Below are 111,099 nucleotides of genomic sequence, written 5' to 3'. Positions count from 1 at the left end.
ACTTTGCTGTTCTTGCACTTACATGCTTCCTATATTTATATTGTGCACTAGGCTACAGTACATTATACACAATATGAGTCTTTCTCTTTATACCCCTGATTTAACAATATTTTATTTTTGTCTATTTAGTATTTATTTTCTCACCGACTTCATTTTTTTCGTGTGTTTTATGTGAAGTAGCTGAAACAACACTGTGCTACCAAGTAAGATGAATGATTTATCACAGTGCACATTTTGAACAAGTGCATTGATCATTTCTTCATTAATTGTCTTCCAACAGAAATGGCAGACATTTTTTGCAGATTTGAACAGATATTTATTGTATTGTTGGGACTTTTCTCTGCGATTTGCTGCCTTCGTGAAATTATGTAAAACTTCTCCTTTTAAGTTCTTAAATCTCAGAGTCTGTAAGGTTCTGGATCTTAAATGTAATCCTACATCTAGGATTTTAAGAGACTGCTAAATCCAAATCCTCTTTTTTGATCAACCTCCAGTAAATCTCAGCTGCTTATATCAGCCTTGACCAGAGGACTTACTTTCCTTAATTAAAATGTAGTCCGACAAGTAAGATCAGGAATATATATATTATTTGTAGAGTACAATAACTGAAAGGCACTGAATGAGACAATGACAACTATATTGAAAATACAATTTATTACACTGAGTAATAAATACATACAAAGATGCAAGTAGTAGCATTTTCCTCTTTTTTTTTTAATACCAAAACCAACCTCAACACAAATGAACGGATGCATTTGGCACATCTCTGTCCCTCAAAAAATCAGACCAAATACTATCAAAAAGAAGAAGTCTATTCCATCTACCCCTGTACAAGCCATGCACAGTCTACAATTAACCCACAGGCCCGTTCGCATGCACAAATCAACATTTTAAATATGAAATCAAAACTTAAGATCCCGAAAGTGGGACGTAAAAACACATGATAATCCTCTTTCCAATGACCCACACATGATTTAAATGATCCCTCAAGAGTCATGAATATTGTTATTGTAACTTTGTTTTCACTCTAGGAGCTGTCTTTTCCATCCTTTCTTCGTTTTACTTCCTCTTTTTAAAAGGAAATGCCATGCAAGTTTCTTATTTTTGTTTCATGAGACGCACACTGTTGGTTCTTCTTGCGGGGGGGAGGAATGTGTGTTTGTTAGCTAGGAGCGTGCGTTTCTCTCCGTCTCAGCCAAGCACTCACGCACCAGCCCTCTGGCATGGATTATTCCTTTGAAGAAAGACACATTTAGATAAACAAACACTACAATACTGCATGATTTCAGATAACAATTTAAAAAGATAATTCATCTGGTTTATAGTTACCTCTTTTCAGTCTCTCCATGGCACTCTTGCTTCCGGCGTATGTGGGCCTGATCTCCTTTCCGAGCTCTTCGATGATAGCCAGCAGCTCTGCATATTTGTTCTGAGGCACTTGGCTGCCAGAGGAGCCCTGAATTCAGAGAAAACAGAGCAAGATGAGCACAATTCAACACAATTCACCAGGAAGACTTTTGATATTTGAAAAGTCCTCTTACTACTGGAAGACATCACAGTGAGAAAAGATGAGAGAGAAACCAAAAAGTAAGGGTCATGCAATATTCCTATGGTGAAAAATTGTAATACCTATTTGCATAGGACTTGATTACCAGCATACTTCAGGTGATTTAATGAGAAATTATCTTTGATTTTAAGTCAAAAAGAGTCTGTCATTTTTGGCAAATAGCAAAAGATTAACTATGTGCACTGTACTGGTATCTGATTATTGTATATTTTACCATTGGTCTGCTGTTAATACGGACCAAAAGAGAATACAACTAAATATAACTGCTTTCATTTATGTAAAAAATTCTCAAAAAGAAGCTAAACCCCTATTTTACTTAACTGTATCGACATTATCCCCCTGACATCATGTCAACGCTCTGTGTGACATTTGCTTCCAAATGCAACTATTAATAGCGTTCAACGTAATAACTGTTGAATCTGATGAAAGAGCATAAAATCTTCTTTGCAACTTGCCACCCGGCATGTCATCCATATAATCATTTTAAGAATATACTCTTCAGATAGAGTTGCTTGTGCTCTTTCTGTGAATCTGCCCCCATACTGTGTTGAGAGATTAGCCTCTTTTTGCACCCAAAACACCTTCAGAACTCTCACTCATGATTACGTAAGCATCATCTTGAATTCTCATTGAGGATACCAGCAGAAAAAAAGGCACAGAAAAAAAAAATTGCAAATAAATTATAAGACAAGGAAAATGAGACCCCAAATCACAGAGATGCCAAATGACATGAGATTAACATTATGATGTGGTTAACATTTACCCCTGTTACAAGTCCCTCTGCTGTTGGGAGACAGGCTACATTCATTGAAATAGGTGGTAGCCGGGCAAAATGGGAGATTTGCAGTTACCTGTGAGAATCCCAGAGATGGCGGTCCATAGTCACTCAAAAGAGGCCTGTAGGACTGCATTGTGGCCAGGTTAGCTGCTGAGGGAGATTGGAGGTTTCCAACTGTTGAACAAACACAAGTTGGCATTAATACTTTACATAACGCTTAAAGCCAAAAGGAGTGCAAAAATATTCAGCATTACTTAATCATTTGGATTTCATTTGGCACATATAATTTCAGATCATTCTGAAAAATATCCCCCCCAGCACCTGAGTAGAAACTGTAACTTTCCAGAAACAAAAGGCATTTTGCGTATAGACACAGGCTTTTACGTTCAGTACGGTTTTGAAGGCAGGACTTTTACTTGTGGTTAAGTATTGTCACGGTACGATAATATTACTTTACTTTCAATGAAGACCAATATCACAATCGTTATAAAAAAAAAGTTTAGCAGTTAATTTGCTAAAAAAAAAAAAAAAAAGAAAAAAAAAAAGATCCCTTCATCCCCTTAAATAGCAAAGGATTGGTTGGTATTGGCTGCCTTCCTGCTAAAGTACCATATATTTTGTTTTTAATACTGTCAAACCTTTAAAACTAATATATTTTCACGTTTTAATAATAGTAGCCTACTGTACTTTCTATATTCTTTTTTTTCTATATATTTTTTTTTTTACAATATATCAGGTTGCTGTAAATTCCCTCCTTAAATATCCTAAAAAGTAACAGGGGTTTGGTGGGGTTTTTGTCCTCCATTCTCGCCGCTCCCCTGCCGCTTTGTTCGGCTGTAATATTCACCCTCGGTCGCGAGATGTCCTCGAAGAGTCATAAAAAAAAAAAAAAATTCAGAGGCAGATCAATCAGCAGCTCCGACCGAGGAGCATCATGGAGGAAACGGAACAAGGCTGGCTCAAGAAGACACAAGTGATACATTTTTGTCACCGCGTAAAGGCTCCCACCCGGCGGGACCAGGACCCGGGACGACGGATAACCACATTTTAGGAACCACCACCTTCTCGTTTAACATTTTACCCGTGGTTCTCCACCGCCTGATATCACGGATGGCGCTCTTTTACATTAGTAATAATGGCGGATATGAATTAGCCTAGCTCCCAGGATCTGACCCTATATATATAACTGGACAAAAACTACAGACACGGTCTTTCTCCAGGTATTCTCCGAGACCCCGAATTTAACACTCGATTTAACGGACGCACACTTTGATTTTGCCCCGGTTTTTCTCCTTACCCTGGTTCCCTGAAGTTCCCGGAATGTGCTGATGGACATTGGGTTTATAAGACATTCCCAGAGACATTGTAAATTAAAGAAATAAAAATGACCCGAAATTCAGTGAAGCGTCTGTCTCTCACTTTTTGTTTACAACAGCGGCACCGGCAAATATGGCCGTCACTTTATATTGACACCCACTATGCCTTCTAACACTGCTACTATCCATTGCGGGTTATCAAAAAGGGGAATATTGGTTAAAAAGGTGATTTCAACCATTAAGTGACGGATTTCGCTCACGGTTTTCACACGGATTTCTACACTTATTCTAGACAAATTAAGTTAGCCTTAATCGAATTGAAGACTTTAAAGTAGAGTTTAGAAACACTTAATTCACTATCTTTTTTTAAAAAGTGTGTGGACATGTGAGATGTTTACACTTTTTTCCCCCCTCTCTCTCTCCACATATAATTAAACTTGCAAGAAATTAATGGCAGAACTCGCATTTTAAAGCAAGACTCTGTAGTTTCAGTGCATTTTATTTTATTTTATTTTACATTTTTTTACCGAGTTTTTTTTTTTTTTGTGCAAACCATGCTTTTGTTTAAGTTTGAGCTCAAAGACAAAGGGGAGAGTTTGCTGATACCTGTATTTTTCTGTGTGGGAGCATCCATTGTAGATCTCCAGAGCTTTTGCTTAAAAGAAAAGTAGAATTAAAGTAGAATTAGACAAAAGGATCCACGCTTGTTTTGGAGGCGTCTTCTTTGTCTTTTCTTTTTTATCACATGTGACGAACAGGAGTCGGTTAAAGCCTCAGTATGTGACCCATCATCTGCATTAATGGCCACATGGTTGGACAACACACCAGGGGGGTTTGGCCCACTCCCGGGCCCCCAGTGTCATGACCAGCAGGGACCTCTATGGGACAGGGGGATGGAACCCTCAAATGAGTAGATAACATGTGAAAAGTGTACTGCCTTTTTCAACATTTTTAATTTAAAATACTGTAAAAATTCACATATGAATGAGTTTAATTGAATTATCTTAAAGCGCAACTGTAGACGTATTAGCAATAACAAAAAAAACGTATTAAGTACACATTTCAGACAACAGTATAAATAGACATGCTCTAGTTATTTGCCTATGTACAATTCTGATGTACTTTTATTCTAATTAAAAGGAAATTGTGTAATGTACAAAACCATCGTACATTGCAGATCATTAAATAAATATAAATTGTATTTAGACTGGTGACATATTGTTTAAGATAAAGATAGAACCGAATCTTAAAAGTAATAAAAATCATTAAATGTTTACAGGCTGTATCCCCTCCTATATGAGGACTTAAGGTTGTATGTGATAGTAAAATGTCCAGTTTTCAACTGTATGTGAAACAAGGTATTTGAAGTTTTCTATTTTCTCTCATGAAAACATTTAGAACTCTAAAGAAAGTCATTCACAGTGATTCCATGTCAAAGTTACACAGTCAAGTTGATAAGTTTTTTTCAGACCTGGTTTAGCAAACGATACTGACAACACATTAAGGTAAGTACTACTCATGGAATTTCTAAAAAGAAAAAAAAAAAAAATGTTAGTGAGTAAAGTTAGTCTCAATGTGTAAAACAAATGATTCTAAGCTTGTTTATATGTAATGGGCCTTTGTAGGATGTCTTCATGATGTAGTCAGATAAAAAGCACAAAGAAGTATAACAAGCTTTATTGAGCATTACACTCATTCATTTACAGATCCTGTTGAACCTTTGTACAACTCAATGTCAGTAGTGCAACTCGTGCAGTAATGTGAGGGAAAAAAAAACAAACAAAAAGTCCTTCAAGTGTTTTAACTGTCGAGAGCCAAACTGCTGCAATCAAAAACAATAAACCCATATCATAACTAAATGAAAACAAGAGAGTTGTCGTCGTAAAATGCTGGATATTCAAACTAAAAGATACACATCCAATCAGAGAGCAGACCTTTTCAGTGAATTAAGATGTGTTGCATGAAGAATCTAAGCTTTACAAAGTGTACAAAATGATATGATACAAAGACTTCTTCCTTATTTCACTGTTTTGTAAGTACTACTAACAAACAGAGGAGAATAAACACTTCTTGAACTAATCCACAGGTTAGCAATATATTTGAACAAACATCCAATATGAAATGTTAGTTTTGGGGACAGCTCACTTTTATTTGGTCTGTCCTTTCCAGTGCAGTCTTGAAGGAAAGGACTTAGGACAGAAGAAGCACACTTTTGTTTTAACGGAAGCAATCATCCATTTTAATTACAACTGGGCTCAAGACAGCAGAGGAATCAGAGAGACGTGTTTGCATCACAGCTAACCACACAGCCACAGAGTAACATCACTGAGTAAGGAGGTAAAGAAGGAGAGTAAGAGTTATGGTCATGCATTTCAGTCACCTAGTTTAAGTTTTTCTTTGTTTTTCCAACGAGGGACTTTGTGTCAGTTGAACCCCTGAGCAGTGTTCTGGTTTGAAAAGGCAACAAAATCAACGACAAAAATGTACATCTGAAGAGGGGGCAATGCTCCGAAAGCTGTCTCAAAAATCCAAGCGATTTTGTCATACATTTCTCACAGTTCCCTGGCTGCTTTACTTTTTGTTTCAGAGGCTGCTAACATATTTTTTCTCTCTCCTTTGACTGTCACTCAGTTCAGAAAGTTAGCAGTGCAGTCTCACCTAAAATGTTTGTAACTTGGTCCCAGGTAAAGACCAAAATTGTTGTTTTTCAAACCTGCAACACAAAGTAGTTAAAAGCAGATAGTTTGTGAAAACTTAAACACCTCCTGAATAAACTTTATAAGTTAATCTATATAGTTTAACATCACCACATATCTTCAAAGGAGAAGTTATAAAGACACTGAAGACAGAATTTTTGGAGTGCAATATCTTGATACTTTTTGATTGTACTTTTCAGCAGTTTACAACTGCTTGGATAAGATTAATAGGGAGTTATTCCACATTCATTCTTGATCACTGTTACTATTTTGTAAGGGTTTGAATATTACGTTGGGGGGGGAATTGTTTTATTGCACTAAAAATAAAAAGTAAAATCACCAAATGTTTCCTTTGTCAGTGTTGTTGGTGCTTCTTAAATGTGCCTTACAGCAGGTTCATATTTGTCAAACATCAGTCAGTACAGGATAAACTCACAGTTTTAAAACAATAATCAGGTCAACACATTTACACTAAAGCTACCTCCTGTACCTCCTGACTTGGCACTTCTGATCTTTGAGAAAGGTAATAACCAGAAACAGGCTATTGTTATTATCTAGTAATAACAGGTTGACTTTCTTGTCTTATCTGAATAATAAATGTCCTAAAGTAGCGTGTCCTAAAGTAGCGTGTGATCTAAGGTAGGGGCTTTTTTTTTTTAGGGATTGGGAACACACCTTTTAAAGGCTTCTGTATATTTGGGCCCCTAAATTCTGTTTTAAAACTGAAACGACTACAAAGAACCAAACCCTTGTTGAATTGAACTAACCATAGCTTTTTTGATTTAATCTGAGACCCTTTTATAATGTCAGTGCAGAATGTCTTAGGAGTGAAGGTTTCCAATATATCAATATGAGATTGTTGTTTTGCATTAAATGCCCATTTTTTAGTGAATCAAGGTAGCTCTCTGACTTTCTGAACCAAGAAAAGAAAAGAAAAAAAAGGCCTTTGCTCCATACCGGTTAGTCTGAAACCAGACAGCTTTAAGCAGAGGAGGAGTGGATGACTCAACAGCCCCAGGCCAACCTGCCCTATGAGTTTCAACTCCATCTATATACGACAATTTTCACTCTGAATGTCAGAGGAAAAAACATCACCTGTCAAATCTCGTGAGGTGAAACAAGAGTCTCTAGAGATTTTATTATTATTTTTTTTTTTAAAAAGGAAGAAAACCCTGAAATCTCTTCTCTGTACAAACCACTGCTTTACATCCAAGAGTCGCCACAGCTCAGTGGGACATCTTGGACCCTCACAGACATGGGGGGGTTGAGGGTGCAGAACAAGGGACAGCGGTCCTGTAGTCTGCAGTGCAGTGATGGAGACTGAGGAGTCAGATCCCTCCAGACTGGGACATGGACTCAAGAGGGTCAGATGGGATTGGTCCACGTCGGACTATGTGTTGGGCGCATGACTGAGACTTTGGGGGTGGAGCTGCTGCCGTTTCTGAAGCTCCTGCACAGCCAGCTGCTGGGACTGGTCTGACGTTGACAGCTTGTGGATTAACGGAGACACACAGTTCGCTGGAATGATCAGTCCTGGAAAAGAAATGAACGTTAATATACAAATATGATACTTAAAACTTCAGACAATCGCCACTCTAATTTCAGAAACATTTCAACAATCTACTGTCAAACCACAACAGTTTCATGGATTAAACAAACATACTATGCATAAAGGTTGCTTATTAACTTAATGTTTTAATTAAAAGCTAATTGGGCAAAATCGCTCTAATAAGCTTCACATGGATTTAGCTGTTAGCTGGACTCTGATTCTAATCAGATAGAGAGTGGTATTGATTTTTAATTTAATAACAGCTAACCCAGGTATACATCAGCAAGGACCATTAGAGAGTGAAGGACACGGAGGCTTGACATGGTGTGTTTTAGAAAACATCTGCAAGTCTGAGTAATACAGCCCATAAATAATAAAAGTTATAGCCGACCTAATTTACAGATCTGCACATGATGGCTTAAGATCTACACAGTGATTGAACAGAATCCTGCAGCATCTTGTATTGTAGATCTCAGTGTGAATGACATTATACAGCCTTTGAATTACAGTCTGACACTGAAATACATTTTACAGTGTTTTCCTAGTGGTAGTCCTACAACTTACCTACTATCCTCTGTCCATCTTCTGTTCTGAGCCTGATTATCTGCACCTTTACGTTGGTTCCACTGACCGGTGTGAGCACTCCCTCCACCTCGTTCCACACACTGAGCACCGAGCCACACAGAACGTAGAACGTCCTACACCGAAGACCAATCTCACACTGCAGACCCACCGATGCTTTCTTACAGTTCCCACGCCTGTGTACACATTATAGAAAAAAAAACATTTACAACAAAAGATGGAGGCAAATACTGTAAACATAAGTGAAGAGTCTACTTCACATGTACAGTGAGTCTTATGTTTCGGCATTATTATTTGGTCTGGTGGTTTTCTGTATTTTGCCATCAACCAAAACTCATTCCCAGTTAGTTTTTTGATGATCAAACCAGAGCTCACCGGTTCCTTCTAAAGACACTAAGCTTAAAGATAAATCACAAAAACTAAGTTTCAAGTTAGAGGCCTAAAACCGTTTTCTCAGTTGGTTGCTGTATTTTTTACAGTGATACTCACTGATTTAGGTTTTTGGTAACAGTGGATGCTACAAAAGAAAAAGTGATTTCACTGTGGCTGTAATACGACCACAATGATGAAATTCATTGACAGAAAAAAAAATAGTCTAGATTATCATCTGCTTTAACCTTTGGCAGAGATTTAAAGTGCACATACCAGTATGCATGAGAGCAGATTTTTGCAGATGACATGTACTGATCTGTCCAGTGCTGCTTTGCGTCCTCTGACAAGACCTAACAGGGTGAGAAGAAAATGTCATAATTCACAACAGAAATCCGTAAGTGTTCTCCATCTAAGTATTCGAATAAAAAACGCATTGCGTCACCTTTTTAAACTTCTTCTTGATGTCAGCGTAGGTCTCCAGTTTGAGCTGTTTACCCGTGTTCGGCCTGTAGACCAGGAAAAGCCTCTTCTTAGTGTTCACTTCTTTGACCAGAATGGCGGTTTTCTTGTTGTTCCTCATCTAAGAAAAAATAATAATACAATGAACTTGGGGCACTGCAATGAGTTAATGCTTGAAGATCTTTTTACCAAGCACAGGCAGTAAAACTGAGTCTGAGAGACTGTTGTGCAAGGTCTTTTTTTTTTTTTTTTTTTTTTAGAGTAGCAGCTAACAAGTCTGCAAACAATTGTGAAAGTTAAAAATTTGCCAGGATCCATTCTTTGGAAACAAGGAACACCAAGTTTAAAGATATCAGCATATAAACGTCAGCGAAGTTCCAATAGAAAAAATAGGACTTTAAGATTATTGGAAATGTGTTACTTTACATTTCACCCATTGAGAATTGACATTCATAATATTTATTAAAATGCAATCAAAGTTGCAGAATCCTACAAAAAGAAAAGAAAAAAAACTCTGTTGTAGCCACTGTTACACATTTACAGCTAAGCTTCTACTGAAAACTACCTTAAACCTTCTCATACCTGTACATAGAAGCCATCATCTGCTCCGTTCTGGTCTGCCCAAACATGCGTGGCTTCCTCCCATGACATCCCCCTCTCCACACTCACCTGTGGAAACAGACAGATACAAAGTCAGGGGATGTTACTGCAGTCTAAACATGTGCCTTGTACTTCTGAGTGTCATAAATAAATCAGAGAACTTACAGTGTAGAGCTCCACATGTCCTGATGTGGTGTAGCCTGGTGTGAGGAATTTCTTGCAGTCCACCTTCCTCACCTTCTCATCACCAGAGCCCAGATCTAACAGAGGACAGACGGATTATTAATCATATTTAATACATGTGAGATCCAATGAGGATATTAAATACAACCTACAGGGCATTTTTTACACAACTCGGTTTATTTAGTGGTAGGGCTTTAAATAATTAAATGTGCAAAAAATATCATTCATTCTGCCCCAGTTTTTTGCTTCTCTATTGTTAAAGGGGTAGTTCAGCTTGTTTTAAGTGGGGTTGTATGTTTAGCACTTATTTGACACATCACATGTCTTCCTCCGCCTAAAGGGTGCTGGATCTATAGTATACAAGTCTACTTGGATTCTGCCAAGTAGTAGTGAGTAATTATTGTGAATTTTGATTTTACTGCATCCCAGTTTGAGATAACTTTAAGCAACACATGTCCAAAGAAGTTCAGACAGACAGCAGAGTAAGGGTTATAAAGTTTGTTATTCCAGCTCAGTTTTCCTAAACCAGCTGACAGATTGCATATTTTGTGAGTTAAAATATGGGTTGTCATTACTCTGAAATAACTGTTCGAGTTGAAACATTTGACAAATCTCCATTTATTTCTACTGGTTTTCGATTTAATTTGTGAAGATGGGAAAAGGTCCGTAAAACAGCAGCTATCAGTACAGCAGGTAACTCTGGATGGTGAGTGATGCAGACTGCAGGAGATATATGAGCTGCTGGTTTCTGATCTAGAAAATCCCTCATGTACTGTTTTTATCAAGTCCCACTCGTAGCTCTCCAGGTTCTTGATCATGGGCTTAGAGTTTACAATTCTGCATCACCAGATATCATAGAACCTTTCCTGTCCTCCAGTTTCTAAAGATGTCTCCTCCCCCTCGCTCTTTCACCTGTTAAGTCTCCGTCAACGAAAGTTTTTCCTTTGTGTGCTTCCACAGTAAACGGCATGTCAACAACGCTCATGTATTAGTTTGGTTGTATTTGTTGTCTCTTTGGAACCCCGCAGACCCAGAGATGTATGTGGTTCACTCAAGTAGTACTTAAACAAAGCAGCTTTGTTTAAGCAAACTCAGGAACTGAAAATGTCTAAATACAAACGGCCCTGTCTGCTGCAGTGTATAGACTAGCTTCTGTGCTAGGCCGGTTTCACAATAAAGGGGCTGAGCTGACCAGGATTTCCTGTGGCTTATAAAGTTAGTATTGACAAGTACCTCATTCATCCCCACTTGAGAAATCAGAACTCTCCCTTCTAAATAAACGTTGAGTATCTTACCAAGAATGCCCATGTCGTATCTGCCGTTCTTCTTGGCCTCCTGAATCACGGCTCCCAATGTGTCTGAGAAGTACTGGAACAAGGCGTTCTGCTGCTGTACCTCCATGCCCAAAATACGGTTCAAGAACTTCCCGATGTTGTTGTAGTCTGTAGCAGTAAACACAGTACATGCATTAGATCTGACATTAATAAAAAATAAATAAATACATGTAAAACAACTTTAAAGCCATATCCTTTCAGATTTCACAGCGAGAATAGTTGCCAAGTCATTGTTTTTAAATCACCTTTGTCTAGTGACAATGTGCCAGATCTGTCCTCAATGTTTATGAGGCCCACACCTATTAAACCACCCTGAATTTCTGCAGAAGAAAAATACAATTATTACTCAGAGCACATGACACAGATGAAAAGAATAGATATACATTAATCTATAAGGCATAAGTAATACCTTTGAAGAAATCTCCTTTAAAGTCAACAGGTGGAGACACTAACGGAGAATCAAGCCTTACAATCGACTTCATCACAATTTCTAGAGCGCTTCTGCCGTACTGTAGGAAAGATCAACATGAACGAGTTAGTGTTGAATGCAGACAGCAACAAGACATCTGACGCAAAAGCTTTCAGTGCTTACCTTGTTGTCAAAATTAAACCGGCTGAGATCTCGAGTTTCTGTTGCTCTTCTATCCCCGTGTGTGAGAGCACCCTGTCACAAAGATTTGACATAGCTACTTCATAATTCAGGCACTTTTTTTTTTTTTTTTTAAACCATCTTTAAATCCCTTTTCAAGAACAATAAAAGAAACATTATTATATATTGAATTAGTCCATACCAGGCTTTCTAATCTTTTGGCAACGATGGATGCAAATCTCTGCTCTCCTGCGAGCTCTGAAATGAGGAAAACATACTCTGGTGCTGTGACCTGGTTTGAGCGGTGAGTTCTCCCTGTGACACAACAAACAGAGCACAAAAAAAAAATCTTATATCACATCTTTAACATGATCAAAGTACTTTGAACTTTGACAGGCCCTCTGTGTGGTACAGTAGGGAACACTTAAATAACGGAGAGTGATTATCAACTAACCGAACTGCTGTATAGCTCGGTCTGCACTCCACGGCAGCTCTAGTGTCATGTGGACTCTCCGCCGTTGGTTCTTCACTCGACGATCGGCCTGCAGGGAAATACCCGAGCTGGCAGCTTCTGAGATGATGGCAATGTTCTGGAAAAACAAAAGAATGATTATTACTTCGCACATGTAAACGTCAAATTTCAAGAGTCTGTAATTCTTGTCTTTTTGGTTTTATTTCAAACCCAAACAAACGTCACCCCTCTGTTAGCTTAAGCATTTGAATACTGCACAATTTAGTATAAAACTTTAGAAAGATCGTAGGCTGGATTAGGAGTTTGTTGAAACCTAAGGTGCTTTTACCCTGATGTTGTGCCACTACGTGCAATCAAACTGTGGTCGGTTTGTGCGTTGAATTTGCTCCATTTGGGCTCATACAAAAACTGCCCATCGAGCTCTGGTGTACACTACACAGCTAGACTGAAATGACACTACCATGTGGTCTCTGGTGTGACGCATACATTGTGTAAGAAAAAAGACAAGCAGACATATCAGGGAATTTCAACATGAATGCAATGGCATGAAAAATGAAGGGAAGTAAGCTCAAAGCGATACTAATAACATCTTTTTTCATAATCATGAGAAACCAGAAAGGAACCTAACTTTTTTCCTACTCTATGTATGATGTATGTTGAGTTATATTATGACAAAGTCACAACCCCTCATATAATAAGAAGCTAGAGGCAGGTTTTTCCATCTAGTTTGTTTAATCATGTCCTAAGATTAATCAACTTTACACATACTCCTTGAAGACAATGGAGATCAAACAACTGATCAAGTAACACAGCCCAACTTGTCAATAAGTCGCCCGAAGACCGTACACAAGATGATACGCTGGTGGAGTTTGACCCCTCACATTGTCTAATAAGTAAGAGTCAGTCCTAACTTTGTATGGTTGTTTTGGCGGGATACATCTTTGCACTGAAATATTACAAAGATGTATTTTTCTCTTCCTTGGTACAGACTGAATGTGTTCACAGCCTCTAATTCACTTTGTGTTTACCTTTTCTCCATCCATGAACCTCTGCTTCTCTGTGAGGTTGAGGATTTCCACCGGGACGTCCAGCTCAGAGCGAGATTCATACGTGATGCTGCCGTCATCGTTACTGACCACACGACCTTTACGGCCAGTCATCTGAGGCACAGTTACAGAAACAATGAAGTGAGTTTAGAAACTAAATCAAACCATTACCTTAACTTTCATAGTGAAACTGAAACAAACATAAAGACTAAACAGACACCTTATAGAAATGTTTTTATACCTCAGCAACATTTTCTGGTCCTCCCAGCTCATCTATGAGCTCGTCAAGGGTGTTGGGAGGTAGATCCTCAGCCAGATCCTCAAGTTTATCAAGCAGCTCTCGCTTCATCTGCTGTGCATGTTCCACTGCGTCCTGACTTGTTATGCAGCTGTCCTGACTCTCTGCTTTGACTTGTGAACAAGCAGGAACAAAATATTAATTTATCCAGAAAAGGCTTAATCAGATTCTTATAGGTCTGTGGCAATGTGTTTACCTGTTGCAGGTGCGCTCGGGGGGTTAACCGGGGCAGTAAAAGCAGGCCTGGTGGAGCCCAGCCCCGAGGCTAACAAGGCACTTTGAATGGAGTCTGGATCGACACTCTTCCTCCTCTTTTTCTTCTTCTTCTCTTTCCCTTTCTTTGGTTCTTTTCTGATGAGCCATGGATCTAAGGCAAAGGAAGCTTTTCTGTGAGTATACTATAAACTGATTATAAAGAGGTCTATTTTTTTTTTACTTCGCTCAGAAGTCTTACCGTCTTCCTCATCATCATTGGACTCGTCTCTAAATGGGTTGAAGTCATCGTCTTCATCCCCCGAGCTGACAGATTTGAAGCTGTCGTCACTGTCGCAGTCTTTACCGGAATCTCTGTCCGACTCCTCAGACTGGCTCTCGTCCGAGCTGGTTCCTGACAACCCACCGTGCTTACGAGGCTTCTTCTTCTGCTGCTGCTGCTTTTTGACCTCTGAACCTGAAAAGATGATCAAAGAGATACATGCAAATGATTCAACTGCATACAATTCTGACTACATAAGGTTTCATTAGATATCCTCCAGCTATGCCACAGTAGCTCCAAATGTTTCCAACCTTTCCTCTTCTTGCCCTTCTGCTCTCGTTGTGCTGCAGTCTCACTGGGAGGGGGTGTTTTCTTGGCTGGGAGGTCAATGCCCAGCAGGCTGTAAAGCTTCTGTCTGTCAGGAGCCGGAAAGTGCTTCTCAATCAGTGATTGCAGCACACCCCTACAAAAAACAGCAACAACATTTTATCACAGGGACATACAAATGTTTGAATAAATGTTATATTTAGTCAGTGCTTACTTTGCAGTTGACACAAAGTCATTGAGCTCTCCTCCCCCTTCTTCCAAGGCCTCAAGGGTTCTTGCTTCTCCAGTGGACTGGAGACCAATCACAACACACTGCACAGGAAACAGTTCAGTATGTTAGACACTGATGAAACCACTGAGTTCCAATGTGTACAGAGACAATTCAATACTTGTTATAAGCTTACAATGGTAAAGCAGGTAGCACAACAAAATAATACTTTAATACAACAGACAGAGGCAGAAACTATGTTTAAAAAAAATAAAAAGTAATTAATTTTGCAGCCCTACACCTACCTTTCCATTTTGGACCTCCTCTCTGGCCAGCTGGACCACTCTGCGGACTTTGGAGGCAATGCAGAGGTACTTAAAGAACCTCTGGTGAGCAGACCAGAACTGGCCCCACATGGACTTCTTCATGCGTTGCTCTGCCTCCATCAGGTTTGCAGCCTGCTGGAATTTTTCACGTGCAGTCACCCACTAGGAGAAACAGGGAAACAGATGTATTCATTTACTGGGAGCACAAATAAAAGAACTATCGACTGGGTCGAAATACAAAAATGTTAACCCTTTAGCTTACCAGCGTCACTGATTTGTTGTACATGTGGATGTATTTATTACTCAGGGGAACCTCCTCAATTTTAAAGGTTACACCTGTAAAACTCAACTGCCTCGCAATATACATCCCCCTCAGTTTCATGTCCATGGCCACTATCTCCATGGCACCCACACCCCTGAAATTGAGGAAAAAAACAAATGTGGAAAGGACATTTACAACTCATCGCCTTTTAAGCCCATTGATACATTATTTTCTTTTGTAAAAATAACCCGTGGAGAGAGGAACTTACCTGCGCTCAACAGCTTGGATAAAGTTACCAAATTCTCTGAAGGGCGTTTTGTGTCCCCAGATACCCAGGCGGTTCATATAAGCCATGTTTCGTGGTTCAGAGGCACCTTAAGAGGACAATCACAAATTGACCACACTTATCCAACGTTAGCATGCCGAGGTATTGAAGAGGAAGTTTCAGTGGATTATGTGTACTAACCTGTAGCACTTGCATAAACAACTCGAGCCTTTGGGAGTTTGTTCTGCAATTCCAACACTGCAAGCCCAGTTTTTGTAGGTTTGGATGATCCAACTGGACAAACATTTTTGGCTTTGTGACACTCATCATAGACGATCTAAAGACATTTGGTTAAGGAACAAATCACATTTCTTAAACCATTGTTGCATATCATTTGGTTCCTACACGAATTTGCCAGAACTTTTAAATCTCAGGGGCTATATTTAAAGGAAAAAATGGCTTCCTGAAATGCAGTTCTGGCAACAATTTAAGCCAGTTGCATTTCAACCACTGTGCAACAACCCACAAAGATCTGGCCCATCATTGTGAGAAGTGCCGACTGATGACAACACAAGAAAAGGCATCACTATTTGTACAACAAGGCAACAACAGCAAGTATGGCAGAGACTAAGGTTGTTTGTGATTATTATTGAGGTGACGCAGCATAAAAAAACTTTTTTTTTTTTTTTCAACTAGTCGACAGCTGCAGACTTATAAAGATGTTTGCAGCATATAAAAAAAATAATCTTTAAATTGGTTTATGGCTATCCCCACCTCTATTTAAGCCCGACCCCTAGTAGTGCCATTTTACAAGGGATATAATTAAGTCTCAGGAATATTATTTAACGCCTAGTACCTGCACACCAAGTGTTATTTAGGTTTCTAGACCATGGAGAAAGTTCTGTTTTAATCACTTAAATTCAGTTTATAATTCATTCTTATTTAACAAAGTAGTCATAACTTACTAAGGACCTCAATTTTATTAACTCATGGGCAGTCTGAAAAGGATACAACGCCGTCAAAATCCTCCCCACACCAATGCAGAAGCTGCTGAAATCGAGTCTTGTACTTTCCTCCTGATTGGCTCTCTCCAATCAGGGAAGAGTAGGTGGCAAATATGACACCTTTCTTCACACTGCCATTGTGTTTGGATGAAATTTTGCCGTATTTGAACTGGAAATAAAAAATCAAACTGAGTTACACTTTAATGAAACATAAATGGAAACACTAGTTTCACAAAGTCAAAGTCTCTCACCTTGTTGAGTGAGTGAACCTGGATGTTTTTGGCTCCTATATCCCTTAAATCCCTTTCAGCGTCATACTTCAGGTCGTTTGAGACACTAAACCTGAAGAAAAGAGGATAACAAATGTTAGAAGAGGTCATTCTTTTGGAGTGACTGATTTGAAAGCTTATAGTTTAAAAGTTCAGATTTTAAATATAATGCAATAAGGTATTTACCAAAGTGATCTCTTCCTGCCTAAAAGGTAATTCTCATAGATAACCCCTGCAATGGTTCGGCCTTTTCCCACACCCGCTCCATCACCGATCAGATAGGCCGCCCGATCACCGTTAGGGAGGAATGTTTCGTGTTGCTGTGGTACATGGATTCCAAAATATTAAACATTTCAAACTTCTGAACCTTGTCTTTCAAACAGGTAAAGTCTCACACAATGGACAGACTATAAAACCCCTTGTTTGAAATTAAAACAATTCAAGACACTCACTGTAAGAATCAACTAGACACATGAGATCCTACAGAAGAGGACCACAGTAAAGTATAGTACAAAAAAATGTTATTTAGATTAGCTTGTTTTGTGATTCATATCATTTGAAAATACTGAACTCACCATACATCAACAACAATGAAACACTGCATTAATTTTCAATCCCAAAGACTATCTATGTGGACAGAAAAAAGGAACCAGAACAAATACCTTCACAGTTAATTGATCCCTGCTTACCTGAGCTGCATATGTGATAGCTTCCAGCTGCAGAGCAGACAAGCAACCTCGATCAATGACTTCTTCTGAGATGGACAGTCTGTACCACACATCAGGGGGGCTAACGCTGGACAGGGAACTGGTTTCCACCACAGGATCCGGATGCCGCAGGCCAACTTTTACTGCAGGGACAAATTGACTTGTCAGTGGATCAAGCAATTAATCATTCTCATTTGGCCTGCGCATAGCACTGCTCCCCCCTTGTTTTGTTTTTTCCTACAATGGTTTGATGGATACATGTAAGCCTCCAAAAATGTTTTTCAAAATCTTCTGTAGCACTAAATCAGGGTCTCTGCACACTTTTTATGAATAATAGTGGGGTCTGGAGATGCATCTATTTAGCCTACTGATACCAGGCATTGAATATTAATTTAACAATAGACTATCAACACTCAGTGCTATCCCGACAAAAAGAGTTACGCACACAGAAAGAGACACAGAGCATGTTTTAAATTTGTTTGGTCTTTTCTGTCTAACGCTGAAGGCTCCTCTCAGCTGAGCACACACACCTCTCCCCGCTCACACTCACAGCCTGCAGGTGCAGGTCGACACAGACAGACAGGAAGCCTATTTATTCTCATGCTGATCTTGATGTGAAGCAGAGGCAAATGCTTCTATAAATGCACAAAAAAGCAAGTTGAAACTTCTAGCCTAATTACAGGTTTGCGTAAACGCTGTCATAAATGCCAAAAATTGTCACATGAACGAGCAAATCACACCAAAAAGGAATATTAAAAATTATATTACGCTACATAGACCCTTTACATTCAGAAGTGTCTCAGAAGTGCCTTCTAAAATTGAAGACCTCACACAAGTAACAATAAGACTTTTTAAAAACACAAGACCTTAAATCTCAAAATATAATTTAAAACTTGTTAAGGGTCCACAGGGACCCTGCACTCAATATGCTTTCCTGATAAGTTGCTTTCAGGGGGTATGTGTGTTTTAGGTTGTTATTCTTGACACTCGTTACTTAGATAAGGGAAAATACTTATTTCTATAATACTTTCATTGTAAACTCTACAGCAGTCTTACATTTCATTGGCATGTACTCTGCATAGGTCTCTGCATGACCCAACTCTTCCTCTTCTTCCTCCTCAGGTTCCTCCTCCTCCTTCATCCCTGGGGGTTTCTGAAAACAAAGATTATACAAATATAAAGAGACCCCAAGCTTCATGATAAATTTCTGCCTTAAAGCACCTCCAAAAAGCTAACCATGGTTGATATAAACTAACAAATAGTGCCTAAATGTGCTAAATAAATAAACTTTGACTTGACTTAAACACACCAACACATCTGGACGTGCTTACCAGTGCAGGTGTGAAGTTCTGCACTCTAATGTTGTCATTTATCCAGATCCTGGCAGCATCTTTTCCCAAAACGTCCTTCTTGAAGCCATTGTTTGTGTCAGCTGAAACACCGACAGAGACGAAAAGTGTTAAGACAGTTTGTCAACTACTGACAAATGTTCATTTAAACATTTTACAACTCCGAGTGGGCTATTGAATTTCAGCATCTTGTGTAAGCAAATTTTATGGTACCTTTAAGAGCTGCAGTGATTAGTCAATTGTCAAGAAAAATACCTGCATTAATCTATAACTATGTTGACATTGCATTATTTTGGTATTTAGCCTTCATAAGAACTCACGTGGGAATTGTGATTGAAAACATTATCTAATAATTTTTTACAAGGTATCAAAATCTAATGGGTACAAAAAAGATTGAAATAACATTTAACAGCAATAACTTACCATTGGCTGTTGCTGTGGCTACAGGTGTAGCAATGTCAGGTGGGGGCTTTAGCTTCATGAGCTCCATTAGGCTGTTTCCTTTTAGACCCGTGTTCCTTACACTGCTGGTCCTTAGAAGGTCTTTCAACTGAATCTGCTAGAAAAAAAAAAAGAAGGACATTCATGGTTAGTGTCTTTTTTTTCTGTGCTGTTCCTTCCTGTGATAAACTTATATTGATCATGAAAAACTATTTTTCCTAGAACCCACCTGATCTCTGTTAGAAGGCACAACTGTAGACACTGAAGATACTGGGATACTTGTGGAGGAGGGGGTTGGTGAGCCACGCAGGGCAGAGTTAGTGACATGCACCACCTTGGTGACAGTTATGGTGTGTTTAATGTTGTTTGTGGCTGAAGGTTTGGTAACAACACCCCCAAGTGACGGCAACTGATTCAGCTGATTTAAGACAAATGTGGTGGTTGATGGCTGAGGTTTGTGCTGTTGGGCAGAAGAGAGAAGGGGATTTTAATAGACACAACAATAAAACATGAGCAGCAACCTAGCTAAGTATTTTCAATTATTAATAAATCAATCTAATGTTCTTTAATCTCACCCTGATAGTAACTATTGGGACCGGAGCTGGAGGTTCAGCTCGAGTAACTTCCACTGACTCTGTCCCCATGCCAACATCCAGAGCATTGATGGAGATAGACTAGTAGAGAACCACAAACCAGAACACTTACAATAAGCAATGAACAAGTTCATAAATTTCTAATGCCCGATAGAAAACAAAACAAATATCATCTCACTTGCTGGGTCGTAGAGGTCTGTGCAACATCCTGAGGATCCACATCAAATAGGCCAATATCATTTGGGCAAATGCCACTCTCACTGAGGGCGGCAAGAAGCAAATCCTGTCCAGGATCCATCTGCAACACAAAAATATCCTCCTGTCAACATTTTATAAACAGGGATGACAATATGCATTTATAAATGCAATGTGAAAACTATATTTAAAAAAAAAGTGTATATATCAAACATATACTTTAACAGAAAGATTATCAACAGAAAGAAAGTGTGGCTTTAACTTAGTTTGCTACATTCATGTTGCTCATTGTCATTTAAGCAAAAAGTCAAAGATTTGTAGGTTAACTAGTTCTTCAAATGTTAAGATGTCCCACTTAAGTTTATTGTATAGGGATACTAAAGACTTGTGTGCTCAAGATGTAATCATGTTTGTCCTCATTTATGCATGTTTAAACTTTGCTCAACAACGTATTATCTACTTGCAGTATTGGCTTATTGTTACATTTTATATAACGTTCAGACGAGAGACTTGATCACTTTAAAATCGTGATACAGAAGTGGCTTACAAACACAAGTACATCAATAAAAATAGTTATAAATACTTCCGTTGTTATTTACAGAATCACTATTGAGAAGAGGAGCAACGGTGCATGCCAACAATGAAATCATCTGAGCATAAAAATATGCAAATAAAAAAATAAATGTAGAGCCCACATAACGATGAAGAACACGTGTGGTATCAGAAACTGTAAGCAATGTAAAACACAAAGCCCAGGTTTGAAAGAATAATAAAGCTGTTAGGAATATGTAGTCCCAGTTTTGAGACTATCCTTCACTTGTGCGACTTAAACACAGATAACACATCAATTCAATTTGGTTAAACCCTGTTTAAATGTTCACATCGCCACATTTCATTGTACACTACACACACAAAAAGTGAAAATGAAACGATGATATGTAACGAGAACAACAGAAAATAAAGCCTTTCACGAGAAAATAATACAGTGAGAGAAATTCCTACACATCAGGTCAGGCTACAGACCAAAGTCACCCAAAAACAACACGTGTTTGCAATGCCCTACTTCGGTACGTGCAGTTTCCAGCTCACTCTGACTGAATGTAGCCACCCTCGACAACAAGTTAACACCGCTGGTGAAGACTTATTAATACAAAAACACCTGGAATACATGAGATGATCATGTTTTTTAAAAAACCGGGGCAGTCAGTCATCCAGCATGACATGCTAAACCCTTGACTTGAGCAGTTGTACCAGCTAAACTGGCCTGGTGTAATCAGGGTGACACACTGTAGCAGGTTGTGCTAGCTAGCTTTACCCTGCATTCATGCGGTCTCCGAATAATCGGAAAAAATAGTTTCCAGTCCACCTTGAACAAACTTGTTCTCTCAACGAAACGGAATGTCGAAGGATAGATATGGAATTTAAGGCGGAAAGTAAACGTAAAAAGTAAAAGGTGGCCTTGTACTCGGAAACTTTTGATTAAGTAATTTAGTTATTGTTATTTTATGCTTATTATTATACATCTTACGGTTATAAACGTAGTGGCATACTGCTTCAGCGTTAAAAAACAACAACAAATAAAACAACACATCTTTTTATTGCGTCTTAGTGGTGTGCACACTGTGACTTTGAAAACGTCAACACACTGGAGTTCAGAACCTGTGAAGACCGACTATCCGAGCAGCACTTGAACGCATTATAGAAAACCGAAAGCCAACGCAAAAAACAGTTTCATGTTGATGTCAGTGACATCAGAATAACGTTAAATAATTAAAATAAAATAATTTATTTTTAAAAAGGACAGGCCACTTTTTAAAAGCAACAAGCAGATAAAAATTACAGAAAAAAAACTAAAACAAATAAAACAAAATGACTTACGGTCACCACGGAGACTTCATGTTCTCAAACGTTAACCACCAAGATAAAATAAAGATTACCTGATGACTACCTGTGTCCTCTAAACTTCCCTCTTGACCAAACATGCTGTTAACACTGAAACGCAACAACTACTTACTAGCTTAGCTTGTTACGTCTGCGCTGCTCCGACTTGATAACGAGTTTTTAAAACGACGCAATAAATCTTTACACAGAGTTTATAAAACATTACCTTCAAACTCGTTTCCACGGCGACCTTAAACCACGCAGCTGGCTCAGCTAAGTGCAGCCTCTTATCGCCGGGATGTTGTTGACGGTAGTCTCTCCTGCACTGTCATTGCTCGTCGGTGTCGGTAGCTAACAACCAGGATCAAAGTCTCCGCTTTTAAAAGAAAATCGAGAAAACAATTCTACTTTCACCGCCCGAGTGTGAAATCGAAACGACGAGTTTGTAACGTCGAGACGAGAGAGAAGTTGAAACAAAAACAGTCTGCGTGCTGAAACTTACCTGTCCTCGCGCTGTGTGAGGCGGTCGCTCAGTAGTTCAGGGGTTTGTTGTCCTCGCGCTCACGCCATCTTTTTATCAAACGCACCGCCGCATGCTGGGTCACGTGACGCGCAGGCCAACAGCGGGCGTTTTCACCGTCAAACTCCGTGTCCAGCGTCGATGAAAACGGGTCTCCAAACAGCTGCGGGGCGTCCCCGCACGACAATTAACCGATGTGAGCGAAAAAGTTCGCATTTCTAAAACGGTGGCACAATCGACAAACATAGCAGAGTCAGCGAGCTAATGCAACATCACGTGACATAGTGAAAGACTCAGGAGGAAGTGACGATGTCCGAAAAAAAAAAAAAATCTTCTTCGTTTGTCCTCTTCCTTTTTTTTTTTCTGCTTCTGCTTTATTTTTCCTCTTTCTCCTTTTCCTCTAACTTTAAATGTAATTTTTTTTTTATATCTTTTTAGATACTACTTTAATATTGTAATATATCTAAAGCAACTTTACCTAAAAAAGAATATGTCTGGTGGAAAGTTGTATGTTATAATAATAATAATAATAATAATAATAATAACTTTATTTATATAGCACCTTTTAAAAACGCAGGTTTACAAAGTGCTTTGACAAACAAGAACAAACTAAACCAAACACAGAAGAACATTAACAACAGCAAGAACATAACAAATGCAAAATAATTAAATACAATTCAACAGAAAAGAACCTAAAGTGTACGATACCCAACAGACATATATAACCCGACTGTCACAAGAACCATGATAAGAACCCAGGCAACACAAGAACCCAACAACACGAGCTGAGAACAAGAGGAACCAAAGATTTAAAGATATGTAAGAAACTAAAAGAGCTGAAAAAAATAAAAAGATAACAGCAATAAGAAGGTAAGAGCAGTAAAAGAAATAGAAACAAGTGGTTAAAGGATCAAAAAAAAAAAAAAACTATAATATTAATAAAAATAAAAAGTAAATATAAATATAAAACATAAATAGACAAAGTAAGTAAGATAAGAAATTACCAAGTTAAAACATAAGAGGAGTTAAGATATATGCATAAATACGAGATAAGAGCATAAATAAAAAAACAGTAAGAACAGTAGGCCTACTTTTTTTTATAATTCAATGAATTTTGAAATTATTTGGTGTGGATAATAAAGCCTGTTACAAGTTATTGCAAGACTTAGGTTTTTCTTTCCATCTTTTCTAAGGGTATACTGATTATTATGATAATTTCTCAATCATGAAAACTCATAAAGGCAAACCATTAGGAAATTCTTGTCCAACACTTTTGTGTTATTGAATATCTTAAATATTTTACATTTGTGAAAATAAATTAGACAAATAAAAGAATCAACTTGTCTCTCTAAGCTAAAAAAAAAAAAAAACACACCTAAGCTTATTCCTTCACTGTATCTCATTACATTTATTGGTTAAATTTGAAGGTGTCGTCATTTTGCTGTCAATATAATTTAAAGTAGCCTATCTACAGTGAAAAAATAATAATAATTGGGTGCTTTAGTACATACTTCATTTATGTTTAGAAGTAAACATGCCCCAGCCAGTATTGAACACCCATACTGGCCATACTGATCCAAGCACAAAAGCAAGCATGTGTGTTGAGAAAGTTGTGTTTAACGTTTTATGTTTAGCATCATGCTAAACACATGAAAAGTACAAAGTTCAAATGAAGTGTCCCCTGTTCTCCAAAGACTCGTCTCAATGAGATATGAATTAAAGGGATTGCAGAAGTCACAATAAACAATACTTTGTTACAATACGGATCATCAACAAACAATTCAAGTCAGGGGGAAAACAGTGAACAGGGAGATCCTCAAAGTATTCCTGATTCTGAAATTTCTTAAGGGGGTTTATTTTCCTTCTGCAAGTTTATTTTCCTTCTAAAAGTATGCACTCTACGATGAGGTAAAACTTATGGGTAAAACTCTTACTCCATCTATTCTTAGCATTTAATTTCATAGTTGTAAACCACTTGAAGTAAGTCCTACAAATGCATTTTACTACTATTATTAACTATTTAAAAATGACTTTTCCTCTTAAAGATAAGAGTAAAATCGTGTTTTTTCATGAGTGCATAAAAAAATATCTTATAATATAGTATGTTTTGGGATGACTGTGACTCTCTCTTTTTAGAATTATTATGACTACACATTCCTAATTTACTTACAACTTTTAGTGAAACAAAGTAAAGATTTTAATGTACGAGTTTAAATGGTAACAGAGCATGTTTACAGTTTGGTACAAGAACTTGAAATAGTTCCTCCAACAGTTCTTTCTTACCGAAGGCCATAACTCTGTACAACAGCTCACCTCTTGCGAGCAGAGAACTGTCATCATGATACTATCTGTCTCTCCTTACTGTAATCTGTTCTGCACATGTTAAATTTACAAATTATCCCTGCACTCATGTTCACTTCATTTGGCTGTGTACTCGCAGTTATATTATATAGTTTCTGCTTATAATATGTCTACACTCATGCACTTTAACTTATGTCAATACTGTCTATTTCCAACTCTGTTTTTTGCACATTTACATTTAATCTTTCATATTTAATTAACTACCATTTATGACTCTGTTCTTGCACATTTACATTTAATCTCCCATATTTAATCTTCCTATTTAAGACTAGTAATGCCTAGTTAAATCCTGGTTGTATATATTCACATTCTTAGTTCTGATATTTTTTAGTACTTATTTACTTTGTATTTAATATTATATTGTGTTTAGATTTGCTAACATTGTGTTTTTTACTCATATTGTGTGTTTGATAACCTGCTGCTGTAACGCCACAATTTCCCAGTTTGGGATCAATAAAGTAATTCTATTCTATTCTATTCTATTCTATTCTAGTCTATTCTATGCTATACTGTATGACGTATGGTTGATGACGTCGCCTCGCGGTCGCCAGCAGAGGGCGCCAAAGCTTCGTCTTTCCTCTATCATTATTAACATGGAGAAAAACATGGCGGACAAGATCTGTGGAGGCTGCATCGGCTGAGCTGCTGGCAGTTTAAACATAACCGTAGGGCACAAAGTCACCGTGAAAGGAGGCCAGTCGGTAGGAAGGTAAATGCTTTTAAGATTGGGGAGAGTTTGGTCTGTAAACCGGGATAAAAATCCATTTGTTATTTCCCTCGAAGCGACAGGAGCAACGAAAACAAGTCGGACATGAACGGGGTAAGTTAGTGTGTTCATCACTAAACTATGGTTTACGAAGCGAGATTAAGTAGTCTCTCTAAATGATAACGATACATTAGCCTTTAGGAGATTGAAATACTATTTTAAATCTAAAGTATTTGTTCCAGTGTTAGTGAACAGGTACAGTCATGTAAGAGTCGTGTTGTTGAAGAGTGCTTTAGCATTAGCTCGCTTCATGTGTCTGTCAGCTAAAGTCAGACATGTAACAGTGTTTAGAAAATGTAAAGAGAAAAAGAAGCACACAACGTCGTCTTGCGAAAGTTGTTGCAGTGTTTAAACGTGGTGGTTAAAATATATCTTAATTTGTGTGAATTTGGTGGGGAGATAATGAGGTGAGAAGAGGCCTGTCAGTGCCTGTTTTTTTTTGTCATGGTTTAAAGGGAATGATGTACTGGTGTGTTGTGGGTGTGGATCCTCCTCAGGGCCCCCACCCACACTGCTAGTGCTGGTACTGTGGGTAACCAAGTGTGTTTCATATATGGTAGTAGTTTTGAATATTCATCTTCACCCCTTGTCAAGAAGAAAATAACACACACTGTAAAAAAAAAAAAAAAAAGTCCTGTTTCGTCACATGTATATCTTTTGATTCATGTTTGTTTATGTTGTTCACGTAAATAAATAAGTTTAAAGACATATGTTTGAGCATTTAACACATATCCCTTATCTATCTATCAATCAATCTATCAATTTTTATTTGTATAGCGTCAACTCATAACAAGTGTTATCTCGAGACACTTTACAAAAGAGCAGGTAAAAGACCTTACTCATTGTTATGTTACAAAAAAAGACCTTACTTATTGTTATGTTACAAAGATCCGGTCTATCCATCATGAGCACTTTATCAAAGCAGTCAAAAGTTACAGTGGTAAGAAAAAACTGTCTTATTAAAAGGCAGAAATCTTCAGCCGGATCCCCGGGTGATGATGAAACAGCCTTCACAGGCCTAGACTGCGCCGGGCTTGGAAAGGGATAGGGGGAGAGATGGGATAAGATGCAGGAAGAGGGATAGGGAGCAAGGGGGCCACTATGTATTCCAAAATTAAATGTAAAACTAACAACTGATAATGATCAGTGAAGACCCTAACCCCTTAACAAACTGCTTACCATATTGTTAAGTTTTTTTTCTATTTCTCACCTAATTCGTTCTGTACTTCTTTGAGGACAAACAAATATGTTTAATCACATTTGGTATGCATGATATTTAATATCTTTCCAATGAAGGTTGACTGTTTGCGCACTACTTCCCCTCAGATAATGCAAAGAGCACTAAGATTTGTGCTTACGTGACTGATGAAGGAGAGTGAACTGAGGGAAATTTAGTTGTGCTTTATAAAGACTGTAATGAAAAGAGCAGTCATTTAGAATTGTTTTGGATTAAAGAGAGACATGAATGTAAAAAAAAAAATGCCATTGCAGAAAATGGATACGAATTTGTGTCCATTGTTTTACCCCAAGATATCTAATGTCTGATTGCAACTTGCAAATAAACTCTTAGTGGATAGGCCTAGTTGATAACTTACATCATCACAGTGCAAAGAACATGGGGGCTTAAAAGAGACCGCCAATACCAAGGATGAAAGGTGGTGTTTTAAGATGTGACATCTGAAGCCCTTGCTCCTGTAAGCTTTTCTAACTTTGTAAGGGACACATTTTCTCTCTGCATTCCCAGGAGATCGTTTGCAGTAGTCATTCAATCACTATCTTAAGCTGCACCAAGTCCATATCTCCAGTTCATGATGAAAACACGATCAAGCTGAGGCAGGACGGAAGGTGCTCGCCAATATACTGCCAGCAAACTGATGCTCAAAGGCAAGGAGAGGGTGAGTGACTCTTCTGCAGCTCCACATCTTAACTTGAAGCTGAGGTAAATAGGATTAGTGATGAACTGTGTAATTGTATTGTTGGAATGTGTTATTTTTTTATCTTTGGAATACCGGATTCTCTGTCTGCACGGAAAATGTAACTTTTTAGGTACGAATTAAGAAACCATGATCCTTAAACTTGAACTTGTGTGTGGATAAAATATTTGTATTCACCCTTTTATCTTCGACTCCAGGCCGCAGAACCAACACCATCAGCCTCTCATCGAAAGACTCCCAGTCAGATTTCCCAGAGATGGAGAGCAGCTACAACCAGTGTTCACCCTGCTGGTCAGATGAAAAAACGCCATTGCAGCTCCATCGCACTCAGACCTGCCTCCGCTCCTCCACAGATCTCACTCTGCCTCTCAGTAACAGTTTATCACACCCTCCCCTCCACGCCAACAACAGCAGCCCCATCCACAGCCACCAGAGGAGAGGGGTATGCTTTAAGGTTAAAGGAAGAAAACCCACCCTAAGAATGTACGCACAAACTCATTACTTGTACATTTTAAATGACACGGCGATTGGACATTTGTTTATGTGGTTATTTTGTCCTTTTCCAGCACGGGGGGGAAAAACTCCCAAAACCGAAAAGTTACTGACTACTTTCCAATACGAAGAAGCTCAAGAAAAAGTAAAACAGAGTTGAAGGTAAGACGAGTTTACATCTGTAGTTTCTCTTTTGATTTGTTGAATTCCAAATCCAGATGCAAATTATGGTTCACCTCAACCCAACCGTACCGTTACCAGTTATCTTTATGATAACCAACCTACACTTGGTCACTGCCTGTCATATAATGAGGGGCAGTGTATCAGCAACAAACTCCAAAACAAGTCTGTCTTCTGCTTGACTTTACTTGGAAACATTTCATGAAACTAGAGAAGTTGCAGATGTTTGTGTTGTGTGTTTCCTTATTTATTTAAGTTTTTAGTAAGATTACTTCATAGTAAAATCTAATTGTATTTTGTCTTGTAGTAATCATGTGTCCTTTTTTACCAGTGTGAAGAAAAGAAGCACATAGACGAACTCATCACAAAGGGAATAGAAGAAGGAATGGAGGTATGTTTACATGTTTGCTACAACCTTAAACCTGGCGTTCACTATAAGATTGTAGGAAAGTCATGGTGGAGTGTCAGCCCACATTCCCACAACCCACGCTCGACCAAAGCTCACGATTTATGGCTAAAACTGTTGCCATGCTGAAAATGTACTCAATAGTAACATAACATGGGTCTGTTGGCCGACAGATAATGACAGAAGATGTGTTGAAGGGTAAAAGTATGCAGACATTTTTAGTGTGTTTTTGTATGTTTCAGTTACAAAGACGGCTGTCAGCTTTGATGATGCCGTGGAAATCACTTGGAATAACAATCATTAAAAAAAAAAAAACAGTGCTAAAACTTTCCAGTGGTTTGTAAATGAATTTCAATTAAGTAAAAAAAGAAAAATAATCATCAGAAAATGAAGCAGGTAAGCCATAACGTGGAGCATAAGAATTCCCCAAAGTTTATTTTTCCCTAAACTGTGAGGGCCATAGTTCATCTAACTTGATGAAAACCAACTATTTATTTGCATTTACCAAACAGATGCAGACAGATGTTTCCTGTTTGTGTGTTTTTTTGTCCTTTGCCAAGCACATGCCTGAAAGTGGTTTCATCAATATATACTGAGTAACAAGAAATGTACTAAAATGAATCCAAAGAGTGCAGACAATGAGGATGTATGAAACATGAATGAAAACCAAAATCAATGCGTCCTTTGTTGTGATTGATGACGATAAACTAACCTGTCAAACTGTGTTTTGCAGGTTCAGTATATAGAAGGAAAGGGGAGAGGAGTGTTTGCGACAAGATGTTTCCAGAAAGGCGAGTACGTGGTGGAGTATCACGGTGATCTGCTGCAGATCACTGACGCCAAAAAGAGGGAGGCTGAATACGCTCAAAACCCTGCAACAGGCTGCTACATGTACTACTTCCAGTACCTCTGCAAAACTTACTGGTATGAGAAACCACTTCGTTTCCTTTTATATCTTTAATCATGCATGTGTATTACCGTGTAGTGTGTTAAAAATAGATAGAGTGCAAGAACACTCAGCTCTTTTTATTATGTAAATAACAAAGTGACCGTGTAAAAATGCTGAGTGTGGAGTTTGTGCTTTCAAATCTCCTCTAATTACAAATATAAATTATGAGTAAGATAACATACAAAACAAGGGATGAAATACGAAACAGAATTACTTGAAAATAGAGATCAATACAGATACTTTTGATATATCAGGAACAATAGGGAAAAAAAGTGGGGGATCTCCCACTGTGAGGGATGTGTGAAACTCTAAATGTTAGAGGCAGGCTGTCCTGAAATGTTCTTAAAAACTCCTGGAATGTATTGGATGATGCCATTATGTTGACAATAATGGCATCAAAATGAGGTCAAATCTAATAAAAGCTGTGTTTGATTGAGGTTAATTTACAGAAGAAAAACTTTAGTTATTTTATCTGACACACAGTTTGTTTGCTTTTGTTTTTGACAGTGTGGATGCCACAAAAGAGACTGATCGAATGGGCAGGCTGATAAATCACAGTAAAAATGGAAACTGCCAAACCAAACTCCACGACATCAACGACGTCCCCCACCTCATTCTCGTTGCTTCTCGAGATATCGACGAGGGCGAGGAGCTTCTGTACGACTACGGAGACCGCAGTAAAGCCTCCATCGCTGCTCACCCTTGGCTCAAATATTGATCCAGGGCTCCTCTTCAAAAAAAAAGAAGAAAAAGGGAAACGTACAGTAACACTCATGTTTCTCTTTCGTTAGTGTACAAAATGCCTTAGAAACAGAATGTGTACCCTTTTTGTTCTAGTATCGAGGAGATGGGGGAGGGGCGGGGGGGTACTTATCACATTTTGGTTGAGGTCCCATGACTTCAGTACTTTTTATTTATGTGTATATGAAACCTTCTGGTTGTTTTGCAGCACATTTATTTTGTACATTTTGTATTAGAGCAATGCTTCTACAGCATGCAGGTGGTAGTTAACGCTCTGCATTTTTATACCGCTTTTTCTTAATTAGTAGTTAGCAATACTTGTATTTAAGGCCCCGGCGTCCTGATTGGGAGAAGCGTACAAGATACTAATAACAAAACCCTTTAAAAAAAAAAAAAACTGTTCTAATGGGGTTTGATTTCAGACATCAATACTCACATTGTTTTTAGTGGGAGTGTAAACGTTGAGCAGATTCATGGCTTATTTTGCATATGTGGGTCTGAATAACGCACAACATTCACATGGCTGTTGAAACTGAAACTTGATACACAGGAATACATCAAAAATGAATTTTACTGCATCTACATGATTCTCTTTTAGTTGAGTTTTATATCTTTCCAAAATATTGTATTTTTAATTAAGAAAAATAATAACTTGAATTTCTCAATCACTGACTGTATGATCATTCCAAAGTTTTCTCAAATACCTAAAGCATATTTTTTACGTTCACTTTATATTTTCAAATTTAGAACAGCAAAAATTAATCACTTTTCTTAAATGATTAGCAAATAATTTAAGAAATACTTTGGATAGCTGACTTGAGTGCAGATCTCTTTCATTCTTTTAAACAGTCGACTTAAAGGCATCAGAGGCTGGACATGTTACATTATTTTTTACAAAGACATAGGGAAGTTATAATAAGGTCAATTCAATCTACTCAATGGACACCCTTAAGTATTCACTTAAATATTCATGAACTCACAATTCTCTATCACTGCACTTTGTAAATATATTTATTTGCTTGCTGTTGTAATCCCACATTTCACATTTTTCGTATACTCTTTCCCTTACTGGTAGAAAAAAATTAACTAATTTCTCTACGTTTAATTTCATATATATAATCAGAGTGTCTAACCTGACAAATTGTCTTAAAATTATCCCAATTTAAATTTCCATTCCCCAGCCTTGATATATGAACTAAATGCTGCTTTATATCCTCCATATTTATAGGCATAGAGGTTTAATCTTCTTTTTTCAACCTACAAAGTGGACACCTCTAAACCCAAAATGTAAAACTCTTCTACTTAAGCATGGGTTTTGTTTATGTCACATATTATTTTAATATTTTCACACAAACAAAACAAGGTGTCTTTGGGTTCAGACCAGGTCCGCTGGATCAGGTCTAAAATGGGTCTGGTGAACTTTTACACTCCTGATGTTCAAACAGGATAAACAGGTCTTTCTATACCACGCTGTTGTCGTTTACACTGTTATCACATTATTCACAACTACATGTTCCGTGTGAAAGTATTGAACTGCTGAACTGCCAACAGGTCTTCTTTTCTTTTAAAACTTTGTTTATTAATACTTTAATCTTCAAAGAGTGTTTCACATGAATTGTAGCCAGAAGGTCAAATTTACCCCAATTTATTTGATCAACCTTGACTTGGGTTTGATTTGTCCTGAACCAGAAAATCACAAAGACACATTATTCTTCTTTCCGCCCATTTGCATTCATATACTGTATTTTTTAAATATATTTAATTTCATAAATCATGCTGGCACTCCATGTACCTAAACTTAGCCGGAATAATTACACGACTGTTCGAGTCAACATGCCACAGAAACATGCCAGCTCTCCAATATTCATTTTAAAGATTGCTGGATGAAACATTTGACCGGTAATGGTTGAATTCAATCAATAATAAATCAGCTTAGAGCAAAGCCATGTGATTATCCATTTCTTTTTATTGTAAACAAATCTCATTAGAAGAGAGGAAAAAAAAACAACAATCAACATGTTAGACTGTTTCTCAATACAACTTCCTGTCTGTGGCCATGAGCCTGTTGGTTCCTCCTGCAGACATCCTCAAAAACAAACACTACCTTATAAATAGTGTCGTTTTAAGAAGGCTAACATATTTTCAAAAAAACAGCTGTTCACTGTAGTTTAATGACAGTAGTTATTATTTTACAGGAGAAAATGAAGTAGCACAATTTAAAGTCTTAGCCATGTACACATGCAGTTCATCATTTATCTCCTTTATTTGTATCTAGTTGTCTTCCACTAAGTGCTGATTGAGTTATTATCTAAATTATCATGGATTGTTTTAAAAATGAGTTTGGTATTAAAATTCTGGAGCTCAATGTTTTTTAACAGACCGGATGATTAAATGATTGATAGCGCCCTCCTGTCTGTGGTAAAAAATAGAGCCACAACTACAATATGTTTAGCTAAGCTTAGCATGAAGAAATGGGGAACAGCTAGCCCTGCTTACTACAAGAGCTGAAGACAAATCATCTGTATATCCAAACCTCCTAAGCTAAGGAGATGTTGTATTTTAATTGTAAAATCTGAATGGATCGTAAAAACACATTTCCCAGTTCAACTCCTAGGTCAGGACCAGTAATGAATTTTTATATGGAACTTTTTAAGTAGGTCAAACCATACACCATTATGTAATAATACTGATACTTCAGATTTTCTTTGTAAATACTTTGCTCTTTAATTGCTGAACTACTAAAGTGACATAGTAAATGAGGCAGACTTGAGGCTTGTTAATGAAATGAAGGATTTTGTTCTCAGAAAATGATCCACAAAAAGCTGTCAATATCTAACATCAAATACTTCATTCAAAGCACCTGTGAGGAACTCTGTTTGTGTGGACCTTGGCGCCGCCTGTGGACAAAGTTTGTAGTCCTATCAAGAACACATGCAATACGATGTGGTCGACTTTAGATGTTTGTAGCTGGATCAGGTTGCTTAAACCCAGTTTTGCTTTCTTAAATCATAACAGAAGTATAATGAATTTAATCCTGGATTAAAAGGGAAAAAAAAGATGTAAAGTAAACACTTCCATCCCAATAATAGTTCAGTACATAAACCCCTTCTAAAATGGGCGATGTCTTCTATAAACAGGTTTTATGATTAAGAACATGTTCATTTGTGAGAGGATGTTTTTAGGCTCAGTTTGTGTCTTAGGACAGCTATCTGTTTCTCTCAGCTCATAACCTCCCACTACAGGCTCAAATTCAACTGATATACTGTACATGCTATTGGTATCAGTCTTTTTCTTTGAACTCCGAGCAACAAAGCAAATAACTATCTCTAACTACCTTTTTTTTTTTAAGTCCTTGAAATTATATTGAATTCTTTTTTCTTTCACAAGTGTTCAGACTTCATGAAATGCCCCCCAGTCGAAGTCTCAAGGTTTTCAAAGTATATTCAGTACGTCTTTGACTTCAAAGACTTTTTGAAAATGACCTTGAAACAAGTATCATCAGTGTTAATAAAAAAAGAGACCAGAGACTTTTCAACATTCCCCTGCCACCTCTTACTGTAGCATTGTTGAATTGAAACGTTTTTATTGAGCAGAGGATCATTTCATTCTTTATGTAGAACAAATGCAATAATACCAGACCTGTTGGCCATTTTAGGAAAAATATCTCTTTGCTGTTGTAGCGTTGAATAAATCTTAATGCTGGGGTTTGGTCTTTGATGAATAAAGATGTAATATGCAAGGAACACAAGTGGGCCTCTCATTCGTTCTTGAATAAGTACCGGTAATACCAGGTTGTAGTTTTTTAAGTTTTATTTTTTGGTGACTTTTGATAGGACAGCCAAAGAGAGACATGAAGAGAGTGGGTCATGACATTCAGCAAAGGGCAGAGGTCAGATTTGAACCCACAGCCGTGTGATGAGGACTATAGCCTCTCCTGATGGTCTCACACATATCATCCTCTGCCATCAGGGTGTGAATTGGTAGGTGTGACATGCAGTGTAAAAGCGCTTTGAGTAGTCAGAAGACTAGAAGAGCTCTATAAAAGCACAAGTCCATTTAACATTTACCATTCCATTTACATGTGGCGAGCTCTATAGCAGCTAGGCTATCGGTGCCCTGCAATACAATGTGTTGAATATGCACAACTAGTTTTAATCTTAAATCAAGATTTTAAAGTATTATACATTTTTACATTTTCTGATGCTAAGTGAAAGATGTCTATAACTAAATGTCGTGTACTGTTTCTAAGATAAAGAGATTGTACCTCTGTCTCTTTAAGTTCGTACATGTCTTCAAGATGAATTTAGAAGACTTGAATAACTTGTTAAAGCAGTGGAATTGAAATTGTTACATTTGTAGCGTGAATTAAAGAGGTCAATTCACCTTTATTTTACAAAATTCACACTCAAGATTAAAAGATTTGAAAAAATAAAATAAAAAAGAGCCACTACAGAGATTGCCTATAAGGGCCAAAAAAAACTTACCAGTAGAATAAGCTAAGATTTTGGAAAAAAAAAAAAAAGATAAATTTACAGGTTTAAATTGGATATTTTTTGGGTAAACGTGTTAAATTATAAGAAAGCTGAAATTAACAAAGAAAGAAAAAAGACAGTTAAAATAGTATATAATAAACACTTCTTTTGGTCAGTCATGATTTTCTAAAAACTTGATGAGTGAAGACTGGAAACAGTTTAGAAATCATTAAAAAAAAGACAGACACCTGAAACATTTCAGAATGGTTTTATTAGGGAGGGGGACAGCCAGCTTGTTAAGCAAAGCGCTCATTTCTTTATCTTTTATGTATGCATTTGAACAGGGAAACACACAGGAGTGGGTCATGAACACCGACTTAAAGAATGAGCTAAAGAATGAGCTAAAAAATGCGAGTCAGCATTCAGACAGGTTGCTCAGTTTGAGAAATAAAATCCCTTTTGATCTTTCATGGTGTAAATGATCCTTGTCCAGGTCCCTTTGAGCTTCCGCTGTACAGTAGTATAATAAGAAATGGTTCTGAAATAAATATCTTTCTTTTGTCAGTAAATACAATAAACAAAAGGAGCTGCTTTAAAACACACTGATTATAGTGTTTTCTTCATTTGACATTCATGATTCCAGCTTGTTAGTTGAGATTTGACAAAGATTAAGTGCCGGTATTATTCAAATACACTTCGTCACACCAGAAAGTAAAGTATTAGTGTCTGCGTAGTTTGAAGTCAAGGTGGAGAAGCAGAAGCTACAGAAGCAGAGAATATCTGTGCTCGCAAATTGTTTCTTTTAATGCCGTATTGTCCAAATCACTGATCATTTTCTTTTCTTTTCTTCATGGTTTAATTTATCTCAAAATCTCATGAACTAAAAAGACAATTAGAGTTTTTTAAACTGATTATTACATTGAATGCACCTATTTTCTGAGGATAAAACAAGACATTATGCAAGAAAACTTTTGTTCCTCCAGTTAATCATTCAGACATTAAAACTACTTGTTTTCTGAAGATAACACAATTTAAAATGTAAGTAAACAAATATTGTTTCGATTATTCGATTATGATAACACATTTTTTCACCCTGCGGATACAAAGTTACATTATTGCGAGCGTACAGTTTACATTTCTCAGTTACGCAAATGTATCACCAGAGAACGTGTTTATCTCAACATACTGGGACGACCAATCACAAAGAAACAACTTATGTCTTAAAACAGAAGCCTACTGTTGTTATCTCGGTATACTGATATCAAGATTTTGTTTGTCTGGTATTTAGAGTTTGATAATCACCTCAAAATAAAAGTAACGTTTTTTTTTGGGATTAAAAAATAACAGACTTGATTTTAAAATAATGCCATTTCAATTAAAATAATCTGGAGATCTGTTTGTATCCAGGCTATTACTTTTCTGACTCAAACATAATTTGAGGAATATTGCAGTTTTACTTCCAATGTAACCCCGTGATTTTGAATTGCGGCAAATAATCCACGCGTGTGTTTCTTGTCTTGGCAGTAATGGGCGTCCATACTTAAACAGGGCATACATTATAAATAAAGCATTTGAGTGTTTCTGTTTTGTCTATTTCTATACACAACTTTAAAAAGGTGTTTTTAAGCATCACTTTATACGGCTGAGCTCTTTAGATATGTTAAACTGCAAAGTTATGCTGGTGATGGACCTACAAGCTGCCTATATCACATTTCAAACAGACCAACGTACTGCAAAGTGGAATCTAAAGAGCAATTGTTGGTGTTGTTGTTGAATGGTTTTCTTTGCAGACTGGCCTTGTAATTTGAACAGGGATTGTGATATAAGATTAGTTCAATACACCCCATACATCTAGAGCAATATTAAAGTCAGTTATTCAGTTGTGCAGCACATTTTTTGTTGTTCTTTCCAACCACTTGTGAATACTCCAGGCATTAAACAACATGATCGTTGACCATTTGGATTACGACTTTCCATTTTCCATCATACAACTTGAGTTCACTCTCTCTTCTAGTGCTAACTGTTCAGCACCTGTAATATTTTATAATACTTTTACGAGGTCAGACCAAACAAGAAGCACATTTTTCAGTGGGGTAATAATATATGCAGTCAATGCAAAGATGCAAAAACTCTACTGTGTGAAGCCAAGGACCCCCCTTTTTATCCTGAACCATGGCAGACACATTAAGGGCTTTTACACCCGCAGAAAACTCCTGAAAAACTCAGGATATTTTCCGGAGGAGCTGTATGTGTGAACCCAAAGAGCTTCATTTTTCATTCGTACTTCACCCGGAGTTTATCCTGCCCGACCCCTAGGATTTTTTCCGCAGCAAGTCCAAGTGAGCTTATGTGAGAACGTCGCAGCATATTCTCTGGAGAATTCAGCTCGAGCCAATAGGAGAGGGAGTGACGTTTCTATATTGTTAGTACTGCACGGTGCATAGAGTGTATGCATGCGACCGCTACGATCTCCGTACACATAACTAAACTGCTGCATTAAGTTTTCTTTTTGCAAGTATGTTCTTCTCCGCTCATTTTTTGATATTGTGATTCCTTACGAACTATAAGTAGCATTGATATAAAGGCAAATATTCTCATTATAGTGTCGTAAAGCGGCCTCTGTTGCATGTCCTCTACTTCCACGTCTTTTTTTTATTACCTCACGTCTTACCTCGGGAGACCCCCCCACCCCCACCCTCCCGTCTGACAGGGATAGTCTCCTAGTGTGAGGAGCATATGTGAACAGCCAGGTCAGGAGAATATCTGAGACAGTTCTCCTGAAATTATCTAGATATTTTCAGGAGTGCATATGTGAAAACGACTTGAATGTTTTAACTTGAGCAAAAGTATCCAATGTAGCAATAATTATTATTCCGACACGATTTATCATGGAGCTTCTTTGAGTATCTAGAAAAGCGCCATAAAAGACCAATTTATTATTATTATTAGTATCATATGTTCTTATTATTGTTTGTCACTTCATCTTGCTCTTGCCTTTACCCCTGATTTTTTAAAGTTAAACGTTTTACGTCTTGTATTATTTTTGTGACGCTGTAGGTCTGAAGCTCTGAAGTATAGTCGCAATCCAGTGACGATAAAGTTTCATGTGTCTTATGATATAATGAACGGAGAGCCATGATGTTTTTCACCATTCAGAAAATGGGGGGAAAACTTAATATTTGTTGTGGTGTCCAGATACCGGATAAAAAAAGAACATTTTGTATATAAAGGAGTCTACATGGTATGTGGAAGAAAATGTGCTTTGTGTTTTGTCTGAACGTAACTTTACAGTTATACAGTCTGAATGTGAAATTAATCACTGAGAATCACGTGACGTTTTAAGAAACCTTGTGGGGAAGTTCTTTTATAAATATCTTTATCTAAGAAGGAGCCCTCTAAAAGTTCATCCATTCACTCCTCTTTCCGTTCACCTTCTCTCAACCAGCAGAGATGATAATGAGATCTTAGATGCAGCGTGTCTCGTAGTGGAGGTTTTGATTTGCAGTTGATGAGCCGGCCTCGAGTGATGAACATGGGAGTGTTAAACAGTTTTGGAGTTTGACTTGTCACTACATGTGCTGCAACGCCTCCTGTGCTTGTTCGGTGTACACGTCGTCCTTCCCTGTCCACGAGCCGTCAAACTGTGCGCTCCGCTGTGTGCCCCGCTGTTTGTCCCGGGAGAAGAAACTAAACCTGGGACCAGGGGAGAAAGAGGTGAGGTCGTTAATGGAAATGTCAGTGAACCGTCAGAAGACAGCAAATAACAGCATAACTGTACTGTGTGTGCAGGAAGTATCAGTCCTTTTAAAGCAGTGTTAGGGGGCTACATTTTGCAACATCGGCAGATAAAAATGATTATTTTTGTTATTCTGATACAGCTGTATGATTATTGTGAAGAAAGTTCATCATGAATTCAACAGGCAGCAAAGAGCTGGACAAAGTTTGACCATTTACGCTTGTTAAGTGCTGAAGCGCATGATATCAACATTTTATTTTATTTTAAATGGCACATATTTAAGTGGAACATCAGTGCTATTGGAGAAGGCATAACGCCGCAAAATGCAACATGTTGAATCATGCGATCACCAGATAAAGGCCTGTGCTCGGGTCATTCTAGAGACAAGTCTTGAATAGCGATTATTTCATATTTCAGCATTTTTGAGTTTCTTTAAATAAAAAGGGTGAACTTCTTGAACCTTCTTAATGTTATGAAGTTGCCCGGCTACCTGCTTCTCCCTGATAAAGCTATGGCAACAAGTTGTCTGCATGTTGTTCAATCTCTCACATTTCAAACAAACCGCATTAGATGAAACAAAAAGTTTAGTTTGAAGCGACCCCATCAAAAATGTTGCGCTTTAGAATGATTATGATCTCGTTACACACATAGTCTCATAGTCCACTGCAGAGCTCCTACATTGCACCTTTTGTACATTTTGTGTTTTTTATTTTTTTATAAGTTGTTGCTAGTTCTGCTTTATTTCCGTGTTAATTGTTTAGCACCAATACACCAAGTCAAATTCCTTGTATGTGTAAATGTACTTGGAAATAAACCCAGATTCTGATTCTGATTTATCACTTCATTTGTTCTGTTTGTAGAAATTATTTGATTTAACCGACAAAATGTGCAAAATGTCACAAAGAGCATCTTTACATTAACTCAAGTCAAGTGATGGTTAAAAACTTTCCTCTGTATTAATATCATTATATATTAAGAGATGTTGAGTTCACTCTCAGCGGTGTTATCTCAGTCTCTAACAGTTACTTAAGCACAAAAAGCACTTTAGTTTGTAACTTCCACAGAATTACTTGGATGAGTTTAAAACACAGAGGAGTTGTTATGGTGGTCAGATGAGGGAAAAGACGAGACAACAGACTACATGTTCATATTCTGACAGGCTGATTTTCTATGATCCACAATCTTTGTAAGACTTCCCAACAATCAGCCAGTCAGAGTACTACAAAGGTGGGGAAAAGCAGCCCTGCACATGCAAGAGGTTACGGACTCTGAAGCCAACCACAAAACGAGTCATACAAGAGATACGAGACGTCTGATTGGCTGTAAAGTGGGGTCATCTGGGATCAAACCAGCAGCCACCATCGGCATAATGGCTGTGAAGATCCTGTTACACAGAAGTACAGACACACACAGGCACAAACAGGAAGAGATAAAGAGAGAGAGAGAGAGAGAGAGGGGGGAGGGATGGGAGGACGCACAGAGGGGAGACAGGGACCACATCAACGTTTAACCTCTGTTTGGACTCGTGTAAAGGTTCAAATCAAAGGAAGTCATGCTGTAGTTCATGCTAGGGAGAAAAACGGATGTAAGCAGAAGAATACACTCTGCTTCTCTTTGCGGTATGGCTATTTAGAGTTTGCGTATATCATGTCTTGAACCAGACCCGTGAAGACAAAATCATGCTAATCATTAACCATGCACACAAAGGTTGTTAAATGTTCAATACTTTTATACTTATTGATAACACGGGGTTTAAAAACGATACCACCTCCAATAATTTAACGACTGACAGTATTAAAGGAAGAATGTTCGACCTTTTTGATCCAGTAGATGTCGCCCTTGAGCACCAGCATGAAACAAAAACACACTGCTGTTTGGCGACACCTCCGCTCACACTAAATCCTCCGCTCTCCTACAGCGACACACATCCAACTCGCCTCCCCTCGCGTTTGCACGAAGGAGTTATCAAGTTAGAGCGCACCATAATTAAGTGCTAAGCGCAAGCGGAGGACAAAATTGTCCTCGTCTTGAGCTGAAAAATGTTGTGTTAGCAGGCAAATGGCAGCGCTCTTTATTTAGCTTGTAGCTTCACATTGAATATACAGTTATCTTGGAATTTATTGTGCAAATGCTGTGAAAATTTGAATTGATACTTACTGCCTGCCCAAAGCAATGTTACAACACACAAAAACAGCACAAACACAAACTATGTAGGAAATCAGCCTTAAAACAGAAGTTGAAGATGCGTTCAGATTCTTTCTTTAAGATGACTTTCGGTATTTTCTACATCTTAACCCTTATCTAAATATGCCCATTCAATGAAAGAATCATTTGTTTTTGTTTTGCAATTGTTAGTCTTAGAATGTGATTTAAAGTGTCTGACAAAATGCTTATAATGTTAAGTTTCTTTTCCCCAAATTCAGAAAAAATCTGCTAAACATGCCTTTCTCTGTTATAAATGTGAGTGAAATGAGCAATGAAACTGATAATTCACAATGTTTGTCCACTTTTAGAGGATAAATTAGGGCAGAATTCTCACCAATTTGCAGATCACTTTCCTCAACATCACGTTTGATCATGAAGAAGACCGAGTTCAGCTCTGAACGTTGGCAATAACTACAGCAGCTTTGAAAATGTGAATCCGCCGCTGTGTTATCTCTGGTTTGTATTTCAAGGATACAAAAACACTCTGGAAGCAGGCACAGACATGAGCAGTGACCCAGCTCGATCACTGTTTGTTGTTGTTGATGGATACAGCCAATTCAGGTCTTTTTTTGTGGTCCCTTTAAACCTCTGATTATTTGTAAAGGTATTTGTTTAAAGCTTGTTTAAAAATTTACATTAAGTATCCTGCACACTTTTAATTTTGACAATCTATTACAGGAAATATCAAAATATCCTAAAAAAGAGATAAGCTCGATAGAGAGTGAAGATTGGTGAAGAGACATTTATTCTATTGTAAAATACATGCATGAGCCTTAATCTCAATTTCTTATGGGGTGTCAGGTTTTAGTATGCAGGGGCTGCTTCAAATAGGTTTTGCTCAGCACATGCAAAGCAATCTTACTGAGGGATTTTGACTTGAACAAGCTGCTTGATCAAATCGAAGGCGGGTACTGTGTGAGCGTGTTCGCATGAGAAGACATTTCTGAGGTGAGTTTGCAGAACTGATAACAACTTACAAGCGTTTGATTCCAGACTCGGGCTGAGTAGTAGTACGGGAGCGAGTCCTTGGTTCAGGTGAGGGTGACGGAGAGGGAGTAATTATATCGTCTTCTGTCTCCTCACTGAAAAAATCATAATAATAACAATCAACAACAAACCCGGAATTAAGTAGCTGTAGATATAAGTAAGGGTCTCTTCAGATTGACACATCACAAAAGCCTTTGAACTTCACTGTATGTAAGAAACAGATGGAGCCTTTGAGTAGGAAAAGTCAAGCAGGGTTGGTGATATAGGGTTGGATACACTTTTTAAGATTTTGGCTGAAATTGTCTTTAGGTCCTGACAGAAATTAAAAACTCACATGCTCTGAAAAAGGAAAATCTGTCATTTGTAGCATTCGTAAGCATGTAAAAACTTCAACCATGCATTAGCCCACACTCAATGTGCGTCACAGATGACAACATTTAGAATTGTTTCGAAGTCTACGAGAAAACCAAACGCTGTCAAAGTTTGCTAAGGCTTGCTCTTCTCCATCCTCACTGTCTCACCCAATTATGGTCACTGTGTGCAAATGAAAACAAAGCCGGCGGCTGCTAAAAAAGCCAACCCTCGAAGATTCAAATGTTTGTCAACACATACCAATGTTTTACATCATGGTGAGTGGCCTTTTCAAAGTCTGACAAATAATCTACTAAGTCTTTGGTTACCTTTTATAGTAGGCCAGCTCCTCCTGCAGCAGGAACACTTTGGCCTTCAGCTCATTTCTCTCGTGGAGAACGTCCCTTAGCTCCTGTAGGGTGAACCTGGGACGATTGGGGTCCTTTGGGTCCAGGCCTCCAGACTCCTCCTCACACAACGCCTCCTGGCGAGAGAGAAATGCATCAAAAGAGGAAACAAAACCAGAGAGAAGGAAGGAAGGCGGGAAGGAGATGAGGATACCTTAGTAAAATATTGGAACACAGCAGGCATGTCCTCATCGCACATCGCCTCCTGGTGGCAAACGTTGAACTCTTAAGTCAGATATCAGGCCTTGTTCCAATACAATTGCCCTTCCCCCCTCCCTTGAGGCTAAAACTATGTTTAGTTTTTTTAAACTCAGCACACTGAGACATACAATGTCTGTTAGACACCTGCAAGGCTTCAATGACACATGCAGCTGACAGAAGTCACTCATGCACTGAGAATAAAAACAAACCTTAAATGCTGCTAAACGTGTGTGCCATACACTATGTTTAAGTCCAACTGAAATTGCATTCCACTATCCCTTTACGCAGTCACACTTTACGTCAATATATTTATTTATTTTTAAATGTACCAACTATTTTAATAAATAAAAAAACTTTGATAGAATTTGTTCCCCTCTTTTCCTCTCACCTAGCTACAGGGGCGTCTCTGTGTTTGATTGATACTAGCTAGCAGGCTAATCTTCATTAGGGGACAAGTAGTTCACATAAACTATTTGCTAAATAACATAACAGCGACATTCACACATCCTATTCGTAGCAGCCACACTTTTTTTTGTAGCATTATTATACTTGAGCCACACCACGTGTAACCCACACGCAAACAAGTGGCTATTCCTAAACGGTATGAAGTAGCTGAACACAGCGTTGCAACTTCACTTAAATTGGCAGAGAGTCGCCCCTAACCTGTGACATCTGGACATCCAGAGCAACCAGACTCATACTCGACTGTTCAGGTATGAATCTGTTGCTGAAGGGAAAACACCTGATACGTGATTTACAGACCTGCTATTCAATTTCAGTTGGACTTTAAACTGCTAAAACTGTACAGCGGATCATGGTGCAATAAAAGACGACTTCGAGTGCTGTTAGAGGCTGAGCGGCTTGAGGGATCTATTCTTAGAAAGGTCATCAGTGCTGTTGTGCACAAAGTCTCACCCAGTTGGCTGACCAGCGTGAAATCCTTCTAACACTCTGTTAGTTCCTGAACACCCATGCAGAGCCATTTCAGCACTTCTCATGGGTCATTCAAACGTTAGTCTGCTACATTGTTTTGTCTCTACTGATTCGGTTGTTCTCCACAGACATAGAGGGTGCAGGTTGGAGTTAGAGACAATCACAGCAGTCTGGTTTTCTAGCTAGCACTCCTGCATTACCCAGAGTAACACAGCCTCGTCCTCAGCTTCCTCATCCAAGGGTCCCTCTGGGCTGAGGGAACCAGGCAGGGGTTGGGGGGGAGGTTCAAACCCACCCTCCATCAGCTCAGAGGGCTCAGGTCTGTTTGACCAGCCCTCAGCACCCATCGCTGCAGCAGCTTTACCATGCTGGTGGAGTAAGAGATACTTTAACACCTGTTTAAAAAGCAATCCTACCAATTGTGTGTGTTTGTTTGCTATTTTTTGGCTTCAGGGGGAAGTGATTAGGAATCATAATGGATGCAAGAACAAGAGATTAAAGCACTTTCAAAAACCATAACCTACATTGAATTGGCTTGTTCAAAGTGTAGCTGCATTTCTTAGGATTATATCAGTACTTATAACTTTAAAAGATGGAAACACTGTTGAAAATACATGAGTTTGCGTCTTTTGTGAGCGCTAAATTAAAAGGTTGAACCCACTGTCATAACTCTTCCCCAAAATAGAACTAGAGCCAGAAGATACGGTAGCCAAGCTCAGTAGAAAGACCGGAAACTGGACGAAAAAGCTAGCCGGGCTCTGCCTGAAGGTATTTGCTAACCGGCTCCTCTAAATCTCACAAATGAATGCAGTTTATAATGTGTCTTTTTTTTTTAGTTTTAAGGTGCTGTATGTGTCAGAACCGTGCAGATCTGTTTGAACAGAACAAGGCTAACTTTCTCCTTCTGTTTTCAGCCCCTGCACATATCTTAGATAAACAGCTCGTTGTTTGCTTTTGTAGTACTTTATTCTATTCCACTAAAGGTGACAGAATAATAGAATATAAAGGAGTAGACTGGCAATTCTTGTACAACTTAAAACCAGGGTAGGAATTTGTTTCATTTTAGTTTTATTTGTTTTTACCTCCAGACTGCATGGATGTAAAACTGAACTGACTAAAATATAAAGAAAAGAGAAAAAATATGTTACCTGTGAATGTCACAGGCCTGAATAAATCACTTCATGTAGACAGAATCAAATTATGTGATAGTTTACCTACATGCCCACCAGCACACACACTTTGTTTGTTGTTACTCTGTTTGTTTGTTGTTTACCCCAGGGTTAGGACAGTAACTCTAAGGTCAACATTTAGTTCTAACTGCAGCCTCACATGTGTTTCTTGTATTGTCCTTATCGTGCTGTCTTACCTCTGCAGGGGAGGGGGGCTGAGGCAGGGACTCCTCTGGGTTCTGGGCAGTCTGATCTCCTTGAAGTCGTTCCCTCAAGCGCTGGACTTCCTGCCGTAAAGCGCCGACTTCCTGCCCGCGCGTCTGAGCACCCGCCTCCAGCTCCACCTTTTGTTCAATCAGTGCTTTCCCCTGAGCCTCCACCACGGAGATTTTATGTCGCAGGTCGTGGTTGATTTTCATGAGGCGAGACTGCTGCTGCTGGAGCTGCAGAAAGACACACAGAGATGGAAGCAGAAAAGGTAAAAAAAAAAAAAATGAAAACATGACCGAAGTGGAAACAGTGAAAAAAGCCTGTCACTGAAAGCTCTACAATCAGAGCTTTAACTGTAAGCAAGCCATGACTGTGATACAACATGCAGAAAACTACTGGAACTGTTACACCTCAGTGGATTACATACATCATTATAACAGTCTGCAATACGACAGACTGACAACAATCTGTTGGTTGTCTTACTGCTTCTATGTCCTCGCTCTTTAGGGTCAGCTCTCGGTCCTTGGCTCGAATCTCATCTCTCTGCTTGTCCACCACTTCTTTAAGCTTCTTCATCACCTGCTTCTCTCTCTCCGTCATACCTGGATGAAGAAGATGGGGAGGGAATGCTTTAAAAACAAACAAAATGTTTGTTCTTGTGTATAATTAAATATTATTGAAACAAGATTCTCTTCAAAATGTACCAATAACAACGCCTCTGTTGTGGCTCCTGCGCAAGATTTTAAGATCCAACAATCGTCTATCAATAAAGACACAAACAATAATCAACCTGGTTTGCACAGATTTTTAAAATATAGTTTAAGAGCACTTTACTTTGAGGAACCAGGGTTAGATTTTAGGACTACAACAAATCTTACAACATTAATGTATACTCACAACACTTTATGAGTATGCATGCCTAGATGAGTGTGTGTGTGAAGATCATGGACTGTAAATATTAATGGACGACGCCTGAGCGATGTCAGCCATCTGTTACTACAGGGGGCTCCGGGGGCTCATAGGCAGCAGCTGCCATGCTGGTAGTCCTGTCTCACCCTAACTTTTAGTCAACCTAAAGACAGGCTTAGAGCCTCTTGAGGAACAGTTACATCACGCCCACCTGTCAATCATGTCAGCTACGTGCCTAACTATGGAGAACACACGAATCGTTCATAAAATCAAAACGGTCACCCGCCGTGCAGTGTGTGCCCATGATGACAATTAATAATCAGACCTATTTAGATTTTTGTATCAGTTAATTCTTTGCTGTAAAAACAGCTTTTTTGGCTGTGGTGTGACTTCCGGGGTTCCTGGAGCCAGCCTCAGGATTTTGCACTTCCGCATTGTGCAGATGCATGTGTGGATGTAAAGATGTGTGTGTGTCTGTGATAGAGAGAGAGAGAGAGAGAGTCTAGCAGGTGTGCTGGTACTCTGAGGCTGGTCTGTGCACACTGTGTCAGTGTGACTGTGTCCTCTGTGTGAAACCACCAGAGAGACTCTGATGCAGAGACGAGACTAGCTCTCCGTCAGACACCAGAGAAGGCTTCCTTTGTGTGTTTGTGTGTGTGTGTGTGTGTGTGTGTGTATGCGTGTGTGTGTGTGTGTGCATGTGCGTGTGCGTGTATTTCTTGTAGTGTTCTTGTGTATAATCAAATATTATTGAAACACGATTCTCTTCAAAATGTACCAATAACAACACCTCTGTTGTGGCTCCTGCGCAAGATTTTAAGATCCAACAATCGTCTATCAATAAAGACACAAACAATAATCAACCTGGTTTGCACAGATTTTTTAAAATATAGTTTAAGAGCACTTTACTTTGAGGAACCAGGGTTAGATTTTAGGACTACAACAAATCTTACAACATTAATCATGAGTGGCACAATTAGATGTTAAACTAACTAAATAAAGAAGGATAATTAAAATAGTAAATAATAAAATAATGAAAATATGTATAAATTGTAAAAATATATATTTTTAGTGAAATGTTTAATTTAATGTTTATAGATATTGTAATGAAATATAAACAAACAATATAAAGAGTATATAGTACATATAGCAGTATGCTAGCATTATCTATAGTCTTTAGAGGTGAGTTAAAGTGTGCATGTGTGTCCTGAGCCCTGGTCCTCACCCTCATGCCTCTGCAGGTCCTCCTCACTCATGGGGTCTTTGATGGACATGTTGGTGAGGAGGCTTTTGTTCTCCTCCTGCAGCTGAGAGATCTGACAGAGGAGGTCCTGAGCTTCTCCTCTCCACACGTCCTCCACCAGCTCCAGCTCCTACACATATGCATCAACATAAAAACACGAATTACAAGATTTAACATTATCTTTTCTTTCTGACAATGCCTACTATATGGCAGTTTAGTTTAGCCTTTTTTTGTGCCTCTACAATTCTCTGACAACATGAGTTCAAAGATATCCTGAAGGATTAAGTGTAGGGCTGGGAATCTTTGGGTGTCTCACGATTCGATTCAAATTTCGATTCTTGGGGGGGGGGTCACGATTTGATTGAGAATCTAAATTATTTTCAATTCAGAATGATTCTGGCTTCATGATTCAGAGTCTATTTCTGAATGAGTACATACTTCAGGACCTACTCCAGTTAACGTGAGACTGGCTGAATTTCTTGCTGCTCCATTTGGCATTCCACTGAATTAAAGAGCTAGCCTTAGCACTTAGCAGGGAGCGACTGATTAATCAATCGAATTTTTTGAAGTTATGAATCTATTTGAAATCTCAGGAGGTAAGAATCTCGACTTTTACATCAATCGATTTTTTCCCCCACCTCTACTTAAGTGTTCTTCAATGGGTTGACCAATTAATCTACTCAGCTATTCATTGAGGTTGAGAACAACCTGAAACAGCTTCAGCAGTGAAATACTAAACATAAAGCAGAATTAATATAAATCCAGACACATCATGTATAATAGTAAAACACAGACAGGGACCATCTTAACGTACGTAATATTAGAACATTCTTTAAGATATTCAGGATCCCCAGAGGATAACATTTATGGACTTCAGCAGAATGGTGTCTGAATAGAAACTCCTGCATTTGTTTTGAATCTCTTCTGATTTATTTAGGGTTTCCCTTGAATATGCCATATTTGTATGAGTAGAGGCGCTTGATTATGCTTTGAAACGGTCTCACACATAAACACATTCCATGCAGTAACAGAAAAACAAGTCCGTTTTACATGGACAATATCACACGATTTTGTCTAATCAGCAGTCCAAACTTTTAGATTACTTGAATTTTCTTAAATTTGAGAGAAAATGAATAAGCAAAGGATCACAGACTGGAACTTCTAGACTTTTCAGGACTTTAAGTTTGAACAAAAATTAAACAAACTATTTTATTGTACTTAAACAAACAACTTTGATTCTGTTTATTTGTTTATGTTATACTAATCGTACATTTCTTGTGTCCAAATTAAAAAGATTTAAAATTAATTATAGCTTTCCGGAAAAAAAGGAGTCGAGTAAAGAAGTAGTAGTGTAGTAAGAAATAGGATAAGTAGGTAGTTCATTGTTATTTTAGCGACACATGTTGACAGTTGATGGAAAATGGGTCCCTGACTCAGAAGGGAAATGTTTCTCATCTCACACTCGAGCTATATTTGTCGTATGTGTGTTTATTTTCCAATTAGTCATAAGACTAATGGGAAGGATACAAGATTACATAATCGGAAGTCGGGACTAAATGAAACCTGCATCCTGACACCGAGTAAGACATCACAGAGTGAGAGCTCAAAGGTAACAGAATTCATTTTAGTGTTTACTTTCGTTCTGTTTATTACACTTGCAATAATGGCAAACTATTTGAATTCAAATGTTTATGCAGTGGAGAAAGGACCTTGTTTTAGTTCACAGAGAACTTGATTTGAATTAAAAGAGGCCAGGAGAAAGTCAAATACACAAAGTCGCCCAAAAAACTTAACTAGTTTGAAAAAGTTTCCCTTGCACTTCCATTCTCACAACAGGTGAGCCTCACGTGAAAAGGCTTGTTCCAAAGATGTAGAAAAACTTAGTTCAGAATTACACCTGCAGAGCATACAGACGCTACCTGCAACACTCCCACTAGTGCAGAGAATGAGTGCAGATCGTCCACTAGTTATTGATCTTAAATGGCGACTAAACAGTAAAAACAACAGTTTAGCTAATATGCTTATATGTTTGTTAAGACAACACTGTAAGTGACAAATACAGTCTATATGTGGGAAACACAGTCATTGATTATTTATGTCAATTGTCATTTCATGTTGGAAAATTTATGTCAATTGTCATTTCATGTTGGAAAATTCCGGACGAATCTGGAAGAATCACATCCCTGCACCAACAGCACAAATTAGCTAGGAAGGCCCAGAATGCAGCATTTTACTGTTGTCGATGCTTCAGTTAAGCCTAGATTTAAATATTACAGTTTAGTTCAGAGATTCACAACCTAGGGCTCGGGCTAAACATCTCCTGATAAATCTAAGACGTTTTACAACGATGATACAACAGAAAAAGCAAAAATGTTGTGCTGCAAAAAAGTTGAATTTATTGTAAGGACTTCATCTCTCGTCTTTGCTGTTTATATTTTTTTAAATACATACATTACCTATTACAAAATATAAAAAACACAAAAAATATCCTCAATTTGACAACGAGCTGCACCTACAGACTGAGACAAGACAATTAGATTATGAACCACTGATTTCATCTTTAACATTATATACATTTTCATAACTTACTAACAATTTTTTTTTTTTTACACATGATCTTTATTTCAGTAGTAAAAGCTGTCAGCTCAATGAAGTGGAGTACAGTTAAAAGGTATCATGTGATTTCAATTTTGAGTTCAGGAACATACTTTTACATGATCTTCAGTGTACTAAGACGCTGACCAGATCACTTTAAACTCACAACACTATATAGTATTGTTGTCAGTCATTTTAAAGCTCAGGCTCAGTTTGCTCAGCGGCTATAAAAGTTTACGTGTGAGTTTCTCGTGACGGTGACTGAGCGGTGGTGAACACTGATTAACTGTGTCTCATGAGTGTGCGATGGATTTTTCTGCTCTGGCTTAGAGAGAGCTCAGTCAGGTCACCACATTTTCACATGAAAAATGTCACATCTGCAGCTCAAACTTTCCAACATAGAAGTCTGCGTATGAGTCATTTCAAGTTTTGCTTCTTCCCTTAGTATTTGTGTGCATTGTTTTATGATTGAAAGGTTTTACTTTTAACATACAAACAATGCATTGGTGTACACTGCTTGAAAGGCAGAGTTTAAATAAAAGATTGTATAAATTAAATAAAAAATGAAGGAGATGAAAAAGAAAATGTGCATATTGTGGTACATCATTAGTTAAAGTGCAACAGCCAGAACTGGAAAAAGTACTCAATTCTTTTACTTTGAAGAAAAGCATAAAAACAGTAGTTTTGAATTCTCTTATACGAGTTCCTCAAGTACAAGAGAATTACTATTACCTGCAAGATGTTTGACAAAAAAAAAGTGCTTGCTATGCGAAATTGCTCCTTAAAATGGGGCTATATGTAACTTTTTACATGTAAAAATCGTGTTTCATCGCCCATTAATAAGCGAACGGTTAACTGATGTGAAAAAGTAGATGTTCACTGTCTATCTGTGTTGCCTGTATAAAAAGTTCCCCCGGGTCGTATTTTCCGAGAAAGCTCCAGGAAGTGACATTTTATGCACGTTCTCAACATCCTCCTCACACCGCTCCGCTTACAGAGATCAACAGTACAAACTCATCACACACTCCCGATATAGCCAGAGGCCGCCTTCCACACACTTCTATCCGCTCTAAGAGCTCTCAAAGGCGGACAAACTCATCACACACTCCCGGTCTTCACCTCCACGATGATGATGCTCGTTTGTGTACGTACGAGCACGTATGACGAGCACGTATGACGAGCACGCGAGGGAGAGCGAGCAACAGGTTACTGGTGCAGTTCGCCAAACGGCCATGCGGTATCACTACAAACGCAGTTACATATAGCCCCTTTAAAGAGCATTACAATCTGGTCCCATAAGATTATTCATCTCTATTTATCTATGAACACAATATAATAGTTACAATACATACAAGAGATAGTAGCAGAAGGAGTTGCAGTGAAAATTACAGTAATACCAGTCCATGTACACGATGCCCTTACATACCTTAAATGGGACATATTATGAAAAAGACACTTTTACAGTGTTTTTGAACATATATTTTGGTAACCTGAGTGTCTACAACATGTGAAATGAATCCATCCAGTCCTTTGTTTGTGATCTGCACAAGTCTTACAACACAGAGATAAGTGCTGCGTTTCATCACAAGTGGGATTCTTGTAAAAATACCCTCCCCCATGGACTCCACCCTCAGCCTAGAGCAAAACTTTTGCGCAGGTTCGCCAGTTTTATTCTCGCTACGGAGGAGTGATGTCTACCGGGAAAACTCAGGGGGGACTCATTGCATTTAAAGAGACACACACACAAAAACGGAGCGTTCTGAGAGAGCTGCTTTATACAGGGTCACAAACCTCCTCTGGTGCTTTATTCATGTTATATTTTGACCAAAGCACAGCACAGATGTTTCATTAAGACCACAGGGGACTGTTTGAAAAGGTGGAAAAGGGGTATAATGTGTCCTCTTTAAATCCTAAGGCTGGTCTAATCAACAACATAACTAAAAATCAATGAGAAGCTTTTAACCTCTGTATCAAGTATTCTGAGCTGATCAAATGAATTACACATGAAAATCAACCAAACTTAAGCAGTATAATATTGCAGTGAAGTGTAAAGTCCGATATAGGGTGGCTGTTTAAAGTAGATGTATTTACTGTAACTACAGTCCTTGAGTATATGTACTCGAGTAAATTTCCCAGCTAGTCATTTCAGTCCTTTTAAGATGTATAACTTTTGTTACAATTTCAAAGCAGAACTTCTACTTGTATTGTAGTATTCAACACTGATGTTGACACCCAATTGGAATACTTCTCTGATTTAATCACAGCAACTTGGGGGCCTTCTGTTACTCCGTTTGATTGTTCCTTAAAAGGCAAACCACTTGTCAACAACAAATGTTCATCGAAATCTTCAGCTTTAATGTTTTGTGAAAGATTTCAGGCAGGGCTGGGAAGTTGAATCGAAAAATTAATCGAAACCAATATTCCCACTCTCATTAGAAAACATATCCCTGCTTTAATAGTTGAACATATTAACAGCAGAGAACTTCTCAGTGAACTGTGAGGGCAAAAAAACAAAAACTAAATAATCGTTCATTAATCGTTATCGAGGTAAAATGTTCGATTAATCATGATATTGATTTGAGGTCATATCGCACTGCCCTAATTTCATGTAAGAAACACATATCTATCTTTTAAGGAAACTGCAATCCTACTCTTTCACAAGAAATAATGATATGTATTTATTTTTCAATTCAAAGTAGCCTACAAACAGTAAAACAAACTTAAGTTTTTAAGTAAATGTACTTCTTCAAACTTAACTCATTGTATTGTAGGCTATTACTTTATATTATATAGTATACTATTATATAGAATAGTATTATTCAATATTGCTGGAGATGGAACTAATTTCTAGTTGCCTATAAAGTATAGTCAAACCCAAAGCAAATTTACATTTACCAGATTTTGCCTAAAATCTTAATTTGGCTAGTGAAGTTAATCAAGCTGTCACATCAATGTTATGAGGTAAAAAGTGCAACAAATGAACTGTGTAAATAATGCAACTGAAGTGCATAATAAAGTAAATATAACAGTGCACATTAGTTGATTGCTTGTGAGGTGACACACCTTCCTGTGCTTCTTCTCCTTCTCCAGCCGGTCTATCCGCTCCAGCCGCAGCTTGTCCAGCTCCAGCCGCAGCTCCTCGGTCTCCGGGCTGATGTTGTTGCGGCTCACCATCACCTCCAGGATCTCCAACACCCGCACCACTTTGGGCATCAGCCGGGACAGAGCCTCGCAGCCGTACTGGTCGATGATACGCTCGAACTCCTGGCCTACCACCGCGGCGATGTCGTACACGTCCATCACCGTGAGGTCGGCCACATTTTTCTCCAGGGCCGAGCCGGAGTCCTCCATGTCGGGATAGTTCGGCCCTGCCCGGCTTCCTATTATGTTTCCTCCGCCACAGCAAAACTTCCTTCCCCTTAGAAGAGCAATTCTGCTAAGTTAGCTGAACTCAGCCGCTTTACCTTCATAAACTAGAAACGAATGCGCCATAAATCAACGTGAAACACCGTAATTATCACTTAATCATCACTAACATTTGAGACCGGGCGATAGTTTTATTTATCCGAGATAGATATTGGCCGTGGCCCATCGCTGTCCTGCCCCGTTCTGTCCCTCTACGAGCTGCTGGTGACCACAGCTGTCAAGGCCGCCATGTTGAAACTGCGTACATCCGGCTTCAGGTTTCAAAATAATAATTACATTTATGTCTAACTACAGTCTAGGATTTACTTTAAGAAAATGCAAAAACTGATAGCTGAAATACATGCAAAACACTGCGAGGAAGGGATAGAATGAGGAATAATAGCAGCAGCAACAACAACAACAATAACAATAATAATAATTATTATTTTAATTATCAGTTCAGTTCAGATCTTTATTGTCCCTGGAAGGGAAATTTGATTTGCAGCAGTGGACACAAAAACACAACAGATAAACAGACAAAGGACAGTGCAACACGACCTGATGAAATACAACCAAGAAATATAAAATATAAAAACTCACTGTTCGTTCAGAAGTTTCACTCAAATGGTATAAATAAATAAATATAAAGTGCAATAGCTCTGCTTAAAAGTGCAGTCGATGATTTAAAGAAGATTAAGAGCATTAATTGCATGAGGAACATGTGAAAATTAAAATCTGTTTGCCTTAGCCCTGGGCAGCCTGTACCTCCGACCTGAGGGGAGAAGAACAAATTCCTCTAAGAGAGGATGGTCATTATAATAACACGAAGAAGAAGTAGGCTAGAAAACGTTTTATTGGAAGATAAATAAGCAGAAGAGAAGGAAGAAGGCTGACACACTGGATTTAAGATTGTTGTGGAGATCTTAAAACTGATGACATTTTCTTTAAAAGAGCTGAATTAAAGTAAAAAAGAATACAAGAAGAATAGAATGAGTAGAAGATAGGAGGAGACAGAAGGAAGAGAAGGGGGAAGATGAGGAGAACAGAGGAAGAGGGCTACCACCACTACGTCTCACTTGCCTCCTTAGACTTAAACTTAGAAAACTTTATTTATCCCAGAGGGCAAGTCGGTAACACAGTCCACCCAGACCATTTTTTCATGAAAATTTTGGTCAACATTTTTTCATGAAAATTTGACAGGACAGGGTTCAACGTTTTTATTAAATAATGGACGGGACAAGGTCCCCGGTCTAGTGAAGCATTTATTTTTAGAGGCCCCCCCTACTGACTGGATGCAGTATAGGTCATAAACCATGAAAACATTTTTCATGAACATTTTCAACAGGTCCGGGGTCAACATTTTTTCATGAAAATTTTGGTCAACATTTTTTCATGAAAATTTTGGTCAACATTTTTTCATGAAAATTCGACAGGACAGGGTTCAACGTTTTTATTAAACATGTTTGACAGGTCTGGGGTCAACATTTTTTTATGAAATTTTTGGTCAACATTTTTCCATGAAAATTTTCGACAGGTCCGGGGTCAACATTTTTTCATGAAAATTTTGGTCAACATTTTTTCATGAAAATTCGACAGGACAGGGTTCAGCGTTTTTATTAAACATGTTTGACAGGTCTGGGGTCAACATTTTTTTATGAAAATTTTCGACAGGTCCGGGGTCAACATTTTTTCATGAAAATTTTGGTCAACATTTTTTCATGAAAATTCGACAGGACAGGGTTCAACGTTTTTATTAAACATTTTTGACAGGTCTGGGGTCAACATTTTTTCATGAAAATTTTGGTCAACATTTTTTCATGAAAATTCGACAGGACAGGGTTCAACGTTTTTATTAAACATTTTTGACAGGTCTGGGGTCAACATTTTTTCATGAAAATTTTGGTCAACATTTTTTTCATGAAAATTTTCGACAGGTCCGGGGTCAACATTTTTTCATGAAAATTTTGGTCAACATTTTTTCATGAAAATTCGACAGGTCCGGGGTCAACATTTTTTCATGAAAATTCGACAGGACAGGGTTCAACGTTTTTATTAAACATTTTTGACAGGTCTGGGGTCAACATTTTTTCATGAAAATTTTGGTCAACATTTTTTCATGAAAATTCGACAGGACAGGGTTCAACGTTTTTATTAAACATGTTTGACAGGACTGGGGTCAACATTTTTTCATGAAAATTTTCAACAGGTCAACATTTTTTCATGAAAATTTTGGTCAACATTTTTTCATGAAAATTCGACAGGACAGGGTTCAACGTTTTCATTGAACATTTTTGATGTACATTTTTAAATGTTTAATAAAAACGTTGAACCCTGTCCTGTCGAATTTTCATGAAAAAATGTTGACCAAAATTTTCATGAAAAAATGTTGACCCCGGACCTGTCGAAAATTTTCATGAAAAAATGTTGACCAAAATCTTCATGAAAAAATGTTGACCTGTCGAAAATTTTCATGAAAAAATGTTGACCCCAGTCCTGTCAAACATGTTTAATAAAAACGTTGAACCCTGTCCTGTCGAATTTTCATGAAAAAATGTTGACCAAAATTTTCATGAAAAAATGTTGACCCCAGACCTGTCAAAAATGTTTAATAAAAACGTTGAACCCTGTCCTGTCGAATTTTCATGAAAAAATGTTGACCCCGGACCTGTCGAAAATGTTCATGAAAAAATGTTGACCAAAATTTTCATGAAAAAATGTTGACCCCAGACCTGTCAAAAATGTTTAATAAAAACGTTGAACCCTGTCTGGTCGAATTTTCATGAAAAAATGTTGACCAAACTTTTCATGAAAAAATGTTGACCCCGGACCTGTCGAAAATGTTCATGAAAAAATGTTGACCAAAATTTTCATGAAAAAATGTTGACCCCAGACCTGTCAAAAATGTTTAATAAAAACGTTGAACCCTGTCTTGTCGAATTATCATGAAAAAATGTTGACCAAACTTTTCATGAAAAAATGTTGACCCCAGACCTGTCAAAAATGTTTAATAAAAACATTGAACCCTGTCCTGTCGAATTTTCATGAAAAAATGTTGACCCCGGACCTGTCGAAAATGTTCATGAAAAAATGTTGACCAAAATTTTCATGAAAAAATGTTGACCCCAGACCTGTCAAAAATGTTTAATAAAAACGTTGAACCCTGTCTTGTCGAATTATCATGAAAAAATGTTGACCAAACTTTTCATGAAAAAATGTTGACCCCAGACCTGTCAAAAATGTTTAATAAAAACGTTGAACCCTGTCCTGTCGAATTTTCATGAAAAAATGTTGACCAAACTTTTCATGAAAAAATGTTGACCCCGGACCTGTCGAAAATTTTCATGAAAAAATGTTGACCAAAATTTTCATGAAAAAATGTTGACCCCGGACCTGTCGAAAATTTTCATGAAAAAATGTTGACCCCAGACTTGTCAAAAATGTTTAATAAAAACGTTTAACCCTGTCTTGTCGAATTTTCATGAAAAAATGTTGACCAAACTTTTCATGAAAAAATGTTGACCCCGGACCTGTCGAAAATTTTCATGAAAAAATGTTGACCAAAATTTTCATGAACAAATGTTGACCCCAGACCTGTCAAAAATGTTTAATAAAAACGTTGAACCCTGTCCTGTCGAATTTTCATGAAAAAATGTTGACCAAACTTTTCATGAAAAAATGTTGACCCCGGACCTGTCGAAAATTTTCATGAAAAAATGTTGACCAAAATTTTCATGAAAAAATGTTGACCCCAGACCTGTCAAAAATGTTTAATAAAAACGTTGAACCCTGTCTTGTCGAATTATCATGAAAAAATGTTGACCAAACTTTTCATGAAAAAATGTTGACCCCAGACCTGTCAAAAATGTTTAATAAAAACGTTGAACCCTGTCCTGTCGAATTTTCATGAAAAAATGTTGACCCCGGACCTGTCGAAAATGTTCATGAAAAAATGTTGACCAAAATTTTCATGAAAAAATGTTGACCCCAGACCTGTCAAAAATGTTTAATAAAAACGTTGAACCCTGTCTTGTCGAATTATCATGAAAAAATGTTGACCAAACTTTTCATGAAAAAATGTTGACCCCAGACCTGTCAAAAATGTTTAATAAAAACGTTGAACCCTGTCCTGTCGAATTTTCATGAAAAAATGTTGACCAAACTTTTCATGAAAAAATGTTGACCCCGGACCTGTCGAAAATTTTCATGAAAAAATGTTGACCAAAATTTTCATGAAAAAATGTTGACCCCAGACCTGTCAAAAATGTTTAATAAAAACGTTGAACCCTGTCCTGTCGAATTTTCATGAAAAAATGTTGACCAAACTTTTCATGAAAAAATGTTGACCCCGGACCTGTCGAAAATTTTCATGAAAAAATGTTGACCAAAATTTTCATGAAAAAATGTTGACCCCGGACCTGTCGAAAATTTTCATGAAAAAATGTTGACCAAAATTTTCATGAAAAAATGTTGACCCCAGACCTGTCAAAAATGTTTAATAAAAACGTTGAACCCTGTCCTGTCGAATTTTCATGAAAAAATGTTGACCAAAATTTTCATGAAAAAATGTTGACCCCAGACCTGTCAAAAATGTTTAATAAAAACGTTGAACCCTGTCCTGTCGAATTTTCATGAAAAAATGTTGACCAAAATTTTCATGAAAAAGTGTTGACCCCGGACCTGTCGAAAATTTTCATGAAAAAATGTTGACCCCAGACTTGTCAAAAATGTTTAATAAAAACGTTGAACCCTGTCCTGTCGAATTTTCATGAAAAAATGTTGACCAAACTTTTCATGAAAAAATGTTGACCCCGGACCTGTCGAAAATTTTCATGAAAAAATGTTGACCAAAATTTTCATGAAAAAATGTTGACCCCGGACCTGTCGAAAATTTTCATGAAAAAATGTTGACCAAAATTTTCATGAAAAAATGTTGACCCCAGACCTGTCAAAAATGTTTAATAAAAACGTTGAACCCTGTCTTGTCGAATTATCATGAAAAAATGTTGACCAAACTTTTCATGAAAAAATGTTGACCCCAGACCTGTCAAAAATGTTTAATAAAAACGTTGAACCCTGTCCTGTCGAATTTTCATGAAAAAATGTTGACCAAAATTTTCATGAAAAAGTGTTGACCCCGGACCTGTCGAAAATTTTCATGAAAAAATGTTGACCCCAGACTTGTCAAAAATGTTTAATAAAAACGTTGAACCCTGTCCTGTCGAATTTTCATGAAAAAATGTTGACCAAACTTTTCATGAAAAAATGTTGACCCCGGACCTGTCGAAAATTTTCATGAAAAAATGTTGACCAAAATTTTCATGAAAAAATGTTGACCCCGGACCTGTCGAAAATTTTCATGAAAAAATGTTGACCCCAGACTTGTCAAAAATGTTTAATAAAAACGTTTAACCCTGTCTTGTCGAATTTTCATGAAAAAATGTTGACCAAACTTTTCATGAAAAAATGTTGACCCCGGACCTGTCGAAAATTTTCATGAAAAAATGTTGACCAAAATTTTCATGAACAAATGTTGACCCCAGACCTGTCAAAAATGTTTAATAAAAACGTTGAACCCTGTCCTGTCGAATTTTCATGAAAAAATGTTGACCAAACTTTTCATGAAAAAATGTTGACCCTGGACCTGTCGAAAATTTTCATGAAAAAATGTTGACCAAAATTTTCATGAAAAAATGTTGATCCCAGACCTGTCAAAAATGTTTAATAAAAACGTTGAACCCTGTCCTGTCGAATTTTCATGAAAAAAAGTTGACCAAAGTTTTCATGAAAAAAAGTTGACCCCGGACCTGTTGAAAATTTTCATGAAAAAATGTTGACCCCGGACCTGTCGAAAATTTTCATGAAAAAATGTGAACCCCGGACCTGTCGAAAATTTTCATGAAAAAATGTGAACCCCGGACCTGTCGAAAATTTTCATGAAAAAATGTGAACTCCGGACCTGTCGAAAATGTTCAATAAAAACGTTGAACCCTGTCTTGTCAAATTTTCATGAAAAAATGTTGACCAAAATTTTCATGAAAAAATGTTGACCCCGGACCTATCGAAAATTTTCATGAAAAAATGTTGACCAAAATTTTCATGAATAAATGTTGACCCTGGACCTGTCAAAAATGTTTAATAAAGACGTTGAACCCAGTCCTGTCGAATTTTCATGAAAAAATGTTGACCAAACTTTTCATGAAAAAATGTTGACCCCGGACCTGTCGAATATTTTCATGAAAAAATGTTGACCAAAATTTTCATGAAAAAATTTTGACCTGTCGAAAAAATGTCATGAAAAAATGTTGACCCCGGACCAGTCGAAAATTTTCATGAAAAAATGTTGACCAAAATTTTCATGAAAAAATGTTGACCCCAGACCTGTCAAAAATGTTTAATAAGAACGTTGAACCCTGTTCTGTCGAATTTTCATGAAAAAATGTTGACCAAAGTTTTCATGAAAAAAAGTTGACCCCGGACCTGTCGAAAATTTTCATGAAAAAATGTTGACCCCGGACCTGTTAAAAATTTTCATGAAATAATGTTGACCAAAATTTTCATGAAAAAATGTTGACCCCAGACCTGTCAAAAATGTTTAATAAAAACGTTGAACCCTGTCCTGTCGAATTTTCATGAAAAAATGTTGACCAAAATTTTCATGAAAAAATGTTGACCCCAGACCTGTCAAAAATGTTTAATAAAAACGTTGAACCCTGTCCTGTCGAATTTTCATGAAAAAATGTTGACCAAAATTTTCATGAAAAAATGTTGACCCCAGACCTGTCAAAAATGTTTAATAAAAACGTTGAACCCTGTCCTGTCGAATTTTCATGAAAAAATGTTGACCAAAATTTTCATGAAAAAATGTTGACCCCGGACCTGTCGAAAATGTTCATGAAAATATGTTGACCAAAATTTTCATGAAAAAATGTTGACCCCGGACCTGTTGAAAATTTTCATGAAAATATGTTGACCAAAATTTTCATGAAAAAATGTTGACCCCAGACCTGTCAAAAATGTTTAATAAAAACGTTGAACCCTGTCCTGTCGAATTTTCATGAAAAAATGTTGACCAAAATTTTCATGAAAAAATGTTGACCCCGGACCTGTCAAAAATGTTTAATAAAAACGTTGAACCCTGTCCTGTCGAATTTTCATGAAAAAATGTTGACCAAAACTTTCATGAAAAAATGTTGACCCCAGACCTGTCAAAAATGTTTAATAAAAACGTTGAACCCTGTCCTGTCGAATTTTCATGAAAAAATGTTGACCAAAAATTTTCATGAAAAAATGTTGACCCCGGACCTGTCGAAAATTTTCATGAAAAAATGTTGACCAAAATTTTCATGAACAAATGTTGACCCCAGACTTGTCAAAAATGTTTTATAAAAACGTTGAACCCTGTCCTGTCGAATCTTCATGAAAAAATGTTGACCAAAATTTTCATGAAAAAATGTTGACCCCAGACCTGTCAAAAATGTTTAATAAAAACGTTGAACCCTGTCCTGTCGAATCTTCATGAAAAAATGTTGACCAAAATTTTCATGAAAAAATGTTGACCCCAGACCTGTCAAAAATGTTTAATAAAAACGTTGAACCCTGTCCTGTCGAATTTTCATGAAAAAATGTTGACCCCGGACCTGTCGAAAATGTTTAATAAAAACGTTGAACCCCGTCTTGTCGAATTTTCATGAAAAAAAGTTGACCCCGGACCTGTCGAAAATTTTCATGAAAAAATGTTGACCCCGGACCTGTTGAAAATTTTCATGAAAAAATGTTGACCAAAATTTTCATGAAAAAATGTTGACCCCAGACCTGTCAAAAATGTTTAATAAAAACGTTGAACCCTGTCCTGTCGAATTTTCATGAAAAAATGTTGACCAAAACTTTCATGAAAAAATGTTGACCCCAGACCTGTCAAAAATGTTTAATAAAAACGTTGAACCCTGTCCTGTCGAATTTTCATGAAAAAATGTTGACCAAAACTTTCATGAAAAAATGTTGACCCCAGACCTGTCAAAAATGTTTAATAAAAACGTTGAACCCTGTCCTGTCGAATTTTCATGAAAAAATGTTGACCAAAATTTTCATGAAAAAATGTTGACCCCGGACCTGTCGAAATCTTTCATGAAAAAATGTTGACCCCGGACCTGTCGAAAATGTTCATGAAAAAATGTTGACCAAAATTTTCATGAAAAAATGTTGACCCCAGACCTGTCAAAAATGTTTAATAAAAACGTTGAACCCTGTCTTGTCGAATTTTCATGAAAAAATGTTGACCAAACTTTTCATGAAAAAATGTTGACCAAAATTTTCATGAAAAAATGTTGACCCCGGACCTGTCGAAAATTTTCATGCAAAAATGTTGACCAAAATTTTCATGAAAAAATGTTGACCCCAGACCTGTCAAAAATGTTTAATAAAAACGTTGAACCCTGTCCTGTCGAATTTTCATGAAAAAATGTTGACCAAAATTTTCATGAAAAAATGTTGACCCCAGACCTGTCAAAAATGTTTAATAAAAACGTTGAACCCTGTCCTGTCGAATTTTCATGAAAAAATGTTGACCAAAATTTTCATGAAAAAGTGTTGACCCCGGACCTGTCGAAAATTTTCATGTAAAAATGTTGACCCCAGACTTGTCAAAAATGTTTAATAAAAACGTTGAACCCTGTCCTGTCGAATTTTCATGAAAAAATGTTGACCAAACTTTTCATGAAAAAATGTTGACCCCGGACCTGTCGAAAATTTTCATGAAAAAATGTTGACCAAAATTTTCATGAAAAAATGTTGACCCCGGACCTGTCGAAAATTTTCATGAAAAAATGTTGACCCCAGACTTGTCAAAAATGTTTAATAAAAACGTTGAACCCTGTCCTGTCGAATTTTCATGAAAAAATGTTGACCAAACTTTTCATGAAAAAATGTTGACCCCGGACCTGTCGAAAATTTTCATGAAAAAATGTTGACCAAAATTTTCATGAAAAAATGTTGACCCCGGACCTGTCGAAAATGTTCATGAAAAAATGTTGACCAAAATTTTCATGAAAAAATGTTGACCCCCGACCTGTCAAAAATGTTTAATAAAAACGTTTAACCCTGTCCTGTCGAATTTTCATGAAAAAATGTTGACCAAACTTTTCATGAAAAAATGTTGACCCCGGACCTGTCGAAAATTTTCATGAAAAAATGTTGACCAAAATTTTCATGAAAAAATGTTGACCCCGGACCTGTCGAAAATTTTCATGAAAAAATGTTGATCCCGGACCTGTCGAAAATGTTTAATAAAAACGTTGAACCCCGTCTTGTCGAATTTTCATGAAAAAAAGTTGACCCCGGACCTGTCGAAAATTTTCATGAAAAAATGTTGACCCCGGACCTGTTGAAAATTTTCATGAAAAAATGTTGACCAAAATTTTCATGAAAAAATGTTGACCCCAGACCTGTCAAAAATGTTTAATAAAAACGTTGAACCCTGTCCTGTCGAATTTTCATGAAAAAATGTTGACCAAAACTTTCATGAAAAAATGTTGACCCCAGACCTGTCAAAAATGTTTAATAAAAACGTTGAACCCTGTCCTGTCGAATTTTCATGAAAAAATGTTGACCAAAATTTTCATGAAAAAATGTTGACCCTGGACCTGTCGAAATCTTTCATGAAAAAATGTTGAACCCGGACCTGTCGAAAATGTTCATGAAAAAATGTTGACCAAAATTTTCATGAAAAAATGTTGACCCCAGACCTGTCAAAAATGTTTAATAAAAACGTTGAACCCTGTCTTGTCGAATTTTCATGAAAAAATGTTGACCAAAGTTTTCATGAAAAAATGTTGACCAAAATTTTCATGAAAAAATGTTGACCCCGGACCTGTCGAAAATTTTCATGAAAAAATTTTGACCAAAGTTTTCATGAAAAAATGTTGACCCCGGACCTGTCGAAAATTTTCATGAAAAAATGTTGACCAAAATTTTCATGAACAAATATTGACCCCAGACCTGTCAAAAATGTTTAATAAAAACGTTGAACCCTGTCCTGTCGAATCTTCATGAAAAAATGTTGACCAAAATTTTCATGAAAAAATGTTGACCCCAGACCTGTCAAAAATGTTTAATAAAAACGTTGAACCCTGTCCTGTCGAATTTTCATGAAAAAATGTTGACCCCGGACCTGTCGAAAATGTTCATGAAAAAATGTTGACCAAAATTTTCATGAAAAAATGTTGACCCCAGACCTGTCAAAAATGTTGAATAAAAACGTTGAACCCTGTCTTGTCGAATTTTCATGAAAAAATGTTGACCAAACTTTTCATGAAAAAATGTTGACCCCGGACCTATTGAAAATTTTCATGAAAAAATGTTGACCAAAATTTTCATGAAAAAATGTTGACCCCAGACCTGTCAAAAATGTTTAATAAAAACGTTGAACCCTGTCCTGTCGAATTTTCATGAAAAAATGTTGACCCCGGACCTGTCGAAAATTTTCATGAAAAAATGTTGATCCCGGACCTGTCGAAAATGTTTAATAAAAACGTTGAACCCCGTCTTGTCGAATTTTCATGAAAAAAAGTTGACCCCGGACCTGTCGAAAATTTTCATGAAAAAATGTTGACCCCGGACCTGTTGAAAATTTTCATGAAAAAATGTTGACCAAAATTTTCATGAAAAAATGTTGACCCCAGACCTGTCAAAAATGTTTAATAAAAACGTTGAACCCTGTCCTGTCGAATTTTCATGAAAAAATGTTGACCAAAACTTTCATGAAAAAATGTTGACCCCAGACCTGTCAAAAATGTTTAATAAAAACGTTGAACCCTGTCCTGTCGAATTTTCATGAAAAAATGTTGACCAAAATTTTCATGAAAAAATGTTGACCCTGGACCTGTCGAAATCTTTCATGAAAAAATGTTGACCCCGGACCTGTCGAAAATGTTCATGAAAAAATGTTGACCAAAATTTTCATGAAAAAATGTTGACCCCAGACCTGTCAAAAATGTTTAATAAAAACGTTGAACCCTGTCCTGTCGAATTTTCATGAAAAAATGTTGACCAAAACTTTCATGAAAAAATGTTGACCCCAGACCTGTCAAAAATGTTTAATAAAAACGTTGAACCCTGTCCTGTCGAATTTTCATGAAAAAATGTTGACCCCGGACCTGTCGAAAATTTTCATGCAAAAATGTTGACCAAAATTTTCATGAAAAAATGTTGACCCCAGACCTGTCAAAAATGTTTAATAAAAACGTTGAACCCTGTCCTGTCAAATTTTCATGAAAAAATGTTGACCCCGGACCTGTCGAAAATTTTCATGAAAAAATGTTGACCAAAATTTTCATGAAAAAATGTTGACCCCAGACCTGTCAAAAATGTTTAATAAAAACGTTGAACCCTGTCCTGTCGAATTTTCATGAAAAAATATTGACCAAAATTTTCATGAAAAAATGTTGACCCCAGACCTGTCAAAAATGTTTAATAAAAACGTTGAACCCTGTCTTGTCGAATTTTCATGAAAAAATGTTGACCAAACTTTTCATGAAAAAATGTTGACCCCGGACCTATTGAAAATTTTCATGAAAAAATGTTGACCAAAATTTTCATGAAAAAATGTTGACCCCAGACCTGTCAAAAATGTTTAATAAAAACGTTGAACCCTGTCCTGTCGAATTTTCATGAAAAAATGTTGACCCCGGACCTGTCGAAAATTTTCATGAAAAAATGTTGATCCCGGACCTGTCGAAAATGTTTAATAAAAACGTTGAACCCCGTCTTGTCGAATTTTCATGAAAAAAAGTTGACCCCGGACCTGTCGAAAATTTTCATGAAAAAATGTTGACCCCGGACCTGTTGAAAATTTTCATGAAAAAATGTTGACCAAAATTTTCATGAAAAAATGTTGACCCCAGACCTGTCAAAAATGTTTAATAAAAACGTTGAACCCTGTCCTGTCGAATTTTCATGAAAAAATGTTGACCAAAACTTTCATGAAAAAATGTTGACCCCAGACCTGTCAAAAATGTTTAATAAAAACGTTGAACCCTGTCCTGTCGAATTTTCATGAAAAAATGTTGACCAAAATTTTCATGAAAAAATGTTGACCCTGGACCTGTCGAAATCTTTCATGAAAAAATGTTGACCCCGGACCTGTCGAAAATGTTCATGAAAAAATGTTGACCAAAATTTTCATGAAAAAATGTTGACCCCAGACCTGTCAAAAATGTTTAATAAAAACGTTGAACCCTGTCCTGTCGAATTTTCATGAAAAAATGTTGACCAAAACTTTCATGAAAAAATGTTGACCCCAGACCTGTCAAAAATGTTTAATAAAAACGTTGAACCCTGTCCTGTCGAATTTTCATGAAAAAATGTTGACCCCGGACCTGTCGAAAATTTTCATGCAAAAATGTTGACCAAAATTTTCATGAAAAAATGTTGACCCCAGACCTGTCAAAAATGTTTAATAAAAACGTTGAACCCTGTCCTGTCAAATTTTCATGAAAAAATGTTGACCCCGGACCTGTCGAAAATTTTCATGAAAAAATGTTGACCAAAATTTTCATGAAAAAATGTTGACCCCAGACCTGTCAAAAATGTTTAATAAAAACGTTGAACCCTGTCCTGTCGAATTTTCATGAAAAAATATTGACCAAAATTTTCATGAAAAAATGTTGACCCCAGACCTGTCAAAAATGTTTAATAAAAACGTTGAACCCTGTCTTGTCGAATTTTCATGAAAAAATGTTGACCAAACTTTTCATGAAAAAATGTTGACCCCGGACCTATTGAAAATTTTCATGAAAAAATGTTGACCAAAATTTTCATGAAAAAATGTTGACCCCAGACCTGTCAAAAATGTTTAATAAAAACGTTGAACCCTGTCCTGTCGAATTTTCATGAAAAAATGTTGACCCCGGACCTGTCGAAAATTTTCATGAAAAAATGTTGATCCCGGACCTGTCGAAAATGTTTAATAAAAACGTTGAACCCCGTCTTGTCGAATTTTCATGAAAAAAAGTTGACCCCGGACCTGTCGAAAATTTTCATGAAAAAATGTTGACCCCGGACCTGTTGAAAATTTTCATGAAAAAATGTTGACCAAAATTTTCATGAAAAAATGTTGACCCCAGACCTGTCAAAAATGTTTAATAAAAACGTTGAACCCTGTCCTGTCGAATTTTCATGAAAAAATGTTGACCAAAACTTTCATGAAAAAATGTTGACCCCAGACCTGTCAAAAATGTTTAATAAAAACGTTGAACCCTGTCCTGTCGAATTTTCATGAAAAAATGTTGACCAAAATTTTCATGAAAAAATGTTGACCCTGGACCTGTCGAAATCTTTCATGAAAAAATGTTGACCCCGGACCTGTCGAAAATGTTCATGAAAAAATGTTGACCAAAATTTTCATGAAAAAATGTTGACCCCAGACCTGTCAAAAATGTTTAATAAAAACGTTGAACCCTGTCCTGTCGAATTTTCATGAAAAAATGTTGACCAAAACTTTCATGAAAAAATGTTGACCCCAGACCTGTCAAAAATGTTTAATAAAAACGTTGAACCCTGTCCTGTCGAATTTTCATGAAAAAATGTTGACCAAAATTTTCATGAAAAATGTTGACCCCGGACCTGTCGAAAATGTTCATGAAAAAATGTTGACCAAAATTTTCATGAAAAAATGTTGATCCCAGACCTGTTGAAAATTTTCATGAAAAAATGTGAACCCCGGACCTGTCGAAAATTTTCATGAAAAAATGTGAACCCCGGACCTGTCGAAAATGTTTAATAAAAACGTTGAACCCTGTCCTGTCGAATTTTCATGAAAAAATGTTGACCAAAATTTTCATGAAAAAATGTTGACCCTGGACCTGTCGAAATCTTTCATGAAAAAATGTTGACCCCGGACCTGTCGAAAATGTTCATGAAAAAATGTTGACCAAAATTTTCATGAAAAAATGTTGACCCCAGACCTGTCAAAAATGTTTAATAAAAACGTTGAACCCTGTCCTGTCGAATTTTCATGAAAAAATGTTGACCAAAACTTTCATGAAAAAATGTTGACCCCAGACCTGTCAAAAATGTTTAATAAAAACGTTGAACCCTGTCCTGTCGAATTTTCATGAAAAAATGTTGACCCCGGACCTGTCGAAAATTTTCATGCAAAAATGTTGACCAAAATTTTCATGAAAAAATGTTGACCCCAGACCTGTCAAAAATGTTTAATAAAAACGTTGAACCCTGTCCTGTCAAATTTTCATGAAAAAATGTTGACCCCGGACCTGTCGAAAATTTTCATGAAAAAATGTTGACCAAAATTTTCATGAAAAAATGTTGACCCCAGACCTGTCAAAAATGTTTAATAAAAACGTTGAACCCTGTCCTGTCGAATTTTCATGAAAAAATATTGACCAAAATTTTCATGAAAAAATGTTGACCCTAGACCTGTCAAAAATGTTTAATAAAAACGTTGAACCCTGTCTTGTCGAATTTTCATGAAAAAATGTTGACCAAACTTTTCATGAAAAAATGTTGACCCCGGACCTATTGAAAATTTTCATGAAAAAATGTTGACCAAAATTTTCATGAAAAAATGTTGACCCCAGACCTGTCAAAAATGTTTAATAAAAACGTTGAACCCTGTCCTGTCGAATTTTCATGAAAAAATGTTGACCCCGGACCTGTCGAAAATGTTTAATAAAAACGTTGAACCCCGTCTTGTCGAATTTTCATGAAAAAAAGTTGACCCCGGACCTGTCGAAAATTTTCATGAAAAAATGTTGACCCCGGACCTGTTGAAAATTTTCATGAAAAAATGTTGACCAAAATTTTCATGAAAAAATGTTGACCCCAGACCTGTCAAAAATGTTTAATAAAAACGTTGAACCCTGTCCTGTCGAATTTTCATGAAAAAATGTTGACCAAAACTTTCATGAAAAAATGTTGACCCCAGACCTGTCAAAAATGTTTAATAAAAACGTTGAACCCTGTCCTGTCGAATTTTCATGAAAAAATGTTGACCAAAATTTTCATGAAAAAATGTTGACCCTGGACCTGTCGAAATCTTTCATGAAAAAATGTTGACCCCGGACCTGTCGAAAATGTTCATGAAAAAATGTTGACCAAAATTTTCATGAAAAAATGTTGACCCCAGACCTGTCAAAAATGTTTAATAAAAACGTTGAACCCTGTCCTGTCGAATTTTCATGAAAAAATGTTGACCAAAACTTTCATGAAAAAATGTTGACCCCAGACCTGTCAAAAATGTTTAATAAAAACGTTGAACCCTGTCCTGTCGAATTTTCATGAAAAAATGTTGACCAAAATTTTCATGAAAAATGTTGACCCCGGACCTGTCGAAAATGTTCATGAAAAAATGTTGACCAAAATTTTCATGAAAAAATGTTGATCCCAGACCTGTTGAAAATTTTCATGAAAAAATGTGAACCCCGGACCTGTCGAAAATTTTCATGAAAAAATGTGAACCCCGGACCTGTCGAAAATTTTCATGAAAAAATGTGAACTCCGGACCTGTCGAAAATGTTCAATAAAAACGTTGAACCCTGTCTTGTCAAATTTTCATGAAAAAATGTTGACCAAAATTTTCATGAAAAAATGTTGACCCCGGACCTATCGAAAATTTTCATGAAAAAATGTTGACCAAAATTTTCATGAATAAATGTTGACCCTGGACCTGTCAAAAATGTTTAATAAAGACGTTGAACCCAGTCCTGTCGAATTTTCATGAAAAAATGTTGACCAAACTTTTCATGAAAAAATGTTGACCCCGGACCTGTCGAACATTTTCATGGAAAAATGTTGACCAAAATTTTCATGAAAAAATTTTGACCTGTCGAAAAAATGTCATGAAAAAATGTTGACCCCGGACCAGTCGAAAATTTTCATGAAAAAATGTTGACCAAAATTTTCATGAAAAAATGTTGACCCCGGACCTGTCGAAAATTTTCATGAAAAAATGTTGATCCCGGACCTGTCGAAAATGTTTAATAAAAACGTTGAACCCTGTCCTGTCGAATCTTCATGAAAAAATGTTGACCAAAATTTTCATGAAAAAATGTTGACCCCAGACCTGTCAAAAATGTTTAATAAAAACGTTGAACCCTGTCCTGTCGAATTTTCATGAAAAAATGTTGACCCCGGACCTGTCGAAAATGTTCATGAAAAAATGTTGACCAAAATTTTCATGAAAAAATGTTGACCCCAGACCTGTCAAAAATGTTGAATAAAAACGTTGAACCCTGTCTTGTCGAATTTTCATGAAAAAATGTTGACCAAACTTTTCATGAAAAAATGTTGACCCCGGACCTATTGAAAATTTTCATGAAAAAATGTTGACCAAAATTTTCATGAAAAAATGTTGACCCCAGACCTGTCAAAAATGTTTAATAAAAACGTTGAACCCTGTCCTGTCGAATTTTCATGAAAAAATGTTGACCCCGGACCTGTCGAAAATTTTCATGAAAAAATGTTGATCCCGGACCTGTCGAAAATGTTTAATAAAAACGTTGAACCCCGTCTTGTCGAATTTTCATGAAAAAAAGTTGACCCCGGACCTGTCGAAAATTTTCATGAAAAAATGTTGACCCCGGACCTGTTGAAAATTTTCATGAAAAAATGTTGACCAAAATTTTCATGAAAAAATGTTGACCCCAGACCTGTCAAAAATGTTTAATAAAAACGTTGAACCCTGTCCTGTCGAATTTTCATGAAAAAATGTTGACCAAAACTTTCATGAAAAAATGTTGACCCCAGACCTGTCAAAAATGTTTAATAAAAACGTTGAACCCTGTCCTGTCGAATTTTCATGAAAAAATGTTGACCAAAATTTTCATGAAAAAATGTTGACCCTGGACCTGTCGAAATCTTTCATGAAAAAATGTTGACCCCGGACCTGTCGAAAATGTTCATGAAAAAATGTTGACCAAAATTTTCATGAAAAAATGTTGACCCCAGACCTGTCAAAAATGTTTAATAAAAACGTTGAACCCTGTCCTGTCGAATTTTCATGAAAAAATGTTGACCAAAACTTTCATGAAAAAATGTTGACCCCAGACCTGTCAAAAATGTTTAATAAAAACGTTGAACCCTGTCCTGTCGAATTTTCATGAAAAAATGTTGACCCCGGACCTGTCGAAAATTTTCATGCAAAAATGTTGACCAAAATTTTCATGAAAAAATGTTGACCCCAGACCTGTCAAAAATGTTTAATAAAAACGTTGAACCCTGTCCTGTCAAATTTTCATGAAAAAATGTTGACCCCGGACCTGTCGAAAATTTTCATGAAAAAATGTTGACCAAAATTTTCATGAAAAAATGTTGACCCCAGACCTGTCAAAAATGTTTAATAAAAACGTTGAACCCTGTCCTGTCGAATTTTCATGAAAAAATATTGACCAAAATTTTCATGAAAAAATGTTGACCCCAGACCTGTCAAAAATGTTTAATAAAAACGTTGAACCCTGTCTTGTCGAATTTTCATGAAAAAATGTTGACCAAACTTTTCATGAAAAAATGTTGACCCCGGACCTATTGAAAATTTTCATGAAAAAATGTTGACCAAAATTTTCATGAAAAAATGTTGACCCCAGACCTGTCAAAAATGTTTAATAAAAACGTTGAACCCTGTCCTGTCGAATTTTCATGAAAAAATGTTGACCCCGGACCTGTCGAAAATTTTCATGAAAAAATGTTGATCCCGGACCTGTCGAAAATGTTTAATAAAAACGTTGAACCCCGTCTTGTCGAATTTTCATGAAAAAAAGTTGACCCCGGACCTGTCGAAAATTTTCATGAAAAAATGTTGACCCCGGACCTGTTGAAAATTTTCATGAAAAAATGTTGACCAAAATTTTCATGAAAAAATGTTGACCCCAGACCTGTCAAAAATGTTTAATAAAAACGTTGAACCCTGTCCTGTCGAATTTTCATGAAAAAATGTTGACCAAAACTTTCATGAAAAAATGTTGACCCCAGACCTGTCAAAAATGTTTAATAAAAACGTTGAACCCTGTCCTGTCGAATTTTCATGAAAAAATGTTGACCAAAATTTTCATGAAAAAATGTTGACCCTGGACCTGTCGAAATCTTTCATGAAAAAATGTTGACCCCGGACCTGTCGAAAATGTTCATGAAAAAATGTTGACCAAAATTTTCATGAAAAAATGTTGACCCCAGACCTGTCAAAAATGTTTAATAAAAACGTTGAACCCTGTCCTGTCGAATTTTCATGAAAAAATGTTGACCAAAACTTTCATGAAAAAATGTTGACCCCAGACCTGTCAAAAATGTTTAATAAAAACGTTGAACCCTGTCCTGTCGAATTTTCATGAAAAAATGTTGACCCCGGACCTGTCGAAAATTTTCATGCAAAAATGTTGACCAAAATTTTCATGAAAAAATGTTGACCCCAGACCTGTCAAAAATGTTTAATAAAAACGTTGAACCCTGTCCTGTCAAATTTTCATGAAAAAATGTTGACCCCGGACCTGTCGAAAATTTTCATGAAAAAATGTTGACCAAAATTTTCATGAAAAAATGTTGACCCCAGACCTGTCAAAAATGTTTAATAAAAACGTTGAACCCTGTCCTGTCGAATTTTCATGAAAAAATATTGACCAAAATTTTCATGAAAAAATGTTGACCCCAGACCTGTCAAAAATGTTTAATAAAAACGTTGAACCCTGTCTTGTCGAATTTTCATGAAAAAATGTTGACCAAACTTTTCATGAAAAAATGTTGACCCCGGACCTATTGAAAATTTTCATGAAAAAATGTTGACCAAAATTTTCATGAAAAAATGTTGACCCCAGACCTGTCAAAAATGTTTAATAAAAACGTTGAACCCTGTCCTGTCGAATTTTCATGAAAAAATGTTGACCCCGGACCTGTCGAAAATTTTCATGAAAAAATGTTGATCCCGGACCTGTCGAAAATGTTTAATAAAAACGTTGAACCCCGTCTTGTCGAATTTTCATGAAAAAAAGTTGACCCCGGACCTGTCGAAAATTTTCATGAAAAAATGTTGACCCCGGACCTGTTGAAAATTTTCATGAAAAAATGTTGACCAAAATTTTCATGAAAAAATGTTGACCCCAGACCTGTCAAAAATGTTTAATAAAAACGTTGAACCCTGTCCTGTCGAATTTTCATGAAAAAATGTTGACCAAAACTTTCATGAAAAAATGTTGACCCCAGACCTGTCAAAAATGTTTAATAAAAACGTTGAACCCTGTCCTGTCGAATTTTCATGAAAAAATGTTGACCAAAATTTTCATGAAAAAATGTTGACCCTGGACCTGTCGAAATCTTTCATGAAAAAATGTTGACCCCGGACCTGTCGAAAATGTTCATGAAAAAATGTTGACCAAAATTTTCATGAAAAAATGTTGACCCCAGACCTGTCAAAAATGTTTAATAAAAACGTTGAACCCTGTCCTGTCGAATTTTCATGAAAAAATGTTGACCAAAACTTTCATGAAAAAATGTTGACCCCAGACCTGTCAAAAATGTTTAATAAAAACGTTGAACCCTGTCCTGTCGAATTTTCATGAAAAAATGTTGACCAAAATTTTCATGAAAAATGTTGACCCCGGACCTGTCGAAAATGTTCATGAAAAAATGTTGACCAAAATTTTCATGAAAAAATGTTGATCCCAGACCTGTTGAAAATTTTCATGAAAAAATGTGAACCCCGGACCTGTCGAAAATTTTCATGAAAAAATGTGAACCCCGGACCTGTCGAAAATGTTTAATAAAAACGTTGAACCCTGTCCTGTCGAATTTTCATGAAAAAATGTTGACCAAAATTTTCATGAAAAAATGTTGACCCTGGACCTGTCGAAATCTTTCATGAAAAAATGTTGACCCCGGACCTGTCGAAAATGTTCATGAAAAAATGTTGACCAAAATTTTCATGAAAAAATGTTGACCCCAGACCTGTCAAAAATGTTTAATAAAAACGTTGAACCCTGTCCTGTCGAATTTTCATGAAAAAATGTTGACCAAAACTTTCATGAAAAAATGTTGACCCCAGACCTGTCAAAAATGTTTAATAAAAACGTTGAACCCTGTCCTGTCGAATTTTCATGAAAAAATGTTGACCCCGGACCTGTCGAAAATTTTCATGCAAAAATGTTGACCAAAATTTTCATGAAAAAATGTTGACCCCAGACCTGTCAAAAATGTTTAATAAAAACGTTGAACCCTGTCCTGTCAAATTTTCATGAAAAAATGTTGACCCCGGACCTGTCGAAAATTTTCATGAAAAAATGTTGACCAAAATTTTCATGAAAAAATGTTGACCCCAGACCTGTCAAAAATGTTTAATAAAAACGTTGAACCCTGTCCTGTCGAATTTTCATGAAAAAATATTGACCAAAATTTTCATGAAAAAATGTTGACCCCAGACCTGTCAAAAATGTTTAATAAAAACGTTGAACCCTGTCTTGTCGAATTTTCATGAAAAAATGTTGACCAAACTTTTCATGAAAAAATGTTGACCCCGGACCTATTGAAAATTTTCATGAAAAAATGTTGACCAAAATTTTCATGAAAAAATGTTGACCCCAGACCTGTCAAAAATGTTTAATAAAAACGTTGAACCCTGTCCTGTCGAATTTTCATGAAAAAATGTTGACCCCGGACCTGTCGAAAATGTTTAATAAAAACGTTGAACCCCGTCTTGTCGAATTTTCATGAAAAAAAGTTGACCCCGGACCTGTCGAAAATTTTCATGAAAAAATGTTGACCCCGGACCTGTTGAAAATTTTCATGAAAAAATGTTGACCAAAATTTTCATGAAAAAATGTTGACCCCAGACCTGTCAAAAATGTTTAATAAAAACGTTGAACCCTGTCCTGTCGAATTTTCATGAAAAAATGTTGACCAAAACTTTCATGAAAAAATGTTGACCCCAGACCTGTCAAAAATGTTTAATAAAAACGTTGAACCCTGTCCTGTCGAATTTTCATGAAAAAATGTTGACCAAAATTTTCATGAAAAAATGTTGACCCTGGACCTGTCGAAATCTTTCATGAAAAAATGTTGACCCCGGACCTGTCGAAAATGTTCATGAAAAAATGTTGACCAAAATTTTCATGAAAAAATGTTGACCCCAGACCTGTCAAAAATGTTTAATAAAAACGTTGAACCCTGTCCTGTCGAATTTTCATGAAAAAATGTTGACCAAAACTTTCATGAAAAAATGTTGACCCCAGACCTGTCAAAAATGTTTAATAAAAACGTTGAACCCTGTCCTGTCGAATTTTCATGAAAAAATGTTGACCAAAATTTTCATGAAAAATGTTGACCCCGGACCTGTCGAAAATGTTCATGAAAAAATGTTGACCAAAATTTTCATGAAAAAATGTTGATCCCAGACCTGTTGAAAATTTTCATGAAAAAATGTGAACCCCGGACCTGTCGAAAATTTTCATGAAAAAATGTGAACCCCGGACCTGTCGAAAATTTTCATGAAAAAATGTGAACTCCGGACCTGTCGAAAATGTTCAATAAAAACGTTGAACCCTGTCTTGTCAAATTTTCATGAAAAAATGTTGACCAAAATTTTCATGAAAAAATGTTGACCCCGGACCTATCGAAAATTTTCATGAAAAAATGTTGACCAAAATTTTCATGAATAAATGTTGACCCTGGACCTGTCAAAAATGTTTAATAAAGACGTTGAACCCAGTCCTGTCGAATTTTCATGAAAAAATGTTGACCAAACTTTTCATGAAAAAATGTTGACCCCGGACCTGTCGAACATTTTCATGGAAAAATGTTGACCAAAATTTTCATGAAAAAATTTTGACCTGTCGAAAAAATGTCATGAAAAAATGTTGACCCCGGACCAGTCGAAAATTTTCATGAAAAAATGTTGACCAAAATTTTCATGAAAAAATGTTGACCCCGGACCTGTCGAAAATTTTCATGAAAAAATGTTGATCCCGGACCTGTCGAAAATGTTTAATAAAAACGTTGAACCCTGTCCTGTCGAATTTTCATGAAAAAATGTTGACCAAAATTTTCATGAAAAAATGTTGACCCCGGACCTGTCGAAAATTTTCATGAAAAAATTTTGACCAAAGTTTTCATGAAAAAATGTTGACCCCGGACCTGTCGAAAATTTTCATGAAAAAATGTTGACCAAACTTTTCATGAAAAAATGTTGACCCCAGACCTGTCAAAAATGTTTAATAAAAACGTTGAACCCTGTCCTGTCGAATCTTCATGAAAAAATGTTGACCAAAATTTTCATGAAAAAATGTTGACCCCAGACCTGTCAAAAATGTTTAATAAAAACGTTGAACCCTGTCCTGTCGAATTTTCATGAAAAAATGTTGACCAAAATTTTCATGAAAAAATGTTGACCCTGGACCTGTCGAAATCTTTCATGAAAAAATGTTGACCAAAATATTCATGAAAAAATGTTGACCCCAGACCTGTCAAAAATGTTTAATAAAAACGTTGAACCCTGTCTTGTCGAATTTTCATGAAAAAATGTTGACCAAACTTTTCATGAAAAAATGTTGACCAAAATTTTCATGAAAAAATGTTGACCCCGGACCTGTCGAAAATTTTCATGCAAAAATGTTGACCAAAATTTTCATGAAAAAATGTTGACCCCAGACCTGTCAAAAATGTTTAATAAAAACGTTGAACCCTGTCCTGTCAAATTTTCATGAAAAAATGTTGACCCCAGACCTGTCAAAAATGTTTAATAAAAACGTTGAACCCTGTCCTGTCGAATTTTCATGAAAAAATGTTGACCAAAATTTTCATGAAAAAATGTTGACCCCAGACCTGTCAAAAATGTTTAATAAAAACGTTGAACCCTGTCCTGTCGAACTTTCATGAAAAAATGTTGACCAAAATTTTCATGAAAAAGTGTTGACCCCGGACCTGTCGAAAATGTTCATGAAAAAATGTTGACCAAAATTTTCATGAAAAAATGTTGACCCCAGACCTGTCAAAAATGTTTAATAAAAACGTTGAACCCTGTCTTGTCGAATTTTCATGAAAAAATGTTGACCAAAATTTTCATGAAAAAATGTTGACCCCGGACCTGTCAAAAATGTTTAATAAAAACGTTGAACCCTGTCCTGTCGAATTTTCATGAAAAAATGTTGACCCCGGACCTGTCGAAAATGTTGATGAAAAAATGTTGACCAAAATTTTCATGAAAAAATGTTGACCTCAGACCTGTCAAAAATGTTTAATAAAAACGTTGAACCCTGTCTGGTCGAATTTTCATGAAAAAATGTTGACCAAACTTTTCATGAAAAAATGTTGACCCCGGACCTGTCGAAAATTTTCATGAAAAAATGTTGACCAAAATTTTCATGAAAAAATGTTGACCCCAGACCTGTCAAAAATGTTGAATAAAAACGTTGAACCCTGTCTTGCCGAATTTTCATGAAAAAATGTTGACCAAACTTTTCATGAAAAAATGTTGACCCCAGACCTGTCAAAAATGTTTAATAAAAAAACGATGAACCCTGTCCTGTCAAATTTTCATGAAAAAATGTTGACCCCAGACCTGTCAAAAATGTTTCATAAAAACGTTGAACCCTGTCCTGTCGAATTTTCATGAAAAAATGTTGACCAAAATTTTCATGAAAAAATGTTGACCCCAGACCTGTCAAAAATGTTTAATAAAAACGTTGAACCCTGTCCTGTCGAATTTTCATGAAAAAATGTTGACCCCGGACCTGTCGAAAATGTTCATGAAAAAATGTTGACCAAAATTTTCATGAAAAAATGTTGACCCCAGACCTGTTGAAAATTTTCATGAAAAAATGTTGACCCCAGACCTGTCAAAAATGTTTAATAAAAACGTTGAACCCTGTCCTGTCGAATTTTCATGAAAAAATGTTGACCAAAATGTTCATGAAAAAATGTTGACCCCAGACCTGTCAAAAATGTTTAATAAAAACGTTGAACCCTGTCCTGTCGAATTTTCATGAAAAAATGTTGACCAAAATTTTCATGAAAAAATGTTGACCCCGAACCTGTCAAAAATGTTTAATAAAAACGTTGAACCCTGTCCTGTCGAATTTTCATGAAAAAATGTTGACCAAAATTTTCATGAAAAAATGTTGACCCCGGACCTGTCGAAAATTTTCATGAAAAAATTTTGACCAAAGTTTTCATGAAAAAATGTTGACCCCGGACCTGTCGAAAATTTTCATGAAAAAATGTTGACCAAAATTTTCATGAACAAATGTTGACCCCAGACCTGTCAAAAATGTTTAATAAAAACGTTGAACCCTGTCCTGTCGAATCTTCATGAAAAAATGTTGACCAAAATTTTCATGAAAAAATGTTGACCCCAGACCTGTCAAAAATGTTTAATAAAAACGTTGAACCCTGTCCTGTCGAATTTTCATGAAAAAATGTTGACCCCGGACCTGTCGAAAATGTTCATGAAAAAATGTTGACCAAAATTTTCATGAAAAAATGTTGACCCCAGACCTGTCAAAAATGTTGAATAAAAACGTTGAACCCTGTCTTGTCGAATTTTCATGAAAAAATGTTGACCAAACTTTTCATGAAAAAATGTTGACCCCGGACCTATTGAAAATTTTCATGAAAAAATGTTGACCAAAATTTTCATGAAAAAATGTTGACCCCAGACCTGTCAAAAATGTTTAATAAAAACGTTGAACCCTGTCCTGTCGAATTTTCATGAAAAAATGTTGACCTCGGACCTGTCGAAAATTTTCATGAAAAAATGTTGATCCCGGACCTGTCGAAAATGTTTAATAAAAACGTTGAACCCTGTCCTGTCGAATTTTCATGAAAAAATGTTGACCAAAATTTTCATGAAAAAATGTTGACCCCGGACCTGTCGAAAATTTTCATGAAAAAATTTTGACCAAAGTTTTCATGAAAAAATGTTGACCCCGGACCTGTCGAAAATTTTCATGAAAAAATGTTGACCAAAATTTTCATGAACAAATGTTGACCCCAGACCTGTCAAAAATGTTTAATAAAAACGTTGAACCCTGTCCTGTCGAATCTTCATGAAAAAATGTTGACCAAAATTTTCATGAAAAAATGTTGACCCCAGACCTGTCAAAAATGTTTAATAAAAACGTTGAACCCTGTCCTGTCGAATTTTCATGAAAAAATGTTGACCCCGGACCTGTCGAAAATGTTCATGAAAAAATGTTGACCAAAAATTCCATGAAAAAATGTTGACCCCAGACCTGTCAAAAATGTTGAATAAAAACGTTGAACCCTGTCTTGTCGAATTTTCATGAAAAAATGTTGACCAAACTTTTCATGAAAAAATGTTGACCCCGGACCTATTGAAAATTTTCATGAAAAAATGTTGACCAAAATTTTCATGAAAAAATGTTGACCCCAGACCTGTCAAAAATGTTTAATAAAAACGTTGAACCCTGTCCTGTCGAATTTTCATGAAAAAATGTTGACCCCGGACCTGTCGAAAATTTTCATGAAAAAATGTTGATCCCGGACCTGTCGAAAATGTTTAATAAAAACGTTGAACCCCGTCTTGTCGAATTTTCATGAAAAAAAGTTGACCCCGGACCTGTCGAAAATTTTCATGAAAAAATGTTGACCCTGGACCTGTTGAAAATTTTCATGAAAAAATGTTGACCAAAATTTTCATGAAAAAATGTTGACAACAGACCTGTCAAAAATGTTTAATAAAAACGTTGAACCCTGTCCTGTCGAATTTTCATGAAAAAATGTTGACCAAAATTTTCATGAAAAAATGTTGACCCCAGACCTGTCAAAAATGTTTAATAAAAACGTTGAACCCTGTCCTGTCGAATTTTCATGAAAAAATGTTGACCAAAATTTTCATGAAAAAATGTTGACCCCAGACCTGTCAAAAATGTTTAATAAAAACGTTGAACCCTGTCCTGTCGAATTTTCATGAAAAAATGTTGACCAAAATTTTCATGAAAAAATGTTGATCCCGGACCTGTCAAAAATGTTTAATAAAAACGTTGAACCCTGTCCTGTCGAATTTTCATGAAAAAATGTTGACCAAAATTTTCATGAAAAATGTTGACCCCGGACCTGTCGAAAATGTTCATGAAAAAATGTTGGCCAAAATTTTCATGAAAAAATGTTGATCCCAGACCTGTCAAAAATGTTTAATAAAAAAATGTTGAACAAAATTTTCATGAAAAAATGTTGACCCCGGACCTATCGAAAATTTTCATGAAAAAATGTTGACCAAAATTTTCATGAATAAATGTTGACCCTGGACCTGTCAAAAATGTTTAATAAAGACGTTGAACCCAGTCCTGTCGAATTTTCATGAAAAAATGTTGACCAAACTTTTCATGAAAAAATGTTGACCCCGGACCTGTCGAACATTTTCATGGAAAAATGTTGACCAAAATTTTCATGAAAAAATTTTGACCTGTCGAAAAAATGTCATGAAAAAATGTTGACCCCGGACCAGTCGAAAATTTTCATGAAAAAATGTTGACCAAAATTTTCATGAAAAAATGTTGACCCCGGACCTGTCGAACATTTTCATGGAAAAATGTTGACCAAAATTTTCATGAAAAAATTTTGACCTGTCGAAAAAATGTCATGAAAAAATGTTGACCCCGGACCAGTCGAAAATTTTCATGAAAAAATGTTGACCAAAATTTTCATGAAAAAATATTGACCCCGGACCTGTCGAAAATGTTTAATAAAAACGTTGAACCCTGTCCTGTCGAATTTTCATGAAAAACTGTTGACCAAAATTTTCATGAAAAAATGTTGACCCCGGACCTGTCGAAAATTTTCATGAAAAAATTTTGACCAAAGTTTTCATGAAAAAATGTTGACCCCGGACCTGTCGAAAATTTTCATGAAAAAATGTTGACCAAAATTTTCATGAACAAATGTTGACCCCAGACCTGTCAAAAATGTTTAATAAAAACGTTGAACCCTGTCCTGTCGAATCTTCATGAAAAAATGTTGACCAAAATTTTCATGAAAAAATGTTGACCCCAGACCTGTCAAAAATGTTTAATAAAAACGTTGAACCCTGTCTTGTCGAATTTTCATGAAAAAATGTTGACCCCGGACCTGTCGAAAATGTTCATGAAAAAATGTTGACCAAAATTTTCATGAAAAAATGTTGACAACAGACCTGTCAAAAATGTTTAATAAAAACGTTGAACCCTGTCCTGTCGAATTTTCATGAAAAAATGTTGACCAAAATTTTCATGAAAAAATGTTGACCCCAGACCTGTCAAAAATGTTTAATAAAAACGTTGAACCCTGTCCTGTCGAATTTTCATGAAAAAATGTTGACCAAAATTTTCATGAAAAAATGTTGATCCCGGACCTGTCAAAAATGTTTAATAAAAACGTTGAACCCTGTCCTGTCGAATTTTCATGAAAAAATGTTGACCAAAATTTTCATGAAAAATGTTGACCCCGGACCTGTCGAAAATGTTCATGAAAAAATGTTGGCCAAAATTTTCATGAAAAAATGTTGATCCCAGACCTGTCAAAAATGTTTAATAAAAAAATGTTGAACAAAATTTTCATGAAAAAATGTTGACCCCGGACCTATCGAAAATTTTCATGAAAAAATGTTGACCAAAATTTTCATGAAAAAATGTTGACCCCGGACCTGTCGAACATTTTCATGGAAAAATGTTGACCAAAATTTTCATGAAAAAATTTTGACCTGTCGAAAAAATGTCATGAAAAAATGTTGACCCCGGACCAGTCGAAAATTTTCATGAAAAAATGTTGACCAAAATTTTCATGAAAAAATATTGACCCCGGACCTGTCGAAAATGTTTAATAAAAACGTTGAACCCTGTCCTGTCGAATTTTCATGAAAAAATGTTGACCAAAATTTTCATGAAAAAATGTTGACCCCGGACCTGTCGAAAATTTTCATGAAAAAATTTTGACCAAAGTTTTCATGAAAAAATGTTGACCCCGGACCTGTCGAAAATTTTCATGAAAAAATGTTGACCAAAATTTTCATGAACAAATGTTGACCCCAGACCTGTCAAAAATGTTTAATAAAAACGTTGAACCCTGTCCTGTCGAATCTTCATGAAAAAATGTTGACCAAAATTTTCATGAAAAAATGTTGACCCCAGACCTGTCAAAAATGTTTAATAAAAACGTTGAACCCTGTCTTGTCGAATTTTCATGAAAAAATGTTGACCCCGGACCTGTCGAAAATGTTCATGAAAAAATGTTGACCAAAATTTTCATGAAAAAATGTTGACCCCAGACCTGTCGAAAATTTTCATGAAAAAATGTTGACCCCGGACCTGTCGAAAATTTTCATGAAAAAATGTTGACCCCAGACCTGTCAAAAATGTTTAATAAAAACGTTGAACCCTGTCCTGTCGAATTTTCATGAAAAAATGTTGACCAAACTTTTCATGAAAAAATGTTGACCAAAATTTTCATGAAAAAATGTTGACCCCGGACCTGTCGAAAATTTTCATGCAAAAATGTTGACCAAAATTTTCATGAAAAAATGTTGACCCCAGACCTGTCAAAAATGTTTAATAAAAACGTTGAACCCTGTCCTGTCAAATTTTCATGAAAAAATGTTGACCCCGGACCTGTCGAAAATGTTGAATAAAAACGTTGAACCCTGTCTTGTCGAATTTTCATGAAAAAATGTTGACCAAACTTTTCATGAAAAAATGTTGACCCCAGACCTGTCAAAAATGTTTAATAAAAAAACTATGAACCCTGTCCTGTCAAATTTTCATGAAAAAATGTTGACCAAAATTTTCATGAAAAAATGTTGACCCCAGACCTGTCAAAAATGTTTAATAAAAACGTTGAACCCTGTCCTGTCGAATTTTCATGAAAAAATGTTGACCAAAATTTTCATGAAAAAATGTTGACCCCAGACCTGTCAAAAATGTTTAATAAAAACGTTGAACCCTGTCCTGTCGAATTTTCATGAAAAAATGTTGACCAAAATTTTCATGAAAAAGTGTTGACCCCGGACCTGTCGAAAATGTTCATGAAAAAATGTTGACCAAAATTTTCATGAAAAAATGTTGACCCCAGACCTGTCAAAAATGTTTAATAAAAACGTTGAACCCTGTCTTGTCGAATTTTCATGAAAAAATGTTGACCAAAATTTTCATGAAAAAATGTAGACCCCAGACCTGTCAAAAATGTTTAATAAAAACGTTGAACCCTGTCCTGTCGAATTTTCATGAAAAAATGTTGACCCCGGACCTGTCGAAAATGTTCATGAAAAAATGTTGACCAAAATTTTCATGAAAAAATGTTGACCCCAGACCTGTCAAAAATGTTTAATAAAAACGTTGAACCCTGTCTTGTCGAATTATCATGAAAAAATGTTGACCCCGGACCTGTCGAAAATGTTCATGAAAAAATGTTGACCAAAATTTTCATGAAAAAATGTTGACCCCAGACCTGTTGAAAATTTTCATGAAAAAATGTTGACCCCAGACCTGTCAAAAATGTTTAATAAAAACGCTGAACCCTGTCCTGTCGAATTTTCATGAAAAAATGTTGACCCCGGACCTGTCGAAAATGTTCATGAAAAAATGTTGACCAAAATTTTCATGAAAAAATGTTGACCCCAGACCTGTCAAAAATGTTTAATAAAAACGTTGAAACCTGTCCTGTCGAATTTTCATGAAAAAATGTTGACCAAAATTTTCATGAAGAAGTGTTGACCCCGGACCTGTCGAAAATTTTCATGAAAAAATGTTGACCAAAATTTTCATGAAAAAATGTTGACCCCAGACCTGTCAAAAATGTTTAATAAAAACGTTGAACCCTGTCCTGTCGAATTTTCATGAAAAAATGTTGACCAAAATTTTCATGAAAAAGTGTTGACCCCGGACCTGTCGAAAATTTTCATGAAAAAATGTTGACCCCAGACTTGTCAAAAATGTTTAATAAAAACGTTGAACCCTGTCCTGTCGAATTTTCATGAAAAAATGTTGACCAAAATTTTCATGAAAAAATGTTGACCCCAGACCTGTCAAAAATGTTTAATAAAAACGTTGAACCCTGTCCTGTCGAATTTTCATGAAAAAATGTTGACCCCGGACCTGTCGAAAATTTTCATGAAAAAATGTTGATCCCGGACCTGTCAAAAATGTTTAATAAAAACGTTGAACCCCGTCTTGTCGAATTTTCATGAAAAAAAGTTGACCCCGGACCTGTCGAAAATTTTCATGAAAAAATGTTGACCCCGGACCTGTTGAAACTTTTCATGAAAAAATGTTGACCCCGGACCTGTCGAAAATTTTCATGAAAAAATGTTGACCAAAATTTTCATGAAAAAATGTTGACCCCAGACCTGTCAAAAATGTTTAATAAAAACGTTGAACCCTGTCCTGTCGAATTTTCATGAAAAAATGTTGACCCCGGACCTGTCGAAAATGTTCATGAAAAAATGTTGACCAAAATTTTCATGAAAAAATGTTGACCCCAGACCTGTCAAAAATGTTTAATAAAAACGTTGAACCCTGTCTTGTCGAATTATCATGAAAAAATGTTGACCCCGGACCTGTCGAAAATGTTCATGAAAAAATGTTGACCAAAATTTTCATGAAAAAATGTTGACCCCAGACCTGTTGAAAATTTTCATGAAAAAATGTTGACCCCAGACCTGTCAAAAATGTTTAATAAAAACGCTGAACCCTGTCCTGTCGAATTTTTATGAAAAAATGTTGACCCCGGACCTGTCGAAAATGTTCATGAAAAAATGTTGACCAAAATTTTCATGAAAAAATGTTGACCCCAGACCTGTCAAAAATGTTTAATAAAAACGTTGAAACCTGTCCTGTCGAATTTTCATGAAAAAATGTTGACCAAAATTTTCATGAAAAAGTGTTGACCCCGGACCTGTCGAAAATTTTCATGAAAAAATGTTGACCAAAATTTTCATGAAAAAGTGTTGACCCCGGACCTGTCGAAAATTTTCATGAAAAAATGTTGATCCCGGACCTGTCAAAAATGTTTAATAAAAACGTTGAACCCCGTCTTGTCGAATTTTCATGAAAAAAAGTTGACCCCGGACCTGTCGAAAATTTTCATGAAAAAATGTTGACCCCGGACCTGTTGAAACTTTTCATGAAAAAATGTTGACCCCGGACCTGTCGAAAATTTTCATGAAAAAATGTTGACCAAAATTTTCATGAAAAAATGTTGACCCCAGACCTGTCAAAAATGTTTAATAAAAACGTTGAACCCTGTCCTGTCGAATTTTCATGAAAAAATGTTGACCAAAATTTTCATGAAAAAATGTTGACCCCAGACCTGTCAAAAATGTTTAATAAAAACGTTGAACCCTGTCCTGTCGAATTTTCATGAAAAAATGTTGACCAAACTTTTCATGAAAAAATGTCGACCCCGGACCTGTCGAAAATTTTCATGAAAAAATGTTGACCAAAATTTTCATGAAAAAATGTTGACCCCGGACCTGTTGAAAATTTTCATGAAAAAATGTTGACCCCAGACCTGTCAAAAATGTTTAATAAAAACGTTGAACCCTGTCCTGTCGAATTTTCATGAAAAAATGTTGACCCCGGACCTGTCGAAAATGTTCATGAAAAAATGTTGACCAAAATTTTCATGAAAAAATGTTGACCCCGGACCTGTTGAAAATTTTCATGAAAAAATGTTGACCCCAGACCTGTCAAAAATGTTTAATAAAAACGTTGAACCCTGTCCTGTCGAATTTTCATGAAAAAATGTTGACCAAAATGTTCATGAAAAAATGTTGACCCCAGACCTGTCAAAAATGTTTAATAAAAACGTTGAACCCTGTCCTGTCGAATTTTCATGAAAAAATGTTGACCCCGGACCTGTCGAAAATTTTCATGAAAAAATGTTGATCCCGGACCTGTCAAAAATGTTTAATAAAAACGTTGAACCCCGTCTTGTCGAATTTTCATGAAAAAATGTTGACCCCGGACCTGTTGAAACTTTTCATGAAAAAATGTTGACCCCGGACCTGTCGAAAATTTTCATGAAAAAATGTTGACCAAAATTTTCATGAAAAAATGTTGACCCCAGACCTGTCAAAAATGTTTAATAAAAACGTTGAACCCTGTCCTGTCGAATTTTCATGAAAAAATGTTGACCAAAATTTTCATGAAAAAATGTTGACCCCAGACCTGTCAAAAATGTTTAATAAAAACGTTGAACCCTGTCCTGTCGAATTTTCATGAAAAAATGTTGACCAAACTTTTCATGAAAAAATGTTGACCCCGGACCTGTCGAAAATTTTCATGAAAAAATGTTGACCAAAATTTTCATGAAAAAATGTTGACCCCGGACCTGTCGAAAATTTTCATGAAAAAATGTTGACCCCAGACTTGTCAAAAATGTTTAATAAAAACGTTGAACCCTGTCCTGTCGAATTTTCATGAAAAAATGTTGACCAAAATTTTCATGAAAAAATGTTGACCCCAGACCTGTCAAAAATGTTTAATAAAAACGTTGAACCCTGTCCTGTCGAATTTTCATGAAAAAATGTTGACCCCGGACCTGTCGAAAATGTTCATGAAAAAATGTTGACCAAAATTTTCATGAAAAAATGTTGACCCCAGACCTGTCAAAAATGTTTAATAAAAACGTTGAACCCTGTCTTGTCGAATTATCATGAAAAAATGTTGACCCCGGACCTGTCGAAAATGTTCATGAAAAAATGTTGACCAAAATTTTCATGAAAAAATGTTGACCCCAGACCTGTTGAAAATTTTCATGAAAAAATGTTGACCCCAGACCTGTCAAAAATGTTTAATAAAAACGCTGAACCCTGTCCTGTCGAATTTTCATGAAAAAATGTTGACCCCGGACCTGTCGAAAATGTTCATGAAAAAATGTTGACCAAAATTTTCATGAAAAAATGTTGACCCCAGACCTGTCAAAAATGTTTAATAAAAACGTTGAAACCTGTCCTGTCGAATTTTCATGAAAAAATGTTGACCAAAATTTTCATGAAAAAGTGTTGACCCCGGACCTGTCGAAAATTTTCATGAAAAAATGTTGACCAAAATTTTCATGAAAAAGTGTTGACCCCGGACCTGTCGAAAATTTTCATGAAAAAATGTTGATCCCGGACCTGTCAAAAATGTTTAATAAAAACGTTGAACCCCGTCTTGTCGAATTTTCATGAAAAAAAGTTGACCCCGGACCTGTCGAAAATTTTCATGAAAAAATGTTGACCCCGGACCTGTTGAAACTTTTCATGAAAAAATGTTGACCCCGGACCTGTCGAAAATTTTCATGAAAAAATGTTGACCAAAATTTTCATGAAAAAATGTTGACCCCAGACCTGTCAAAAATGTTTAATAAAAACGTTGAACCCTGTCCTGTCGAATTTTCATGAAAAAATGTTGACCAAAATTTTCATGAAAAAATGTTGACCCCAGACCTGTCAAAAATGTTTAATAAAAACGTTGAACCCTGTCCTGTCGAATTTTCATGAAAAAATGTTGACCCCGGACCTGTCGAAAATGTTCATGAAAAAATGTTGACCAAAATTTTCATGAAAAAATGTTGACCCCGGACCTGTTGAAAATTTTCATGAAAAAATGTTGACCCCAGACCTGTCAAAAATGTTTAATAAAAACGTTGAACCCTGTCCTGTCGAATTTTCATGAAAAAATGTTGACCAAAATGTTCATGAAAAAATGTTGACCCCAGACCTGTCAAAAATGTTTAATAAAAACGTTGAACCCTGTCCTGTCGAATTTTCATGAAAAAATGTTGACCCCGGACCTGTCGAAAATTTTCATGAAAAAATGTTGATCCCGGACCTGTCAAAAATGTTTAATAAAAACGTTGAACCCCGTCTTGTCGAATTTTCATGAAAAAATGTTGACCCCGGACCTGTTGAAACTTTTCATGAAAAAATGTTGACCCCGGACCTGTCGAAAATTTTCATGAAAAAATGTTGACCAAAATTTTCATGAAAAAATGTTGACCCCAGACCTGTCAAAAATGTTTAATAAAAACGTTGAACCCTGTCCTGTCGAATTTTCATGAAAAAATGTTGACCAAAATTTTCATGAAAAAATGTTGACCCCAGACCTGTCAAAAATGTTTAATAAAAACGTTGAACCCTGTCCTGTCGAATTTTCATGAAAAAATGTTGACCAAACTTTTCATGAAAAAATGTTGACCCCGGACCTGTCGAAAATTTTCATGAAAAAATGTTGACCAAAATTTTCATGAAAAAATGTTGACCCCGGACCTGTCGAAAATTTTCATGAAAAAATGTTGACCCCAGACTTGTCAAAAATGTTTAATAAAAACGTTGAACCCTGTCCTGTCGAATTTTCATGAAAAAATGTTGACCAAACTTTTCATGAAAAAATGTTGACCCCGGACCTGTCGAAAATTTTCATGAAAAAATGTTGACCAAAATTTTCATGAAAAAATGTTGACCCCGGACCTGTCGAAAATTTTCATGAAAAAATGTTGACCAAAATGTTAATGAAAAAATGTTGACCCCAGACCTGTCAAAAATGTTTAATAAAAACGTTGAACCCTGTCCTGTCGAATTTTCATGAAAAAATGTTGACCAAAATTTTCATGAAAAAGTGTTGACCCCAGACTTGTCAAAAATGTTTAATAAAAACGTTGAACCCTGTCCTGTCGAATTTTCATGAAAAAATGTTGACCAAACTTTTCATGAAAAAATGTTGACCCCGGACCTGTCGAAAATTTTCATGAAAAAATGTTGACCAAAATTTTCATGAAAAAATGTTGACCCCGGACCTGTCGAAAATTTTCATGAAAAAATGTTGACCCCAGACTTGTCAAAAATGTTTAATAAAAACGTTGAACCCTGTCCTGTCGAATTTTCATGAAAAAATGTTGACCAAACTTTTCATGAAAAAATGTTGACCCCAGACCTGTCGAAAATTTTCATGAAAAAATGTTGACCAAAATTTTCATGAAAAAATGTTGACCCCGGACCTGTCGAAAATTTTCATGAAAAAATGTTGACCAAAATTTTCATGAAAAAATGTTGACCCCAGACCTGTCAAAAATGTTTAATAAAAACGTTGAACCCTGTCCTGTCGAATTTTCATGAAAAAATGTTGACCAAAATTTTCATGAAAAAATGTTGACCCCAGACCTGTCAAAAATGTTTAATAAAAACGTTGAACCCTGTCCTGTCGAATTTTCATGAAAAAATGTTGACCAAAATTTTCATGAAAAAGTGTTGACCCCGGACCTGTCGAAAATGTTCATGAAAAAATGTTGACCAAAATTTTCATGAAAAAATGTTGACCCCAGACCTGTCAAAAATGTTTAATAAAAACGTTGAACCCTGTCCTGTCGAATTTTCATGAAAAAATGTTGACCAAAATTTTCATGAAAAAATGTTGACCCCAGACCTGTCAAAAATGTTTAATAAAAACGTTGAACCCTGTCCTGTCGAATTTTCATGAAAAAATGTTGACCCCGGACCTGTCGAAAATGTTCATGAAAAAATGTTGACCAAAATTTTCATGAAAAAATGTTGACCTTAGACCTGTCAAAAATGTTTAATAAAAACGTTGAACCCTGTCTGGTCGAATTTTCATGAAAAAATGTTGACCAAACTTTTCATGAAAAAATGTTGACCCCGGACCTGTCGAAAATTTTCATGAAAAAATGTTGACCAAAATTTTCATGAAAAAATGTTGACCCCAGACCTGTCAAAAATGTTTAATAAAAACGTTGAACCCTGTCTTGTCGAATTATCATGAAAAAATGTTGACCAAACTTTTCATGAAAAAATGTTGACCCCAGACCTGTCAAAAATGTTTAATAAAAACGTTGAACCCTGTCCTGTCGAATTTTCATGAAAAAATGTTGACCAAACTTTTCATGAAAAAATGTTGACCCCGGACCTGTCGAAAATTTTCATGAAAAAATGTTGACCAAAATTTTCATGAAAAAATGTTGACCCCAGACCTGTCAAAAATGTTTAATAAAAACGTTGAACCCTGTCCTGTCGAATTTTCATGAAAAAATGTTGACCAAACTTTTCATGAAAAAATGTTGACCCCGGACCTGTCGAAAATTTTCATGAAAAAATGTTGACCAAAATTTTCATGAAAAAATGTTGACCCCAGACCTGTCAAAAATGTTTAATAAAAACGTTGAACCCTGTCCTGTCGAATTTTCATGAAAAAATGTTGACCAAAATTTTCATGAAAAAATGTTGACCCCAGACCTGTCAAAAATGTTTAATAAAAACGTTGAACCCTGTCCTGTCGAATTGTCATGAAAAAATGTTGACCAAAATTTTCATGAAAAAGTGTTGACCCCGGACCTGTCGAAAATGTTCATGAAAAAATGTTGACCAAAATTTTCATGAAAAAGTGTTGACCCCGGACCTGTCGAAAATGTTCATGAAAAAATGTTGACCAAAATTTTCATGAAAAAATGTTGACCCCAGACCTGTCAAAAATGTTGAATAAAAACGTTGAACCCTGTCTTGTCGAATTTTCATGAAAAAATGTTGACCAAACTTTTCATGAAAAAATGTTGACCCCAGACCTGTCAAAAATGTTTAATAAAAAAACTATGAACCCTGTCCTGTCAAATTTTCATGAAAAAATGTTGACCAAAATTTTCATGAAAAAATGTTGACCCCAGACCTGTCAAAAATGTTTCATAAAAACGTTGAACCCTGTCCTGTCGAATTTTCATGAAAAAATGTTGACCAAAATTTTCATGAAAAAATGTTGACCCCAGACCTGTCAAAAATGTTTAATAAAAACGTTGAACCCTGTCCTGTCGAATTTTCATGAAAAAATGTTGACCCCGGACCTGTCGAAAATGTTCATGAAAAAATGTTGACCAAAATTTTCATGAAAAAGTGTTGACCCCGGACCTGTCGAAAATGTTCATGAAAAAATGTTGACCCCAGACCTGTCAAAAATGTTTAATAAAAACGTTGAACCCTGTCCTGTCGAATTTTCATGAAAAAATGTTGACCAAAATGTTCATGAAAAAATGTTGACCCCAGACCTGTCAAAAATGTTTAATAAAAACGTTGAACCCTGTCCTGTCGAATTTTCATGAAAAAATGTTGACCAAAATTTTCATGAAAAAAAGTTGACCCCGGACCTGTCGAAAATTTTCATGAAAAAATGTTGACCAAAATTTTCATGAAAAAATGTTGACCCCGGACCTGTTGAAAATTTTCATGAAAAAATGTTGACCCCAGACCTGTCAAAAATGTTTAATAAAAACGTTGAACCCTGTCCTGTCGAATTTTCATGAAAAAATGTTGACCAAAATTTTCATGAAAAAATGTTGACCCCAGACCTGTCAAAAATGTTTAATAAAAACGTTGAACCCTGTCCTGTCGAATTTTCATGAAAAAATGTTGACCAAAATTTTCATGAAAAAATGTTGACCCCAGACCTGTCAAAAATGTTTAATAAAAACGTTGAACCCTGTCCTGTCGAATTTTCATGAAAAAATGTTGACCAAAATTTTCATGAAAAAGTGTTGACCCCGGACCTGTCGAAAATTTTCATGAAAAAATGTTGACCAAAATTTTCATGAAAAAATGTTGACCCCAGACCTGTCAAAAATGTTTAATAAAAACGTTGAACCCTGTCCTGTCGAATTTTCATGAAAAAATGTTGACCAAAATTTTCATGAAAAAATGTTGACCCCAGACCTGTCAAAAATGTTTAATAAAAACGTTGAACCCTGTCCTGTCGAATTTTCATGAAAAAATGTTGACCAAAATTTTCATGAAAAAGTGTTGACCCCGGACCTGTCGAAAATTTTCATGAAAAAATGTTGACCCCAGACTTGTCAAAAATGTTTAATAAAAACGTTGAACCCTGTCCTGTCGAATTTTCATGAAAAAATGTTGACCAAAATTTTCATGAAAAAATGTTGACCCCAGACCTGTCAAAAATGTTTAATAAAAACGTTGAACCCTGTCCTGTCGAATTTTCATGAAAAAATGTTGACCCCGGACCTGTCGAAAATTTTCATGAAAAAATGTTGATCCCGGACCTGTCAAAAATGTTTAATAAAAACGTTGAACCCCGTCTTGTCGAATTTTCATGAAAAAAAGTTGACCCCGGACCTGTCGAAAATTTTCATGAAAAAATGTTGACCCCGGACCTGTTGAAACTTTTCATGAAAAAATGTTGACCCCGGACCTGTCGAAAATTTTCATGAAAAAATGTTGACCAAAATTTTCATGAAAAAATGTTGACCCCAGACCTGTCAAAAATGTTTAATAAAAACGTTGAACCCTGTCCTGTCGAATTTTCATGAAAAAATGTTGACCAAAATTTTCATGAAAAAATGTTGACCCCAGACCTGTCAAAAATGTTTAATAAAAACGTTGAACCCTGTCCTGTCGAATTTTCATGAAAAAATGTTGACCAAACTTTTCATGAAAAAATGTTGACCCCGGACCTGTCGAAAATTTTCATGAAAAAATGTTGACCAAAATTTTCATGAAAAAATGTTGACCCCGGACCTGTCGAAAATTTTCATGAAAAAATGTTGACCCCAGACCTGTCAAAAATGTTTAATAAAAACGTTGAACCCTGTCCTGTCGAATTTTCATGAAAAAATGTTGACCCCGGACCTGTCGAAAATGTTCATGAAAAAATGTTGACCAAAATTTTCATGAAAAAATGTTGACCCCGGACCTGTTGAAAATTTTCATGAAAAAATGTTGACCCCAGACCTGTCAAAAATGTTTAATAAAAACGTTGAACCCTGTCCTGTCGAATTTTCATGAAAAAATGTTGACCAAAATGTTCATGAAAAAATGTTGACCCCAGACCTGTCAAAAATGTTTAATAAAAACGTTGAACCCTGTCCTGTCGAATTTTCATGAAAAAATGTTGACCCCGGACCTGTCGAAAATTTTCATGAAAAAATGTTGATCCCGGACCTGTCAAAAATGTTTAATAAAAACGTTGAACCCCGTCTTGTCGAATTTTCATGAAAAAATGTTGACCCCGGACCTGTTGAAACTTTTCATGAAAAAATGTTGACCCCGGACCTGTCGAAAATTTTCATGAAAAAATGTTGACCAAAATTTTCATGAAAAAATGTTGACCCCAGACCTGTCAAAAATGTTTAATAAAAACGTTGAACCCTGTCCTGTCGAATTTTCATGAAAAAATGTTGACCAAAATTTTCATGAAAAAATGTTGACCCCAGACCTGTCAAAAATGTTTAATAAAAACGTTGAACCCTGTCTTGTCGAATTATCATGAAAAAATGTTGACCAAACTTTTCATGAAAAAATGTTGACCCCAGACCTGTCAAAAATGTTTAATAAAAACGTTGAACCCTGTCTTGTCGAATTATCATGAAAAAATGTTGACCAAACTTTTCATGAAAAAATGTTGACCCCAGACCTGTCAAAAATGTTTAATAAAAACGTTGAACCCTGTCCTGTCGAATTTTCATGAAAAAATGTTGACCAAACTTTTCATGAAAAAATGTTGACCCCGGACCTGTCGAAAATTTTCATGAAAAAATGTTGACCAAAATTTTCATGAAAAAATGTTGACCCCAGACCTGTCAAAAATGTTTAATAAAAACGTTGAACCCTGTCCTGTCGAATTTTCATGAAAAAATGTTGACCAAACTTTTCATGAAAAAATGTTGACCCCGGACCTGTCGAAAATTTTCATGAAAAAATGTTGACCAAAATTTTCATGAAAAAATGTTGACCCCAGACCTGTCAAAAATGTTTAATAAAAACGTTGAACCCTGTCCTGTCGAATTTTCATGAAAAAATGTTGACCAAAATTTTCATGAAAAAATGTTGACCCCAGACCTGTCAAAAATGTTTAATAAAAACGTTGAACCCTGTCCTGTCGAATTGTCATGAAAAAATGTTGACCAAAATTTTCATGAAAAAGTGTTGACCCCGGACCTGTCGAAAATGTTCATGAAAAAATGTTGACCAAAATTTTCATGAAAAAGTGTTGACCCCGGACCTGTCGAAAATGTTCATGAAAAAATGTTGACCAAAATTTTCATGAAAAAATGTTGACCCCAGACCTGTCAAAAATGTTGAATAAAAACGTTGAACCCTGTCTTGTCGAATTTTCATGAAAAAATGTTGACCAAACTTTTCATGAAAAAATGTTGACCCCAGACCTGTCAAAAATGTTTAATAAAAAAACTATGAACCCTGTCCTGTCAAATTTTCATGAAAAAATGTTGACCAAAATTTTCATGAAAAAATGTTGACCCCAGACCTGTCAAAAATGTTTCATAAAAACGTTGAACCCTGTCCTGTCGAATTTTCATGAAAAAATGTTGACCAAAATTTTCATGAAAAAATGTTGACCCCAGACCTGTCAAAAATGTTTAATAAAAACGTTGAACCCTGTCCTGTCGAATTTTCATGAAAAAATGTTGACCCCGGACCTGTCGAAAATGTTCATGAAAAAATGTTGACCAAAATTTTCATGAAAAAGTGTTGACCCCGGACCTGTCGAAAATGTTCATGAAAAAATGTTGACCCCAGACCTGTCAAAAATGTTTAATAAAAACGTTGAACCCTGTCCTGTCGAATTTTCATGAAAAAATGTTGACCAAAATGTTCATGAAAAAATGTTGACCCCAGACCTGTCAAAAATGTTTAATAAAAACGTTGAACCCTGTCCTGTCGAATTTTCATGAAAAAATGTTGACCAAAATTTTCATGAAAAAAAGTTGACCCCGGACCTGTCGAAAATTTTCATGAAAAAATGTTGACCAAAATTTTCATGAAAAAATGTTGACCCCGGACCTGTTGAAAATTTTCATGAAAAAATGTTGACCCCAGACCTGTCAAAAATGTTTAATAAAAACGTTGAACCCTGTCCTGTCGAATTTTCATGAAAAAATGTTGACCAAAATTTTCATGAAAAAATGTTGACCCCAGACCTGTCAAAAATGTTTAATAAAAACGTTGAACCCTGTCCTGTCGAATTTTCATGAAAAAATGTTGACCAAAATTTTCATGAAAAAATGTTGACCCCAGACCTGTCAAAAATGTTTAATAAAAACGTTGAACCCTGTCCTGTCGAATTTTCATGAAAAAATGTTGACCAAAATTTTCATGAAAAAGTGTTGACCCCAGACTTGTCAAAAATGTTTAATAAAAACGTTGAACCCTGTCCTGTCGAATTTTCATGAAAAAATGTTGACCAAACTTTTCATGAAAAAATGTTGACCCCGGACCTGTCGAAAATTTTCATGAAAAAATGTTGACCAAAATTTTCATGAAAAAATGTTGACCCCGGACCTGTCGAAAATTTTCATGAAAAAATGTTGACCCCAGACTTGTCAAAAATGTTTAATAAAAACGTTGAACCCTGTCCTGTCGAATTTTCATGAAAAAATGTTGACCAAACTTTTCATGAAAAAATGTTGACCCCAGACCTGTCGAAAATTTTCATGAAAAAATGTTGACCAAAATTTTCATGAAAAAATGTTGACCCCGGACCTGTCGAAAATTTTCATGAAAAAATGTTGACCAAAATTTTCATGAAAAAATGTTGACCCCAGACCTGTCAAAAATGTTTAATAAAAACGTTGAACCCTGTCCTGTCGAATTTTCATGAAAAAATGTTGACCAAAATTTTCATGAAAAAATGTTGACCCCAGACCTGTCAAAAATGTTTAATAAAAACGTTGAACCCTGTCCTGTCGAATTTTCATGAAAAAATGTTGACCAAAATTTTCATGAAAAAGTGTTGACCCCGGACCTGTCGAAAATGTTCATGAAAAAATGTTGACCAAAATTTTCATGAAAAAATGTTGACCCCAGACCTGTCAAAAATGTTTAATAAAAACGTTGAACCCTGTCCTGTCGAATTTTCATGAAAAAATGTTGACCAAAATTTTCATGAAAAAATGTTGACCCCAGACCTGTCAAAAATGTTTAATAAAAACGTTGAACCCTGTCCTGTCGAATTTTCATGAAAAAATGTTGACCCCGGACCTGTCGAAAATGTTCATGAAAAAATGTTGACCAAAATTTTCATGAAAAAATGTTGACCTTAGACCTGTCAAAAATGTTTAATAAAAACGTTGAACCCTGTCTGGTCGAATTTTCATGAAAAAATGTTGACCAAACTTTTCATGAAAAAATGTTGACCCCGGACCTGTCGAAAATTTTCATGAAAAAATGTTGACCAAAATTTTCATGAAAAAATGTTGACCCCAGACCTGTCAAAAATGTTTAATAAAAACGTTGAACCCTGTCTTGTCGAATTATCATGAAAAAATGTTGACCAAACTTTTCATGAAAAAATGTTGACCCCAGACCTGTCAAAAATGTTTAATAAAAACGTTGAACCCTGTCCTGTCGAATTTTCATGAAAAAATGTTGACCAAAATTTTCATGAAAAAATGTTGACCCCAGACCTGTGAAAAATGTTTAATAAAAACGTTGAACCCTGTCCTGTCGAATTTTCATGAAAAAATGTTGACCAAAATTTTCATGAAAAAATGTTGACCCCAGACCTGTCAAAAATGTTTAATAAAAACGTTGAACCCTGTCCTGTCGAATTTTCATGAAAAAATGTTGACCCCGGACCTGTCGAAAATGTTCATGAAAAAATGTTGACCAAAATTTTCATGAAAAAATGTTGACCTTAGACCTGTCAAAAATGTTTAATAAAAACGTTGAACCCTGTCTGGTCGAATTTTCATGAAAAAATGTTGACCAAACTTTTCATGAAAAAATGTTGACCCCGGACCTGTCGAAAATTTTCATGAAAAAATGTTGACCAAAATTTTCATGAAAAAATGTTGACCCCAGACCTGTCAAAAATGTTTAATAAAAACGTTGAACCCTGTCTTGTCGAATTATCATGAAAAAATGTTGACCAAACTTTTCATGAAAAAATGTTGACCCCAGACCTGTCAAAAATGTTTAATAAAAACGTTGAACCCTGTCCTGTCGAATTTTCATGAAAAAATGTTGACCAAAATTTTCATGAAAAAATGTTGACCCCAGACCTGTCAAAAATGTTTAATAAAAACGTTGAACCCTGTCCTGTCGAATTTTCATGAAAAAATGTTGACCAAACTTTTCATGAAAAAATGTTGACCCCGGACCTGTCGAAAATTTTCATGAAAAAATGTTGACCAAAATTTTCATGAAAAAATGTTGACCCCAGACCTGTCAAAAATGTTTAATAAAAACGTTGAACCCTGTCCTGTCGAATTTTCATGAAAAAATGTTGACCAAACTTTTCATGAAAAAATGTTGACCCCGGACCTGTCGAAAATTTTCATGAAAAAATGTTGACCAAAATTTTCATGAAAAAATGTTGACCCCAGACCTGTCAAAAATGTTTAATAAAAACGTTGAACCCTGTCCTGTCGAATTTTCATGAAAAAATGTTGACCAAAATTTTCATGAAAAAATGTTGACCCCAGACCTGTCAAAAATGTTTAATAAAAACGTTGAACCCTGTCCTGTCGAATTGTCATGAAAAAATGTTGACCAAAATTTTCATGAAAAAGTGTTGACCCCGGACCTGTCGAAAATGTTCATGAAAAAATGTTGACCAAAATTTTCATGAAAAAGTGTTGACCCCGGACCTGTCGAAAATGTTCATGAAAAAATGTTGACCAAAATTTTCATGAAAAAATGTTGACCCCAGACCTGTCAAAAATGTTGAATAAAAACGTTGAACCCTGTCTTGTCGAATTTTCATGAAAAAATGTTGACCAAACTTTTCATGAAAAAATGTTGACCCCAGACCTGTCAAAAATGTTTAATAAAAAAACTATGAACCCTGTCCTGTCAAATTTTCATGAAAAAATGTTGACCAAAATTTTCATGAAAAAATGTTGACCCCAGACCTGTCAAAAATGTTTCATAAAAACGTTGAACCCTGTCCTGTCGAATTTTCATGAAAAAATGTTGACCAAAATTTTCATGAAAAAATGTTGACCCCAGACCTGTCAAAAATGTTTAATAAAAACGTTGAACCCTGTCCTGTCGAATTTTCATGAAAAAAAGTTGACCCCGGACCTGTCGAAAATTTTCATGAAAAAATGTTGACCAAAATTTTCATGAAAAAATGTTGACCCCGGACCTGTTGAAAATTTTCATGAAAAAATGTTGACCCCAGACCTGTCAAAAATGTTTAATAAAAACGTTGAACCCTGTCCTGTCGAATTTTCATGAAAAAATGTTGACCAAAATTTTCATGAAAAAATGTTGACCCCAGACCTGTCAAAAATGTTTAATAAAAACGTTGAACCCTGTCCTGTCGAATTTTCATGAAAAAATGTTGACCAAAATTTTCATGAAAAAATGTTGACCCCAGACCTGTCAAAAATGTTTAATAAAAACGTTGAACCCTGTCCTGTCGAATTTTCATGAAAAAATGTTGACCAAAATTTTCATGAAAAAAAGTTGATCCCGGACCTGTCAAAAATGTTTAATAAAAACGTTAAACCCTGTCCTGTCGAATTTTCATGAAAAAATGTTGATCAAAATTTTCATGAAAAATGTTGACCCCGGACCTGTCGAAAATTTTCATGAAAAAATGTTGACCAAAATTTTCATGAAAAAATGTTGATCCCAGACCTGTCAAAAATGTTTAATAAAAACGTTGAACCCTGTCCTGTCGAATTTTCATGAAAAAAAGTTGACCAAAATGTTCATGAAAAAAAGTTGACCCCGGACCTGTTGAAAATTTTCATGAAAAAATGTTGACCCCGGACCTGTTGAAAATTTTCATGGAAAAATGTGAACCCCGGACCTGTCGAAAATTTTCATGAAAAAATGTGAACCCCGGACCTGTCGAAAATTTTCATGAAAAAATGTGAACCCCGGACCTGTCGAAAATTTTCATGAAAAAATGTGAACTCCGGACCTGTCGAAAATGTTCAATAAAAACGTTGAACCCTGTCTTGTCAAATTTTCATGAAAAAATGTTGACCAAAATTTTCATGAAAAAATGTTGACCAAAATTTTCATGAAAAAATGTTGACCCCGGACCTGTCAAAAATGTTTAATAAAAAAATGTTGACCAAAATTTTCATGAAAAAATGTTGACCCCGGACCTATCGAAAATTTTCATGAAAAAATGTTGACCGAAATTTTCATGAATAAATGTTGACCCTGGACCTGTCAAAAATGTTTAATAAAGACGTTGAACCCAGTCCTGTCGAATTTTCATGAAAAAATGTTGACCAAACTTTTCATGAAAAAATGTTGACCAAAATTTTCATGAAAAAGTGTTGATCCCAGACCTGTCAAAAATGTTTAATAAAAACGTTGAACCCTGTCCTGTCGAATTTTCATGAAAAAAAGTTGACCAAAGTTTTCATGAAAAAAAGTTGACCCCGGACCTGTTGAAAATTTTCATGAAAAAATGTTGACCCCGGACCTGTTGAAAATTTTCATGGAAAAATGTGAACCCCGGACCTGTCGAAAATTTTCATGAAAAAATGTGAACCCCGGACCTGTCGAAAATTTTCATGAAAAAATGTGAACCCCGGACCTGTCGAAAATTTTCATGAAAAAATGTGAACTCCGGACCTGTCGAAAATGTTCAATAAAAACGTTGAACCCTGTCTTGTCAAATTTTCATGAAAAAATGTTGACCAAAATTTTCATGAAAAAATGTTGACCCCGGACCTGTCAAAAATGTTTAATAAAAAAATGTTGACCAAACTTTTCATGAAAAAATGTTGACCCCGGACCTGTCGAAAATTTTCATGAAAAAATGTTGACCAAAATTTTCATGAATAAATGTTGACCCTGGACCTGTCAAAAATGTTTAATAAAGACGTTGAACCCAGTCCTGTCGAATTTTCATGAAAAAATGTTGACCAAACTTGTCATGAAAAAATGTTGACCCCGGACCTGTCGAACATTTTCATGGAAAAATGTTGACCAAAATTTTCATGAAAAAATTTTGACTTGTCGAAAAAATGTCATGAAAAAATGTTGACCCCGGACCAGTCGAAAATTTTCATGAAAAAATGTTGACCAAAATTTTCATGAAAAAATGTTGACCCCGGACCTGTCGAAAATTTTCATGAAAAAATGTTGATCCCGGACCTGTCGAAAATGTTTAATAAAAACGTTGAACCCTGTCCTGTCGAATTTTCATGAAAAAATGTTGACCAAAATTTTCATGAAAAAATGTTGACCCCGGACCTGTCGAAAATTTTCATGAAAAAATTTTGACCAAAGTTTTCATGAAAAAATGTTGACCCCGGACCTGTCGAAAATTTTCATGAAAAAATGTTGACCAAAATTTTCATGAAAAAATGTTGACCCCAGACCTGTCAAAAATGTTTAATAAAAACGTTGAACCCTGTCCTGTCGAATTTTCATGAAAAAATGTTGACCAAAATTTTCATGAAAAAATGTTGACCCCAGACCTGTCAAAAATGTTTAATAAAAACGTTGAACCCTGTCTTGTCGAATTTTCATGAAAAAATGTTGACCAAACTTTTCATGAAAAAATGTTGACCCCGGACCTGTCGAAAATTTTCATGAAAAAATGTTGACCAAAATTTTCATGAAAAAATGTTGACCCCAGACCTGTCAAAAATGTTTAATAAAAACGTTGAACCCTGTCCTGTCGAATTTTCATGAAAAAATGTTGACCAAACTTTTCATGAAAAAATGTTGACCCCGGACCTGTCGAAAATTTTCATGAAAAAATGTTGACCAAAATTTTCATGAAAAAATGTTGACCCCAGACCTGTCAAAAATGTTTAATAAAAACGTTGAACCCTGTCCTGTCGAATTTTCATGACAAAATGTTGACCAAAATTTTCATGAAAAAATGTTGACCCCAACCTGTCAAAAATGTTTAATAAAAACGTTGAACCCTGTCCTGTCGAATTTTCATGAAAAAATGTTGACCCCGGACCTGTCGAAAATTTTCATGAAAAAATGTTGATCCCGGACCTGTCGAAAATGTTTAATAAAAACGTTGAACCCCGTCTTGTCGAATTTTCATGAAAAAATGTTGACCAAACTTTTCATGAAAAAATGTTGACCCCAGACCTGTCAAAAATGTTTAATAAAAACGTTGAACCCTGTCCTGTCGAATTTTCATGAAAAAATGTTGACCAAAATTTTCATGAAAAAATGGTGACCCCGGACCTGTCGAAAATTTTCATGAAAAAATGTTGACCAAAATTTTCATGAAAAAATGTTGACCCCGGACCTGTCGAAAATTTTCATGAAAAAATGTTGACCCCAGACCTGTCAAAAATGTTTAATAAAAACGTTGAACCCTGTCCTGTCGAATTTTCATGAAAAAATGTTGACCAAAATTTTCATGAAAAAATGTTGACCCCGGACCTGTCGAAAATTTTCATGAAAAAATGTTGACCAAAATTTTCATGAAAAAATGGTGACCCCGGACCTGTCGAAAATTTTCATGAAAAAATGTTGACCAAAATTTTCATGAAAAAATGTTGACCCCGGACCTGTCGAAAATTTTCATGAAAAAATGTTGACCAAAATTTTCATGAAAAAATGTTGACCAAAATTTTCATGAAAAAATGTTGACCCCAGACCTGTCAAAAATGTTTAATAAAAACGTTGAACCCTGTCCTGTCGAATTTTCATGAAAAAATGTTGACCAAAATTTTCATGAAAAAATGTTGACCCCAGACCTGTCAAAAATGTTTAATAAAAACGTTGAACCCTGTCTTGTCGAATTTTCATGAAAAAATGTTGACCAAACTTTTCATGAAAAAATGTTGACCCCGGACCTGTCGAAAATTTTCATGAAAAAATGTTGACCAAAATTTTCATGAAAAAATGTTGACCCCAGACCTGTCAAAAATGTTTAATAAAAACGTTGAACCCTGTCCTGTCGAATTTTCATGAAAAAATGTTGACCAAACTTTTCATGAAAAAATGTTGACCCCGGACCTGTCGAAAATTTTCATGAAAAAATGTTGACCAAAATTTTCATGAAAAAATGTTGACCCCAGACCTGTCAAAAATGTTTAATAAAAACGTTGAACCCTGTCCTGTCGAATTTTCATGACAAAATGTTGACCAAAATTTTCATGAAAAAATGTTGACCCCAACCTGTCAAAAATGTTTAATAAAAACGTTGAACCCTGTCCTGTCGAATTTTCATGAAAAAATGTTGACCCCGGACCTGTCGAAAATTTTCATGAAAAAATGTTGATCCCGGACCTGTCGAAAATGTTTAATAAAAACGTTGAACCCCGTCTTGTCGAATTTTCATGAAAAAATGTTGACCAAACTTTTCATGAAAAAATGTTGACCCCAGACCTGTCAAAAATGTTTAATAAAAACGTTGAACCCTGTCCTGTCGAATTTTCATGAAAAAATGTTGACCAAAATTTTCATGAAAAAATGGTGACCCCGGACCTGTCGAAAATTTTCATGAAAAAATGTTGACCAAAATTTTCATGAAAAAATGTTGACCCCGGACCTGTCGAAAATTTTCATGAAAAAATGTTGACCCCAGACCTGTCAAAAATGTTTAATAAAAACGTTGAACCCTGTCCTGTCGAATTTTCATGAAAAAATGTTGACCAAAATTTTCATGAAAAAATGTTGACCCCGGACCTGTCGAAAATTTTCATGAAAAAATGTTGACCAAAATTTTCATGAAAAAATGGTGACCCCGGACCTGTCGAAAATTTTCATGAAAAAATGTTGACCAAAATTTTCATGAAAAAATGTTGACCCCGGACCTGTCAAAAATTTTCATTAAAAAATGTTGACCAAAATTTTCATGAAAAAATGTTGACCAAAATTTTCATGAAAAAATGTTGACCCCAGACCTGTCAAAAATGTTTAATAAAAACGTTGAACCCTGTCCTGTCGAATTTTCATGAAAAAATGTTGACCAAAATTTTCATGAAAAAATGTTGACCCCAGACCTGTCAAAAATGTTTAATAAAAACGTTGAACCCTGTCTTGTCGAATTTTCATGAAAAAATGTTGACCAAACTTTTCATGAAAAAATGTTGACCCCGGACCTGTCGAAAATTTTCATGAAAAAATGTTGACCAAAATTTTCATGAAAAAATGTTGACCCCAGACCTGTCAAAAATGTTTAATAAAAACGTTGAACCCTGTCCTGTCGAATTTTCATGAAAAAATGTTGACCAAAATTTTCATGAAAAAATGTTGACCCCAGACCTGTCAAAAATGTTTAATAAAAACGTTGAACCCTGTCTTGTCGAATTTTCATGAAAAAATGTTGACCAAACTTTTCATGAAAAAATGTTGACCCCGGACCTGTCGAAAATTTTCATGAAAAAATGTTGACCAAAATTTTCATGAAAAAATGTTGACCCCGGACCTGTCGAAAATTTTCATGAAAAAATGTTGACCAAAATTTTCATGAAAAAATGTTGACCCCAACCTGTCAAAAATGTTTAATAAAAACGTTGAACCCTGTCCTGTCGAATTTTCATGAAAAAATGTTGACCAAAATTTTCATGAAAAAATGTTGACCCCAGACCTGTCAAAAATGTTTAATAGAAACGTTGAACCCTGTCCTGTCGAATTTTCATGAAAAAATGTTGACCAAAATTTTCATGAAAAAATGTTGACCCCAGACCTGTCAAAAGTGTTTAATAAAAACGTTGAACCCTGTCCTGTCGAATTTTCATGAAAAAATGTTGACCAAAATTTTCATGAAAAAATGTTGACCCCAGACCTGTCAAAAATGTTTAATAAAAACGTTGAACCCTGTCTTGTCGAATTTTCATGAAAAAATGTTGACCAAACTTTTCATGAAAAAATGTTGACCCCGGACCTGTCGAAAATTTTCATGAAAAAATGTTGACCAAAATTTTCATGAAAAAATGTTGACCCCGGACCTGTCGAAAATTTTCATGAAAAAATGTTGACCAAAATTTTCATGAAAAAATGTTGACCCCAACCTGTCAAAAATGTTTAATAAAAACGTTGAACCCTGTCCTGTCGAATTTTCATGACAAAATGTTGACCAAAATTTTCATGAAAAAATGTTGACCCCAACCTGTCAAAAATGTTTAATAAAAACGTTGAACCCTGTCCTGTCGAATTTTCATGAAAAAATGTTGACCCCGGACCTGTCGAAAATTTTCATGAAAAAATGTTGATCCCGGACCTGTCGAAAATGTTTAATAAAAACGTTGAACCCCGTCTTGTCGAATTTTCATGAAAAAATGTTGACCAAACTTTTCATGAAAAAATGTTGACCCCAGACCTGTCAAAAATGTTTAATAAAAACGTTGAACCCTGTCCTGTCGAATTTTCATGAAAAAATGTTGACCAAAATTTTCATGAAAAAATGGTGACCCCGGACCTGTCGAAAATTTTCATGAAAAAATGTTGACCAAAATTTTCATGAAAAAATGTTGACCCCGGACCTGTCGAAAATTTTCATGAAAAAATGTTGACCCCAGACCTGTCAAAAATGTTTAATAAAAACGTTGAACCCTGTCCTGTCGAATTTTCATGAAAAAATGTTGACCAAAATTTTCATGAAAAAATGTTGACCCCGGACCTGTCGAAAATTTTCATGAAAAAATGTTGACCAAAATTTTCATGAAAAAATGGTGACCCCGGACCTGTCGAAAATTTTCATGAAAAAATGTTGACCAAAATTTTCATGAAAAAATGTTGACCCCGGACCTGTCGAAAATTTTCATGAAAAAATGTTGACCAAAATTTTCATGAAAAAATGTTGACCAAAATTTTCATGAAAAAATGTTGACCCCAGACCTGTCAAAAATGTTTAATAAAAACGTTGAACCCTGTCCTGTCGAATTTTCATGAAAAAATGTTGACCAAAATTTTCATGAAAAAATGTTGACCCCAGACCTGTCAAAAATGTTTAATAAAAACGTTGAACCCTGTCTTGTCGAATTTTCATGAAAAAATGTTGACCAAACTTTTCATGAAAAAATGTTGACCCCGGACCTGTCGAAAATTTTCATGAAAAAATGTTGACCAAAATTTTCATGAAAAAATGTTGACCCCAGACCTGTCAAAAATGTTTAATAAAAACGTTGAACCCTGTCCTGTCGAATTTTCATGAAAAAATGTTGACCAAACTTTTCATGAAAAAATGTTGACCCCGGACCTGTCGAAAATTTTCATGAAAAAATGTTGACCAAAATTTTCATGAAAAAATGTTGACCCCAGACCTGTCAAAAATGTTTAATAAAAACGTTGAACCCTGTCCTGTCGAATTTTCATGACAAAATGTTGACCAAAATTTTCATGAAAAAATGTTGACCCCAACCTGTCAAAAATGTTTAATAAAAACGTTGAACCCTGTCCTGTCGAATTTTCATGAAAAAATGTTGACCCCGGACCTGTCGAAAATTTTCATGAAAAAATGTTGATCCCGGACCTGTCGAAAATGTTTAATAAAAACGTTGAACCCCGTCTTGTCGAATTTTCATGAAAAAATGTTGACCAAACTTTTCATGAAAAAATGTTGACCCCAGACCTGTCAAAAATGTTTAATAAAAACGTTGAACCCTGTCCTGTCGAATTTTCATGAAAAAATGTTGACCAAAATTTTCATGAAAAAATGGTGACCCCGGACCTGTCGAAAATTTTCATGAAAAAATGTTGACCAAAATTTTCATGAAAAAATGTTGACCCCGGACCTGTCGAAAATTTTCATGAAAAAATGTTGACCCCAGACCTGTCAAAAATGTTTAATAAAAACGTTGAACCCTGTCCTGTCGAATTTTCATGAAAAAATGTTGACCAAAATTTTCATGAAAAAATGTTGACCCCGGACCTGTCGAAAATTTTCATGAAAAAATGTTGACCAAAATTTTCATGAAAAAATGGTGACCCCGGACCTGTCGAAAATTTTCATGAAAAAATGTTGACCAAAATTTTCATGAAAAAATGTTGACCCCGGACCTGTCGAAAATTTTCATGAAAAAATGTTGACCAAAATTTTCATGAAAAAATGTTGACCAAAATTTTCATGAAAAAATGTTGACCCCAGACCTGTCAAAAATGTTTAATAAAAACGTTGAACCCTGTCCTGTCGAATTTTCATGAAAAAATGTTGACCAAAATTTTCATGAAAAAATGTTGACCCCAGACCTGTCAAAAATGTTTAATAAAAACGTTGAACCCTGTCTTGTCGAATTTTCATGAAAAAATGTTGACCAAACTTTTCATGAAAAAATGTTGACCCCGGACCTGTCGAAAATTTTCATGAAAAAATGTTGACCAAAATTTTCATGAAAAAATGTTGACCCCAGACCTGTCAAAAATGTTTAATAAAAACGTTGAACCCTGTCCTGTCGAATTTTCATGAAAAAATGTTGACCAAACTTTTCATGAAAAAATGTTGACCCCGGACCTGTCGAAAATTTTCATGAAAAAATGTTGACCAAAATTTTCATGAAAAAATGTTGACCCCAGACCTGTCAAAAATGTTTAATAAAAACGTTGAACCCTGTCCTGTCGAATTTTCATGACAAAATGTTGACCAAAATTTTCATGAAAAAATGTTGACCCCAACCTGTCAAAAATGTTTAATAAAAACGTTGAACCCTGTCCTGTCGAATTTTCATGAAAAAATGTTGACCCCGGACCTGTCGAAAATTTTCATGAAAAAATGTTGATCCCGGACCTGTCGAAAATGTTTAATAAAAACGTTGAACCCCGTCTTGTCGAATTTTCATGAAAAAATGTTGACCAAACTTTTCATGAAAAAATGTTGACCCCAGACCTGTCAAAAATGTTTAATAAAAACGTTGAACCCTGTCCTGTCGAATTTTCATGAAAAAATGTTGACCAAAATTTTCATGAAAAAATGGTGACCCCGGACCTGTCGAAAATTTTCATGAAAAAATGTTGACCAAAATTTTCATGAAAAAATGTTGACCCCGGACCTGTCGAAAATTTTCATGAAAAAATGTTGACCCCAGACCTGTCAAAAATGTTTAATAAAAACGTTGAACCCTGTCCTGTCGAATTTTCATGAAAAAATGTTGACCAAAATTTTCATGAAAAAATGTTGACCCCGGACCTGTCGAAAATTTTCATGAAAAAATGTTGACCAAAATTTTCATGAAAAAATGGTGACCCCGGACCTGTCGAAAATTTTCATGAAAAAATGTTGACCAAAATTTTCATGAAAAAATGTTGACCCCGGACCTGTCAAAAATTTTCATTAAAAAATGTTGACCAAAATTTTCATGAAAAAATGTTGACCAAAATTTTCATGAAAAAATGTTGACCCCAGACCTGTCAAAAATGTTTAATAAAAACGTTGAACCCTGTCCTGTCGAATTTTCATGAAAAAATGTTGACCAAAATTTTCATGAAAAAATGTTGACCCCAGACCTGTCAAAAATGTTTAATAAAAACGTTGAACCCTGTCTTGTCGAATTTTCATGAAAAAATGTTGACCAAACTTTTCATGAAAAAATGTTGACCCCGGACCTGTCGAAAATTTTCATGAAAAAATGTTGACCAAAATTTTCATGAAAAAATGTTGACCCCAGACCTGTCAAAAATGTTTAATAAAAACGTTGAACCCTGTCCTGTCGAATTTTCATGAAAAAATGTTGACCAAAATTTTCATGAAAAAATGTTGACCCCAGACCTGTCAAAAATGTTTAATAAAAACGTTGAACCCTGTCTTGTCGAATTTTCATGAAAAAATGTTGACCAAACTTTTCATGAAAAAATGTTGACCCCGGACCTGTCGAAAATTTTCATGAAAAAATGTTGACCAAAATTTTCATGAAAAAATGTTGACCCCGGACCTGTCGAAAATTTTCATGAAAAAATGTTGACCAAAATTTTCATGAAAAAATGTTGACCCCAACCTGTCAAAAATGTTTAATAAAAACGTTGAACCCTGTCCTGTCGAATTTTCATGAAAAAATGTTGACCAAAATTTTCATGAAAAAATGTTGACCCCAGACCTGTCAAAAATGTTTAATAGAAACGTTGAACCCTGTCCTGTCGAATTTTCATGAAAAAATGTTGACCAAAATTTTCATGAAAAAATGTTGACCCCAGACCTGTCAAAAGTGTTTAATAAAAACGTTGAACCCTGTCCTGTCGAATTTTCATGAAAAAATGTTGACCAAAATTTTCATGAAAAAATGTTGACCCCAGACCTGTCAAAAATGTTTAATAAAAACGTTGAACCCTGTCTTGTCGAATTTTCATGAAAAAATGTTGACCAAACTTTTCATGAAAAAATGTTGACCCCGGACCTGTCGAAAATTTTCATGAAAAAATGTTGACCAAAATTTTCATGAAAAAATGTTGACCCCGGACCTGTCGAAAATTTTCATGAAAAAATGTTGACCAAAATTTTCATGAAAAAATGTTGACCCCAACCTGTCAAAAATGTTTAATAAAAACGTTGAACCCTGTCCTGTCGAATTTTCATGAAAAAATGTTGACCAAAATTTTCATGAAAAAATGTTGACCCCGGACCTGTCGAAAATTTTCATGAAAAAATGTTGACCAAAATTTTCATGAAAAAATGTTGACCCCGGACCTGTCGAAAATTTTCATGAAAAAATGTTGACCAAAATTTTCATGAAAAAATGTTGACCCCAGACCTGTCAAAAATGTTTAATAAAAACGTTGAACCCTGTCCTGTCGAATTTTCATGAAAAAATGTTGACCCCGGACCTGTCGAAAATTTTCATGAAAAAATGTTGATCCCGGACCTGCCGAAAATGTTTAATAAAAACGTTGAACCCCGTCTTGTCGAATTTTCATGAAAAAATGTTGACCAAACTTTTCATGAAAAAATGTTGACCCCAGACCTGTCAAAAATGTTTAATAAAAACGTTGAACCCTGTCCTGTCGAATTTTCATGAAAAAATGTTGACCAAAATTTTCATGAAAAAATGTTGACCCCGGACCTGTCGAAAATTTTCATGAAAAAATGTTGACCAAAATTTTCATGAAAAAATGGTGACCCCGGACCTGTCGAAAATTTTCATGAAAAAATGTTGACCAAAATTTTCATGAAAAAATGTTGACCCCGGACCTGTCGAAAATTTTCATGAAAAAATGTTGACCAAAATTTTCATGAAAAAATGTTGACCAAAATTTTCATGAAAAAATGTTGACCCCAGACCTGTCAAAAATGTTTAATAAAAACGTTGAACCCTGTCCTGTCGAATTTTCATGAAAAAATGTTGACCAAAATTTTCATGAAAAAATGTTGACCCCAGACCTGTCAAAAATGTTTAATAAAAACGTTGAACCCTGTCTTGTCGAATTTTCATGAAAAAATGTTGACCAAACTTTTCATGAAAAAATGTTGACCCCGGACCTGTCGAAAATTTTCATGAAAAAATGTTGACCAAAATTTTCATGAAAAAATGTTGACCCCAGACCTGTCAAAAATGTTTAATAAAAACGTTGAACCCTGTCCTGTCGAATTTTCATGAAAAAATGTTGACCAAAATTTTCATGAAAAAATGTTGACCCCAGACTTGTCAAAAATGTTTAATAAAAACGTTGAACCCTGTCTTGTCGAATTTTCATGAAAAAATGTTGACCAAACTTTTCATGAAAAAATGTTGACCCCGGACCTGTCGAAAATTTTCATGAAAAAATGTTGACCAAAATTTTCATGAAAAAATGTTGACCCCGGACCTGTCGAAAATTTTCATGAAAAAATGTTGACCAAAATTTTCATGAAAAAATGTTGACCCCAACCTGTCAAAAATGTTTAATAAAAACGTTGAACCCTGTCCTGTCGAATTTTCATGAAAAAATTTTGACCAAAATTTTCATGAAAAAATGTTGACCCCAGACCTGTCAAAAATGTTTAATAGAAACGTTGAACCCTGTCCTGTCGAATTTTCATGAAAAAATGTTGACCAAAATTTTCATGAAAAAATGTTGACCCCAGACCTGTCAAAAATGTTTAATAAAAACGTTGAACCCTGTCTTGTCGAATTTTCATGAAAAAATGTTGACCAAACTTTTCATGAAAAAATGTTGACCCCGGACCTGTCGAAAATTTTCATGAAAAAATGTTGACCAAAATTTTCATGAAAAAATGTTGACCCCGGACCTGTCGAAAATTTTCATGAAAAAATGTTGACCAAAATTTTCATGAAAAAATGTTGACCCCAACCTGTCAAAAATGTTTAATAAAAACGTTGAACCCTGTCCTGTCGAATTTTCATGAAAAAATGTTGACCAAAATTTTCATGAAAAAATGTTGACCCCAGACCTGTCAAAAATGTTTAATAGAAACGTTGAACCCTGTCCTGTCGAATTTTCATGAAAAAATGTTGACCAAAATTTTCATGAAAAAATGTTGACCCCAGACCTGTCAAAAATGTTTAATAAAAACGTTGAACCCTGTCTTGTCGAATTTTCATGAAAAAATGTTGACCAAACTTTTCATGAAAAAATGTTGACCCTGGACCTGTCGAAAATTTTCATGAAAAAATGTTGACCAAAATTTTCATGAAAAAATGTTGACCCCAGACCTGTCAAAAATGTTTAATAAAAACGTTGAACCCCGTCTTGTCGAATTTTCATGAAAAAATGTTGACCAAAATTTTCATGAAAAAATGTTGACCCTGGACCTGTCGAAAATTTTCATGAAAAAATGTTGACCCCGGACCTGTTGAAAATGTTCATGAAAAAATGTTAACCAAAATTTTCATGAAAAAATGTTGACCAAAGACCTGTCAAAAATGTTTAATAAAAACGTTGAACCCCGTCTTGTCGAATTTTCATGAAAAAATGTTGACCAAAATTTTCATGAAAAAATGTTGACCCTGGACCTGTCGAAAATTTTCATGAAAAAATGTTGACCCCGGACCTGTTGAAAATGTTCATGAAAAAATGTTAACCAAAATTTTCATGAAAAAATGTTGACCCCAGACCTGTCAAAAATGTTTAATAAAAACGTTGAACCCTGTCCTGTCGAATTTTCATGAAAAAATGTTGACTAAAGTTTTCATGAAAAAAAGTTGACCCCGGACCTGTTGAAAATTTTCATGAAAAAATGTTTACCCCGGACCTGTCAAAAATGTTTAATAAAAACGTTGAACCCTGTCCTGTCGAATTTTCATGAAAAAATGTTGACCAAAATTTTCATGAAAAAATGTTGACCCCAGACCTGTCAAAAATGTTTAATAAAAACGTTGAACCCTGTCCTGTCGAATTTTCATGAAAAAATGTTGACTAAAGTTTTCATGAAAAAAATTTGACCCCGGACCTGTTGAAAATTTTCATGAAAAAATGTTGACCCCAAACCTGTCAAAAATTTTCATGAATAAATGTTGACCCCGGACCTGTCGAAAGGTTTCATGAAAAAATGTTGACCCTGGACCTGTCAGACATGTTTAATAAAAAAGTTGACCCCGGACCTGTCGAAAATTTTCATGAAAAAATGTTGACGAAAATTTTCATGAAAAAATGTTGACCCCGGACCTGTCGAAAATTTTCATGAAAAAATGTTGACCAAAATTTTCATGAAAAAATGTTGACCCCAGACCTGTCAAAAATGTTTAATAAAAACGTTGAACCCTGTCCTGTCGAAAATTTTCATGAAAAAATGTTGACCAAACTTTTCATAAAAAAATGTTGACCCCAGACCGTTCAAAAATGTTTAATAAGAACGTTGAACCCTGTTCTGTCGAATTTTCATGAAAAAATGTTGACCAAAATTTTCATGAAAAAATGTTGACCCCGGACCTGTCGAAAATTTTCATGAAAAAATGTTGACCAAAATTTTCATGAAAAAATGTTGACCCCAGACCTGTCAAAAATGTTTAATAAAAACGTTGAACCCTGTCTTGTCGAATT

At 35.9% G+C, this 111,099-nt stretch overlaps 4 protein-coding genes across 13 annotated transcripts; 1 reads left to right on the top strand and 3 right to left on the bottom strand.

The window, feature by feature from the left end:
* Positions 1-639: 639 nt before the first annotated feature.
* LOC110000493 (cyclin-dependent kinase 2-associated protein 1) lies at positions 640-4,452 on the bottom strand. Of its 2 annotated transcripts, none has more exons than XM_029281607.2 (4): positions 4,268-4,452; positions 2,419-2,519; positions 1,330-1,456; positions 640-1,234 (listed from the first exon to the last, which is right to left on the bottom strand). In XM_029281607.2, exons 1-4 carry the CDS (start codon positions 4,293-4,295, stop codon positions 1,167-1,169), a joined length of 324 nt encoding a protein of 107 aa, XP_029137440.1. In that variant the 5' UTR covers positions 4,296-4,452; the 3' UTR covers positions 640-1,166. The 2 variants fall into 2 exon arrangements, with proteins under 2 accessions (XP_029137440.1, XP_020511438.1); XM_020655782.3 differs by lacking the exon at positions 4,268-4,452 and adding an exon at positions 3,643-3,802.
* Positions 4,453-5,322: 870 nt separating this feature from the next.
* Positions 5,323-22,945, bottom strand: sbno1 (strawberry notch homolog 1 (Drosophila)). 3 transcript variants are annotated; one of them, XM_020655777.3, is made up of 33 exons: positions 22,646-22,945; positions 20,246-20,365; positions 20,050-20,148; positions 19,704-19,934; positions 19,457-19,592; positions 19,016-19,116; positions 18,741-18,837; positions 17,667-17,827; positions 17,164-17,297; positions 16,960-17,050; positions 16,716-16,877; positions 15,906-16,041; positions 15,708-15,813; positions 15,440-15,593; positions 15,157-15,339; positions 14,858-14,955; positions 14,628-14,779; positions 14,296-14,511; positions 14,038-14,208; positions 13,785-13,954; positions 13,526-13,657; positions 12,480-12,615; positions 12,228-12,340; positions 12,029-12,100; positions 11,846-11,945; positions 11,682-11,756; positions 11,398-11,544; positions 10,085-10,179; positions 9,902-9,988; positions 9,303-9,440; positions 9,134-9,210; positions 8,471-8,664; positions 5,323-7,890 (listed from the first exon to the last, which is right to left on the bottom strand). In XM_020655777.3, the coding sequence occupies exons 2-33, from the start codon at positions 20,363-20,365 to the stop codon at positions 7,748-7,750; spliced, it is 4,227 nt and encodes a 1,408-aa protein (XP_020511433.1). In that variant the 5' UTR covers positions 22,646-22,945; the 3' UTR covers positions 5,323-7,747. The 3 variants fall into 3 exon arrangements, with proteins under 3 accessions (XP_020511433.1, XP_020511435.1, XP_065821534.1); XM_020655779.3 differs by having other exon boundaries at positions 19,457-19,589; XM_065965462.1 differs by lacking the exon at positions 22,646-22,945 and adding an exon at positions 22,370-22,514.
* A 2,677-nt stretch (positions 22,946-25,622) lies between these two features.
* On the top strand, positions 25,623-34,240 carry kmt5aa (lysine methyltransferase 5Aa). 2 transcript variants are annotated; one of them, XM_020655775.3, is made up of 8 exons: positions 25,623-25,733; positions 25,808-25,844; positions 27,535-27,685; positions 27,922-28,207; positions 28,291-28,378; positions 28,728-28,787; positions 29,536-29,726; positions 30,259-34,240. In XM_020655775.3, exons 2-8 carry the CDS (start codon positions 25,836-25,838, stop codon positions 30,467-30,469), a joined length of 996 nt encoding a protein of 331 aa, XP_020511431.2. In that variant the 5' UTR covers positions 25,623-25,733; positions 25,808-25,835; the 3' UTR covers positions 30,470-34,240. The 2 variants fall into 2 exon arrangements, with proteins under 2 accessions (XP_020511431.2, XP_065821345.1); XM_065965273.1 differs by having other exon boundaries at positions 25,627-25,844.
* Positions 34,241-35,216: 976 nt separating this feature from the next.
* rilpl1 (Rab interacting lysosomal protein-like 1) lies at positions 35,217-53,583 on the bottom strand. 6 transcript variants are annotated; one of them, XM_065965267.1, is made up of 10 exons: positions 52,974-53,583; positions 47,298-47,445; positions 45,647-45,765; positions 45,151-45,396; positions 43,985-44,152; positions 42,805-42,855; positions 42,573-42,727; positions 41,883-41,987; positions 39,997-40,084; positions 38,518-38,657 (listed from the first exon to the last, which is right to left on the bottom strand). In XM_065965267.1, exons 1-10 carry the CDS (start codon positions 53,259-53,261, stop codon positions 38,652-38,654), a joined length of 1,374 nt encoding a protein of 457 aa, XP_065821339.1. In that variant the 5' UTR covers positions 53,262-53,583; the 3' UTR covers positions 38,518-38,651. The 6 variants fall into 6 exon arrangements, with proteins under 6 accessions (XP_029137442.2, XP_065821342.1, XP_065821343.1 ...); XM_029281609.2 differs by lacking the exon at positions 39,997-40,084 and having other exon boundaries at positions 35,217-38,657; positions 52,974-53,582; XM_065965269.1 differs by lacking the exon at positions 38,518-38,657 and having other exon boundaries at positions 39,991-40,084.
* Between the last annotated feature and the right edge of the window lie 57,516 nt (positions 53,584-111,099).

The sequence above is a fragment of the Labrus bergylta genome, chromosome 17 (assembly GCF_963930695.1).
Source record: "Labrus bergylta chromosome 17, fLabBer1.1, whole genome shotgun sequence".
NCBI lineage: Eukaryota > Metazoa > Chordata > Actinopteri > Labriformes > Labridae > Labrus > Labrus bergylta.
The sequence above is the reverse complement of the archived record's forward strand: the minus strand, read 5'-3'. Positions and strand labels throughout refer to the sequence as shown.

Coding starts and splice junctions, on each gene's coding strand:
- LOC110000493 (XM_020655782.3), bottom strand. CDS start 3,709: ATGTCTCTGGGAATGTCTTATAAACCCAATGTCCATCAGCACATTCCG. Junction 2,520..3,642: donor GGGAACTTCAGGGAACCAGG/GTAAGGAGAAAA, acceptor TTTGTTCAACAG/TTGGAAACCTCCAATCTCCC. Junction 1,235..1,329: donor CATGGAGAGACTGAAAAGAG/GTAACTATAAAC, acceptor CTTTCTTCAAAG/GAATAATCCATGCCAGAGGG.
- sbno1 (XM_020655777.3), bottom strand. CDS start 20,365: ATGGATCCTGGACAGGATTTGCTTCTTGCCGCCCTCAGTGAGAGTGGC. Junction 15,340..15,439: donor ACAACAAATCAGTGACGCTG/GTAAGCTAAAGG, acceptor TGTTTCTCCTAG/TGGGTGACTGCACGTGAAAA. Junction 14,956..15,156: donor AGGAGGTCCAAAATGGAAAG/GTAGGTGTAGGG, acceptor TTTCCTGTGCAG/TGTGTTGTGATTGGTCTCCA.
- rilpl1 (XM_029281609.2), bottom strand. CDS start 53,261: ATGGAGGACTCCGGCTCGGCCCTGGAGAAAAATGTGGCCGACCTCACG. Junction 47,446..52,973: donor AGGAGAAGAAGCACAGGAAG/GTGTGTCACCTC, acceptor GCATATGTGTAG/GAGCTGGAGCTGGTGGAGGA. Junction 41,988..42,572: donor GAGCTGGCCTACTATAAAAG/GTAACCAAAGAC, acceptor TGATTTTTTCAG/TGAGGAGACAGAAGACGATA.
- kmt5aa (XM_020655775.3), top strand. Junction 27,686..27,921: donor TGCTCAAAGGCAAGGAGAGG/GTGAGTGACTCT, acceptor CTTCGACTCCAG/GCCGCAGAACCAACACCATC. Junction 28,208..28,290: donor AGAAAACCCACCCTAAGAAT/GTACGCACAAAC, acceptor GTCCTTTTCCAG/CACGGGGGGGAAAAACTCCC.